The 144,179-nt window shown below is 43.1% G+C and overlaps 2 non-coding genes and 1 pseudogene across 2 annotated transcripts; 2 read left to right on the top strand and 1 right to left on the bottom strand.

Moving 5' to 3' along the window:
* Positions 1 to 23,509: 23,509 nt before the first annotated feature.
* Positions 23,510 to 23,581, top strand: Trnat-cgu. Its single transcript has one exon. It is a non-coding gene; the product is annotated as a tRNA-Thr (tRNA).
* A 448-nt stretch (positions 23,582 to 24,029) lies between these two features.
* On the bottom strand, positions 24,030 to 24,113 carry Trnal-uaa. The gene has a single exon. It is a non-coding gene; the product is annotated as a tRNA-Leu (tRNA).
* Positions 24,114 to 32,448: 8,335 nt separating this feature from the next.
* Positions 32,449 to 103,359, top strand: LOC121877294 (annotated as a pseudogene).
* Positions 103,360 to 144,179: the final 40,820 nt, after the last annotated feature.

Below are 144,179 nucleotides of genomic sequence, written 5' to 3'. Positions count from 1 at the left end.
CATTCAGCACCTTGAGGTAGACTATCACCATTCAGCACCTTGAGGTAGACTATCATCATTCAGCACCTTGAGGTAGACTATCATCATTCAGCACCTTGAGGTAGACTATCACCATTCAGCACCTTGGGGTAGACTATCACCATTCAGTACCTTGAGGTAGACTATCATCATTTAGCACCTTGAGGTAGACTACCACCATTCAGCACCTTGGGGTAGACTATCATCATTCACAACCTTGAAGTAGACTATCACCATTCAGCACATTAAGGTAGACTATCGCCATTCAGCACCTTGAGGTAGACTATCACCAGTCAGCACCTTGGGGTAGACTATCCTCATTCAGCACCTTGAGGTAGACTATCATCATTCAGCACCATGAGGTAGACTATCACCATTCATTACCTTAAGGTATACTGTCACCATCCAGCACTTTGGGGTAGACTATCATCATTCAGCACCTTGAGGTAGACGATCATCATTCAGCACCTTGAAGTAAACTATCACCATTCAACTTCCTTAGGGTTGACTATCACCATTCAGCACCTTAAGGTAGACTATCACCATTCAACGCACTTTGAGGTAGACTATCACCATTCAGCACCTTTGGGTAGACTATCACCATTCAGCACCTTGGTAGACTATCACCATTCAGCACCATGGGGTGAGAGTGTCACCATTCCAGCACCATAAAGGTAGACTATCCATTCAGCACCTTAAGGTAGACTATCACCATTCAGCACCTTGAGGTAGACGTATCACCGTTGTTCAACGGCAGGGTGAGCTATCATCATTCAGCACCTTAGGGTAGACGATCATCATTCAGCACCTTGAGGTAGACTATCACCATTCAACACCTTGAGGTAGACTATCACCATTCCAGCCTTTGGGTGAACTATCACCATTCAGCGCACCTTGAGGTAGACTATCATCATTCAGCACCTTGAGGTGAGCCATCATTCAACCAGGGGTAGACTATCATCATTCCAACTGTAGGGTAGACTATCACCATTTAGCACCTTAAGGTGAGCTATCACAATTCAGCACTTTGAGGGTAGACTATCACCATTCAGCACCTTGAGGTGGACTATCATCATTCAGCAACCCAGAACAAGACTATCATCATTCAGCACCTTGAGGTAGACTATCACCTTACAGCAGCAGGGTGGACTATCATTCAGCACCGTAATTAGACTATCACCATTCAGTACCCCAGCACAGGGTAGACTATCATCATTCAGTACCTTGGGGTAGACTATCATCATTAGCACCTTAAGAGTAGACTATCATCATTCAGCACCCAGCAGGGGTGGGCCTGTCACCATTCAGCACCTTAGGTGAACTATCTTCATTCAGCACCTTGAGGTGAGAATATCATCATTCAACTTTTGTGGTGTAGACTATCACCATTCAGCACCTTGAGGTAGACTATCATCATTCAGCACCTTGAGGTAGGCTACCATCATTCAGTACCTTGAGGTAGACTATCATCATTCAGCACCTTGAGGTAGACTATCACCATTTAGCACCTTAAGGTAGACTATCACCATTCATCACTTTGAGGTAGACTATCACCATTCAGCACCTTGATGTAGACTATCATCATTCAGCAACTTGGGGTAGACTATCATCATTCAGCACCTTGAGGTAGACTATCACCTTACAGCAACTTGGGGTAGACTATCACCATTCAGCACCGTAAGTTAGACTATCACCATTCAGTACCTTCAGGTAGACTATCATCATTCAGTACCTTGAGGTAGACTATCATCATTCAGCACCTTGAAGTAGACTATCATCATTCAGCACCTTGAGGTAGACTATCACCATTCAGCACCTTGGGGTAGACTATCTTCATTCAGCACCTTGAGGTAGAATATCATCATTCAACACCTTGAGGTAGACTATCACCATTCAGCACCTTAGATAGGACTATCACCATTGAGCACATTGGTGTAGACTATCATCATTCACCACCTTGAGGTAGACTATCATCATTCAGCACCTTGAGGTAGACTATCACCATTCAGCACCTTGAGGTAGCCTATCATCATTCAGCAGCTTGAGGTAGACTATCATCATTCAGCACCTTGAGGTAGACTATCACCTTTCAGCACCTTGGGGTAGACTATCACCATTCAGTACCTTGAGGTAGACTATCATCATTTAGCACCTTGAGGTAGACTACCACCATTCAGCACCTTGGGGTAGACTATCATCATTCACCACCTTGAAGTAGACTATCACCATTCAGCCCATTAAGGTAGACTATCGCCATTCAGCACCTTGAGGTAGGCTATCACCAGTCAGCACCTTAGGGTAGACTATCCTCATTCAGCACCTTGAGGTAGACTATCATCATTCAGCACCATGAGGTAGACTATCACCATTCAGTACCTTAAGGTATAGTGTCACCATCCAGCACTTTGGGGTATACTTATCATCATTCAGCACCTTGGGGTAGACGATCATCATTCAGCACCTTTGAGGTAAAACTATCACCATTCAGCACCTTGAGGTAGACTATCACCTATTCAGCACCTTAAGGTAGACTATCACCATTCACTTTGGTGCATCATCATCCCACCAACACTATTCCAAGCACCTTTTAAGGTAGACTATCACCATTCAGCACCTTGAGGTAGACTATCATCATTCAGCACCTTGGGTAGACTATCACCATTCAGCACCTTAAGGTAGACTATCACCATTCAGCACCTTGGGGTAGACTACCATCATTCAGTACCTTGAGGTAGACTACCATCATTCAGTACCTTGAGGTAGACTATCATCATTCAGCACCTTGAGGTAGACTATCACCATTTAGCACCTTAAGGTAGACTATCACCATTCAGCACCTTGAGGTAGACTATCACCATTCAGCACCTTGAGGTAGACTATCATCATTCAGCAACTTGGGATAGACTATCATCATTCAGCACCTTGAGGTAGACTATCACCATACAGCAACTTGGGGTAGACTATCACCATTCAGCACCATAAGTTAGACTATCACCATTCAGTACCTTCAGGTAGACTATCATCATTCAGTACCTTGAGGTAGACTATCATCATTCAGCACCTTGAAGTAGACTATCATCATTCAGCACCTTGAGGTAGACTATCACCATTCAGCACCTTGGGGTAGAATATCTTCATTCAGCACCTTGAGGTAGAATATCATCATTCAACACCTTGAGGTAGACTATCACCATTCAGCACCTTGAGGTAGACTATCATCATTCAGCACCTTGAGGTAGGCTACCATCATTCAGTACCTTGAGGTAGACTAATATCATTCAGCACCTTTAGGTAGACAATCACCATTTAGCACCCTTAGGTAGACTATCACCATTCAGCACTTTGAGGTAGACTATCACCATTCAGCAACTTGAGGTAGACTATCATCATTCAGCAACTTGGGGTAGACTATCATCATTCAGCACCTTGAGGTAGACTATCACCTTACAGCAACTTGGGGTAGACTATCACCATTCAGCACCGTAAGTTAGACTATCACCATTCAGTACCTTCAGGTAGACTATCATCATTCAGTACCTTGAGGTAGACTATCATCATTCATCACCTTGAAGTAGATTATCATCATTCAGCAACTTGAGGTAGACTATCACCATTCAGCACCTTGGGGTAGACTATCTTCATTCAGCACCTTGAGGTAGAATATCATCATTCAACACCTTGAGGTAGACTATCACCATTCAGCACCTTGAGGTAGACTATCATCATTCAGCACCTTGAGGTAGACTATCACCATTCAGCACCTTGGGGTAGACTATCATCATTCAGCAGCTTGAGGTAGACTATCATCATTCAGCACCTTGAGGTAGACTATCACCATTCAGCACCTTGGGGTAGACTATCACCATTCAGTACCTTGAGGTAGACTATCATCATTTAGCACCTTGAGGTAGACTACCACCATTCAGCACCTTGGGGTAGACTATCGTCATTCACCACCTTGAAGTAGACTATCACCATTCAGCCCATTAAGGTAGACTATCGCCATTCAGCACCTTCAGGTAGGCTATCACCAGTCAGCAACTTAGGGTAGACTATCCTCATTCAGCACCTTGAGGTAGACTATCATCATTCATCACCATGAGGTAGACTATCACCATTCAGTACCTTAAGGTATAGTGTCACCATCCAGCACTTTGGGGTAGACTATCACCATTCAGTACCTTGAGGTAGACTATCATCATTCAGTACCTTGAGGTAGACTATCATCATTCAGCACCTTGAGGTAGACTATCACCATTCAACACCTTAAGGTAGACTTTCACCATTCAGCACCTTGAGGTAGAATATCACCATTCAACACCTTGGGGTAGACTATCATCATTCAGCACCTTGAGGTAGACTATCATCATTCAGCACCTTGAGGTAGGCTATAATACCATTCAGCACCTAAGGTAGACTATCACCATTCAGCACCTGGGGTAGATCATTCAGTACCTTGGAGGTAGACTACCATCATTCAGTACCTTGAGGTAGACTATCATCATTCAGCACCTTGAGGTAGACTATCACCATTTGTAGCACCTTAAGGTAGACTATCACCATTCAGCACCTTGGAGGTAGAGACTATCACCATTCAGCACCTTGAGGTAGACTATCATCATCCAGCAACTTGGGATAGACTATCATCATTCAGCACCTTGAGGTAGACTATCACCATACAGCAACTTCTGTGGGTAGACTATCACCATTCAGCAACTACAAGTTAGACTATCACCATTCAGTACCTTCAGGTAGACTATCATCATTCAGTACCTTGAGGTAGACTATCATCATTCAGCACCTTGAAGTAGACCATTATCATCATTCAGCACCTTGAGTGCAGACTATCACCATTCAGCACCTAGGTAGACTATCATCATTCAGCACCTTGGAGGTAGAATATCATCATTCAGCACCTTGAGGTAGACTATCACCATTCAGCACCTTGAGGTAGACTATCATCATTCAGCAGCTTGAGGTAGACTATCATCATTCAGCACCTTGAGGTAGACTATCACCATTCAGCACCTTGAGGTAAACTATCACCATTCAGCACCTTGAGGTAGACTATCACCATTCAGCACCTTGAGACTATCACCTTACAGCAACTCGGGTAGACTATCACCATTCAGCACCGTAGTTAGACTATCACCATTCAGTACCTTGAGGTAGACTATCATCATTCAGTACTCCTGGAGGTAGACTACTATCATTCAGCACCTTGAAGTAGACTATCATCATTCAGCACCTTGAGGTAGACTATCACCATTCAGCACCTTGGGGTAGACTACTTTCATTCAGCACCTTGAGGTAGAATATCATCATTCAACACCTTGAGGTAGACTATCATCATTCAGCACCTTGAGGTAGACTATCACCATTCAGCACCTTGGGGTAGACTATCATCATTCAGCACCTTTGAGGTAGACTATCACCATACAGCAACTTGGAGTGTAGACTATCACCATTCAGCACCATAAGTTAGACTATCACCATTCAGTACCTTCAGGTAGACTATCATCATTCAGTACCTTTGAGGTAGACTATCATCATCTGTAATCTTGAAGTAGACTATCAACACCAGCACCTTGAGGTAGACTATCACCATTCAGCACCTTGGGTGGTAGACTATCTTCATTCAGCTCCTTGAGGTAGAATATCATCATTCAACACCTTGAGAGGTAGAGACTATCACCAGCACCTTGAGTGTAGACTATCACCATTCAGAAGCACCTTGGGGTAGACTATCATCATTCAGCACCTTGATGTAGACTATCATCATTCAGCACCTTGAAGTAGACTATCACCATTCAGCACCTTGAGTGTAGACTATCACCATTCAGAATCTTTAGATTGGACTATCACCATTGAGCACATTGGTGTAGACTATCATCATTCACCACCTTGAGGTAGACTATCATCATTCACCACACCTTGAGGTAGAGACTACTCATTCACCACCTTGAGGTAGACCTCAACACAATCAGCAGCTTGAGGTAGACTATCATTCAGCACCTTGAGGTAGACTATCACCATTCAGCACCTTTGGGGTAGACTATCACCATTCAGTACGTTGAGGTAGACTATCATTTAGGCACCTTGGAGGTAGACTACCACCATTCAGCACCTTGGGGGTAGAGACTATCATCATTCACCACCTTGAAGTAGACTATCACCATTCAGCACATAAGGTAGACTATCGCCATTCAGCAATCTTTGAGGTAGTAGACTACATCACCAGTCAGCACCTTGGGGTAGACTATCCTCATTCAGCACCTTGAGGTAGACTATCATTCGTAGTACCATGAGGTAGACTATCACCATTCAGTACCTTAAGGTATACCGTCACCATCCAGCACTTTGGGGTAGACTATCATCATTCAGTTCCTTGAGGTAGACGATCATCATTCAGCACCTTGAGGTAAACTATCACCATTCAGCACCTTTGAGGTTGACTATCACCATATTCAGCACCTAAGGTAGACTATCACCATTCAGCACTTTGAGGTAGACTATCACCATTCAGCAAGACCTTTGGGTAGACTAATATCACCATTCAGCACCTTGAGGTACACTATCACCATTCCTCAGCACCATGGGGTAGAGTATCAACAATCAGCACCTTAAGGTAGACTATCACCATTCAGCACCTTAAGGTAGACTATCACCATTCAAAGCACCTTGAGGTAGACTATCACCATTCAGCAGCTTGAGGTAGACTATCATCATTCAGCACCTTGGAGGTAGACGATCATCATTCAGCACCTTGAGGTAGACTATCACCATTCAGCACCTTGAGGCAGACTATCACCATTCAGCACCTTTGGGTAGACTATCACCATTCAGCACCTTGAGGTAGACTATCATTCAGCACCTTGAGTGTAGGCTACCATCATTCAGTACCTTGGAGTAGACTATCATTCAGCACCTTGAGTGTAGACTATCACCATTTAGCACCTTAAGGTAGACTATCACCATTCAGCACTTTGAGGTAGACTATCACCATTCAGCACCTTGAGTATCTATCACACCTGTAGCAACTTGGGGTAGACTATCATCAGTCTGAAGCACCTTGAGGTAGACTATCACCTACAACTTGGGGTAGACTATCACCATTCAGCAACTGCAAGTTAGACTATCACCATTCAGTGCACCTTGAGGTAGACTATCATCATTCTAAAACTTTGGAGGTAGACTATCATCATTCAGCACCTTGAAGTAGACTATCATCATTCAGCACCTTGAGTGTAGACTATCACCTATTCAGCACCTTGGGGTAGACTATCTTCATTCAGCACCTTGAGGTAGAATATCATCATTCAACACCTTGAGGTAGACTATCACCATTCAGCACCTTGAGGTAGACTATCATCATTCAGCACCTGGAGGTAGGCTATCATCATTCAGTTCCTTTGAGGTAGACTATCATCATTCAGCACCTTTGAGGTAGACTATCACCATTTCTAAGGCACCTTAAGGTAGACTATCACCATTCAGCACTTTGAGTGTAGACTATCACCATTCAGCACCTTGAGTGTAGACTATCATTCAGCAAATCTGGGGCAGACTATCAATGCCTGCAGCACCTTGAGGTAGACTATCACCAAGGTGCAACTTGGGGTAGACTATCACCATTCAGCACCGTAAGTTGTGACTATCACTCATTCAGTACCTTCAGGTAGACTATCATTCAGTACCTTGAGGTAGACTATCATCATTCAGCACCTTGAAGTAGACTATTATCATCAGTTCAGCACCTTGAGGTAGACTATCACCATTCAGCACCTTGGGGTAGACTATCTTCATTCAGCACCTTGAGGTAGAATATCATCATTCAACACCTTGAGGTAGACTATCACCATTCAGCACCTTAGATAGGACTATCACCATTGAGCACATTGGAGTAGACTATCATCATTCAGCAGCTTGGAGGTAGACTATCATCATTCAGCACCTTGAGTGCAGACTATCACCATCTCAGCACCCTTTGAGGTAGACTATCATCATTCAGCAGCTTGGAGGTAGACTATCATTCAGCACCTTGAGGTGTAGACTATCACCATTCAGCACCTTGGGGTAGACTATCACCATTCAGTACCTTGAGGTAGACTTTTCATCATTTAGCACCTTGAGGTAGACTACCACCATTCAGCACCTTGGGGTAGACTATCATCATTCACCACCTTGAAGTAGACTATCACCATTCAGCCCATTAAGGTAGACTATCGCCATTCAGCACCTTGAGGTAGGCTATCACCAGTCAGCACCTTAGGTAGACTATCCTCATTCAAAGCACCTTGAGGTAGACTATCATCATTCAGCACCATATAGACTATCACCATTCAGTACCTTAAGGTATAGTGTCAAATTATCCAGCACTTTGAGGTATACTATCATCATTCAGCACCTTGGAGTGTAGACGATCATCATTCAGCACCTTTGAGTGTAAACTATCACCATTCAGCACCTTTGAGGTAGACTATCACCATTCAGCACCTTAAGGTAGACTATCACCATTCAGTACTGATAGACTATCACCATTCAACACCATGGGTAGACTATCACCATTCAGCACCTTAAGGTAGACTATCACCATTCAGCACCTTAGAGGTAGACTATCACCATTCAGCACCTTGAGGTAGACTAATATTCAGCAAACTTGGGGTAGACTATTATCATTCAAAGCACCTTGGAGGTAGATCAATATCACCTTACAGCAACTTGGGGTACTATCACCATTCAGCACCGTAAGTTAGACTATCACCATTCAGTACCTGAGGTAGACTATCATCATTCAGTACCTTGAGGTAGACTATCATCATTCAGCACCTTGAAGTAGACTATCATCATTCAGCCCTTGAGGTAGACTATCACCATTCAGCACCTTGGGGTAGACTATCTTCTATTCAGCACCTTGAGGTAGAATATCATCATCCAACACCTTGAGGTGACTATCACCATTCAGCACCTGGAGGTAGACGGTCATCAATTAGCACCTTGAGGTAGGCTATCATCATTCAGTACCTTGAGGTAGACTATCATCATTCAGCACCTTGAGGTAGACTACTCATTTAGCAATCTTAAGGTAGACTATCACCATTCAGCACTTTTGAGGTAGACTATCACCATTCAGCACCTTGGAGGTAGACTATCATCATTCAGCAACTTGGGGTAGACTATCATCATTCAGCACCTTGAGGTAGACTATCACCCACAGCAACTTTTGGGTAGACTATCACCATTCAGCACCGTAAGTTAGACTATCACCATTCAGTACCTTCAGGTAGACTATCATCATTCAGTACCCAGACTATCATCATTCAGCACCTTGAAGTAGACTATCATCATTCAGCACCTTGAGTGTAGACTATCACCATTCAGCACCTTGGGGTAGACTATCTTCATTCAGCACCTGAGGAATAAATATCATCATTCAACAATCTTGAGTGTAGACTATCACCATTCAGCACCTAGATAGGACTATCACCATTGAGCACATTGGAGTAGACTATCATCATTCAGCAGCTTGAGTAGACTATCATCATTCAGCACCTTGAGGCAGAGACTATCACCATTCAGCACCCTAGAGGTAGACTATCATCATTCAGCAGCTTGAGGTAGACTATCATCATTCAGCACCTTGAGGTAATTCTCCATCACCATTCAGCACCTTGGGTAGACTATCACCATTCAGTACCTGTGACTATCATCATTTAGCACCTTGAGTGTAGACTACCACCATTCAGCACCCCTTGGGGTAGACTATCATCATTCACCACCTTGAAGTAGACTATCACCATTCAGCCCATTAAGGTAGACTATCGCCATTCAGCACCTTGAGGTAGGCTATCACCAGTCAGCAACCTTTAGGTAGACCCCATTCATACCCCTATGGTTCTGTCCAAATGCTTCCAGCACCATGATGCAGATCACCATTCAGCACTTTGAGGTAGACTATCACCATTCAGCACCTTTGGGTAGACTATCACCATTCAGCACCTTGAGGTAGACTATCACCATTCAGCACCATGGGGTAGACTATCACCAGTCAGCACCTTAAGGTAGACTATCACCATTCAGCACCTTAAGGTAGACTATCACCATTCAGCACCTTGAGGTAGACTATCACCATTCAGCAGCTTGAGGTAGACTATCGTCATTCAGCACCTTGAGGTAGACGATCATCATTCAGCACCTTGAGGTAGACTATCACCATTCAGCACCTTGAGGTAGACTATCACCATTCAGCACCTTGAGGTAGACTATCACCATTCAGCACCTTTGGGTAGACTATCACCATTCAGCATCTTGAGGTAGACTATCATCATTCAGCACCTTGAGGTAGGCTACCATCATTCAGTACCTTGAGGTAGACTATCATCATTCAGCACCTTGAGGTACACTATCACCATTTAGCACCTTAAGGAAGACTATCACCATTCTGCACTTTGAGGTAGACTATCACCATTCAGCACCTTGAGGTAGACTATCATTCAGCACCTTGAGGTGATTATCACCTTACAGCAAATCCTGGGGTAGACTATCACCATTCAGCACCGTGTTAGGACTATCACCATTCAGTACCTTCAGGTAGACTATCATCATTCAGCAATTTTGAGGTAGACTATCACTGTTCTTGAAATAGACTATCATTCAGCACCTTGAGTAGACTATCACCATTCAGTACCTTGGGGTAGACTATCTTCATTCCAGCACCTTGAGGCAGAACATCATCACCAACACCTTGAGGTAGACTATCACTATTCAGCACCTTGAGGTAGACTATCATCATTCAAAGCAATTTTGAGGTAGGCTACCATCATTCAGTACCTTGAGGTAGACTATCATCATTCAGCACCTGAGGTAGACTATCACCATTTAGCACTCTATGCAGACTATCACCATTCAGCACTTTGGAGGTAGACTATCACCATTCAGCACCTTGAGGTAGACTATCATCATTCAGCAACTTGGGGTAGACTATCATCATTCAGCACCTTGAGGTAGACTATCACCTTACAGCAACTTGGGGTAGACTATCACCATTCAGCACCGTAAGTTAGACTATCATCATTCAGTACCTTGAGGTAGACTATCATCATTCAGCACCTTGAAGTAGACTATCATCATTCAGCACCTTGAGGTAGACTATCACCATTCAGCACCTTGGGGTAGACTATCTTCATTCAGCACCTTGAGGTAGAATATCATCATTCAACACCTTGAGGTAGACTATCACCATTCAGCACCTTAGATAGGACTATCACCATTGAGCACATTGGTGTAGACTATCATCATTCACCACCTTGAGGTAGACTATCATCATTCAGCACCTTGAGGTAGACTATCACCATTCAGCACCTTGAGGTAGCCTATCATCATTCAGCAGCTTGAGGTAGACTATCATCATTCAGCACCTTGAGGTAGACTATCACCATTCAGCACCTTGGGGTAGACTATCACCATTCAGTACCTTGAGGTAGACTATCATCATTTAGCACCTTGAGGTAGACTACCACCATTCAGCACCTTGGGGTAGACTATCATCATTCACCACCTTGAAGTAGACTATCACCATTCAGCCCATTAAGGTAGACTATCGCCATTCAGCACCTTGAGGTAGGCTATCACCAGTCAGCACCTTAGGGTAGACTATCCTCATTCAGCACCTTGAGGTAGACTATCATCATTCAGCACCATGAGGTAGACTATCACCATTCAGTACCTTAAGGTATAGTGTCACCATCCAGCACTTTGGGGTAGACTATCACCATTCAGTACCTTGAGGTAGACTATCATCATTCAGTACCTTGAGGTAGACTATCATCATTCAGCACCTTGAGGTAGACTATCACCATTCAACACCTTAAGGTAGACTTTCACCATTGAGCACCTTCAGGTAGAATATCACCATTCAACACCTTGGGATAGGCTATCATCATTCAGCACCTTGAGGTAGACTATCATCATTCAGCACCTTGAGGTAGGCTATCACCATTCAGCACCTTAAGGTAGACTATCACCATTCAGCACCTTGGGGTAGACTACCATCATTCAGTACCTTGAGGTAGACTACCATCATTCAGTACCTTGAGGTAGACTATCATCATTCAGCACCTTGAGGTAGACTATCACCATTTAGCACCTTAAGGTAGACTATCACCATTCAGCACCTTGAGGTAGACTATCACCATTCAGCACCTTGAGGTAGACTATCATCATTCAGCAACTTGGGATAGACTATCATCATTCAGCACCTTGAGGTAGACTACTACCATACAGCAACTTGGGGTAGACTATCACCATTCAGCACCATAAGTTAGACTATCACCATTCAAAGTACCTTCAGGTAGACTATCACCATTCAGCACCTTGAGGTAGACTATCACCATTGAGCACATTGGGGTAGAGTATCATCATTCAGCACCTTGAGGTAGACTATCATCATTCAGCATCTTGGTATAGACTATTATCATTCAGCACCTTGAGGTAGACTATCATCATTAAGCACCTTGAGGTAGACTATCACCATTCAGCACCTTGGGGTAGGCTATCACCATTAAGCACCTTAAGGTAGACTATCACCATTCAGCACCTTAGATTGGACTTTCACCATTGAGCACCTTGGTGTAGACTATCATCATTCAGCACATTGAGGTAGACTATCATCATTCAGCACCTTGAGGTAGGCTATCACCATTCAGCACCTTGGGGTAGGCTATCACCATTCAGCACCTTAAGGTAAACTATCACCATTCAGTACCTTGAGGTAGACTATCATCATTCAGTACCTTGAGGTAGACTATCACCATTCAGCACCTTAAGTTAGACTATCACCACTCAGCACCTTGAGGTAGACTATCATCATTCAGCACCTTAGACTAGACTTTCACCATTGAGCACCTTGATGTAGACTATCCTCAATCAGCACCTTGAGGTAGACTATCATCATTCAGCACCTTGAGGTAGACTATCACCATTCAGCACCTTGGGGTAGAGTATCACAATTCAGCACCTTGAGGTAGACTATCACCATTCAGCACCTTAAGGTAGACTATCACCATTCAGCACCTCGGGGTAGACTATCATAATTCAGTACCTAGAGGTAGACTATCATCTTTCAGCACCTTGAGATAGACTATCACCATTCAGCACCTTAAGGTAGACTATCACCATTCAACACCTTGAGGTAGACTATCACCATTGAGCACCTTGGGGTAGACTATCATCATTCAGCACCTTGGAGGTAGACTATCATCATTCAACACCTGAGGTAGACTATCATCATTCAAAGCACCTTGGAGGTAGACTATCAAACACCAGCACCTTGGGGTAGACTATCAATATTCAGCACCTTGATGTAGACTATCATCATTCAGCACCTTGGAGGTAGACTATCACCATTCAGCACCTTGAGTGTAGACTATTATCACCATTCAGCACCTTAGATTGGACTATCACCATTGAGCACATTGGTGTAGACTATCATCATTCACCACCTTGAGGTAGACTATCATCATTCACCACCTTGAGGTAGACTATCACCATTCACCACCTTGAGGTAGACTATCATCAATCAGCAGCTTGAGGTAGACTATCATCATTCAGCACCTTGAGGTAGACTATCACCATTCAGCACCTTGGGGTAGACTATCACCATTCAGTACCTTGAGGTAGACTATCATCATTTAGCACCTTGAGGTAGACTACCACCATTCAGCACCTTGGGGTAGACTATCATCATTCACAACCTTGAAGTAGACTATCACCATTCAGCACATTAAGGTAGACTATCGCCATTCAGCACCTTGAGGTAGACTATCACCAGTCAGCACCTTGGGGTAGACTATCCTCATTCAGCACCTTGAGGTAGACTATCATCATTCAGCACCATGAGGTAGACTATCACCATTCATTACCTTAAGGTATACTGTCACCATCCAGCACTTTGGGGTAGACTATCATCATTCAGCACCTTGAGGTAGACGATCATCATTCAGCACCTTGAAGTAAACTATCAAATCATTCAGCACCTTGAGGTTGACTATCACCTCATTCGAAGCACCTTTAAGGGTAGACTATCACCATTCAGCACTTTGAGGTAGACTATCACCATTCAGCACCTTTGGGTAGACTATCACCATTCAGCACCTTGAGGTAGACTATCACCTCTATTCAGCACCATGGGTAGAGTATCACTAATCAGCACCTTAAGGTAGACTATCACCATTATTCAGCACCTTAAGGTAGACTGGCTCATTCAGCACCTTGAGTGTAGACTATCACCATTCAGCAGCTTGAGGTAGACTATCATCATTCAGCACCTTGAGGTAGACGCATCATCATTCAGCACCTTGGAGGTAGACTATCACCATTCAGCACCTTTGAGTGTAGACTATCACCATTCAAAGCACCTTGGGTAGACTATCACCATTCAGCACCTTGAGGTAGACTATCATCATTCAGCACCTTGAGGTAGGCTACCATCATTCAGTACCTTGAGGTAGACTATCATCATTCAGCACCTTGAGGTAGACTATCACCATTTAGCACCTTAAGGTAGACTATCACCATTCATCACTTTGAGGTAGACTATCACCATTCAGCACCTTGATGTAGACTATCATCATTCAGCAACTTGGGGTAGACTATCATCATTCAGCACCTTGAGGTAGACTATCACCTTACAGCAACTTGGGGTAGACTATCACCATTCAGCACCGTAAGTTAGACTATCACCATTCAGTACCTTCAGGTAGACTATCATCATTCAGTACCTTTGAGGTAGAGACTTATCATCATTCAGCACCTTTGAAATAGACTATCATCATTCAGCACCTTGAGGTAGACTATCACCATTCAGCACCTTGGGGTAGACTATCTTCATTCAGCACCTTGAGGTAGAATATCATCATTCAACACCTTGAGGTAGACTATCACCATTCAGCACCTTGAGGTAGACTATCATCATTCAGCACCTTGAGGTAGACTATCATCATTCAGTACCTTGAGGTAGACTATCATCATTCAGCACCTTGAGGTAGACTATCACCATTTAGCACCTTAAGGTAGACTATCACCATTCAGCACTTTGAGGTAGACTATCACCATTCAGCACCTTGAGGTAGACTATCATCATTCAGCAACTTGGGGTAGACTATCATCATTCAGCACCTTGAGGTAGATTATCACCTTACAGCAACTTGGGGTAGACTATCACCATTCAGCACCGTAAGTTAGACTATCACCATTCAGTACCTTCAGGTAGACTATCATCATTCAGTACCTTGAGGTAGACTATCATCATTCAGCACCTTGAAATAGACTATCATCATTCAGCACCTTGAGGTAGACTATCACCATTCAGCACCTTGGGGTAGACTATCTTCATTCAGCACCTTGAGGTAGAATATCATCATTCAACACCTTGAGGTAGACTATCACCATTCAGCACCTTAGGTAGACTATCATCATTCAGCACCTTGAGTAGACTCATCATTCAACCTTGAGGTAGACTATCATCATTCAGCACCTTGAGGTAGACTATCACCATTCAGCACCTTGAGGTAGACTATCATCATTCAGCAGCTTGAGGTAGACTATCATCATTCAGCACCTTGAGGTAGACTATCACCATTCAGCACCTTGGGGTAGACTATCACCTTTCAGTACCTTGAGGTAGACTATCATCATTTAGCACCTTGAGGTAGACTACCACCATTCAGCACCTTGGGGTAGACTATCATCATTCACCACCTTGAAGTAGACTATCACCATTCAGCCCATTAAGGTAGACTATCGCCATTCAGCACCTTGAGGTAGGCTATCACCAGTCAGCACCTTAGGGTAGACTATCCTCATTCAGCACCTTGAGGTAGACTATCATCATTCAGCACCATGAGGTAGACTATCACCATTCAGTACCTTAAGGTATAGTGTCACCATCCAGCACTTTGAGGTATACTATCATCATTCAGCACCTTGAGGTAGACGATCATCATTCAGCACCTTGAGGTAAACTATCACCATTCAGCACCTTGAGGTAGACTATCACCATTCAGCACCTTTAAGGTAGACTATCACCATTCAGCACTTTGAGGTAGACTATCTATTCACCATGGGGTAGACTATCACCATTCAGCACCTTAAGGTAGACTATCACCATTCAGCACCTTGAGGTAGACTATCATCATTCAGCACCTTGGGGTAGACTATCACATTCAGCACCTTAAGGTAGACTATCACCATTCAGTACCTTAAGGTATACTGTCACCATCCAGCACTTTGGGGTGGACTATCATCATTCAGCACCTTGAGGTAGACGATCATCATTCAGCACCTTGAGGTAAACTATCACCATTCAGCACCTTGAGGTAGACTATCACCATTCAGCACCTTAAGGTAGACTATCACCATTCAGCACTTTGAGGTAGACTATCACCATTCAACACCATGGGGTAGACTATCACCATTCAGCACCCTTAAGGTAGACTCTCACCATTCAGCACCTTGAGGTAGACTATCACCATTCAGCACCTTGGGGTAGACTATCACCATTCAGCACCTTAAGGTAGACTATCACCATTCAGCACCTTGGAGGTAGACTATCACCATTCAGCCACTTTGGGGTAGACTATCATTCAGCACCTTTGAGGTAGACGATCATCATTCAGCACCTTTACAAACTATATCACCATTCAGCACCTTGAGTGTGACTATCACCATTCAGCACCTTAAGGTAGACAATCACTCATTCAGCACCTTGAGGTAGACTATCACCATTCAGCACCTTGAGGTAGACACCATTCAGCACCTTGAGGTAGACTATCACCATTCAGCCACTTTGGGGGTAGACTATCATCATTCAGCACCTTGAGGTAGACGATCATCATTCAGCACCTTGAGGTAAACTATCACCATTTAGCACCTTGAGGTAGACTATCATCATTCAGCGACTTGAGGTAGACTATCATCATTCAGCACCTTGAGGTAGACTATCATCATTTAGCACCTTGAGGTAGACTACCACCATTCAGCACCTTGGGGTAGACTATCATCATTTAGCACCTTGAAGTAGACTACCACCATTCAGCACTTTGGGGTAGACTATCATCATTCAGCACCTTGAGGTAAACTATCACCATTCAGCACCTTGAGGTAGACTATCACCATTCAGCACCTTAAGGTAGACTATCACCATTCAGCACCTTGAGGTAGACTATCACCATTCAGCACCTTTGGGTGGACTATCACCATTCAGCACTTTGAGGTTGACTATCACCATTCAGCACCTTGGGGTAGATTATCACCATTGAGCACCTTAAGGTAGACTGTCACCATTGAGCACCTTGAGGTAGACTATCACCATTCAGCACCTTGGGGTAGACTATCATCATTCAGCACCTAGAGGTAGACTATAATCATTCAGTACCTTGCGGTAGACTATCATCATTCAGCAACTTGAGGTAGACAATCATCATTTAGCACCTTGAGGTAGACTATCATCATTCAGCACCTTGAGGTAGACTATCACCATTCAGCACTTTGAGGTAGACTATCACAATTCAGCACCTTGGGGTAGACTATCACCATTCAGCACCTTAAGGTAGACTATCACCATTCAGCACCTTGAGGTAGACTATCAACATTCAGTACCTTGGGGTAGACTATCATTATTCAGCACCTTGAGGTAGACTATCACCATTCAGTACCTTGAGGTAGACTATGACCATTCAGCACCTTCGTGGAGACAATCATCATTCAGCACCTTGAGGTAAACTATCACCATTCAGCACCTTGAGGTAGACTGTCATCATTCAGCACCTTGAGGTAGACTATGACCATTCAGAAACTTGGGGTAGACTATCACCATTCAGCACCTTAAGGTAGACTATCACCATTCAGTACCTTGAGGTAGACTATCATCATTCAGTACCTTGAGGTAGACTATCATCATTCAGCACCTTGAGGTAGACTATCACCATTCAACACCTTAAGGTAGACTTTCACCATTCAGCACCTTGAGGTACAATATCACCATTCAACACCTTAGGGTAGACTATCATCATTCAGCACCTTGAAGAAGACTATCATCATTCAGCACCTTGAGGTAGGCTATCACCATTCAGCACCTTAAGGTAGACTATCACCATTCAGCACCTTGGGGTAGACTACCATCATTCAGTACCTTGAGGTAGACTACCATCATTCAGTACCTTGAGGTAGACTATCATCATTCAGCAGCTTGAGGTAGACTATCACCATTTAGCACCTTAAGGTAGACTATCACCATTCAGCACCTTGAGGTAGACTATCACCATTCAGCACCTTGAGGTAGACTATCATCATTCAGCAACTTGGGATAGACTATCATCATTCAGCACCTTGAGGTAGACTATCACTATACAGCAACTTGGGGTAGACTATCACCATTCAGCACCATAAGTTAGAGTATCACCATTCAGTACCTTCAGGTAGACTATCATCATTCAGTACCTTGAGGTAGACTATCATCATTCAGCACCTTGAAGTAGACTATCATCATTCAGCACCTTGAGGTAGACTATCACCATTCAGCACCTAGGGTAGACTATCATCATTCAGCACCTTGAGGTAGAATATCATCATTCAACACCTTGAGGTAGACTATCATCATTCAGCACCTTGAGGTAGACTATCACCATTCAGCACCTTGGGGTAGACTATTATCATTCAGCACCTTGAGGTATACTATCATCATTCAGCACCTTGAGGTAGACTTTCACCATTCAGCACCTTATATTGGACTATCACCATTGAGCACATTGGTGTAGACTATCATCATTCACCACCTTGAGGTAGACTATCATCATTCAGCACCTTGAGGTAGACTATCACCATTCAGCACCTTGAGGTAGACTATCATCATTCAGCACCTTGAGGTAGACTATCACCATTCAGCAGCTTGAGGTAGACTATCATCATTCAGCACCTTGAGGTAGGCTATCACCATTCAGCACCTTGGGGTAGACTATCACCATTCAGTATCTTGAGGTAGACTATCATCATTTAGCACCTTGAGGTAGACTACCACCATTCAGCACCTTGGGGTAGACTATCTTCATTCAGCACCTTGAAGTAGACTATCACTATTCAGCACTTTAAGGTAGACTATCGCCATTCAGCACCTTGAGGTAGACTATCACCAGTCAGCACCTTGGGGTAGACTATCCTCATTCAGCACCTTGAGGTAGACTATCATCATTCAGCACCTTGAGGTAGACTATCATCATTCAGCACCATGAGGTAGACTATCACCATTCAGTACCTTAAGGTAGACTGTCACCATCCAGCACTTTGGGGTAGACTATCATCATTCAGCACCTTGAGGTAGACGATCATCATTCAGCACCTTGAGGTAAACTATCACCATTCAGCACCTTGAGGTAGACTATCACCATTCAGCACCTTAAGGTAGACTATCACCATTCAGCACTTTGAGGTAGACTATCACCATTCAGCACCTTTGGGTAGACTATCACCATTCATCACCTTGAGGTAGACTATCACCATTCAGCACCTTGAGGTAGACTATCACCATTCAGCACCTTGAGGTAGACTATCATCATTCAGCACCTTGAGGTAGACTTTCACCATTTAGCACCTTGAGGTACACTATCATCATTCAGCACCTTGAGGTAGACTATCACCATTCAGCACCTTGGGATAGTCTATCACCATTCAGTACCTTGAGGTAGACTATCATCATTCAGTACCTTGAGGTAAACTATCATCATTCAGCACCTTGAGGTAGACTCTCACTATTCAGCACATTAAGGTAGACTATCACCATTCAGCACCTTGAGGTAGACTTTCACCATTCAGCACCTTGGGGTAGACTATCCTCATTCAGCACCTTGAGGTATACTATCATCATTCGGCACCTTGAGGTAGACTATCACCATTCAGCACCTTAAGGTAGACTATCACCATCCAGCACCTTGGGGTAGACTATCATCATTCAGCACCTTGAGGTAAACTATCACCATTCAGCACCTTAAGGTAGACTATCACCATTCAGCACCTTAAGGTAGACTATCACCATTCAGCACCTTGAGGTAGACTATCACCATTCAGCACCTTGGGGTAGACTATCATCATTCAGCAGCTTGAGGTAGCCTCTCATCATTCAGCACCTTGAGGTAGACTATCATCATTCAGTACCTTGGGGTAGACTATCACCATTCAGCACCTTGAGGTAGACTATCATCATTCAGCACCTTGAGGTAGACTATCACCATTCAGCACTTTGAGGTAGACTATCACCATTCAGCACCTTGAGGTAGACTATCACCATTCAGCACCTTGAGGTAGACTAACACCTTTATAAGGATAGTATACAGGCACCCCGTCATTCCTTTCTTCACTTTCTACTTGATGATAGGTACGAGGCTTTAACGTTTCACTCTCCAATTTCCCATGCTTTAAAACATCTAATAACCTAACCTAACCTCCCCAATAATTGAAGCTGAATCGTAGACGGTACAGTATATATGTATGCGGTCGATACTGTACTTGGTTACCAACAGTCTAAGTGTTTACTCCATTCCTGCGACATCTAGATAGATAGTCAGATAGATAGACGAATTATTAAAGAAGCAGATTGGATGAACGAATACTCAAATAAACAAATAAACAATTACATCAAATCATGAGTAAAGCAATTAACTGACTGAAGTAGTAATTAGATAAATGGAAGACCAATTAAGTAATAAATATGAAGACAATTATATAAGTAGAGATAAAATTAAGTAAACATTTCCATAATAATTGGAACAGATTTATAAAATTGACTTATTAATTTACCTGTACTACCTGTGTTGTTTGTCCGACTTATTTTACCTGTTTATATGTTTTAACTTGTGTGCACGTGTATGTTTTACCTTGTGTACACGTGTATAAGAACATAAGAATGGAGGAAGCTTTAACGGGCCTTTTGGCCCATACTGGGCAGTCCCGTTTACATCCAACCCCTATCGCTCACGTATCCATCCAACCCATGTTGCCCTATGCAGTATACAGTATTGAGATGGTGGAGATGGAGAGACCCAGAGGAGGTTGGGGTGTTTGGTCCATCATAGTCAACACCTAACCTGTTTCTCTTGAGACTTTCAACACGTAAGTTCAACTTGTACTTAAGTTTACACAGGTAGACTGGGTCCATTGCATCAGGTATTATTGTGACAACATAGAAATATGGCAAATTAAGTACTCATTAAAAGTGTTAAGATTAGACTAATTACATAGCTATGACTGTTATGTGAATATTTATTGGATAAAACATTTATGTATGATTGCCTATGTATGATTTATTTGAAATACTAAAATTAATTGTATTCAACAGGTTTGAACGAATTATAAAGTTCGAGTTTAACACAAGTCAGAATCATGAACTCTGATCTAGAAGAAATGAGAAATGCAGAAAGACCTGGCAGTTGTAGCATTAGTAAATATGACAAATTTTGTGACAAGAAGTACCGGTATGGCCAGCATAAGGAAAGAACCAGACAATGTGATGTAGTAGTGGCCAGAATTAGGCTAGGATACAGACACACACACATCTGGCAAGTTAGTAACACTGTACCCATACCGGAACACGCAGCACGTAAACTTTGTGATAAAACTTTAAAGCATACATTTGAACACTATATTATTGAATGTGACACTGTCAAAGACTTCAGGCCACCTGACTTATTGTATCTTGAACTATAATTACTACATTGAATCGGGGGTGCTTGAGGACATTCTTGCTGTTTATCCCAAATTTGCTAGACCACACTGATTAGTCTTCAATTAGAATATGACTCCAATGTATGTGAACCACTGACCTATATATACTGCTAATGAATATGATGTATTTCTTTCTCTGTGTACGAACCTCTGTCCTGCATGGCAGTGAACAGTGACATTACCCACATGAATCTGACCTATATATAGTGTCAATGAATATGATGCATTCTTTGTGTACGAACCTCTGTCCTGTATGGCAGTGAAGAGTGACATTACCCACATGAATCTGACCTATATATATATATATATATATATATATATATATATATATATATATATATATATATATATATATATATATATATATATATATATATATATATATATATATATATGATGCATCTCTTTGTGTACGAACTTCTGTCCTGCATGGCAGTGAACAGTGACATTACCCACATGAATCTGACCTCTATACATATATAGCTGTTAATGAATATGATGTATTTCTTTGTGTATGAACCTCTGTCCTGCGTGGCAGTGAGAAGTGATACCAAGCTCAGTGTCAAGACCTGACTGAATTACTCAGAATAGGCAAACTGTACTACAAGCTTTACCAATAAATTTGTTAAACTTAAGCTTCCGTGAAGAGTCTGATTAACCTTGAAACGCTCAAAAGGCGTTTACAATTACGATTAAATTTATAGCATCTCAGGGGGCACTACTCAGTTGAGTGTCCTTACTTGGAGCTGGCGGACGCTCGCCCCACAAGGGGTCACAGCTCAAGATTGAAGAAGCCGCAAGTCCAGAAAACCGTGAGGGCAAACTTTTTCGGTGTGAGGGTTGTAAACTCTTGGAACAATCTACCAGAGAGTGTAGTGACGGCACCAAGTGTGAGCTCTTTCAAGACAAGACTTGACCAACACTGGAGCGGGTTCAGGTACATTCAGGAGCCGGTGCATGTCCAGTATTTGCCAACAGTGAGTGACAGAGACGTGACCGATCGACCGGGTGGCTAGCGAGCCGATCTTTTGATGAAGAAGATGAATGAAAAGGAAAAGTAATCAGAGACGTGACCGATCGCCCAAGCGGCTAACAAGCCGATCAGTAGCGAATGAGGATAAAAGTAAAAGTTTACCAAGTTTCTACCTCCCCAATCGGAGAAGCTGAGCAGATCCACATTGATAGGAAACAATATCAGTTCTAGAAACAGATCTAGTTTGAGAATTAGGGGGGGAAAGTAAAATGTGAAGAAGAATGAAGAGTAGAATCATCAGCGCAAGAATGGATAGAATTAGTCGTAGTGTGAAGTAATTCAGTGATAAAAAGAAGGAAAATAGTAGGTAAAAGAAAGAACCCTGTGAACAATATAAAAAATAAAACAATTTTCGCAGATAGAGAGATAGATGAATAAAAGTACACTGTCGGTATACAAACAATAACAGTAAACGTGTCAACCAAGGATAGACCAAGATAGACGTTAAAGCATAATTCCAGACGTACCCAAGATATAAGGTTGGTTGAATCGCCTTCATGTATACTAATCTGTCTAACTGCTCAGTCTTGGTACATACTGGAGCACTGACAACCTTTATAGATATAATACTAAATAAAAATCAGTCAATCTATCTAAAGAACTGAGAGTATATGTAAGTGTATATATCTTTGAGAAAATTATCAACCTAACTAGAAATTTTCAATACCTGTAGTCCCCATTCGGTTATCTGCCTCCTTAGCTCAGTGGTAGAGCACTGGTCTCGTAAACCAGGGGTCGTGAGTTCAAACCTCACAGGGGGCACTATTCATGTCGGCACTTGTATCGAGTGTTTTTATCCTCTAAGAATAAATTTGTTGTAGACAGGAGAAAATGAACATATTATAATCTTTCTTCGTCGAAACTAAAAAAAAAAAAACGTTTGTTTCGTTTCCCTGATGTGTAGCTTGGAGTTCTTAATCAATAAATACTAAAAGAATATTAATTCTTCCTATGTGGACAAGATGTTACCCTGAGTGCAATATATATGAGTATGTGAGTATAGACGACAATAGTTGCAGACATATGTAAGTTACGTGAAATTAATCAGTGTCAACCCTATCCACCATTTCTCAAATATACTATGAAGTAATTATCGTCAGTTAACATTTTCACAACTCAGTGAAGTTGCAAATTTTCTTACATAAAACCTTAAGTACTCTTAACATAACCAAACAAAGTAGACGCCTAGCAAAAATTGTTACCACGTGTTTGTCAGGTGTGGGGTTCGAACCCACGCACTCTTGCGAGTACCAGAGCTTAAATCTGGCGCCTTAGACCACTCGGCCAACCTGACGGGTACGGTGCAGACAACTACCCATCTTACTGATGATATTTTTGTTTTTAACCTATTTTATCACAATTTATATATAATTGTAAAGCTTTATAATTTGGACCATTGTTATATATTTAGGGGCTTCAACTACCAGGGTTTTCAAGCACCGTTCACTACTGTAGGTCATGTTTTCTACATAAATCCAGAATTCGCTTTTCTATTTTTTAAGATAGAATTGTGTAATAGCTAACCTTGCTACTCGCTCAAAGACCCTAGTTGTTGAAGTGCAGTAGTAACATACCGTTAACCTACACAAGACAACTTTCACGAACTCAATAAATATATCCTTTCTGCACTGTGTATTGTTTCATTAAGCTGTAAATACTTGTAAAGTAGAACATCAAAGTACTGAGTCTCTCACACCATGGGTACATTAAGTAAAATCGTCATAAACATTCACATTGGTCCAGCATGTATTGTACTACTCGGTAAAAAAAAAGTGCCTTTCCGGAGGGTCCGATGACTTTGAAACTGGAGAATCCTGTTGTCTCGCTCGGGTTGGTAGGCGTGATTGCGAGACATTTCCTACATATTATGGTTGGCCTAATTTAGTTAATTCATTCAAAATATAAAATTAATTCGTTGCAATATGATTTGTGAATAACAGTATGCCTCATGGGACTTTATAAAAAAAATCATTCGTAGTGTCTTCTATAGTTGTGCGACACTGTCCACGCATATACACTCAGACAACTATCGTGGAATATACAATACGCAGGGAGGTGTTACATTGCTCTAGTTACCCATAAAATTGTCTGCTTAATCTGGTGCACGAAAGGTTCCGCCTCACTCCGGCAACAATGCAGTATGGAGAGAGTGTTGCCTAACTGTTGCTCATGAGTCACTTTTTTCTCTTTTATTCTCTTCGCCACTGATCGGCTTGTTAGCCGCTTGGGCGATCGGTCACGTCTCTGATTACTTTTCCTTTTCATTTATCTTCTTCACCAAAAGATCGGCTCGCTAGCCGCCCCGGCGATCGGTCACGTCTCTGTCACGCACTGTTGGCAAACACTGGGCATGCACTGGCTCCTGAATGTACCTGAACCCGCTCCAGTGTTGGTCAAGTCTTGTCTTGAAAGAGCTCACACTCGGTGCCGTCACAACACTCTCTGGTAGATTGTTCCAAGAGTTTACAACCCTCACTCCAAAAAAGATTGCCCTCACGGTTTTCTGGACTTGCGGCTTCTTCAATCTTGAGCTGTGACCCCTTGTGGGGCGAGCGTCCACCATCTCCAAGTAAGGACACTCAACTGAGTAGTGCCCCCTGAGATGCTTATACACCTCAACTAGGTCCCCCCTTGCCCGTCTGGTAGTATAAGCTAGGCAAGTTCAGGCGCTCCAATCTCTCAGGGTAGCTGAGGTGCCGAAGTGCAGGCACCAGTCTGGTGGCCCTCCTTTGAACATGTTCAACCAACTGACAGTCCCTAGCATATTCTCGGGGATCAGATGGGGTGACAGTACTCCAGATAGGGAAGCACTTCACTCCTGAAGATCGTTACGAGGGACGGACCGTCTAGATATCTGAACGACCTTCTTATAAGACCCATTAATTTATTTGCCTCATTTACCTTCTTCTCACAATGGCCCGAGAACTTCAGCTCATTGTCAACATACACACCTAGGTCCTTCTCACACACAGTCTCAACTTGTGCAGTTTCTTCATCCCGCTGGGACATATGATACGCCTCCTTACCGTTGGTACGCCCCAGGTGCATCCTCTTACACTTCGTGACATTGAATCTCAGCAGCCATTTCTTCGACCATTCCTGGAGCCCACAGAGGTCCTTCTGCAGCTCTTCACAGTCCGCTTGGTTCTTAATTTCCCGAAATAACTTGGCGTCATCGGCAAACATTTGTATGGAGGAGTGTAAAACATCAGGCATGTCATTTATGAAACAAACAAACAACAGCGGGCCCAATACACTGCCCTGTGGTACCCCACTTGTGACAGGTACAGATGACGATTTCGTACCATTAATCACCACACACTGCTTGCGGTCATATAGAAAGTCTTCTATCCACGCTGGGACATTTCCCCGAATTCCGTACCCTTCTAGTTTGATTTTCAGCCTTTCGTGGGGTACACTGTCGAAAGCCTTGGCAAAATCTAGGTAAATATTGTCGATATTACCACCCCGTTCCAGAATATGGGTCCAAATATCCAATACCTTGAGTAATTGTGTTGAGCAGGAGCGCCCCGGCATAAAACCGTGTTGGCAATCTTTTACAAGGTTGTTTCGTATTAGATGTTCCATTGCGGCATCTCTGATAATACTCTCAAGTACTTTACATATTATGCTGGTCAGGCTCACCGGTCTATAGTTGTTCGTGGAGTGACGATCGCCCTTCTTGAAGATAGAACTCACATAAGCCACTTTGCATTCACGAGCAATAGTAAAGCCTACCCGGACCCATCTCTCCCCCTTACAAGCATCTGTTAATCATCTCAAAAGAGTTGTTTAAGCAAATATCCATCCAGCCTTTAAAATACATGCCTGCCTTTATCCTGGTGTTTGTTGTGGACGGTATGCTAATTAGCTAACCTGAGGAGACATTATGTAAATAACACTCCCAGAGATATTTAGGGAATGTAAATGGTGATTTTTTTTTTTTTTTTTTTAAGGGATTTGCAATTTTTCTTATACAAGACTTGGGAGTATAGGTAGAAGTTTAGGTGTTTGTTTATAAGTTAGTACAATATTTACAATATTATTCAGTTGTTTACAAGATTAGCTGTTAATTACAATGTTAAGGAGTTATCTATCTATCTATCTTAGGGTGATTTTAAAGCCAAGTGAGTATATAATTTACACTTTATTGTCCACCCTCTAAGGATCCAAATTGGGCGAGTGTGTGCACACTGGAAAGAAATCACTTTGATAATTATGTCCTCTTCAACATCTGATATAGGGCACATTTTAGACCTCAGCACATCCTAATAAGCAAAAAAAAAAAAAAATCGCTGCCACCACGCAAGGGCGTCACTGGAATGGTGTTTATTTCAGCAACTACAGATTCGATTTTCATATATTGGTATGGATGTTGATAGTTTAGATGATGAAAATGCGATTGGAATAGGTTTCAGGACCTTTTGATGTCAAGGTCACGGAAAATATATATGAAGGTCACTGTTATTTTTGGCCCCCAAACTGCTATCAAGTGCATATCGGCATACCCTAAGGCTTAGGGCCTAAGCTCTAAACTACACTTATTTTATGTGTGTGTACGTACATGGTCTAAATGAATTAAATACTATTTTAGGCTATCCTGTTCGCTCTTTATGTTTCAATGTTGTTGTTTTTTTTTTTTAGGTGTTCGTCTGTTAAGTAATTGGTACTTAACTACTAAATATATTGTACAAATATTTGCAATTCTGATTGGCAGTGGTTGTAAGATCGTGTAGACCTTGATCCATTCCTTTAACCTTGCGGGCAACCCGTTCAAAGAAAACAGTAATGAGGTCATCTTGCGTTTTCTGCAACATTCGTAGAAGAGCGCCTAGAGAATGGGCGGTGCCTGTAAGTTACCCAATCAAAATAAGCAAATTTTCCCAACCTGGAAATCTTACCAAAATGACCAAAAAAGTGGAGGGGAGAGGGATCACACCGCATAAAATATGATATACATCTCCTAGGACAGCTCTACATTTCTATGCAAGTCAGGAGGGCAATGCTGAACGGCTCTTCGAACATGAGAATATTGACACCCTTCTCCCCCTCTTTCAAAGCATGGAAAACTTTGAAGTGGACAAAAATGAGATCTGACAACCATGTCTCCAAACTGAAGAGGTTGTGAATGTTGATACCAAACTAATCGACGGAGCTGCCATGGCGCATATCCTTAAACCAACAACCAACCAGAAGACATTAACCGACTATGCCACACACAAGGTAAATCCATACATCAAGCAGCAGCTCATCTCAGCTAACAGGGTGGACATTTAAGTTGATCGTTACTTCCCCAAGAACTTGACGGATACTGCCAAGGGTAATAGAGGAAAGGTGGGCGGATATATTTACTGGTCGAGGAAAGCTACCAAGGAACTGGGACAGTTCCTCAGTGACAATCCTAATAAAGTTGGTCTGTATGCTCTGTTAACATGTTATTACACAATCAGTGTTTAATGAGGGAAAAGTTGTAATATCTACATGTGGTGAAGGTGTTCTGGTGAATCATATCAAACACCAAAAGAGGCCTAGATTTCGCTCAGAGTACTCCTTGAGCATTTGTAAACATGTGGAGTTCGACATCAGAGTTATGCTCCATGCAGCTAATGCTGTAGAGCAGTGTTACAAGTGGGTCATGATTTGAACAAATAACACAGTCGTTGTTGTGCTCTCAATATCATTCTTTGATGAGATTGGAGCTGATAATCTCTGGATTGCGTTTGGTATGAAAAAGTATTTCCGTGATATTGCCGTTGATGAAATTTGCCTAGGTATGTCTCCCTCCAAAAGTGAGGCTCTGACCGGCTCGGATACCACCTCATTTCTGTCCGGTACGGGTAAGAAGTCAGCCTTTAAGAAGTGTTCCATAAGACCAGAGTTTACTCCTGCCCTGTGCCGACTGAAGAATAGGCCAGTGACGCCCCTGCGTGGTGGCGGCGATTTTTTTATTATTTTTTTTATTATTAGGGTGTGTTGATGAGGTTTAAAATTTGTGCCATATATCAGATGTTGAGGAGGACATATAGAAGATCATCTGGACCAAGTTTGGAGATTTATTTCCAAAGTAGACACAAAAACCCCTTGGCATTAACTAGGTAACCACCGCCCACCACACCACGACAATTATTTTACACGTCAAAACACACACACACACACACACACACACGTTGATTTGGAATGTGTTCTCATTGGTTAGCAGTATGAATGTATGCATGTTTATATATATGTATGTATGTATGTATGTATGTATGTATGTATGTATGTATGTATGTATGTATGTATGTATGGAAACAATTTGAAACAAATGCTGCACAGACATAGATAAACAGATAAAAAGAGAGATAACTCCATAACTATCAAAAAAGTAAACAAGTAAAAAACACAACAAACAAACAAAAACAAAACACTTCATACAGCCGAACACGTGTTCGTCACAGGTCTCCTGATCTTGACCTTTGACCTCAGATGCTGCCAGGTCAAGAACAGACGTGTGCCCATAGGTGCTCCTGTCCTCCCGATCGTCACACAAAGGCCACCTCAGTCTCTACCTGCCCCTTTGTTGGCAAGTTGCCAGCGATGGGGGGGCGGGGTCGACGTAAGCGCCCCAGAAGAGGCGTCCCCTCTCTCATGGATACAGTCATTTCTGAGATGGATAGTCATAGTGCATCCCACACCCTGCAAGAGTCAGACCTCAGTGATAGTGACAGTAACAGTAAAGTTTCTATGGGAAACACTTGCCGGAGTAGCAACACCAATGCCAAGGGCAGCTATCCCCTAGACACCCTCCCCTCTGCCAACAAACCAAGTAAATTGCATCTGCACTTCCCCAAGACTCACTTAAAACCGTCGAGAACCGGTTTAATTGGACAACAAAGTATTGGAGACAACACGGTCTCACCATTCAATTCGAAAGGTAAGAGCCGTAACTATATCAAGTGTCAGACACCGAGGTCTATGAAACACTCAGCACTGTTGATTTGACGGGTTGTTCTCCTGCCTCCACCTGCTGACGCAGCGGAATGTTGCCACAACCTAGTTAAACAGTTCCCTATATGCTGAAGTCGAAGATGCTCGTAACTTTAATCCACGTATACTCAGTATACGTCGACACTACGAGGGGAGACTCCACAAGCAGCTGTCATAGTTAAATGGAAGGGGAGGAGTGCCCAACCACTGTTGAGGCCCACCCAGTCCTCCCTCCACTGTATGCAGAACCCTATCACCCAGGGCCTACTTTTGTGTCATCTGCTCCCATTGGTCACACTTTCACCGCCTGCTACCGACGTGATCGTCCCAGATGTCGCTTCTGTTCACGTAACCACCACCTCCGTCTGTGCCCAAAAATCAAAGACCACCTCATGGGGGTGGTGTAGGGTGTTGTTGACCCAGGTGTTGTAATTGTGGTGGCTGGCACAATGCTGACTCACGACAATGCCCCAAACGTCCGTCTGTCCCAGGAGAAAAGCCTCTGAAGTCTGCCAATCTTAACCTCCCCCCAGCCTACCGAGCCTTCTTCAACAACACCTGCCCCTGCCTCCACCTGGCTGCTACACACAGTCCCAGCCGTCTCCTAACTCAACTACAACTGGGCCTCCTCCCTGTCTCTACTCAGACGCTGTCAGACCTTGTGTCCCGACCGGTGCCCCCACAACCCCCACCGGTGACACGACACAGATCATATCCCTCTTAAACGAATTTACCAACAGTATTGAAAGACTCTTTGATACACTCTGTACCGCCATCTCCAACCTACACAGACTACCCCTGCCTCCAGCTGCACCCAGTCACCCCCTCTTCTGGTTTGACACAACCTGGTAGCCCCCCTGTGTGCCCTCATGCTCACGGCCTACTCCACCGCCGCCTGGCACCACTGCTGGCGTCCACACCGAGCCTGCCCCATGCCCGGCTGCCCCGTCCACCCACCGCGCGCTCAAGGACCCGAGGACACCACCCCAGCCCGTCCCCACCGGCATGCCGGCACCTGGGGCCCATCCACTCCAGTTCTCCACATCAATTGACCACCCTGCGGACATGCTAGTTGACTACGATTCACGCCCAAGAAGGACGTCCCCTACCAACCTCGACGTCCCTTGAAGCCGACACTACCGACGTACACGCCATCACAATCACACTAAAAGGTATGTCCTCAATATTGCCATTGCCTATGGCTATGGCCTGGAACTTGACATTATTAGGACCTGCCACTTTGACATAAAAAGATAAATTGTACCGAAATTTCACACATACTCATCATTCTGTCACTTTATGTAACTTACTGACAAACCATGACCCTTCAGGCTTTTACGCCCTTAATGCATGAGTCATAAAAGGCAAGCATGAACCTGCATGCTTCCCAGATGGGCACTGTAAACGCTTCTGCGCTTCACCTAGCTCAAGATGTATGGTGCCCAATAAACTAGTTTCCTTCGGGGCAATCTAAAAATCTAAATCTAAAGTTCCCGTTATAAAAAGATGAATTTTAGTCCATTAATTGGTATTCGCGTTTACACATGTTAAGACAAATGTGAACACGAGTTAAGACATACGTGTACACAGGTTAAGACAAATATGTACACGAATTAAAACACACGTGCACAAGTTAAAACATACACATGTGCACAAGTTAAAACATACACATGTACACAAGTTAAAACATGTGTGTGCACATGTTAAACGTACACGTGTACACAAGTTAAGACATACATGTACACAAGTTAAAATATGAAATTTAATGTGGGAAAATGTAAAGGACTTTAGTCTTGGAGATGTAAACAAGAGAAACCAAATATCAGATGAACAACGTTGTTACAGATAAATCCGACTGTGAGAAAGATTTAGGAGTAATGATAGGTAGAATCTTAAGCCGTCATAAATGTGTATTTGTTCGAAACAAGGCTAACAAAGTACTTGAGTTCATACAAAGGAGTGTAGTTACAAGAATAGCAATGTAATCCTAAAACTATATCTTGCGCTTGGAGACCACTTTGGATTACGGTTCAGTTCCGGTCACCGTACTACAGAATGGAGATAGAATCCCTAGACAGAATTCAGAGGAGAATGACAAGACTACTCCCGACATTAGGAACCTGAGTTGAGAGACAGGTTAAAGCATCTGAATCTGCACCTCGAGAGACGTAGAGTGAGGGCGATATGATCGAGGTGTATAAATGGAAGTTAGGCTAAAAGGTGTTATAACAAAGATACTCAAACTATCCTTCTGGTCCCTAACCAAAACCATCTGTAATAATTTCACTCTCTTTTCCTACTCTCTTCCGACCTGATAACTCTATAGCAAACTCTACCCTAATATAGCCAATCTCTTTGGCACCATATTCTCCTCTAACCCCACCTTAGAAGATTCCAACTCTATCCTCTTACCCTGCTCCCCTATAGTGGCCTCACAGATAGTGTTATGAGGGGCGTCACGTGGTGTAGTAATTCCCTCATAGATGGTGTTATGAGGGGATTGACGTGGTGTAGTAATTCCCTCACAGATGGTGTTATGAGGGGATTGACGTGGTGTAGTAATTCCACCACAGATGGTGTTATGAGGGGCTTGACATTGTGTAGTAATTCCCTCACAGATGGTGTTATGAGGGGCCTGATGTGGTGTAGTAATTCCCTCATAGATGGTGTTGTGAGGGGCCTCACATGGTGTAGTAATTCCCTCACAGATGGTGTTATGAGGGGCCTCACATGGTGTAGTAACTCCCTTACAGATGGTGTTATGAGGAACCTCACATGATGCTGTAGCAACTCATTCACTACGTGGTGTCGTAGCATCATGGGGACACCACGTGATCTGGTGTCACAGGACCTCACTCACTCAAGTGAGTGAGGTGTGGTCCCAGGCCTCCCTATCGTGAACGGATTAACACATAGCTGGTGTTGTTGAGTCTCACGGGCAGTTATCTATGGGTACCTGGGACCTCACTGTGTGAAGATTAGCTTGGGTACGACTCAGCTATTACTGTTGAGTTGTTTTTCACTGAAGCACTGTTCACCACTCTTCAACACTGGTTCCATTCCTTTCCTAAATGAGATAGTGACTTCTGGCGAGAACTTGTTGATATTCCGGTGTGGCGGAGGGTTCAGGAGAGGGAATTGGTATGTGCCAACATAACCGTTGACCTGGATGCTGCCACAGCAGCGCCAGGTACGTCTCGACCCTTTGGGGGTGAAGTATGAAGTGTGTGTGTGTAATAATAATAATAATAATAATAATTAACGGTTTATTGAAAGAGCTTGGCAGCCAGAAGGCTGAAAATATACAGTTACATATTTGGGGAATGGGTTACGAATTACAAATAATATACAAGTAACATAAGTGACACAAATAAGACATATAATAACTAGATGTGGAAAAGCTCAAACTACAGTTCATTTCAACATAGTGACAGTGTAAGGAGCAGTGTTTACTGGGAGTGAATACACTGATTTATTACAAGTTATTGATAATTTTTACAATGGTTGGGACTGGGCTGTTCTTATAGCGATCAGTTCGTGCACGTATGGGCTGGATGCGGTTGTGGTGTCGAACAGCAATTCTCGGACAAGGGATCTCAGGTGGTAGTAGGAGCCGGTGTCGGGGATGGTGTAGAAGCTTCTTACCAAATTTGCAGATGAGGTCGTGGTGATGGTCAGTGAGAGTCGAAAGGGTCAGTGTGTTGAGCGCTTCTTGATATGTGGAGTAGGAAGGGGAGAGAATAATCTTGCATGCCCTCTTTTGCACTTTTTCTAGGTGTTTACGTTGTGTGGCATTTAGGGAGGAAGACCAGGTGGGGGAGGCATAGGTGAGCTTGGGAAGTATGAATGTTGTGTAAACACTGAGGAGCTCGTGTGCAGGAACTCCGAGGGACTTGAGTCGGCGGAGGAGGTGGAGACGGAAACTGGAGGATTTGATAACTTCACTGACGTGTGGTTTCCAATTTAGTTTGTTGTCTATGGTGACGCCGAGGAGCTTCGTGGAATCTACAACCTGGAGTGTGTTCGGACTCGTGTGGAAGGAGGTGGGACAATGTCGGAAGTTGATGTGCATAACCATGGTCTTGGTATGGTTGATGGTGACATGGTTGTTGGTGGCAGTTTTGGAACTGTTCAATAAATCCTGAAGGAGCAGTATAGTTAGGAGCAAAATTGACGCTGATCCCAATGGTGGAAGTCATCGACATATTTCCAGCAAAACAGTGATGGTGTAGGGGGACGCCACAGGTGAGTGACTGAAGGTGGAGACAGCCCCTCAGGGAAGCGTACAACAGCGTCGGTCACTGAGGAAGTCTGTAAGCCATGGTATAAGACTTCTCCGAAGCCCGAGGTCAATAACTTTGTTGATGATTATATTGTGGTCGACTAGGTCGAACGCTTTAGTGAAATCAATGAAGGCGACAGCTACAGACGTTTTTCGTCTCTCGAGATGGCGGTATATGTAATCGAGAAAGCTGACAAGACAGTGAGTGGTGGAGGAAGTTTTCATGTTGCCAAATTGCTGAGGGTCTACGACTCCTGCAATATCAGCATAAGCCCAGTCGAACACAAAACTTTCACAGATTAGGCTGGGTATTGGGGTGATTGCAATAGGTCGTAGCTGATTTAAGGATTGTGGGCTGGTTGACTTGGGCACTGGTGATACATAAGAGGTCTTCCAGTCAGCTGGGCATCTGGCTTGGCTGAGAGAAGCATTGATGATGGAGCATAGGGGTTTAGCAAGCTCCGGGGAGAACTCCTTGAAGAGTTTCATTGGTAAGTCAATGGGGGTGGTAGAGCGTTTTAATTTCAGTTTGTCCAGGCGTTTTGCTACTTCAAATTCTTCTACTAAGTCAGTGGGAAGGGGGGCTGGTAGGTAAGCAGGGAGAGTGGTTGTGTCAAGCCGGGGGAGCGTCTGGCATATAGTAGCGAAATGGTTATTTGTTTGCTCAGCTGCGTCAACATTAGTGAGATGGCTAAGGAAGGGGAGGGGGTGTGTCTTATTGTTTAGTCCACAGAGTTCTTTAAGCTTACCATACCATTGACTGATGTTGGTCTGCTTCAGGTGTTGTAATTTGGTTGGGTAGTGGGACTTCTTTGCAGTGCGTATTTCGCGGATGACTCGGTTGCGAAGGGACCTGTAGCGGATGTGGTCATTGAGATGAAAGGCTCTGTCTTTCTGTTGCATAAGTCTTTTGATCCGAGGTGTGATCCAGGGCAAGTCAGCTGGGTGAGATCTGACGGACTTCTCGGGGAAGAAGTGGTGGTGAGCTTCCGTGGTGGTGTTGGTATAATTTATCCATTTGGTTTCCACGTCATCCACGCTAAGTACTTCAGTCCAGGGATGGTGAACTATCCACTGTGTGTGTGTGTGTGTGTGTGTGTGTGTGTGTGTGTGTGTGTGTGTAATAATAATAATAATAATAATAAACGGTTTATTAATAGAGTTGCAGCCGGTGGCTGAAAATATACAGACTTACATTTGATTTAGACATAATGATATAATATGCATTGAATACATTTACAGGGCTGTACAGTACGTAAATCAGTAGTTGTTTATTATTTTAACAATAGATGGGATGTGCTGTTCTTATATCTGTCAGTGTGGGCTCTTATGGGCTGAATTTTGTTGTAGTGGCGGACTGTGCGAGTTGGGTGGAGGGCTGCAGGAGGTGGCGATGACGAGGGTGGTGCAGTTGTCCACTGCCAAACCTTTCCATTGCTTGGTGGTGGAGGTCACTGTGTGTGTGTGTGTGTGTGTGTGTGTGTGTGAACTCATTTTATTGTAGAAGATTGCATACGACATTTATTCATTCAATAAGCAGACGTATTGTTTTGCATAAAAAGAAAATTTTTAATGCGTGTGGACTACATCATTTTTCATAATGATCAAAGTATAATCAGGAATTATTTTTAGCTAAGAGAGAACACAACAAATAAAAAATGAGTATGGAAGTGAGTGTCTTTAGAAACCAGAGCCATTTATACTTACGTGGTCACCGAGATAAAGCCATGGACAGATAATCTGAGTGGGTACACCAGGCCAATAACCATGTAGAGTTTACATGGTTCCCTCGATATCCATATCATTCAGGTATAGTCACCAAGAGGCATAACTCAATTTGGCACTTTCTTGTACTGCGTTGAAAATTGAAAAGAAAAATACTGTACAAAGACTGGAGACAGATGTGTTTCACTGTCTTCTGGCTTTTAAAGTACACGATTCGGCACCACAAAGGGTTCAAGTTTAACATTGCTCTATGTAACAGGGTCAGTCAGGATTCTTTTAATACAGGTTATAATGATGTAATATGTTTTCTGGAAATGTATTTATTAGTTTAGGAAGTATGTTGCAAAAAACGAGGTACATTGGTACATCCTTCAGTTGAGATATTAGTATGCGTTTCATCTGGCTTTTACAATATTTTACATCGCTATCCAGGAACTATATGCTGAACGCCGCCGTACTCTGTCAGCAACAAAAACAATAAATCCGATCACTCAAATGCATTAAGAAAATAAGGAAGGCTTAAATCATCACCAACAACATGTTCATAAAAAGTAGAATCCAGGAATAGCTCAACAGCTTTTCAAATCATGAATCACTTCTCGTTTTGATTGAAGCGCAAACCACAAAGGCTCATTTCGTTTGTTGGTTCTCAATTCTAATTCTGAATCCTCACTCCAGCGATTAGCATTCCCACACCACAACAACAGCTAACAGGATTTTACACAATGTAGATTTATATATGTGTTAATCCCAGATGTGTAAAACTACCACCCCTATATCAAGGGCACTTTAGGGCCAAACCATTCTTACTCAAACCAAGGGGTCACGTGTGTGTGTGTGTGTGTGTGTGTTGAATAAAACTCACATACAGACACAAGTTTATCATATTCTTTAGTAATATATTTTAAAGTACAGTGCAAGTAAGCATGAATATTTTTCTCTCCACTATTTCCTTTATTTATGTACTTCTGTTGTTTACTACTCTGTATCTGATATGATTTCTATAATGTTATTTAAGTTAATACGATATTTTAAGTTATCTGTTTTATAATTCCCTTTTATATAATTCGTTTCGTCAGCGCGTCTCTGTACTGAAATTTTCTTGCTAGCCACTTAAATTTTGCTTCCGAGATATTTTTCCAAATAATCTTGCCTTTCTTTTAATATGTAGATATTATAATTTCGTTCCACCGTTAATATCATCATTGGTAAATTTAATTTTGACTCTGGACGCCTTTAAGGAGCAAACAGCGGCTGGCAACAGAGTTTTAGCTCCGGTTGTTCGCTTTCCTTGGCAACAATAGAGATTCAACTCGATTAAAGTTGTTCTGTCGTTCTCTCCAGTCTTTATTTGATGACGCCGCAGGTGGGTATATATAGTGCTGAGGCCCCTAGACGTATGAGGTGTGACACCAGCAGTGGCCCCCAACACACGTCCTGCGGCACTCCCTCCCCGCCTGTACAGCTCCCTCCTTATCTACGGAATCTTCCTGGATTCCGTGGTTGTCATTCTCCCCTTCACTTGTCAACTTCCGCACCCGTGATCACTCCAGTCACCATCTAAAAAACTACAGCTGCTGGTCTATAACTTTATCTTTGACGTGTCTCAAGGAATTTCTTTTCTTCTTCTACACTTTCCTTTTTTGTAATTTAAAGAAAGTTCGAGATATCTGCTACTGTTTCTGTTTTAAAGTGTGTGACTCTCCAAGATGCTGCCACATACTCTACTCAAGTTGGTAAGTCAAACCTTACGCTTGTTTTTTTATAATTATAATTTTACTAAGACATAAACGCCCTGTATTTTTGTTCGTTATTATACAGACGGTACTGTGATTGTTTCAGTGTCAATAACGAAGGATCTCATTTTTTCTTGATAGTTATGTGACAGCATATCTACCACTCACTAAGATTAACAGTTAGCTAAGGTCTTCTCTTGATATAAGAATATAATTAAGCAAAATAATTGTGTCACATTCTGAACAAGACGAAGAAGTTTATGCAGGTGAACAGCCACACACACTTGCATACACGCACGCACATATACGCATACAGGCACACACAGATAATTTCACGCACATAAAAGCTCTCAGAAACATACATATACTGTACACCCATGCAAACACACATATACCCTGTATACGCATACACACTGACGTGCACGCACAGGTATACATATACAATATATTTCTTCATAAACTCATATGTATGCACACATAATGACTTACAAATACACAATCTAAAACACAAACGCACTCAAATTGTGATTTAGACATATTTGCACTCAAAAACCACACACGCATACACACACAACACAGTAGCCCTCAGTCACAAAAATTATTCCTTATATTTTCATCAATATTGAATTATTGTATATATTTAACTACAGTATCTAACAAAGGAGTGCGTGTGTGTGTGTGTGAAGATGATATTATGACGTTCCAATAATTTTATGCTGAGTTTTGGTCCTTTGTGTTCTAAAAAGTTACAGCTGAGGGTACTGTCACTTTATGATTACTTTTAGTTACTTTCAAACTCAAGATGAGGAGACTTGTTTTTGGTTCTATCCCAACACACGCAGACGGGACGAGATCCTAGTGCTACCACCTGCTATCCTTATATAGTATAGTAGTACCAGAAGCATCTCGCAGGTGTTACAGGTGTGGAGAGGAGTACATGTATTGGGTCTACTTCAGGTGTATTAGAGGTATGTCGATCGATGCTAAGTTGAGCCTATTCATTTTACCATAATAGTCGTATATATTTTACTCAGAAACCCGTAAACAATTTTTCCAAATGATAGAGGGCAAATATACAGTTATGGGCTCTTGACCAGTTATGGTTCCGAGTACGGCATGTGGAAGTGAATGAGGGTAACGTTGCTTTGCAAATTTTACGCTGGCAAAGTGAAGTGGTTTCCTTCCTCCCTACTTCTCTTTTTTGTTTATCTTTCTTTTTTCCTCTCTCACTCGCCCATAAGTTCTTTATTTTCTTCCAATCTTCTTTGTCTTATTTTGTCTGTGCCTTCCTGTTTGTCTCTATCCTTCAGCCTATCTTTCTTTCATATATCTGTCTGTCAGTATCATTCCTTGTCTTTCTGTCAGTCTCTCTAGCATCCTCTCTCGTTCTGAGTCTGTCTGTCTCTCTTTCCCTGCCTGTGTCTCGTTCTTTTGTCTCTTTCTCCGCCTTTATTTCTCTTTTTGACTCTCTTTTACTTTTTATTTGTCTATTTCTTTCTGTCTTTCTCGGTTTGTATGTCCCTTGTTGTTTTTCTCTTTATATTATTTCTCTGTTGTGTGCCTATAGATAAGGTCAGTGGTGTCTCATGTGGCCCGTGTCGGAAGTATAGCACCTCAGCAGTGGGTGGTGGGTCAGCAAAAGCCATTCATCTGTCTACCACTGCCTCACTCCTAGCCCAATACCGCTCGCTCAAGGTCGTCTCCGATTTAATCCACATACATATTTTCCTTGACTCTTCTCGTCTTCTTTACTTGCATTGTTTGTTTCTCTGTTTCGTTTAAGATTTCTTGACATTTATTTTATATTTTGTGCGTGTTGTATCCCCACTGCCCTCGACGAGCTGTCCCACCTACGGGATTCACTTACATATCTTGTAAATTTAACTCTACCGTCTCGTTATTCATTGTTATGGTAGTTAATACTTCTAGAGTTCAGGTATTACCCATCATTCTTTTACTTATTAATCACTGTACTTAACGGTATACATCAACTCAAATTCTCGTTCCAGCTCTCATCTTCCTCTCAAACCTAAGGCGTAAATCTTTCCTCCATAATGTGTAGTTACTCTTACTCTATGCCTTCTTTATATGTAGCGATGTATGTCATTCTACACCTGGTTTTGAGTGAATATTTTTTTCCCGTGTCTACAGTAATTCAGGGTTTGTTTGTCTTTTAACTGTCCAGTATTCGAAGCTGGTCCTTAAGCTTACCGAGCTGAATCAAAATTCACCTCCGGACTGCTGGGCCTGCCAAGGTTTCTCATGGCTATCAGTATGTACCATCCATATGTTTAAAGCCTCCGTCAGGTTACAGAAATTGCCTAATCACTTTAAGGGTACACAATCCTGTATAGTTAACCCGCTACATCTTTTGAAGGTTACATAATACCTTGCCCTGGTGAATCGAGGCCTAAGCACCGTATCAGTGAATGTAAATTGGAAGTGCGTCAGCTGCCGTTTATACTGTAGATGACATTGCTCTAAGAATAAAAGTTGTAAATATCACTTCACGAGTTTTAAAGTGTGTGTACCAAGAGACTGTTGATGATGAATGTCACGTTTCTATGTGATACTCCCGGTCGTCCACAGCATTATTATCACGTCTCTCTCCTCTCATAGGTCGTGCAAATCTCGGTAACAGTGATGCAGTTGCTGCCTTCCTCCACCTACAACGTCACAAACCTTGAGATAGACTTCGACTGTGGTGACATTGGCAGCACTATGGGTAGAATCTGCCGCACCTTCAAAGATTACAACGCCTCCCAGCTTTCAAATGCCTCGAGAAGTATGTACAGTATGCATGTATGTATGTATGTATGTATGTATGTATGTATGTATGTATGTATGTATGTATGTGTGTGTGTGTGTGTGTGTGTGTTGGTACGCATTAGTATCTTAATTATTTAATACTTTATAACAGCTTTAGTTCAAACTTAAGGTAAACTTCATTATTACACAAATATTTTTCATCATTTCTAGAATCGGTAATACAGATTACGTTAGTATAGTTTGTATTACTTACTTTTACTTTTATACTCTCCGCCATTGATCGGCTCGTTAGCAGCTTGGGCGGTCGGTCATGTCTTTGATAAGCACTGTTGGCAGATACTGGGCATGCACTGGCTCCTGAATATATCGGAACCTTTTCCAGTGTTGGTTAAGTTCGGTCTTGAATGAGCTCACAACGTTTTCCGGCAGATTGTTCCAAGAGATCACAATTCTCACTCGAAAACAAATTGCCCTCACAATTTTCTGGCCTTGTGGCTTCTTCAACCTTGATCTGTGACCCCTTGTGCAGGGGCGGACGTCCGCCAGCTCCAGGTATATACATTCGACCGAGTAGTGCCCCCTGAGATGTTTATACACTTCGATGAGGTCGTCCCTCGCCCGTCTGTAGTAGAAGCTATAGGTAGTTGCAGGCGCTCCTGTCTTTCTCGATAACTGAGGTTCCGTAGAGCAGGCACCAGTCTGGTGGCCCTCCTTTGGAAATTTTCAATCAATTGACAATCTCACTCTTGAAGATCATGACGAGCGACGGACTATTCAGATATCTAAACGACCTTCTTAAAAGACTGCCTACTATAGTGCGTTTTTTCCCAGCTGTGAAAAGATGCCCCGCCCCCTCCTCAAGAGTTAGAGCTGATAGGCTGTTGGAAACCTGTCCAATTTCGTCCTGAAATAATGATGTTTTTCTAAATGAATCTATCCATAATCTTTGGGATGACCGTTTCTGACGAGAAAGATATTTAGCTAAATTATATAAAGATACATACATTCATTATTTTAAACATGAGCACGTAGGAAGTTTATCAGAAGTATTATACATGAATTAACTGTTAAACTCTGGTAGCAAATTCACGCTTTCGGAGGATGCATTTAATATGTTCTTATTTTTACCCACAATAAAGCATACTAAGACAAATTACGTATAAGTACATTATGCAAAAACAAATATTTTAAAAGATCAGACTCACATTGAAATATTACACGGCCGTCAACACAGGCGGGAAATATGACTGCGAACAACCTCATTATTTACCCCGCTAGTCACAGGTACACATGACGATTTCGTACCATTTATCACCACGCACTGTTTGCGGTTATGCAGAAAGTCTCCGATCCATGCTAGGACACTTCCCCGAATCCCAGACCCTTCCAGTTTAATTCTCAGCCTATTATGGGTACACTGTCGAAAGCCTTAGAAAAACCTAGGTATATATTGTCGATATTTCCGCCTTGTTGTAGAATTTGAGTCCAAATATCCAACACCTTTAGTAATTGTGTTAAGCAGGATCTTCCCAGCATAAAACCGTGTTGGCATTCCTTTACAAGGTTGTTTCGTAGCAGATGTTTCATCATGGCATCTCTGACAATGCTCTAGTACTTTGCACACTATCCTGGTCAGGCTCACTGGTATATAATTATTTACCTTTATCCTCTTCAGCTATTGCTCGGCTCGTTAGCCGCTTGGGCGATCGGTCACGTCTCCTTTACGCACTGTTGGCAAGTACTGGGCATGCACCTGCTCCTGAATGTACTTGAACCTGCTCCAGTGCTGGCCAAGTCTGGTCTCGAAAGAGCTCACACTCGGTACCGTCACAACACTTTCTGGTAAATTGTTCCAAGAGTTCACAACTCTCACTCCGAAAAAGTTTGCCCACACAGTTTTCTGGACCTGCGGCTTCTTCAATCTTGAGCTGTGACCCCTTGTGGGGCGAGCGTCCGCCAGCTCCAAGTAAGGACACTCGACTGAGTAGTGCCTCTTTAGAAGCTTATACACCTCAATTGGGTCCCCCCTTGCCCGTCTGTAGTATAAGCTAGGCAAGTTCAGGCGCTCCAATCTCTCAGCGTAGTTGAGGTGCCGAAGTGCAGACACCAGTCTGGTGGCCCTCCTTTGAACATTTTCAACCAACTGACAGTCCCTAGCATATCTCGGGGACCAGGCGGGGTGACAGTACTCCAGATGGGGAAGCACTTTACTCTTGGAGATCGTTACGAGGGACGGGCCGTCTAAATATCTGAACGACCTTATTATAAGATCCAATAATTTATTTGCTTGATTTACCATCTTCTCGCAATGCCCCGAGAACATCAGCTCATTGTCAACATACACACCTAGGTCCTTCTCACATTCAGTCTCAACTAGTGCAGTTTCTTCATCCCGTTGGGACATATGATACGCCTCTTTACCGTTGGTACGCCCTAGGTGCATCCTCTTACATTTCGTGGCAGTGAATCTCAGCAGCCATTTCTTCGACCATTCTTGGAGCTCACAGAGATCCTTCTGCAGGTCTTCACAGTCCGCACGGTTCTTGATTTCCCGAAATAACTTGGCGTCATCGGTAAACATTTGTATGGAGGAGTGTACAACGCCAGGCATGTCATTTATGAAACAAACAAGCAACAGCGGGCCCAATACACTACCCTGCGGTACCCGGCTTGTGACAGGTACAGATGATGATTTCATGCCTTTAATTACCACACACTGCTTGCGGTCATGTAGAAAGTCTTCTATCCACGCTAGGACATTTCCCCAAATTGCGTACCCTTCCAGTTTGATTTTTAGCCTTTCGTGGGATACAATGTCGAAAGCCTTGGCAAAATCTAGGTATATGTTGTCGATATTACCACCCCTTTCCAGAATATGGGTCTAAATATCCAATACCTTGAGCAATTGTGTTTAGCTGGAGCGCCCCGGCATAAAACCGTGTTGGCAATGCTCTTCAATGTTGTATCATAGTAGATGTTCCATCACGGCATCTCTAATAATACTCTCAAGTACTTTACATATTATGCTGGTTAGGCTCACCGGTCTATAGTTGTTCGTGGAGTGACGATCGCCCTTCTTGAAGATAGGGCTGACATAATCCACTTTCCATTCACTGGGGACCTTTTGTTCATCCAGGCATTTACAAAATAGGGTATTAAGGGGCTCGGCAAGCTCGTTGCACAACTCTCTTAGCACTATGGGGTGCACCATGTCAGGCCCGGGACTCTTATGGACCTTTAGCGTTGACAGTTTATTTCTAATACCCTCTTGTGTGAGCACAATATGGGTCAGTGCTGTGTCGAACCGTCTGTCCTCAAATGCAGGAAGGTTAATCGCATCCTCATGTGAACACCGAGGAAAAGAAGCTGTTCAATGCCTCAGCTTTATCCTGGTCAGAATTTGCATAACTACCATCTTCAAGCCTCAGGTCTAATACTCTTACTCGCGTTTTTAATTTCGACTTTGCATAGCGGTAAAACGCCTTTGGGTTTGACTTGACCTCGCTAGCAACCAGCCTCTGGAGCGCCTTTTCAGCCCTTCTACACTCTGCCTTTGATTGGTTTCTGGCTCTTGCATACATCCTCCTGTCCTGCTCATCGTTTGACCCAACCCACGTCTTGAATTTCTGGGTTTTCTTCTTAGCTTTGTTGACCGCTGCATGGTTCATGTATAGGGATCCCCTCGTATTCCTAGAAGCACTGGGTTTGGTCTTGGGTATATATTTATCGATCAAATGGGTCACTTTACTAGTTATGATATTCAGCGTAGTGTCTGCGTTCTTGTGCCTTAATGAGTCAGGCTAGTGGATACCCCTCATCTCTTCCCTCATCCCGTTGTAATTTCCCTTGTAATATTTGCACCTTGGCCTGGCCTTATCTTGAACTAGGTAACAGTTAAATCTGAATGACAACACTATATGGTGACTGGTGCCAACTGGGGCAAGGTGTTCCAGTTTGGCCACCATACCCTCCTCGTTTGTTATGATGAGGTCTAGTGGCTTGGGTGTTTGCTCCCCTCTGTAATATGTCGGGTCTCTAACATGTTGGAACAGAAAATTATCTCTAAGAGTTTCCACAAAAAGAGTAGCAGGGTTATTCAAGTCATTTGGGGTGAACTCATTTCTCCAGTCGATGTCGCCATAGTTAAAGTCCCCCATGATAACAAGGTGGCTAGGGTTGAGCATCGCTGCGCTGTCTATTAAGGCTCTTAAGTTCCTTTCATTTAGTGGGCCACAGTTTGGGGATCTGTAGATACACCCGACGATAAGTAAGTACCCTCCCTTTAATTTAATTTTACACCACTTGGACTCTTCAAAAACATCCTCTCCCTGTACCCTCGCCTGGCTGGCTCTAAGGTCTTGCCTAGCATAGATAACCATACCCCTCTTGCAAGTTTTTTTTGAGAAAGGTTCGTAAATGAGTCATATCCAGCAATACTGAACTCTCATTCCTCTGGGTCGATTCTCCTGTTCTTGTACAACAGTTCTACAACTCCTACAATATCGGGTTGGTGTACCTTCAGTAGTTTTTCAAACTCCACTCTCTTATCAAGGAACGTGTCAGTATTAGTGTACATGACATTCAAGCCAGAGTTTGTTCTTGGCAACGTCTCTGCTCATAGTAGTTGCCCCACCCCCCTTTCTCAGAAGCTGCAGCATTTACTAAGTACACTGTATTTTGCAGGGTGTGGTTAGAAATGTCATTGCTTACACGGGGCTGGTAGGCGGAGCTGGTGCCACTTCCCGGGTGGGGGGTAGAGCGGGTGGAGGATGCGCTGCTGCCCCCTGGCCCTGTGTCGGCACACTTGCTTCCACTACCCTCTCCCTGAATATAACCCATGTACACCCGTCCCCGTTCCTTCTTGATTCTTCCCTTCTCTGCTTCAATCCCAGCAGGAGCTTCTTGTGCTGTTCCCTCTCCATTACCGTGCGATCTGGGTGAATAAATACACTCCGTGATGCCTGCTCCTTGCTATGTCTTTTTGCCTGCAACTTAACCTCCCATTTCTCCTCCTCACTCACTAGTGTGATCCTGAGGGGGTGAGGCTTATCCCCCTGCTTTTGTCCCAGCCTCCTCACATCCTGAGGGGTTGATGGCATCTTCAGAACCTCTGTACAAATATTCTTCAACTGCATCTTATCGTGTGTTATCTAACTCTCAGTTCAATTATTCGTGGAGTGACGATCGCCCTTCTTGAATATATGACTCACATGAGCTATCTTCCAGTCATCGGGACCCTTTTGCTCCTCCAGGTATTTACAGAACAGGAACTTAAGGGGCTCCGCAATGAGACACTTTTGATTGATATTGTTTTCTCAAGTTTTCATTTCATCGTGAGTTTAACAGCATGTTTACGTCAGTACAGCAGTTAACAATACAGTCTATGGAAAGTGAGCTAAAAAACCGAACAATGAAACGTTTCTTGTGAGAATGTGCAAATCTATTCCACAGGCGAGGGATCGGAGGTAACACGAACACACTGCCCAGACGAAATCATGAAAGTCAGTACCTTCAGACCGTACCCTCACTAGAGCTGGTGACGGGGATGAGGGAGGATATTTTGATAGCGATTTTAAGTGACACCACAGGTTTATCTTTCGTCATGGGTGCTTGTCACCTTAAAAAATTATCTACATAATAATAATAATAATAATAATAATAATAATAATAATAACAGATGGGGCGGAGAGTTTTGACAAATAAAATCGTCTAGTATATTTTCTCGGAATCTAGCCCCAAAATGAAGAAATTTGAATCAGAATACAGTATTCTGAGCTACAAGTTATGGGATGTAAACAGTGCGTCAGGGTTGTAGTGTAAAACTGAGGGGTAAGTGGATATGGTAAGAAGAGGCTCTACACGGTGGAATATTGACATCAGAGGTACCTACGTACATAGCCCTACGAAGGCCGTAGATGGGTGTAAAATGATGGTACTGGTAAATGAAGTTCGTTGAGACAGTGACTACTAAATAATAAGAGAGATGTCAGTGTGAAATCCTACGTTTAAGGTCGTTATTGTTAATTGTTTTGATATTTATCTTTCTGCACCGAGTCGAGGAAATAAAGTATCATTGTATCTAACTCAAAGACGGCAGCACTACTCAATCCGGGAACTCGTATAATTATTTACATACCTATACTGAAAATGGTAGTCCAAGTTTTACTGAAATGTGTCATGATAAGATCTGAGGTAAGAGTGATGCGTAAAATATCAATGTTGTGTGATGATACATGATGGTGTTGTCAAAATATATGTTAAACTGAATATAATCACAACTGTTACTGTTTATTATTTATATCATATTAGTAACTTTGAAGGAAAACATGTTAGATGCAGCCCCAGAATTAGCGGTGACTAAATCATCTTGCATCAAAATTTTTATTTAGTTTACTCAGAAAGAAGTCTTGAGAAGAGATAACTGGTTTGTTTACTGTTGTTAGAAGATCAATGATTTTTATTAAGAAAAAAAGTTGGAGCTAAAACGGAACCTTGAGAAACATCAAAATTGATACATTAATTGTCGGAAACCCCGCCCAAAACATCACATACTAAGGTCATATCGAAAGAAAAAGGTCTCAGAGATGTGCTAAAGTTAATTTTTGCAGGTAAAGATCGATGCCAAACTCTGTCAAATGTTCCGGAAATGTCAAGAGCAACTGCATGATTGATGAATTGAATCCACGAGGAATGTTAAGTGAGCAGTAGAGCACCCTGCACCCCGGAAGCTATATTGGCAATCCCTGGGCTGGGTAAATTAGTATTATCAAGGTGTTTTTTAATGTGACTATTGAATATTGTTTTAAAAATCCTTACTTCTATGGAAGTGAAAAAACTAGGATTTAGTCTCTGCTTGGAATATACAGCAGCATCTTTCTATGAAGAGCGGAAGACAGAGGTGTATTAATGGTACAAAATATGGCCTGAATAGAAACAGAGCGGGAGAGAACTCTACAGTGTCCTTTTCAGGGTTGCCAACTCGGATTTTCAAATGTCGCTAGGCTGGTACCTAAAAGTAGCTAAATGTCGCTAAATCTTCCATGGAAAGTCGCTAGCTATTATTCCCCCCCTTCAGTAATTTGATGCAAATTATATTTTCATAATGCCGACTATAATGGACGGAGTATAAATAAAATGCATTATGTAAAAATATCATTTTTCAGATTTTCTGTGAAATGTGGCGCAAGAATATTGCATATTATCCCAGAACACTTTGATCTTTTTAACTTGAGTTCACTGCCTGCCTTGCTGTCACTAAAACATACTTTACACACTTCACTTAAGTGTTCTACCACACGAATAGAACAATGTTCAGCTACAAACATGGCCAGAGTTCCCTCCACTTTTTTTGCTTCACCAAGTTTCTTGAATGGTAAAATTGTCTGTCTTTCTGCACTAAACGGCTCTTCTGCTTTCTTGTGTTTTTTAGTGTTTTTATGTTTTTCAATGTCGCACAACTTAGCAGACAAAGTACACTTGCAAAATTTACAAAATCCTTTTTTATTATCTCCTGGCACCTCCAGAAGCCAATTTTTGTATCTGTCATCTCTGAGCCATTCCTTCCTAAATCGCTGCGAATACTGTGGCTTACCCATTTTCTATTGGGACTATGAAGGGTTCAAATTAATAAACAGCATGCAAACAAGCGGAAACTTTCCTTGATGGTTTTTGGCAAAGCGGGTGAACAGTGTCGACTTGCGGGGCAACTGTATGGAGTCTATGGGTCACCCATGGTGGACGCGTATGAGAAGTTTGGAACCACGCAGGCTTGATAGAATTAATTCTATAAGATGTTTTGCTAATATTCTTTAAAATTTAGCGTATTAATGAAATTCATATTGCATATCTGACAAAAAGGTAAGTTACCCAGGTGCTACAAAGGCGAAGGTAATAGACAAATAAATGACGACACGGCAACATTAGCCATGGACGGGCTGACATCAAGTGATCAGGAAATAGACGTGTCCCTCCTTCTGTACCACGACCCGTTCAAATGTATTAAACTTTTCTTATTATTTATTGTCCCTGTAACCCCGTTGCTATATATTATGGCTCGAAATTAGGAAAACTGAGTTTTCATGGACAGTCCAAAAGTATCCAGAAAGTCGCTAGATTTCTGTGGATATTGTGGGGTATGGGATGTTTGGTTCACACTCAGGATGGAATGGAGAAAGGAAACTCACAATGTGCTCTCTATATACATGTTGTATTGGATGTACAATGCAGCTTGGTGCTGGGAAGGCAGCATGGTTACAAGCGTGATGTAGAGAGAGCTGGTTGGTGAGGACGCTCAGAGAAGGACAGCTTGTGGCTCGCCAGCGGGAGAGAGTACCGCCAGGCAGGCGGAGGAGGAGCGAAGGCCGCCAGGCAGCGGCGGAGGAGGTGTTGCTGGCTGGTTGGTGTAGGTAGAAGGAGAGACAGATCACCACGAGGTCAGGTCTTAAATAGCGGGGGTAGGCGTGGCTTAGCAGTTGACCCCCGCTCCGTGGTGTATGGCGGCGCTGGTTGACCTAGACCACGAGGCATACACTGGGGAATTGGTGGGGTCGGCTAGGCAGCGACAAACAGCGTTTGTAGGGGAGAATTCCACTACAATACTCCCCCTTCCCTCCAGGCTGTGTAGGAGACTTGTTGTCTGCAGAGTTGCATAGCACATGTGAGGCAGAACGGGCGGTGCGTGCCTCATGTGAGACAACGGCGATGGCGTGGATGAGCCGGTCGCTGGGGACAACTGTCTAGATACACAATATCTGTGGGAGTAGAGAGGGAGAATAAGGGTGTGTGGAGGCGATGAATGTTGTGCTTCCCTCACGGCAGGTACAGAGTCGACAGATGCGCCTGCTGAGGTGTGTGGACCTGGGTCAGGAGCAGGGGCTGTGTCAGCAGCAGCGGATGAGGGCTCGTGACAGCAGCTGGGTCCACGACAGCAGCAGGGTGCAGGACATTAGCAGGGAGTACCTGAGGGAGAAAAGAGGGGTGTGTGGGTCCGCACTCAGGAACAGAGGCCGCATCAGGGGCGGCAGGGGTTACTGCTGGGCCGGGGTCGGCGTCTGAGGCAGGACGGGTGTGCTGGGGTCGGTAGGACGTGGTGCTTGGGGCAGGAAGAGGAGCTGGTGTCTGCTTAGAGTAGCAGAGCTGCTCTAGGTTGTCTAACCTGCGGTGTAGAGACAGTAGCTGTAGAGCCGATGAGAGCTGCTTCTGGGTGGATAAGCCAGTCTTCCATGTTGCTTGAAGACTGGGAGCGTGATCAGTTTCTCCTCCATCCTGTGTGAGTGCGAATCTCCGGGAGTCACCATTTGTGGGGTATGGGATGTTTGGTTCACACTCAGGATGGAATGGAGAAAGGAAACTCACAATGTGCTCTCTATATACATGTTGTATTGGATGTACAATGCAGCTTGGTGCTGGGAAGGCAGCATGGTTACAAGCGTGATGTAGAGAGAGCTGGTTGGTGAGGACGCTCAGAGAAGGACAGCTTGTGGGTCGCCATGCTCGCCAGCGGGAGAGAGTACCGCCAGGCAGGCGGAGGAGGAGCGAAGGCCGCCAGGCAGCGGCGGAGGAGGTGTTGCTGGCTGGTTGGTGTAGGTAGAAGGAGAGACAGATCACCACGAGGTCAGGTCTTAAATAGCGGGGGTAGGCGTGGCTTAGCAGTTGACCCCCGCTCCGTGGTGTATGGCGGCGCTGGTTGACCTAGACCACGAGGCATACACTGGGGAATTGGTGGGGTCGGCTAGGCAGCGACAAACAGCGTTTGTAGGGGAGAATTCCACTACAATATCTCTAGATTTACGACAAGTCGCAAATCGCTCTAAAATGTCGCTAGAAAAAACAAAAAGCTCTAGATCTAGCTACAAAGTCGCTACAAAGGACTCTTTTTAGTAATTTATTAGTTTTTCTGATACATTTTAATTTTCGTTTTCTTAATCTCATATGCAAATCGAAATCATGTTGGTAGAAATTTATAAAAGACTCTAGTGGCGACACAAAGAATAAACACAGAAAAGGCAGAAAAAGTTACATTTTAAAAGACTTACCATTGTAACTGACTCCCTCCTTTTACAGGTGAGTTCGATCCAAACCTTGTTTATAATAGTTGTTGGAGATGTTTATTGTCCGTCGTCACTAGTATGTATTGCCTATATTCTAAATAAATATACTGCATAAATGATAATATGGCTCATTACACTTAGTACATATCTTCGTTTTTACTCAACAGTATTAAACAAATTTTCTTCTATTTTTAGAAAATGAAAAATACAGTAATAAACCATATCAGTAAAGTAGGATGCAAAACTCCTAGTACCGCTGCAAGAGAACGAGGCTATAGGATTATTCTCTGAACGAAAACCATTACACTACTGAGATTACTATTATTTTCAGTGATAAGATCGGTCAGTGATGTACTACATCCTCCCACTACTGAAACCACTCAAGACCTCAGTGAGGACCCCTGGCGTGAGAGTGATCAACTGCAGATCCACCCACGAGGGAAACACATGCGGCCCAAAGCCCCTTCCATCACTGCTTCCCTGGTGAGTCTCCAGTTCACGTACTATGCTACTACTGTACCTCTGCCACTGACAAATATAATTAAAAGACGGATGCTAATATTTTTGCGTTTACATGCTTACTATACTTATTCATACACACATGCCTCTTCCTTGTTATTGTTATAATGTTATTACTGAGCTTCAACAACTAAGGTCTTTAAGCACATAGTACGGTTAGTAATACTGAACACTAGTCCAATAACAATAAAAAATATGAGAGATAGAACTCGATGATGAAAGGTGGCAGTCCACAGCTAGTAGGTTACCCACCCTCTTGGCATGAGGGTAGATTTTACCCCCTCTTGGCATGAGGGTGGGTTTCACCCCCTCTTGGCATGCGGGTGGGTTTGACCCCCTCCTGGCATGAGGGTGGGTTTTATCCCCTCTTGGCATGAGGGTGGGTTTGACCCCCTCTTGGCATGAGGGTGGGTTTGACCCCCTCCTGGCATGAGGGTGGGTTTTACCCCCTCTTGGCATGAGGGTAGATTTTACCCCCTCTTGGCATGAGGGTGGGTTTCACCCCCTCTTGGCATGGGGGTGGGTTTGACCCCCTCCTGGCACGAGGGTGGGTTTTACCCCCTCTTGGCATGAGGGTGGGATTTACCCCCTCTTGACATGAGTGTGGGTTTGACGCCCTCTTGGCATGAGGGTGGATTTCACCCCCTCCTGGCATGAGGGTGGGTTTCACCCCCTCCTGGCATGGTGGGCCCCCTGGTATGGGGTTTCACCCCCTCTTGGCATGAGGGTGGGCTTCACCCCTCTTGGCATGAGGGTGGGTTTACCCCCTCTGGCATGGTGGGTTTCCCTCTGGCATGAGGTGGGTTCCCCCTCTTGGCATGAGGGTGGGTTTCACCCCCTCTTGGCATGAGGTGGGTTCCCCTCTTGTGAGGTGCCCCTCTTGGCATGGTGGGTTTCACCCCTCTTGGCATGAGGTGGGTTCACCCCCTCCTGGCATGAGGGTGGGTTCCCCCTCTTGGCATGGGGTGGTTTTACCCCTCTTGGCATGAGGTGGGTTCACCCCTCTTGGCATGAGGTGGGTTTTACCCTCTTGGCATGAGGGTGGGTTTCACCCTCTTGGCATGGTGGGTTTCACCCCTCTTGGCATGAGGGTGGGTTCACCCCCTCTTGGCATGAGGTGGGTTCACCCCTCTTGGCATGAGGTGGGCTTCACCCCTCTTGGCATGAGTGGGTTTCACCCCCTCTTGGCATGAGGTGGGTTCACCCCCTCTTGGCATGAGGGTGGGTTTCACCCCCTCTTGGCATGAGGTGGGCTTCACCCCTCTTGGTATGGTGGGTTTCACCCTCTTGGCATGAGGTGGGTTCACCCTCCTGGCATGAGGTGGGTTTCACCCCCTCTTGGCATGAGGGTGGGTTTCACCCCTCTTGGTATGAGGTGGGTTTCACCCCTCTTGGCATGAGAGTGGGTTTTACCCCTCTTGGCATGAGGGTGGGTTTCACCCCTCTTGGCATGAGGGTGGGCTTCACCTCCTCTTGGCATGAGGGTGGGTTTCACCCCCTTGGCATGAGGTGGGCTTCATTCTCCTCTTGGCATGAGGTGGGTTTCACCTCTTCTTGGCATGAGGGTGGGCTTCACCTCCTCTTGGTATGAGGGTGGTTTCACCCCTCTTGGCATGAGGTGGCCACCCTCTTGGCATGAGGGTGGCTTCACCCCTCTTGGCATGAGGTGGGCTTCACCTCCTCTTGGCATGAGGGTGGGCTTCACTCCTCTGGCATGATGGGCTTCACCTCCTCTTGGCATGAGGGTGGCTTCACCTCCTCTTGGTAAGGGTGCTTCACCTCCTCTGGTATGAGGGTGGGCTTCACCCCTCTTGTAGAGAGTGGGTTTTACCCCTCTGCATGAGGTGGGTTTCACCCCTCTTGGCATGAGAGGGTGGGCTTCACCTCCTCTTGGCATGAGGGTGTTTCACCTCTTGGCATGAGGGTGGCTTCACCTCCTCTTGGTATGAGGGTGGGGTTTCACCCCTCTTGGCATGAGGGTGGCTTCACCTCTCGTGCTGAGGGGTGGGTTTCACCTCTTGGCATGAGGGTGGGCTTCACCTCCTCTTGGCATGAGGGTGGGTTTCACCTCTTGGCATGAGGTGGGCTTCACCCTCTGGTATGAGGGTGGGTTTCACCTCTCTGCATGAGGGTGGGTTTCACCCCCTCTGGCATGAGGGTGGGTTCACCCCTCCTTGGCATGAGGGTGGGCTTCACCTCCTTGGTATGAGGGTGGGTTTCACCCCTCTTGGCATGAGGTGGGTTTCATCCCTCTTGGCAGTGGGCTTCACCTCCAGTATGAGGGTGGGTTTCACCCCCTCTTGGCATGAGGTGGGGTTTCCACCCCTCTTGGCATGAGGGTGGGTTTCACCCTCTTGGCATGAGGGTGGGTTTCACCCCTCTGGCATGAGGGTGGGCTTCACCTCCTCTTGGTATGAGGTGGGTTTCACCCCTCTGGCATGAGGGTAGGTTTCACCCCTCTGGCATGAGGGTGGGCTTCACCTCCTCTTGGCATGAGGGTGGGCTTCACCCCTCTTGTATGAGGGTGGGTTTCACCTCCTTGGCATGAGGGTGGGTTTCACCCTCTTGGCATGAGGGTGGGCTTCACCTCCTCTTGGTATGAGGGTGGGCTTCACCTCCTCTTGGTATGAGGGTGGTTTCACCTCCTCTGGCATGAGGGTGGGTTTCACCCCCTCTGCATGAGGTGGGCTTCACCTCCTCTTGGTATGAGGGTGGGCTTCACCTCCTCTTGGTATGAGGGTGGCTTCACCTCCCTCTTGGTATGAGGGTGGGTTTCACCTCCTCTTGGCATGAGGTGGGTTTCACCCCTCTTGGCATGAGGGGGCTTCACCTCTTGGCATGAGGGTGGGTTTCACCCCTCTGGCATGAGGGGTGGGCTTCACTCCTCTGGCATGAGGGTGGGTTTCACCTCTTGGCATGGAGGGTGGGTTTCACCCCTCTGGCATGAGGGTGGGCTTCACCTCCTCTTGGCATGAGGTGGGCTTCACCTCCTCTGGCATGAGGGTGGGCTTCACCTCCTCCTCTTGGCATGAGGGTGGGCTTCACCTCCTCTTGGTATGAGGTGGGTTTCACCCCTCTGGCATGAGGGTGGGTTTCACCTCCTCTGGCATGAGGGTGGGCTTCACCTCTTGGCATGAGGGTGGGTTTCACCCCCTGGCATGAGGCTGGGCTTCACCCCTGGTATGCGAGGTGGCTTCACCTCCTTGCATGAGGTGGTTTCACCCTCTTGGCATGAGGTGGGCTTCACCCTCTTGGCATGGGAGGGTGGGCTTCACCCTCTTGGCATGAGGGTGGTCACCCCCTTGGTAAGGGTGGCCACCTCCTCTTGCAATGAGGGTGGTCACCCCTGGCATGAGGGTGGGTTTCACCCCCTCTTGGAATGAGGGGTTGAGTGGCTTCACCTCCTCTGGCATGAGGGCACACCCCTTGGCATGAGGGTGGCTTCACCTCTCGGAGGGTGCCCCTCTTGGTATGAGGGGGCTTCACCTCCTCTTGGTATGAGGGTGGGCTTCACCTCTTGGCTATGAGGGTGGGCTTCACCTCTGGTATGAGGGTGGGCTTCACCTCTTGGTATGAGGGTGGCTTCACCTCCTCTTGGTATGAGGGGTTCACCCCTCTGTATGAGGGTGGGCTTCACCTCTGGTATGAGGTGGGCTTCACCTCTGGCATGAGGTGGGCTTCACCTCTTGGTATGAGGGTGGCTTCACCTCCTCTTGGTATGAGGGTGGGGCTTCACCTCTCTGGTCATGAGGGTGGGCTTCACCTCCTCTTGGTATGAGGTGGGTGGCTCACCCCTCTTGGTATGAGGGTGGGCTTCACCTCCTCTTGGCATGAGGGTGGTTTCACCAATGTCAAGCACACCCGATAATCTATTCATTTATTGGTAAAAGCGTAAGGGTTAGCGCACAAGGAGGCAACTAATCCCCCATGTGCTCCGATCGAGTCTCGAGCCCATGACCATTCACTCAGTAAGTGAATCAACATGTAATGAGGGTAAAGTAAGAGTTACAAGTAAGGTAAGAATTATTAGTAATAGGATTGTAAAGTGAGGAAAGTTTGGTAGCGTGGCAGATTAGTTGTTTAACTGTTACTATGCTCTTAGTGGAAATTTTCTAAACACCACTATCAAGTACAGCTATTTATTAGTTAACTCAATGGCATGGGCACATTAATAGATCAATATATTGATGTTACTAGACCATGACTCTCGGACACAAACATGAAATGGATACACTTCCCACCGTAAGTAACTCACCCCACGGATCACTCTGACAACGACTCACGTGTGACCTGAGGGAGGCCCAGCAGAAGGGGAATACCTGCAAGTGCTGCTGGACTATGTCTCCTGTGGGAGACTCTGCTCGCTGGGGGCTCTGTGCTGGGAGGAAGTTTCCCTCTCGACCTCAACTAGTGACGAGCGTGACTCCGTGTTCTGACCTCCAGTCTGTCTCTGTCTGTCCCGGGAAGAGCCATTTTGCCCCTTCCTGTTATAATAATAACGCCTCGTAAGGAGCTGAAGGCCCCTTTATTGGAGGGTCACAGGAAGGCAGATGATGTCACTAATTAACATCAATCTGTGTGTGGAGACAGCTGTGTTTGATTCAGGGGTTGTAGGTTTCTTGAGTTAATACGGACATGATCGCGTGGCGGTCAGACTTGGTTGCCTTTTTGAACGTGACCTTACTGGGGTCTTAACTTACTTTTAATTATGAAGCGGTGTGTCAACTTACGAGGGTGTACACCTGCACCACTGTTGTCAGCTATATGTGCTGTTCTTCTCTGGGCTGTAAGCTAAGGTCTGATAAAGTCATTACAATCAACTGACCATATTTGATGATGGTTATGATGTGATTCCTCATGAAAAGTCGACGTGGTTCTTTCACTAGCAAGTGCAGCATTTAATATTGGAAGAACAAATACTTATAATGTATACAGCCTTAACAACATCAACCTAGAGAAGTCAACTCCAGAAAGAGACCTAGGGGTACTATATAAGCCGGACCTACGGCCTTAGAAACAGTGCGTTAATGTTCGAAATAAGGCAAACAGAGTATTAGGTTTTATATTGAAGTGTAAGTAACAAGAGTGCAGAGGTCTTATTGCAACTATATCTTGCGCTAGTTAGGCCGCACCTCGATTATGGTTCAGTTCTGGTGCCCCTATAGAATGGATATACATTCACTAGAGTTTGCAGCAGCGAAGAATGACGAAAATGATTCCGGGACTTAGAAACCTTCCATATCAAGATAGGTTAAAGAAAACTAAACTTGCATCCCTAGAAAGACGAAAGAGTGAGATATGATAGAAGTATTTAAGTGGGTGAAAGGAATCAAGAAAGGTGATATAGATAAAGTCTTATAATATCCAAGCAGGATAGGACTCGGAGCAACGGATTTATGGAAAAAGTTTAGGTTTAGGAGGAGATAGGAAGAAACTGGTTCACAAAAAGGTGGTGGACGAGTGGAACAAGCTTAGCAACTTTGTAGTAAGTGCGGGAACTCTGGAAAGTTTTAAAAGGAGGCTAGATAGATTCATGGATGATAGAGAGTGATAGTAACTCTTGACAGGAGCTGCCATGCACAGGCCAACCGGCCTATTGCAGACTCCTTATTTTCTTATGTTCTTATGTACTGTACAAGGTTAAAGTGAAATTTTGAGGGATAAAGTGACGTTGCACACCTTGATTATTACCAGATATATGTACAGGGTATATGGTCTAATCACCAATGAGATAGATCACTATCCTAACTACTGACCAATCAGTCTAACATCAATTGTTGGCAAATTACTGGAAGCAATCATTTCAAACTCTATTCGAAATCACCTGGAGAAGCACAAGTTGATCAATGATTCCCAACATGGCTTCACAAGCGGGCATTCATGTCTAACTAATCTATTAACATTCTTTTCATCTGTTTTCGAATCAGTGGACGAGGGGTACAATTATGATGTGGTATATCTCGACTTCAGCAAAGCCTTCGAGTCCCTCACATAAGACTCATGGCATTAAAGGAGATATTCTAAAATGGATTAGGGCGTGGTTACAGGACAGGAAACAGCAAGTGAGCATTAACGGCACTAAATCCCATTGGAGGAATGTCACTAGTGGAGTTCCCCAAGGCTCAGTACTCGGACCATTATTATTTATTATATACATAAACGACATAGATGACACAAAAATAGAGCGTGTAATTAAATCTGATGAGGACTCTGCAAAACTACAGGAAGATCTAAAAAAAATTTTCGAATGGTCTGAAAAATTGTCTGATGAAATTCAATGTGGACAAATGTAAAGTACTCAGTATAGGAGATGTAATCAGGGAAACCAGATACCAGATGAACTATGATGTTATTGAGAAATCCGACTGCAAGAAAGATTTAGGAGTAATGATAAGCAGGAATCTTAAGCCAAGTAAGCAATGTGTATTTGCTCGAAACAAAGAACATAACAACATAACAACATAAGAAAATAAGGAGTCTGCAATAGGCCAGTTGGCCTGTGCAATGTGCATGGCAGCTCCTGTCGAGAGTTACTACCACTCTCTATCATCCATGAATCTATCTAGCCTCCTTTTAAAACTCTCCAGCGTTCCAGCACTTACTACAAAGTTGCTAAGCTTGTTCCACTCGTCCAACACCCTATTTGTGAACCAGTTCCTTCTTATCTCCCTCCTAAACCTAAACTTTCCAACTTAGATCCGTTGCTATGAGTCCTATCCTGCTCGGATATTATAAGAACTTTATCTATATTGCCTTTATCGATCCCTTTCACCCACTTAAATACTTCTGTCATATCTCCCCGCACTCTTCGTCTTTCTAGGGAATGCAAGTTTAGCTTCTTTAACCTATCTTGATATGGAAGGTTTCTAAATCCCGGAATCATTTTCGTCATTCTTCGCTGCACCGACTCTAGTGAATTGATATCCATTCTATAATAAGGGCACCAGAACTGAACGGCATAATCGAGGTGCAGCCTGACTAATGCAAGATATAGTTGCAATAAGACCTCTGCACTCTTTTTATTTACACATCTAGATATAAAACCTAATACTCTGTTTGCCGTATTTCGAACATTAACGCACTGTTTTCTAGGCCGTAGGTCCGGGCTTACAAGTACCCCTAAGTCTTTTTCACTAGTCGACCTTTCTAGGTTGATGTTGTTAAGGCTGTATACGTTTGACAGTATTTGTTCTACAAGACTAGCGAAGTCATCTTAAAACTATACCTTGCGCTTGTGAGACCTCACTTGGATTATGCAGTTTAATTCTGGTCACCGTATTACAGAATGGATATAGAATCCTTGGAAAGAATTCAGAGGAGAATGACAAAACTAATCCCGGGCATTAGGAGCCTTGAGTATAGAGACAGGTTAAAGCATCTTAATTTGCACTCCCTCGAGAGACGTAGAGTGAGAGGCGATATGATAGAGGTGTATAAATGGAAGTCAGGGCGGAACAAAAGGGACATTACCAAGGTACTCAAACTATCCAACCAGGAGCAAACTCGAGACAATGGTTTTAATTTAGAAAAATTTAGATTTAGGGGCCGAAATATGTAAACATTGGTTTGAAAATAGAGTAATGGACGGGTGTAACAAGTTACCAAATATCACCATTAACTCGAATACTCTGGATAGCTTCAAACATAGGTTGGATGGATATATGAGCAATAGGGGTTGGGTGTAAATGGGACTGCTCAGTATGGGCCAATAGGCCCGCTGTAGCTTCCTCCATTCTTATATTTTTATGTTCTGATATAGGGAATATTTCAATGGCTGGTAGACTCTGGAGTAAAAATATTTCTTACCATCAATTTTTTGGGACGTTTACTAAAATAGCAGGAACCAACTGTTACTTGGTACAGTACATGGCAAAACCAGTCCAGGTTCAAATATTACAAAGGAAATCACGACGGGATGAGGGAGGAGATGAGGAGTATACTGGCCTGACTTACTAAGGCATTAGAATGCAGATGCGACGCTGAACATCATAGCCAGTAAAGTAAACCATTCGATCGATAAATACATACTTAAGACCAATCCCTGTGCTTCCAGGAATATAAGGAGACCGCTACACATGAACCATGCGGCGGTCGGCAAAGTTAAGAAGAAAACTCATGATTTCGAGAAATGGGTTAGGACAAATGATGAGCAAGACAGGAGGATGTATGCCAGATCCAAGAACCAAGCAAAGTCAGAGTGTAGAAGGGCTGTAAAGAGTTCCAGAGGCAGATTGCTAGTGAGGGCAAGTCAAACTCAAGGGCTTTTTACTACTACGAAAAGTCGAAATTAAAAATTTGAGTTGGCATGTCGGACCTGAGGCTTGAAGATGGTAGTTATGCAGATTCTGACCAAGATAAGGCGGAGGCGTTGAATTTTTTTCTCGGTGTTCACAAGAGACGATGCAAACAATCTTCCTGCGTTTGAGGAAAGACGGTTTAACACAGCACTGACCCACATTGTGTTCTCGGATGAGGTTATGAGAAATAAGCTGTCAAAGTTAATGATTCACAAGAGTCCCAGCCCTGATATGGTACACGGCAGAGTGTTAAGAGAACTGTGTAACGAGCTTGTGGAGCTTGTTCTGCAAATGACTGGATGAGTAAAAGGTCCATGATGACTGGAAAATGGTTTATGTGAGTCCTACATTCAAGAAGGGCGATCACCACTCCACGAATAATTATAGACCAGTGAGCATGACCAGCACAGTGTGTAAAATACATTACTGTACACCCAATAAAAAAATTATTCGGCATCCTTACGGCGTGATACAATATGACACGGGTGCCGAATAATTTTTTAGTGGGTGAACAATCGGGGTTAAAAGTTTTCTACCGCCCAAAATAAAGCAGCATCGACCCCAAATGATACACAACAATTAGGGAAAGTCAGTTTGGAGACTCATTCACGTAACTCAATTTTACGACGGAGAGCGAACTTTTTTCCTCGACTGTACAGTAGCTAAAACAACTATCTGTGCATACTTTGTGAGAAACATTATGAGACCATAGACGATAAATTTTGGTATATGAGGGCTGTCACCAGTCACACGTAAAATTTCAGAGCATATCGACCCCCACGTGCACAGATAGTTGTTTTAGCTACTGTACAGTGTACATACATGGAGCTGGCGGACGTCCGCCCCACAGGGGGTCGCAGCTTAAGGTTGAAGAAGCCACAAGTCCAGAAAACTGTGAGGACAATTTTTTTTCGGAGTGAGAATTGCGAAAACCTTGGAACAATCTGCCGGTGAGTGTTGTGACGTCACCAAGTATGAGCTCGTTCAAGGCCGGACTTGACCAACACTGGAGCAGGTTCCGATATATTCAGGAGCCAGAGCATGCCCATTATCTGCCAACAGTGCGTATCAGAGTCGTGACCGACCGCCCAAGAGGCTAATGAACCAATGAGTGGCGAAGAGGATAAATGTAAAAAGTAAAAGTATTCTAAGCATAGCCTGAGGTATTATCTTATACAGTACATAATATGTTTTAGAAATTTTAACCTATTATCTATTTTCCTTCTATGTGATTTAAACTGTAGAAACATGATTCAGACATGTATTAGTAGGTGTCTGAAAATAGTGGTGTAATTAATAATTAATAGGCAATAATTCATTCAACTTATCTAAACTGTACGTGATACACAATTATTATGTGATAAATGAATCAAACTTCTTTTAAAACTACTGAAAAAATTTGGTGCAGGTGGATGAGGGCGTGCTGCTGACCCGAGCCACTGCCCACGGGATGGTCCGTCACCGTCGCTCCGTTATTATTACCAACATCAACCAAGAGTGTTGTAACGCCTTGGTACGCAGGCGCTGTGTCCTTGAAGAGATCACCGAGTATTGTGCCGTTCTGGAGGAAGGTGCCGTGCGGAGAGGTGGGTACTGTGTCTCCCTCAGCTGGTGAGATAGCCTTTATCTTCCTCAAAATTCTTTATATTCTATAGTAGGTCACGCCGATGACACCAGTAGGAATGGATGAATAACAACGAGTGAAGGGAGAATTCGTGTGTGTGTGTGTGTGTGTGTGTGTAATAATTATAATAATAATAATATTAATAATAATAATAATAATAATTAACGGTTTATTAAAAAAGTCGGCAGCCCGAAGGCTGAAAATATACATGAGACAAAAAATGATTTATTACATACAAAGACATGGGGTGGATGGGTCGTTTAACAAAAGCTTTCATTACTAAAAGAAGAAGAAACAATGATTGAACATACAAATTATTATAGTTTACAGTTGATGGCCCGGGCGTGGGCTGGTCATGGAGACACCAGGTGGTGAGGTGTTCACGTGGTGTAGTAACTCGTCCTCGGGTGTAGATATGAGGAACCTCACGTGGTCATGGAGACATCGGGTGGTGTGGTGTTCACGTGGTGTAGTAACTCGTCCTCAGGTGTTGATATGATCGACCTCACGTGGTCATGGAGACATCGGGTGGTGTGGTGTTCACGTGGTGTAGTAACTCGTCCTCGGGTGTAGATATGAGGAACCTCACGTGGTCATGGAGACATCGGGTGGTGTGGTGTTCACGTGGTGTAGTAACTCGTCCTCGGGTGTTGATATGATGGACCTCACGTGGTCATGGAGACATCGGGTAGTGTGGTGTTCACGTGGTGTAGTAACTCATCCTCGGGTGTTGATATGAAGGACCTTACGTGGTCATAGATACACCGGGTGGTGTGGTGTTCACGTGGTACAATGATTCGACCTCGGATGTTCATATGAAGGACCTCACGTAGTCATGGGGACTTAGAAACCTTCCATATCAGGATAGGTTAAAGAAACTTAACTTGCATTCCCTAGAAAGACGAAGTGTGTGGGGAGATATGATAGAAGTATTTAAGTGGATGAAAGGAATCCAAAAAGGGGATATAGATAAAGTTCTTATAATATCCGAGCAGGATAGGACTCGTAGTAAAGGATTTAAGTTGGATAAGTTTAGGTTTAGGAGGGAGATAGGAAGGAACTGGTTCACAAATATGGTGGTGGACGAGTGGAACAAGCTTAGCAACTTTGTAGTAAGTGCTGGAACGCTGGAAAGTTTTAAAAGGAGGCTAGATAGATTCATGGATGATAGAGAGTGGTAGTAACTCTCGACAGGAGCTGCCATGCACAGGCCAACCGGCCTATTGTAGACTCCTTAATTTTTTATGTTCTTATGTTCTTAGAACCCCGCCCTGTTGGGTGGTATTGCGTTATCCCGTAGTCACGTGCATAGCCGGCCGGCCCTCTGTTGCTCCCAGGGTGGACGGATTATCACCTCCCTGTCAGAAGATGGTGGTTAGTTCCCATTGCTTATCTCACTGGTGAGTCATGGCTCTCACTGGTACTGCCGAGTGCTGAATATTTGTGTGTGTGTGTGTGTGTGTGTGTGTTCTCCATCTAATATCACTAATACGTTCCATTTCAGACCCAGAACATCGTTGGCCCCCTGGCACACAGTAGAACCTCAAAATAATGACGTGTTGGTCGTGTTGGTCTCGGAGATAATGAAGATTAAAAGAGGAAACAGGCACCATGAACCATTAGCGTAAGATGCCGAGAGCAGGAGCAAAGCGTCAAGAGTCCAGGACGTGTCAAGAAGATAGTGAAGCATCTAGCGTGTCATATGGATAGTGATGGTTACGCATATCAGTATAAAAAGACCAACGAAATATAATGCAGAAGGACATGATGTTGTGAAGACAGTGACTATTACGGAGTCGTGATAAAGAAAGCCACCGAGGACGTTATGATCCTCCAACATCAACTACTGAGGCCCTCTTCACCATTCTGCTTAATTAACGTTTTCCACTACAACATTTTTGCTTTCTTCTGTATTTCTATTATAACGTTAAATCTTCCACCCTCTTTCTGTCAGTTGTTTTTCACTTTGCACATTTCTTTTGTTTCTGCGGCTCCCAATGTCCCAAACTCATGTTTACAATGAACACCAACTTCTTACTATTGTGTTTTTCTTGACTGAATATCATCTATATACTACGCTATATACGTTACAGTGAAATTCTCTACTCTTCCTTATTTTCTTGAATCCTTTTCCTTTGCAATTTGACACACACACACACACACGGAACCATAGCTAATTCTTGACCTACAGAGAATATACTCATTAACATATATTTCATGTACAGTAGATCCACAATGGAAACGTGAATAAGATAAATCTTGATAAAATCGCACAGGACAAAGAGAAACAATGGAGCACCTTAGCTTTCGTCTTTATTCAACACATCTTGAAAGGCAGTTAAGGTGCTCCATTGTTTCCTTTTTTCATGTGTGATTTTATCAGATTTTATCAAGATTAACACACACACACACGCATATATATATATATATATATATATATATATATATATATATATATATATATATATATATATATATATATATATATATATATATATATATATATATATATATATATATATCAAAGATTTACATGTACTGTAAGTGTGTGAGTGTGAGCGTGTGCACAAGTAAATGATGATGCAAAAGATAGTCATAATCAGAAACTTAGTTTAATAAGGACCATAGCTCAAGATCTATCAAAAGGAATCATGCTTTATTTATTCTCCATATTTAATAAGAAATCGAATCATATCTTTCCATTGAATAGTTAATTAAAGCAGATCCTTGTTTGGTTATCAGTCAGATCGGATTTCAACCTTTATTAAACTAAGCCCCGTAAGCTTATCCTGGGTGTTGAATGGAGAAGCTTATGCAGAACTATAAGAGAAGCTAGCCTATAGTATGTATCATCTTCAGGATAAACTAGCCTGTGTATTATGGTCAAGAACTTAAAAAAACAACCTTCCATGTTAAAAGACAAACTAGCCTGTGTACCATATTCAGGACAAACTAGCCTGTGTACCATCTTCAGGTCAAACTAGCCTGTGTATAATCTCTAAGACGAACTAGCCTGATAATACAACTGGGATAATATACATGTAACTGTGCTACAGTAATTTTTTTATGTGTTCACAGGTCAATACAGGAATTTATATAAAATTTCACCATTAATAACCTAGCATTATTGTCTGTGCATTTATTATTCCGTTATTTAGAAATTAAGAAAGATCCATAGGAAAATGCCGGCATAAAGTGATGATACTCATGAGAAAACTAATGTTCCTGATGAAAACTGAAAATGGAAATAATGAAAGCAAATAAATAAGTAAAATAATTATAAATGCGATAAAAACATGTAATGGCGCAAAACATATTACCTGCAGAAGACAGGGTGTAACATTGCAGATGTATACGAACAGGTCTGACTGTGAATTCATATCCCTATTACCACATCACTGACCTACTAGGTTATATCTTTAAGTGGCCTGGCTGGGTTAACATAAGAACATAAGAATGGAGGAAACTGCAGCGGGCCTATTGGCCCATACTGGGCAGTCCCGTTTACACCCAACCCCTATTGCTCATATAAGCATCCAACCTAAGTTTGAAGCTATTCAGCGTATTCGAGTTAATGGTGATATTTGGTAACTTGTTCCATTCATCCACTACTCTGTTTCCAAACCAGTGTTTACCGATTTCACGCCTAAATCTAAATTTATCTAATTTAAAACCATTGTTACGAGTTCGCTCCTGGTTGGATAGTTTGAGTACCTTTGTAATGTCCCCTTTGTTTAGCCCTGCCTTCCACTTATACACCTCTATCAGGTCGCCCCTCGCTCTACGTCTCTCGAGGGAGTGCAAATTAAGATGCTTTAGCCTGTCTCTATACTTCAAGGTTCCTAATGCCCGGGATTAGTCTTGTCATTCTCCTCTGAATTCTTTCCAAGGATTCTATATCCATTCTGTAATACGGTGACCAGAACTGAACTGCGTAGTCCAGGTGTGGTCTCACAAGAGCAAGATACAGTTTTAGGATGACCTCGCTAGTCTTGTAACTAACACTCCTTTGTATGAACCCAAGTACTTTATTAGCCTTGTTACGAGCAAAAACACATTGTTTACTTGGTTTAAGGTTCCTACTTATCATTACTCCTAAATCTCTCTCGCAGTCGGATTTCTCTATGGCATCGTTGTTCATCTGGTATCTGGTTTCCCTGTTTACATCTCCTATACTGAGTACTTTACATTTGTCGACGTTGAATTTCATCTGCCATTTTTCAGACCATTCGAAAAATTTGTTTAGATCTTCCTGTAGTTTTGCCGAGTCCTCGTCAGATTTAATAACACGTCCTATTTTAGTGTCATCAGCAAATTTACTTATGTTGCTGTCTATGCCGATATCTATGTCGTTTATGTATATAATAAATAATAATGGTCCAAGTACTGAGCCTTGGGGAACACCACTTGTGACGTTGCTCCAATGGGACTTAGTGCCGTTAATGTTCACTCGCTGTTTCCTGTCCTCTAACCACGCCCTAATCCATTTAAGGATGTCACCTTTGATGCCATGTGCTTCTACCTTTCTAATTAGTCTTTCGTGGGGGACTCTGTCGAAGGCTTTGCTAAAGTCGAGATATACCACATAGATCTATTGGAGACGAGGCGGGTGTATAGTATGAGTAGAAAACAATGAAATAGTTTTTGGAGTCCCTGAGAGCCAGGAGGTGGGAATTGAGAGTAAGATAACACACGATAAGATATAATTTAAGAATATTTGTACAGAGGTTCTGGATATGCCATCAACCCCTCAGGATGTGAGGAGGCTGGGACAAAAGCAGGGGTACAAGCCTCGCCCCCCCAGGACCACACTAGTGAGTGAGAAGAAGTGGGAGGTTATTCGGCAGGCAAAAAACTTAGCAATGAGCGAGGCATTTCGGAGTGTATTCATTCACCCAGATCGAACGATAATGCAAAGGGAACAACGCAAGAAGCTCCTGCAGGGCTTGAAGCAGAAGAGGGAGAAGTCAAGGAGGAACGGGAACGGGTGTACATGGGTTATATTCAGGGAGAGGGTAGTGGAAGCAAGTGTGCCGACACAGAGCCACGGGGCAGCAGCGCATCCTCCACCCGCTCTACCCCTCACCCGGGAGGTGGCACCAGCTCCGCCTATCAGACAGGAGGAGGCGAGCGCCGTGTAAACAATTACATTTCTAACCACACCCTGCAAAATACAGTGTACTTAGTAAATGCTGCAGCTTCTGAGAATAGAGGGGTCCGGAGTTACTACTAAGAGCAGAGACGCTACCGAGAACAAATTCTGGCTTTTTTTATATAGTAATTCTGGCTTGAATGTCATGTACACTATAATACTGACACGTTCCTTGATAAGAGAGTGGAGTTTGAAACACTACTGAAGGTACACCAACCAGATATTGTAGGAGTTGTAGAACTGTTGTACAATAACAGGAGAATCGACCCAGAGGAATGTGAGTTCATTATTGCTGGATATGATTCAATCAATTTCAATTTCAATTTCAATTTCAATTTCAATTGTTTATTCCATGATAGAGGAAGCGGGATCCTAGTGCTGTCACTAGGTACCCCTGTACAATAACACCAGAAGCATCTGGCAAGTGTGACAAGTATATACAGTATAATTATCATAAAGGGGCTTAATAAGGCCGAAGGAAGGAAGGATATTCCTTTAACACATTATCAATATTATTTACATCATATCTGACCAGTATGGGGAGGATCATCGTGTCTCCGTCAGAGGGTCGTGGAGTGGTGGTCCAGCAGGCGTCACGGAAGTGTTGTGGTGCATGGGGACATCTTAGGAGGTAGTGGATAAGGGTGCGGCTGTCGGGTCTTCTGCATAATACACAAGAGCATTGCTCAGGGGATGCGGAGATACCAATCTCCCAAGCAAAGTTATACTATAGCTCATTTACGAACCTTTCTCAAGAAACTTGCAAGAGGGGTGTGGCTATCTGTGCTAGGCAGAGCTTAGAGCCAGCCCGGCGAGGGTACAGGGAGAGGATGTTTTTGAAGAGTCAAAGTGGTTTAAATTAAATTAAAGGGAGGGGACTTACTTATTTTCGGGTGTATCTACAGGTCCCCAAACTGTGGCCCACTAAATCAAAGGAACTTAAGAGCCTTAATAGACAATGCAGCGATGCTCAACCCTAGCCAACGCCTTATCATGGGGGACTTTAACTATGAAGACATCGACTGGAGAAACAAGTTAACCCCAAATGACTTGAATAACCCTGAGAGATAATTTTTTTTCCAACATGTTGAAGACCCAACACATTACAGAGTGGAGCAAACACCCAAGCCACTAGACCTCATCATAACAAACGAGGAGGGTATGGTGGCCAAACTGGAACATCTAGTCCCAGTTGGCACCAATCACCATGTAGTGTTTTCATTCAGATTTAACTGTTACCTAGTTCCTGATAAAGTCAGGTCAAGGTGCAAATATTACGAGGGAAATTACGACGGGATGAGGGAAGAAAGGAGGCCTGACTCACTAAGGCACAAGAACGCAGACACTACGCTGAATATCATAACTAGTAAAGTGACCCATTTGATCGATAAATATATACCCAAGACCAAGCCCAGTGCCTCTAGGAATAAGAGGGGACCCCTACACATGAACCAAGCGGCGGTCGACAAAGTTAAGACGAAAACCCAGAAATTCAAGACGTGGGCTAGGTCAAACGATGAGCAGGACAGGAGGATGTACAGTATGCAAGAACCAGAAACCAAGCAAAGGCAGAGGGTAGAGGGGCTGAAAAGGAGTTCCAGAGGCTGGTTGCAAGCGAGGTCAAGTCAAACCCAAAGGCGTTTTACCGCTATGCAAAGTCGAAATTAAAAACGCGAGTAGGAGTATCAGACCTGAGGCTTTAAGGTGGTAGTTACAGCAGATTCTGACCAGGATACAGCTGAAGCATTAAACACCTTCTTTTCCTTGGTGTTCACAAGAGAGGATGCGATTAACCTTCCTGCGTTTGAGGACAGACAGTTCGACACAGGACTGACCCACATTGTGTTCACAGAAGAGGATATAATAAATAAACTGTCAAAGCTAAAGGTCCATAAGAGTCCCGGCCCTGACATGGTGCATCCCAGAGTGCTAAGAGAGTTGTTCAACGAGCTTGCTGAGCCCCTGAAAATCATGTTCTGTAAATTCCTGGATGAACAAAAGGTCCCCAGTGATTGGAAAGTGGCTTATGTGAGTCCTATCTTCAAGAAGGGCGATCATCAATCCATGAACAACTATAGACCGGTGAGCCTGACCAGCAAATATGTAAAGTACTTGAGAGTATTATCAGAGATGCCGCAATGGAACATCTAATACGAAACAACCTTGTAAAGGATTGCCAACACGGTTTTGTGCCGGGGCGCTCCTGCTTAACACAATTGCTCAAGGTATTGGATATTTGGATCCATATTCTGGAACGGGGTGGTAATATCGACAATATACCTGTATACCTAGATTTTGCCAAGGCTTTCGACAGTGTACCCCATGAAAGGCTGAAAATCAAACTGGAAGGGTACGGAATTCGAGGAAATGTCCGTGCGTGGATAGAAGTCTTTCTACATGACCGCAAGCAGTGTGTGGTGATTAATGGTACGAAATCATCATCTATACCTGTCACAAACGGGATTCCACAGGGAAGTGTATTGGGCTCGCTGTTGTTTGTTTGCTTCATAAATGACATGCCTGACGTTGTACACTCCTCCATACAAATGTTTGCGGATGACGCCAAGTTATTTCGGGAAATCGAGAACCAAGCGGACTGTGAAGAGCTGCAGAAAGATCTCTGTGAGCTCCAAGAATGGTCAAAGAATTGGCTGCTGAGATTCAATGTCACGAAGTGTAAGAGGATGCACCTGGGGCGTACCAATGGTAAGGAGGAGTATCATATGTCCCAACGGTATGAAGAAACTATACAATTTGAGACTAAATGTGAGAAGGACCTAGGTGTGTATGTTGACAATGAGCTGAAGTTTTCGTGTCATTGCGAGAAGAAGGTAAATCAGTCAAATAAATTATTGGGTCTTATAAGAAGGTCGTTCACATATCTAGACGGTCCGGCCCTCGTAACGATCTTCAAGAGTGAAGTGCTTCCCCATCTGGAGTACTGTCATCCCGTTTGGTCCCCGAGATATGCTCGGGACTGTCAGTTGGTTGAAAATGTTCAAAGGATTGCCACCAGACTGGTCCCTGCACTTCGGCACCTCAACTACCCTGAGAGATTGGAGCGCCTGAACTTGCCTAGCTTGTACTACAGACGGGCAAGGGGAGACCTAATTGAGGTGTTTAAGCATCTCAGGGGGCACTACTCAGTCGAGTGTCCTTACTTGGAGCTGGCAGACGCTCGCCCCCCAAGGGGTCACAGCTCAAGATTGAAGAAGCCGCAAGTCCAGAAAACTGTGAGGGCAAACTTTTTCGGAGTTGGAGTTGTGAACTCTTGGAACAATCTTCCAGAAAGCGCTGTGACGGCACCGAGTGTGAGTGCTTTCAAGACAAGACTTAACCAACACTGGAGCAGGTTCAGGTACATTGAGGAGCCGGTGCATGCGCAGTACCTGCCAACAGTGCGTAACAGAGAACCAGTACATGACTAGTACTTGCCAACAGTACGTGACAGAGACGTGGCCAATCTCCCAAGCGGCTAACGAGCCGATCGGTGGTGAAGATGATAAAAGTAAATGAATATGACATTTGTTTCCGTGGGAAATGCATATTTATGGAGATGTACCCCTTACACTAGCAACAACAATGAACCTCCTTCCCTCGGCAAGGCCACCTCTAGTGGGTAACAATTAAATACGGCAAAATAAAACATATTTGGCAGTACAGCGGTGACCTGCGTATCTCTAACAAATATTTCAAGGGTTCGAATCCTGTTTACATTTTATTTTATTTTTAAATTTGACTCGCGAGGGGGCTTGTTTATTTGGCACACCCTTACATCATGTGTAAGGTGAAGCTCAAAAGCGCTTACAGCACCCAACAGGGCTTGGCTCTGACACGTATGAGAGGCGTGTTATCCAGTTTGACCCTCACCAAACATCACAGGTTTCCCAGAGTCCGGTGTCCTCCTGTACTAACACTGGATAGACCAACCGCCCGAACGGCTAGTAAGCTGATTAGTAGTAAAAAAAAAAAAAAAATATCTATTTTAGTAATAAATTTCTTTACCGGATGATTTTATTGAAGAACTAATGGAATCCACCAATGACCAAGGACATACGTACAATATACAGTACTGTACACGGTTCAAACAATTTATACTATGGTTTCTCATAAAATTATTTTGTTTTCTCTTTTTACTCACAAAGACTCGTTTTCTTTTATACTGTTGAGGGCTGGCTATTTAATTTTTATTGCCATGTATATATTATATGATGCATGATTTATTGTGTTTTTTTTATGGTTTTGATGAATATTATACTGGGAGGCAAGTGTAAGCTGTGGGTTTTAAAGCAGAATTTACCCTTGTGGGCCAAGAAGCCGAAAAATCTGCTCATAAAGACGTTGAATAGTTTGTGGCAAAGGACTCATTACTACGAAGTGATCTTCAAGTCACTTGAACAGCCAAAGAAAAGGGGCATTTGCTGGTACAGGTATAGAATAGGCCTTTCACCTCACGTCTCGGTGGGTTGTACCGAAGGATGCTTTATGATCACCATACACTCATCTCTACAATAGCCTTGGGGTACGTGACTCAGGAATTTAATAAACCATTGGTATGAATTACAATGTGAGCGGAAGCCACAAAAATGGCTAATGCTAAAGATAATCTGAAGTGATAAAAAATATAAATAAATAAATACTGAGACTGGTTAAAGCAACGACATTAATACAGTACTGGGAATATATAGAAAAGGGAGAATGAAACAATGGCAAGAAAGCTGAGATTTTGATGGATTAGGGAGATTTAAAGTTGCGGTCCTCGGAGTAGAAGCAAAATTTAGTAGAATGATGCAACTGATATAATGACACAACTGTGCACAATGCCGTATAATATTATTGTTCAATGATAAAATCGAGGCACTGGTATATTTGGTACAATGATTCATTGGATCATTGGATATAATGATACAGATGGTGTCGCGAAAAGTATAGCGATGTATGTACGGTACATTGCAAGAAGTGTTCAATTGGTATGGGGACTGGCAAATGCACTTTAACATTACGAAATGTAAGATTGTACGTAGGCCGGGGCGGATGAACCCAACCTCCGGACAGAGGCTGAGATACATATGGGGACTGTCGAAGCTAACACAAAAAAATGATGCTCACATTATTTGTCTAAATGCGCAATAAAGTAAAATTTATAAAGATTACTTTAACTTCGTAGATGGTAATAGAACTGTATAGAAGTTTGTTTTATAATATGGAATTTTGTTGTCTTAATAACCAAAAATATAATTATTTTGAACACTATGGAGCAATTAAGGACATATTGATAACCTGAGCAATGCGTGAGCTATTTTCTAAATATTCAAATGGTACTCCCAGACTCGCTGTGTCGTTTTACGATTCCTTCAATTGTTTCTTCGTTTTTTCTCGACGAGTGCAGAGATCACAGAAGAAACGTTGGTGCAATTGTACAGTAAACACAATACTACTACTGATACAACGGTACACCCAATACATTGATACAGTTGTATTAAAAGGTATAACTAGTATAATGATATAATTTGTACGATGATACAAGCAATACAACGACACACATTTTATATTGATACAAATGATACAATGATATTTACGCTACGGTGATATAGATGGTGCAATGATACGGATGGTGCAGTGACACAGATAGTAACTGCTACTGATGGTACAATGATACGGATGGTACAACACTACTGAGGGAGCAATACTACAGATGATACAATGCTGCAGGTAGTGCAATGATATACAGTACAGTAGATGATAAAGTGATACCTTCGGTACAGCAATGCAGATGGTACAATGGTATAACTGATATCGCGGTACATGTGGTATTCTCGGTACAAAGACAAACCTAATACTAAACACCCTAAAGGAGCATTTCAGAAATGTCTCAAATGTTTACACTGGCCTCCGCCGCTAACAAACCTCCCCACAACGGTTCTGGGGCAAATCACTGGAGTTATCGTCAAGTAAGGGCCACTGGAGGGCCTTCGTGGAGCGTTAAATAACAGTGATTTCGATGTTATTGCCAGGAGGAGAGGAAGAGGAGCGTAGACGCGTGTTTATGATCAGGCGGCGGGAAAAATGATTATGTGTGGGCGGCATTACTTGCGCACACTGCCCGAGAAACTGATACTCAGGAGGAAAACTGTAGCGAGGAAGTTTACTGTGGCCATTTCTGAAGATCTGCGAGGCGCTGTCTGGCAATATATATAGCGTGAATATTGGTTGCTCGATTTAGCGTCGTATATGAAAGACCTTGTCCTGAAGGGACAGCTGTGTTTAAGGATTAGTTAAGAGCAAAGCAATCGACTGTTTTTCTCCTCCTCCCTCTTGGCCAAGAAATTAAGTGGGGCACACTGGTCTAGGGGATATGCATTATAATTATCTGATACCAGCCTTAAAACATATAGATTATAAATATGGTAAATAATTCTTCATTATTTAGATGGGTAGGAGATGATAAATAGAAGTAAGAATGCGGAATACAAGGGACAAGGAGGTCACGAGTTGAAATTGTGGTGAGCGATTGTGAGTGAATGAGTGTGACCTACTACTAAATACTCAAGGACTGGCTGCTGTCACTCCACAATGCTTAGTTGGTGGAATAAGAGTGGAGAGTCGCAGGATGCAGTGTTAGTCTGCTTGTGTTATGCAGTATGTTTAGAGAACCCACAACCAACAGCGTATACAAACAGAGACAAGAAATGTACAGTCAGTAAAATAAGTATCGACCACCTCAAGGTCGCTGCAAGAGAACATGAGCGATAACAACCATCTGACGTCGGTAACCATAGGTGTACATTTACGCACGTCAGAGTGGTCGATACTTTTTATTAACTGTACATAGAAACAGACACAGACAGACAGCTACGCACATAATTGAACATACGGGGGAAGGGGGGGATATTGGAAATAACTTTATAGAATCATTTCGTTGTTATGAGGGTATTATAGCGCTTTAACAACGAAGGTCTTTAAGCACGTAACAAGGTTAGTAATTCCACTATTTCAAAAACTTTTAAAAGTTATGAGAGATAAAACTCTCTAAAGTATGACATAAAGGTACTACTACTCCTACAATCCTTATACCTTTTCAGTTGCCCGCCGTCGTTACGTTTGCTATTCGTTAGGTGACTGTAATGTAGCTGCTTTGGCAGTCTACTGTCGTCCATGCGGGTAACATGTCCAGTCCAACGTAGTTGGTCATGGATAATGGTAGCCTTGATGCTCCTACAGTTGGTGTCAGCGAGAATACTGGCATTTGTTCTCTTGTCTTCCCAGCGAACTTGGAGGATGGAACGTAGACTACGTTGGTGAAAGTTTTCAAGTGCCTTGAGGTGCCTCCTGTATGTGACCCATGTCTCGCTGCCATATAGCAGGGTGGGGAGGACCACTGCTCGATATACGTGCAACTTGTAGATAATTTCTGCTAAAGACACAGGTACGGAGTTTGCCAAAAGTTCGAGATACACATCTGATCCGATGTTGAATCTCTTCATCGATGTCTGCGGTGGTGGACAGGTGGGAGCCGAAATACTGAAAGTGGGTAACATTAGAGAGGGTAGTACCGGTAAGCTGGATGGATGGTGGAGGTTAGGCTGAACCAGGGGCAGGCTGAAAGAGAATCTGAGTCTTATGTACATTCACCTCAAGGCTGAAGTGTGCATTAACATCTTTGTAGGTGTTTAGGATCTCCTGAAGGTCACGTTCAGTGTGAGCGACAAGGGTGAAGTCGTCTGCATACTGAAGTTCAGTAATAGAAGCTGCAGACACCTTTGTTCCTGCCTGGAGTCTTCTTAAGGTGAAAAGACCTTTCATCCAGTACTAGATGTTCACCCCGCCAGCGAAAATTGGCACTGGCACGAGTAAGGAAAGCAGCCAAGAAAATGGAAATGACAGTTGGTGCCAGTACACATCCTTGTTTTACCCTCGTGTAAATGGCGAAAAATTCTGAGTGGGTGCCATTGTGTAGGACACTGCCGTTCATTCCATCGTGGAGTTGCCTCACAATGAAGATGAATTTTGGTGGGCACCAAAACGACTTAGGGTCCACCAGAGGGCTTCCCTGTTGACCCAGTAAAAGGCCTTGGTTAGGTCGATGAAGACCATGTACAGGTCACGACGCTGTTCTCTGCACTTTTTCCTGTATCTGGCGGGCAGCAGAGATCATGTCAGTGGTGCTATGTGATGGTCTAAAGGCACATGGAGATTCTGGGAGGAAATTTTCCGCCGGAGGGAGAAGTTTGTTTAGGAGGACTCGGGTGATAATCTTGCCAGCTATGAACAGCAGCGAGATCCTGCGGAAGTTGCCACAGTCTGAACGGTTTCCCTTGTTCTTATAAATATTGATGATGGAGGCGTCTTTAAGAGCTTGGGGATTCCCTCCTTTTCCCATATATTCTCCAGGAGAGAGTGGAGACGGCTGGTAAGCAGAAGTCCTCCTTGTTCATACACCTCGGCTGGGATCCCATCGGGCCCTGAGGCTTTGTTTTTTTATCATCTGTCTGATGGCAGTAGCTACCTCATCCAGGGATAGAAGTTAGCTGAGGTGGGTCACCTCTGGATGCTGAGGGACCTGCTAGGTAGTCAGGACATCCACATTGGTATTTCGATTGAACAGCGAATGGAAGTGCTCTTTCCAGGGCTGAAGGATGCTCTTTTCGTCTTTTATTAGGGAGTTACCATCGGATGAGCAGAGGAGGGCTGCGCCATAAGTGCCCAGCCCATAAAATGTTTTAGTCAAACTGAAAATTTCGCACATCTTGTGTTGATCTGCAAGTTTTTGCATTTCACATGCATTATTTTTAAACCAGTCGTTCTTTAGATTGCGAAGTTCGCGCTGGGCCACCACTTGCGGAAGGTATCAGCTTTGGTTCGAGACTGAGGGTTGTTCTGCCAGTCAATTAAGGCAACACATTTATCATCGACGAGTCCATTGATTGCCGGGTAATTTTCATCAAACCAGTCTTGGTATATTCTTCCGATCTGACCGAGGGTCTCTCTGCAGGTTTTTGTCACGATAATGTCGAGAATACCCATTCGGCACTGGGATTTGGATTGTTTTTTGTCGAGTTCTTTATCAGCACATGTTCAAGCTGCTCTCTGAAGGCATGTGCTCCCGTTGGATCCTCCAGACGCTTACTGTTAAAACCTCTTCTGGAGGCTTGTTGCCTTTGCTGTTTTGGGGCGACGTGAAGTGAGAGCTTGTCTCTGACGAGCCAATGATAAGTGTCACAGTGGTCTGAGAAATGAATGGCTTGGGTGATGAGGACATATCTGCGATCTCTTTCTCTGACAATAATGTAGTCAATGAGATGCTAGTGTTTGGATTGTGGGTGTTGCCATGAACCCTTGAACTAGTTGGCTTACCTAAGTAAGGTATTAGTGATATTGAGGTTGTGTGTAGTACACTTGCTGTGAAGGAGAAGACCATTGGGATTATACTTATCTAGTCCATTTCTTTCTGTGATTCCCTGCCAAATGTTAGCATCTCTGCCGACTCTGGCAATGAAATCACCAAGGACCACGAACTTATCTTCTCTGGGGCTACAGGTTAGCTCTTTGCCATGGTTGGTGTAAAAGGCCTCCTTGATATTATCCTCTGCATCCAGTGTTGGGGAGTATGCACTGATGAAGAAAGCATGACGTGAGTGATTCATTGGGACTCGGAGTGTCTTGAGGCACTCGTTGATCCCAACAGGCATTTCAGTTAGTCTATGTAGGATGCATTATTGGATGGCAATACCAACTCAATAAATACAGTTCCGCAGTAGGCTTACCTTTCCAAAAGAAGGTATAGCTAGACCCCCGTTCTATGACTCGACCCTCGTCTGGGAGCCTGGACTCACTAATGGCTGCTATGTGGATGTTATACCTAGCCAGCTCTTTTGCCACAAGGGCAGTTCTTCTTTCAGGATGCTTATTTGTGCTAGTATCCAGAAGGGTCATGACATTTCATGTAGCAACCATAAAAGATTGTAAAGTTTGTTTTTGTTTTGACCTGTGAGTACGATTGTGTTTTCGACCACATACGGATGACCTTATTGGGTGAGGTTGACCAGTCATGTTGGTTCTTTAGGCAGGCTATGTTTAGGGCACCTTTTCTAGCCCCCTCCCCATGTGGGGTGAGCAGAGTAGGTCCTCGAGAGGGCGCTCAGTCGCATAAACAGGACCGGATTGCACTGCTGCCTAGATCCCAGTGCCGCCCATGTGCAGAGTTGTGACTAAAGACTTCCGGCATTCATCTCTGCCTGTCCCCGTCGCCACTCGTCTGTCGCCATAGATTTTTTGGGGGTATAGAGGTTTTGATGATGATGAGAAGTATGATGAGGTGGATGATGGCTGCGCGTGAGTTGATTCATGTGGTGAGGCAGGAGTGCAGGCTGCAACCACACATCTTGGCTCTCCCTTTTCCTGATCCAGTGGTGTAAATGTTTCAACGACTGGGGAGAGCGAGAGCTGCAATGACTGCCGATAGCCCAGATTGTTGGGTTTCGCCTTCGTAGCCTGTCCATCATGCATTACCTTCATCCGTCGGTGTAGTTGTTGGGTTTCTATGTTGGGCACCTTTTCCGCCTATACCGCCGTTGGAGTCTTGTTGGAGTTCTGTAAGTATGTCTGCCTGATGCGGGGCTCCACTGCAAATTTTTCGTTCGGGGTTTACTCCCGTAGTCTTATACCTACCAAGGTTAATCTGTAAGGCAGCGGGGCAGTGGTTGGGAGGTGCCAGGATATGTCCATATACCAGTAGGCCTATGCGCCATCACTCTGGGACCGACTGCTGCTCCGCGATCCCCTGCTGGTCTAGCCTGGGCCCACGAGGCACCCAGTTACCATAGGCTGTGTACTGGCAGGCGAACGAACACTTGTGCAAGTTGCTTCCCTGTTCACCACGAAGGTTAACCAGCGGTGGTAGCCGAAAGCGAGAGGGAGCAAGCAGTGCTTGCACCTTAACACTAACAAAATGCTGCCACAGAAGATGCATTACACCATCCTGTGTGCACGCATGCACACACACACACACACACACACGTGCGACACCCTGTATGTGTTCTAAGGTATAAAGAAAACTATTTATAAAGAGCGTTTTATATTACACACTACCACTGCCTACACCTACATATATAAGCTACTATTGCCAACAGCTTAACACACACACATACAGACGGTATATATACACAATTAATGAACACAAATGCACTTATATGCACATATACCCATTTATACACATACTGTACATAATAATAATAATAATAATAATAATAATAGTTGCCTTTCGTGTAACGATGATGGCGGGCCAAAGGGCCACCTAGGTGTGAATTTGTATAAGGTGTAGAAGCTGTCGCCAACACAACAGCTACAACCTAAGTTAACAAGTTGCATCACCCAGTGTCAAGGAATAGTCCGAGAAGAACGGACAACTCGCCAACTGCACTGGCTAACCATTTCCCCGGAACACGATCAGCAAATCGATTAACATCCAGGTCCCCAATCATTGCTGGCTAGACAGGCAAATGGCGTAAAGAAACTTGCCCATAGTTTCATCCTGCCCGGGGATCGAACCCGGGTCCGTTCGCTTGTGAAGCGAGCATGCTGACCATTACACTACATTACATACATACCAACTTCATCCTTGACCACTGACGGGTCAAGACGGGTCAAACGCACCTGGCACTGCTCAGTAGCAGCCACGTCAACTATTATGTTGGCCCATACCAACTCCCTCCCCTGAACCCTCCTCCCCACGGGAACACCAACAAGATCTCGCCAGAAGTTACTATTTCATTTGGGAAAGGAATGGAACCAGTGTTGAATAGTGGTGAACAGTGCTTAAGTCAGTGTAAAACAACTCGGCAGTTACAGTTGAGTCTTATCCAAGCTAACCTTCACACAGTGAGGTCCCAGGTACCCAGTGATGCCACAGAGAAATCCGACTGCGAGAGAGATTTAGGAGTAATGATAAGTAGGAACCTTAAACCAAGTAAACAATGTGTTTTTGCTCGTAACAAGGCTAATAAAGTACTTGGGTTCATACAAAGGAGTGTTAGTTACAAGACTAGCGAGGTCATCCTAAAACTGTATCTTGCTCTTGTGAGACCACACCTGGACTACGCAGTTCAGTTCTGGTCACCGTATTACAGAATGGATATAGAATCCTTGGAAAGAATTCAGAGGAGAATGACAAGACTAATCCCGGGCATTAGGAACCTTGAGTATAGAGACAGGCTAAAGCATCTTAATTTGCACTCCCTCGAGAGACGTAGAGCGAGGGGCGACCTGATAGAGGTGTATAAGTGGAAGGCAGGGCTAAACAAAGGGGACATTACAAAGGTACTCAAACTATCCAACCAGGAGCGAACTCGTAACAATGGTTTTAAATTAGATAAATTTAGATTTAGGCGTGAAATAGGTAAACACTGGTTTGGAAACAGAGTAGTGGATGAATGGAACAAGTTACCAAATATCATCATTAGCTCGAATACGCTGAATAGCTTCAAACATAGGTTGGATGCTTATATGAGCAATAGGGGTTGGGTGTAAACGGGACTGCCCAGTATGGGCCAATAGGCCCGCTGCAGTTTCCTCCATTCTTATGTTCTTATGTTCTTATGATAATTCCCCTGAGACTCCACTATAGAGAGGCCTGGGACCACACCTCACCCACTTGAGTGAGTGACGTCCTGTGACAACAGACCACGTGGTGTCCCCACGATGCTACGACACCACATAGTGAATGAGTTGCTACAGCATCGTGTGAAGTTCCTCATAACACCATAACACCATCTGTGAGGGAATTACAACACCACGTGATGCCCCTCATAATACTATCTCTGAGGGAATTACTACACCACATCAGGCCCCTCATACACCATCTGTGAGGGAATTACTACGCCATGTGATGCCCCTCATAACACCATCTGTGAGGGAATTACTACACCACATCTGGCCCCTCATAACACCATCTGTGAGGGAACTACTACATCATCAGGCCCCTCGTAACACCATCTGTGAGGGAATTACTACACCACGTCAAGCCCCTCACAATACCACCTGTGAGGGAACTAGTACTCCACGTGATGCCCCTCATAACGCCATCTGTGAGGGAGTTACTACACTACGTGTCTGCTGTTCAACACCTCAGCTCACATGATCTACGTGTGTAAACATTAATCTGTATGTTCACTGTATGTTCCTTCACCGTTTATTATTATCATTTATTATTATTTACATGCATACATACATGCATACATGCATACATACATATATTCAGAAATTAACATACAGTATACCCATCTACATAAGTACCGTACATACGTTTACACACACTACTTTGCTGTCACTCAGAATAGAGTCCACGCCAGCACACCCATAAAATACAACTTATTTGCAGACGATAGTAATCTCTATGCCAGCAACTCAGACCTCCTTTCTTTGATGAGAACTATGAACACTGAATTGACTAAAGTCAGGACCTGGGTAATATGTAACAAACTGGCCTTAAGCCTTGAGAAAACCCACTACACGATCTTTCACAGAAGGAAAAACTTACCCCCAGAACTTGGACCCCCCTGTATCTTGGTAATACAGTTCTCAAACGCGAACAAAATACTAAATTCCTCAGAGTTATTGTTGATGAGGAATTTAATTGGAGAAACAACATACAAGCCATTCACAGTAAAGTCAATAAACAGTGCGGTATCATGTATCACACTCGACAGTCACTCACTCTCACAGCAATGGATGAAATCTATCATGATCTTGTTTACCAACACAGTATACACTGTCACACACTATGGGGGGGGCCTCTGGCTCTTCAAAAACACAATCCTTGGTTACTGCACAAAAGAGAGTTGTACGGACAATGACCTACTTGAAAAAACAGATCACACAAACGAAAAACTTACTAAATTGAAAATGTTAAAATTCTAAGATATTAACACCTACTGCTGTGTCCTCTTTGTCTACAAATCTATCAATCACTTGCTTGACAATAATTATTTCCAGTTCCGGAATAATCATAGATACAACTTAAGGCACCCAGAGCTACTAAGACCACCCCCCATGCACTCCTCTCAGTCCCAGACCTCCATAAAATATCAAGGTGTGAAGGTGTGGAACAACTTACCCCACCCATCAAAGCAAAGATTACGCTCCCTTCCTTTAAATCATCTCTTAAAAAATATCTATTGTCTAAGTATTAATATTTCTTGTAATACCTACTAAATTTACAGTACCTACTTTTATTGTACCATTAAAACCGTTTTATCGGAAATTATCATGTAAATAGATAAGAAATTACAATTCCAATAAATATGTTTGCCAGCTAGACATGATCCCGATAGCTCTGTCCTCTTGTTCAACCTTAATACTATACAACCCATGTTGTACTGCTTCCCCATTATACTTATGTTTTTCAATTCCACTGTAATTTATGAATTTACTTACAATAAAAAAAAATATTGAAGTGATAACCGTGGTAACATTCTGAGATATTCTTATTACCACCATGCTATTGTACTATTCCAGATGATACTAAATGTTACATAATACTTCCTTGAGATAACTGTACAGTATATATCAGGTGCCTACAAGAGAGCTCAGGTTCTCAACTGGCTCAGCCATGTTAATATTGTTATTATTATCCACTCGGTATCTGTGTTTTTCTGGCTAATTAAACTGTTTCAACTCAAAATTCAATTCAAAAGTATGACGATCATCCCGTTATGATAAAATTATATGAGTTATTAAGTTGTCACACACCCACACACACCCACCACTATCACCATTACCACCACCTCACTACTTTTTCTCCCTCTCCATGGGCCATTCCCTCACCCCGTCCTCCTCACCTCCCACTCACCTCGCCTCCCTCATCCTCCTCACCTCCCACTCACCTCGCCTCCCTCATCCTCCTCACCTCCCACTCACCTCGCCTCCCTCATCCTCCTCACCTCCCACTCACCTCGCCTCCCTCATCCTCATCACCTTTCCTCCCGCTCAACTTAACCTTCGTCTCTCTTCGTTCTTCTCCTCCCACTCAGGCAGGTGTTTCCCAGGGGGAGGTAACTGTACCTGGCGACAATGAGGAAGGGAAGGAGGAGGAAGAGGAGAAAGATGAGGAAGAAAAAGAGGAGGAGCAGGAATATGAGGAAGAACATACATAAAGTAAACAACAGGTGAACACTAAATCAAGGAAACGTTCAGGTACATATTATGAGCAAATTTAGGTGAGAAAAAAAAAAAACACAAACTCAGAAACAAACACCTGACCTGAACAAATGCTTTCATACCTTTACACACACACGCACTAACAGACAGACAATAACGATTTAATAAGCACATTATAATCACTGGTTTACACACATAAAACACGACACTGATTAATTATGTATTTACAGACATACGAATACACACACAAACACAGGTAAATACTTAACCTTAAATATTTTTTTTAGGGTAGAGTGAAAACTCTCACAACAAAAATATTTATTACTTGAAAAGAGAAATATGATGTTATAGAAACATAAAAGGAGAAAAAGGATAAAAGAATATAGAAACGTTAAGTGGACGCCTCCTCCAGCCACAAACCAAAGTCATAAAATAATTACACCAGGGAAATGTGATCAAGGAGCTTGTAGTACAGCGCACGTCTTTACGAGCAGCTAATTATCCCCATGACGAGGGCACCGGTGTTGGCATGGTCCTCACCTTTTTTCTAGTAATTAACATGTATTCAGTCTCCACGCCCTTTCCGGACGAATTACGGTCTTTTTATGGCTTTCTTGATGCCTCTCTGTTAGCCGAGGACCGGTGTGGTCTGACGGGGGAGGGAGACCGAAAGGTAGGAGGAAGAGGAGGAGGAGGAGGAGGAGGGGATAGGCGGTGAGGTGAGCCTTGAAGTTTGACGGTGTCTGTTGAGATCTCCTGCAATGTCTTACTTCAGACTTAGAGGTATTGGTACGACCACCACCACCACCAACAACAACACTACTTTTTTCTCTCTTCACCATCACTATTCTACCTCTTCAGCACCACCACTATTCTACCTCTCCACCAACACTACTTTTTTCTCTCTCGCCACCAATTCTCAACATCTTTCCATTTTATTCGTCTTCAAAAAGAGGCGGGGAGGTGTGTGCATGAGGGAGTATGTGGGGAGGTATGAGGGAGTTGCGGGGACGCTGTGAAGAAGGGCAGGGAAGGGGACAGGAGGCGGGCAGCAGCTGTCACCAGAACTAAGGGTGATCATGACAAAAAGCCCTCAGCTCCCCCGGGAAATACAATATACTGGAAAACTCTTACCATATATTGTCGTAAATATATTAATTACGGCACGTACAGTATTTCTACTACGCTGTTGTATTTTAAGGCGATAAATGGAATGTATCTCGAAAAATCTATGTCTATATAACTCGAGCAGATGAAATAAAAATAGTATATGCGAAGGTGAAATTATTCGAGATATTCATGTCATGGGGTGAGAAGATGATGGTCTGCAGAATTTAAGACGCCTGTTTATAGATATCGTCGTTGGACATAACTACTCTAAGATCTTATCCTGTCCTTTACTGAGCTGATGCACACACACAGTACACACACTACACACACACACACACTCTGGGAGGAAGCCTGCCTGCTGAGATTAACTCCTCACGCGCGTGACGAATGGCTGGCTCTTCTCTGAGCGGTGGGAGGCCGAGGTGGTCTGTGTTCCTCCCGCCTCTTCTGGCCTCCCCCTTTTCTTCTCGGCCCAGGGAAGAGACGGTTTATGGTGGTATTATCTTTCCTGTGGATATTTTACACACTGCTAATGGGCCCCCGGGAGCGAGTAGACCATAACCTTTTATTTTACCAATCAGTAGGTCTTCATGGCTAGTTTACTATGGTTATGTAAGTTTCTGTAAAAGCGGTGTTTTTTTTTTCAATCGAAAGCAGATAAACATAATATTAAATTTTCACATCCTTGATGGTCAGCTCATATTTAAAGTGTTCATATTATATCTAAACCAAAAAAGTTGCAACTCACGCTAGGAATTTATATGTGGTTATTCTTGGCGTTTATTACAGTAATAAAAAACTGAATCACCGGAAGAGACACAATCAACCACTTAAAATATTAACGGTCAGTGATTTTGTAAAAATACAAAAGAAATGCGTCTCTTTAATAAGTAAATATACAATTTAAATGAAATAACAAGTTTAAATGACATTAAATAATATTAATCGGATTTATTTATGTTTCTTTAAACCAAAATAGACATAATACTTCATGGTTGGATATAGAGTATAATTCTTTCCACTATATACACTAACACACGCCGACCTCTTGAGGTCATTAGTTAAAAGAGAGAGGTAATGTGTAGAGCAGCTGGAGAGTGTGTAGGTCATTATATGTTCCAGTACAAGTTGATGGTTATGGTAAACAGGTAACGTAGGTTCAGTCAGGACCACGAAGGCTTACTGAATAATAAGTTAAAAATTTTAAGAGATAACGACCAGTAACTGATATTTAAGGGCAATTAGTGGCGTCTTGGGAGGAATGGCCAGCGTTCACTTAGTACAGTCCTAGATATGTCAGTGTAACGAACCTTCTTCACCAGCAGAATGAAATGTCTCTAGCGGACAATTTGACGCAGGAATGTGACACCTAAGACATCATTTCACTTAATGAGACTCATTGGGAATACAGGGACTACACTCGAATACAAAGAACCTAGTGAAAATACACGTTTCCTAATTGAAATACAAGATCCGTTTGGTAATAGGTTTTCAAAGGTTTTCTCGGATTAACCTTAGCTGAATCCATTTACTTTTTACCACTGTTTTCGTACTTGCGCTGACGAATGTGAATTTGTGTGACTATATTACTGAATGTCTATATATCTGTCTGTCTGCCTGTCTGTATGTATTTAATACGAGTGTGTTTAGAAGTCAAATCCACATTTTAAAGAGAAGAACGATGCTGTTCGCTATAGCCCATAAGTTACTCGGTGATCTAAGTTGTTCACTCAAGATATTCAAATTATTCATATTAACACCTTGATCAAAAGAGCCTTTAATGTTTGTTCTAATTATAACTTCTTGACTTGGGGATTAAAAGCTTACGTAACTACTTTTTATAGAACGCCTACCTAAATAAACTTCTATTTTGTAGGAATTTGAGGAAATTTTTATATAATAAGTTCTCATCTCAGCTGCCAAGGAAACTCTGTATAGAAAAGTCCTTTATTTAGGCAAACTCATAACCTCAAAATTTTCATGAGAAAGAAATAACGGAATACCTTCACGGAATCATCCCCACAAATCAACTTTCAAATTATTTTTAGAAATAAACACACCATCGACACTTTCCTAAAATCTCAGAAGTATTTCCTTATGACCCGAGATCCAGTGTTGTATATTAATGTATTGTTGAAGCTGCAGTGGTAACAGCGGGTAACACTTCACGTCATCTTGACTATTGTATCTTTAAATGTAAGGGAAGATTTCTTAGCGCTGATCTTCCTGTTCATAAATCGACTCTGTTCACTGTTCACAAATATTATCAGTCAGTCGTCCATTCACTCACTCACCCATGGCGATTTCCAGGTATTGTACTGACCTCTAACCCGTATAAACTTGACCATATTATATAGAGTAGATCTTGACCCCCAGTTAAACAGTTCAGCTACAGCAATACAACAGGTGATTAGTTCCGTTTCGAGATGTGAGAGATCATATATTTTGCTATCTAACGTTTATAGTCACCAATCGTCTTGTGCACTTCATTTCTACTATTAACTCTGACATGTATTACACAAAGTTTGTATTCATTTAATATTGCTACACTATACCTTTGTTACTGTTGTTTTAACATTAGGTAATTTTTATTGCCACTGTCTTATTGTATCGGACTGGTTTTTATTCCATTAATTTTGTCATTTACGTTAGATCGCTTACTACAAATTTTCAACCTGGAACTGACCACTTGCCTGGCTCTGTGTCCTGGGTGAGTGTGTGTGTCTAACTCTGTTGAAGTTTCTTAAAGTTAATAAACAGTTTTCTCATCTTTTAAATAACAAAAACAAAAAGTGGTGGATACAATCAACGAGTCTGATAGAATAAATTACCTCAAGGAATGGTTGGTAAAAATGTTCATGTTTTCAGACAATGCTGACCTCCATCAACCAGGAATTTCGACGCCTCAAAATATTATACTTGTATGAACTGAGACCCTAATTGAAAACAACACTAACAACAACAACAATTTCAACTAAACTCAGCTTATACACAGGCTTATAGATAAATGGATTTCACATGAAGAATAGCCCCAAAATGGTCACTTGATGATTTGCAACCCCAACTTGCAGTTTAACCTCCCTGACGCTACCTGAGCCTCGGCCGGTCTTCTTCTTAGTGGTATATATATATATATATATATATATATATATATATATATATATATATATATATATATATATATATATATATATATATATATATATATATATATATATATATATATATATATATATATATAATAGAAACAAGGGTGCAGAATACTATTTCTTTTATTACAATTCTGTCGAAAGGTTTTTCGGTCTCACGATTCCAAGACAGATTTGGCGTCACGCAATACAACAACGTGACATGATAGTGTTGATAGAATTAATGTATGTCAGGCACAGTCATGCATGGTGAAGCCTGCCCCACGACACCATCTTCTCGCTCGTCTCCACATAACAGGAAGACGTATACATATATTTTTTAACATCCCTGAACGCAACCAGACTGTGGAGAAAAAGCCCAGTACATTTCCCTGCACCTTCTCACGCTACTACAACAGTGTGTGGCAGGGTCAGTCAGAAACACGCGAAAACTGTCGACTTTGCTTGTACTCATGTTGAGGAAATTCACTCTCATCTTGTACAACTACGATGTCCGCCCTCACCTGGAATGCTACTCCCACGTGTGAGGCTGATGGCTACACACTTCCCACCACTCCCTCATTTCTTCCATACCTCCACTTCATGCTAGACTCTCTTTAATTAATTTCCATGGTCAATGTGTAAATAAAATACATGCCCTCATTTTGCTCCTTCAATCATTGTCGCATCGCACATATTTTTTTTATTACCTTTATTCTGTACAAGTTCCCCTCAGTTGAATCGCATCACCATTTCCCACCTTCATTCTTTTTATGTTTTGTTATGGAATTTCCTAACCTCTCGCCCCCGACTGTTCAGCCTGAACTTCTGGGACACTGGAAAATTCACTGGGAATTTTAAGCTAAGGTTCCCCGGCGCTCCACAATTTTAGGGTCCCAAATGTCCTTCCTGTGTGGAGGGGAGGATGGACAGGGAGGGAGAAGCAATACCGAAGAGGATAATACCGAAGGAAACAGAGGGTAATACTGGGTCGTCATGAAGTCGGCATTAATTTAAGAGATCCTGCAAGTGAAAAAAGATGTCGCCACCAACAAGCCATCACCAACACACCATCAGTAATAAAGCATCAATAACCGCCCCAGTAAGAGATCATAAATGACATATCCCCGCTAAAGGTTAATAACACACTCATTAAGAACTCATTAATAGCACGTCATTAAAATCTAAACAACAACACACCTCTTAAAAAGCATCAATAACACAGCGTCATCAACATCGCCACGAGCAAAGCGACAATTACCGCATCATTCAGGGTTAGGATCTTCACGTCTTTCCACGTATTAAGAAATAATTCACTGTCAACTGGAACAAGTCGTGGGTGGGTGTGGGGCCTGAGGCAAGGTACAAACACACATTCCTCTTCAGCAAAAATGCACCATGAAAATTCAGGGCAATGGCAAACGCGATGCATTGGTTTATTTTAAAATATAAATTTCAACTTTAGTTTATTGCCAACAGTAGCAAGTAGTCCACTGGCCAGAGATCTGCCCCAAAGAAATGTTCATGTAAACATACGCACCATATAATAGACATCTGATAAGCTAACAGTGCTCACGTACTGTAGATATTGAAAGGAAAGGCGTAAAGAAAATTGCGTCCCATAAAAACGAAAAACTGGGAGCAGGATTGGCGGAATGACCTTGGAAAGTGCATACTGACTCCTGATTGGTTAAGAGTCGTGTCCAAGAGTGAGGTGGGAAACCGCTTAACACGGAAACCGGGTCTCTCCTCCCTCCACCTGACAACCCCACAGGCAAGACTGTTTAATGAGTTCTACGTCTAAACGGGTTATTTTGTAAACCAGTTTCATGCACGGCAGGAACACCCACACACGACCGCCTGCTGCATTCTTCAACCCGGCCTCGCTCTCAGCTCCTCAAGCTTACCTAAGAGGTCAATTATACGGTAGTAGCATTGCAGTAGTAATAAGTATAACTCAGTTAAGAGTTAACTCCTTATCTGGTAGGCAAATCCACACAAACACTCACCAAAATTTCCCAAAATCATTTGGACTCGGTTAATATAGACATGAAGAGTGCTAAATGCCTAACGGCCCACTGTTCACTAAATACTACCACTACGTTCCAATATGTAAGGGTTGTTTTGTTATGCTATTTTAAGAAACGTGAATTAAGGTACAGTAAACACCGCATGCTGATGCATCACCTTGAAACAGTACTGTACCTGATACTGTCCCGCGTGGTGTGCCTCCTCCCTTTCTTTCATCTAACATATCCCAAAGACCTGTTGAGAACAAAACATTATTAATAGAATTAGTTATTTTATATTAATATATTAAATATGCGTGAAATTCTTTTGAGTTCATACGAGTATACTGCAATATTACAAATATTATGGACAATAAAAAGAATTCAATTTGCAGAATTTTTGTTGTTGTTGAACAGGTCTTCTTCCCAGTATAATAATAATAATAATAATAATAATAATAATAATAATCCTTGGTTAATTTGATGACCTCGTCCAACAATACAAACGACATGCTCTTAAAACTGACTCTGTCGATGGAGGTTTTATGAGAGAAAAACACCCACGAAATCACCAGTTTTAATCGGTTCAGGAGACAGACCTAAGTCACTGAGCTCTTGTGGGGGGAACAAGTATCACGAATGCGCTTCGAAATAATATGTTAACACTTCTAAGAGTTCACGCAGTCATATACAGGAGTTTGTGGTCAGTTGAAATTAGAACAAATTTAGAAGGGATCATGACTTTGTGCAGGTCAGCTTCATCTGATGTAAGATAACAAATTCCAGTAAAGGAACAGCGTGAATATAGATGCTTTAACTCCTTAAGCTACTGGACTTTACGTTACAGGTGAGCCCGACGCGATGAGCCCCGCCTTTTCATAGTTTCTCGGGAACTCTTTAGGGAAATATAATAACATACGACTACGAATATATACCGTACATTTATCCGAATACATTGTGAAATAAACAGTGTTAGTCGTTAATATAATATAATTTATCGAATCTAATGACGTGAAGTAGTGAATTTGAGGAATTGTTATATATTATGATATTGGAATTTCACGAGTGTCCATGATGACTTGTTAGCGTCAGGCGAAGAGAACAGAAAGACAGCTGACGTTTAGGTACCGAGTCTGGGCTTTCGTCGGCGTGGTTTCTGAATTTTTACAAATCAGCTGTTATAAGGTAATGACGGCAAGTGACAGCAGACGTCGAAAAAAGTAATGTGGAAACGCGCTGAGGTTAATGTTCTTAAAAAATAATAGAAAAAAAATGATCGAAATTTTACGAAAATAAAAGGGACTCATCACTAGACTGCTGAAAAAATACATGCAAAAAAACAAAAAAAAATGGTACAATAAAAATAGAGGGTATTGGCCTAGCGTGCAAAAAAGTGTACCAGTGTAGTTGTCCTGTATTTGTTTCCTGACGGTGTTCAACTCACCGAATGAAGAGTAAGACTTGAGGCGTTCAGTACTAACGGCGTCAAAGGCTTCTGTGTTGTGATTCACGCGGGTTTAGCCCATTAAGTAATAATCCTTAACATCAAAGGTAAACTTGAATAGAGATGTATACCATAACACCAGACTTATGAAGGTACTGAGGGTGACACATCAGACGCTGTTAAAGAGCTCTTCTTAAGAGATAATCCCGAGTCTGTCGGTAATCCTAAACAGGAAACATAATCTTATGAAAATAATATAAATATACATTAAGAATATAAAGGGATTCAGTGTTCAACCTGTGCTTATAATTACCGGGTTACTGTTGAAACACGCATGCAGGTTATTCGGGTACAGGTTATTTCACAGGTACGATAAATTACCTGAGTGTAACAAGTTGTATTAAGAGCCAGTGTTACTGTAGGTGGAATGGGATGGAGGTAATTTCACCAGGTTTTATAGTTATATCTTTATTATCATAATATTCGTCCCTATCCACTACTAATACCACGGAAATTCTAGCCATTTCATCTACGCCAAGTTTTACACTGTGCTCTCTTTAGGGTCACCCACCTCTATAATAATCCATTTAACACAACTTGTATTCTTAATATGTGTAATATGGTTAGGTTCTATTTAAATAAGTGTTTATAGAATGAGATAAAAGAGACAATGTTCTTGGTTTGTTCGCCTCCCACTCACACACCCCCACACACACTTCCCTCCACCAGGCTTCCTGTGTCATGAGTCCCCGCCACTCCGGTACCCCACACATAGAAGAGCTCAGGAAGTGACACCACTATCCCTAGCCTTGATGACCCACACCGATACGTTCACAATTCCTTTCTCGTTTCTCTCATGGTTGAGGTTCCTTCTCTCTTGTTTGCTGGCATTTCGTCATCTTTTGTTTGAGAACAGTATCTAGAGGCTATTGCTGGGCTCTGAGGCGACTGATTTACATATCTCTGAATGTTGTGTAAGTGTTTGTGTGTGTGTGTGTGTGTGTGTGTGTGTGTGTGTGTGTGTGTGTTGGAGAAGGAAAAGTGGCAGATGCGGCGGGTGGTAAGGGGGGCCATTGTCAGTAGGGATGTGGAGGGTCTTAAGAAAGGTCTTGAAGGAAGGATTATACAGTCATATGTAGAGTCCTATACAGAATATTGTAGACGAAAATTAACTTCAAACGCTACGTGAAATTAAGAAAACGAAACAGAGCAGCATGAGAGAGAGAGAGAGAGAGAGAGAGAGAGAGAGAGAGAGAGAGAAAGAGAGAATTGTAGAGTAAACAAGGAATTAAGAGAGAGAGAAGAGGAGGAGAGAGAGGTCGCTGTTGTGTGCAGGTGGACAATGTGACTCATGTGTTGTCCGGGTGCTGTGGCTGGCTCGACCATAAATTATAAAGTACTGTCCTCTGTCATAGCTGTTTCGACTAGTGCAACTCTGACCACCACCGAGGTTATTTCTCCTCTTTGACATTTTATTTCATATATTTGTCTTTTTTTAATTCCCATTTCAAGTCTTTTTTTTCGCTTAATGCAGGGACACGGAAGAAAAGATTAAGTACGTTGTTATCAGTATCGATATTTCCTTAATGTATTGATTTGTGTGTTAGTGGGTTGGGCTGTTAGCTGTGTGGAGTTTCGAGACAGGTCGAGAATGTTAGGTTGTTTAAGGTAAAGTATAGTAACACCTTTAATGTTCTTGAATAGTTTTCTTTAGGGATATTTTATATATATTTATTAATTTGATGTTTACTCTGAAATACTTGTAATATAGAGAATAGGAGTATTGTATTGTTGATATGTGTTCGTCAATGCCACCCGTCACTTTAACCCAAAGCCACGTCACGTTAACCCAATGCTACGTTACTTTAGCGGGTCCAAGTAGTGTTTTGTGTGAGTTGCTAGTATTTGAGTTTCGGTCTAAATACTGTCAAGTTTTTGTCACGATTAGAAACATGTAATTTACCACTTCTAATATTCTTATATATATACAGTATATATATATTTGTGTGTGTGTGTGTGTGTGTGTGTGTGTGTGTGTGTGTGTGTGTGTGTGTGTGTGTGTGTGTGTGTGTGTGTGTGTGTAAGGTAGGTTTAAAGGTTTCTTAGTGTTTAATTTATAAGTTTAATGTTTATTGTGTTTACTTTTGTGTTTATCACTTTGGATTGTATATACTTTAATTTAGTGGTTTTTTTTTAATATCCTGGAAGATAAGTTAACCTGGTGAGCTGTGAAGGGATAATGGGAGTAATCACGAGTTATGACTAAACTTATTATTATTATTATTATTATTATTTTTATTATTAAACTCCCCAAGGTAGTAACATACATATTCCACCACCATGTGTTGTCATAGAAATTCCCTCTCACAACTTTCCTTATTACATTTCTGTCTAATCAATCATAAGCTTTTTCTAAATCACATAAATGCCACAACTATTTTTTTTTATTTGCACAACAACTGTCACTTACTTGATCCATCCATTCTTACTCTTTCTCGCCCTGCTCTATCTCTATCTCTCCCTGCTCTATCTCTAACTTTAATCTCTATTTCTGAAACAATTATCTCTCTAATAACTTTTACGGAACTTTTCTCTGGTATACTCAATGGATTTATTCGTGTATAATTTATATATTCATTCTCCTCACCTTTATAATGTATATACAGGGCCGTAATATTCTTCCCTGTTCCATACTTAACCTGTAAGACCAACCACCCGTAACCTGTAGTCTATCTCACATCATTAATATTTCAAAGGTGATGCCATCGACTCCTGTTAACCAATTTAGCCACTTGCGCATTTATTAATCTTTTCTCTTCCACTTTCATACTAGTCTGTACATCTTGTTATAGGTGGGACATATAATTCAATCCCTCTATCATATGCTATAATTACTCGTCAGTTAAAATATTCATCTCCAATTTTATTTTCTCCTTTGGCATTTATAATTTACATTTTTCTCATTTTCTTTCCATATCTTGGTTTTCTCACTCTATTTAATTTCTTACCTTCGATATCTTTCGGATCACCTTACTTCTGTTCTTTCACAGTCTTTCATTATCTTACTTGCTAATTTCCCTATAGTTCTCCCTCCTTCCCTGGTTTTATTATTCGTATTATATATTTGGTTGTTATTCGCCCTCCTCCTCCTCCCATCTTTTTGTTTTCTCTTATTATTCTCTCGTAACTATATACCTCACCTGCTCTTTTTAAATACTGATGTCTTGAACTGTTATTAAAGATTTACATATATTGAAACGCAAAATTACTTTAAGTTTCATATTTTTTTTTCTTTTTCAGGGATGACTAACTTATCATTTGAGGTAATTTGTAAATACATGAACTTATTCTCTTACTGACAGGTATATGTATGAAAATATATGTAAGTACCGCCACACGTCTTATGTGAATATTGTGAAGTTTATAAACGCCTTTACTTGTGATTGTATTCTGTGTTCAGTGGTGTGTGCGTGACCCGTTCTTTGGTTAAACGCTTATCATTAGGAATATAATTGTTTTTTTATAAATCACACACACACACACACACACACACACACACACACACACACACACACACACACACACCAGACATTCATTAGTTCCAGCTAGACTGAACAAATTTAACTGTAAGAGTTATAATTGAATTTGCAAATGAATCAGTTTCCCTACTAATGCCTCCTCCTAAAGCTGGGATATTAACCGTTTAGGTTTAGGGACAAAATCCAGGGGAACTTTTTTTCACTCTAACAAAGTTCTATGGGTGACAAAATTGTAAGTTATTAAACAGGTGCCGAGTTTGTTGGCTGACGTTCACTGTACAATTATGTGATTCTCTTTTTTAGTGTTTTGATGTAATGATGATTTTTTCACTGTCGGAAACAGGGGCATTAAGGCCTGTATACTGGTTATATTTTATAGTTTGAATGTAAAAAGATTTCACGTGTGCTTGAATTACAGATTATATATTGTTTTCACCAATATGACAGCTACAGTGCACCTAAAACGATAATCTGATTGTACACTGTATTTAAAAAAATTCTTGGGTGGATCTAAAAATGTTACAAGACAAAAAACTGGCCAAGAGTCCACGTACAACTCGAGGTTGCATGGTGACCTTGCCACAATGTTTGGCGCGTGACCACCAGATCCTCATTGGCTAGGGAACACAAGCCAGAGAAGTACAACTGTTCTAATTGGCTGACCACCGCGTGGCCGGGTTGTATCCACACTCAGTAGTAACTGACTTTGCTGGCCATCAAGAAACAGGTTTACCCACGAGCGAGAAACACGAGCAGCATATAAATTGATGAACTTGACCATCCCTCGGGGTTACCACTGATCAAACAGGTAGGATTGTACTCTGCAATAGTCCTACGCCTTAAAGCACTTAACTGAATGTTGATGGCTGTCGAAAATACGCGCGATTCCTCAAACAAATTTAACCAATACATTTATGTGTTATTTAATGAGAAGTGAAGGAAATAATTATATACTGTACTGAAGTAAACTTTAAGTTCTCTTTGGTTACATGATGCACGTTCACCAAATATTTCTTTAACATTCCTGAGTATTATAATTCAGGTAGAATCTGTTCTTATTTCACGTTCATTGTAATATATTTCACTCTTTATTCTCTGCACTTGACACCATCTTCAGTGCCCGTTCTTGGTGGCTCTAAGTAAGTATTAAAAGACAACACTCTCCATAAGGCCGCCTCATAGTTGACTCTGACGTGTTGCTCAAAGTTTATCCTTCACGTTGGAAGAGTTCCGTTGTTTACATTGTGTGATGAAATAAATATATTTGATATTGGTGCATTCATACTGAGCATCATCACAGGAATATTTCTACACCCGTCTTACTCTTGTCCGTCAACTTTAGGTCGGAAGCTTCCCCTGGGCTGTGTAACTCCCCAATGAACCATCCTGAGAATGTTAGATCTCGGACAGGTCCAGTCTAGCACACCTCCGGGTATGACTGACTGCGTTATGATGGTCTAAACTCCTTCCTTGACGACATCACAAGCTGCTTAATGTATAAAAGAAAGACAGACACTGCTGCCTCTTGGTCACCAAACATCCAGGACTTTTATAAATATACGTCACTCATAACACCCAAACAGATTTTTTTCCTCAGGACTTTGAGTTCTTTGTTACATCTTCATTGCTTATATACACACATGAGCTGACTCCTGGAATATGATGCAGTAAAGAGTAGCAGTAGCATACAATATAAGACACAGTATTGTACACCAGAATAGTCTTGTGGTAAGAGGTGAGGATCAAGCATGTGCGTGTGTGTATTCTCCAGACACCTGACAACGGCACATGTTTCCTGTATTAAGAACACACCCCCGCCAATATTCCTCCCGTGCTTCGTGTGGAGGTGTGTGATATATATAACCTTTGAAATGCAAAATCCTAATATCGTTGCATTACCTCGTGAGTGGTTCAAACGCCAGCCATCACGAGCACATTGGTCTGATCGGCCACGTATGCTGGGGGACTAAAGTTAAAGGTGTAAAGGCTCTACTGCAACTTGTTCTTTTATATAAGAAACATAAGAACATTAGAAAATAAGGAGTCTGCAATAGGCCGGTTGGCCTGTGCATGGCAGCTCCTGTCGAGAGTTACTACCACTCTCTATCATCCATGAATCTATCTAGCCTCCTTTTGAAACTTTCCAGCGTTCCAGCACTTACTACAAAGTTGCTAAGCTTTTTCCACTCGTCCACCACCCTATTTGTGAACCAGTTTCTTCCTATCTCCCTCCTAAACCTAAGCTTATCCAACTTGAATCCGTTGCTCCGAGTCCTATCCTGCTCGGATATTATAAGAACTTTATCTATATCCCTTTATTGATTCCTTTCACCCACTTAAATACTTCTATCATATCTCCCCGCACTCTTCGTCTTTCTAAGGAATGCAAGTTAAGTTTCTTTAACCTATCCTGATATGGAAGGTTTCTAAGTCCCGGAATCATTTTTGTCATTCTTCGCTGCACCGACTCTAGTGAGTTTATATCCATTCTATAATAGGGGCACCAGAACTGAACCGCATAATCGAGGTGCGGCCTGACTAGCGCAAGATATAGTTGCAATAAGACCTCTGCACTCTTGTTACTTACACTTCTAGATATAAAACCCAATACTCGGTTTGCCTTATTTCGAACATTAACGCACTGTTTTCTAGGCCGTAGGTCTGGGCTTACAAGTACCCCTAGGTCTCTTTCACAAGTCGACTTCTCTAGGTTGATGTTGTTAAGGCTGTATACATTATCAGTATTTGTTCTTCCAATATTAAGTACGCTGCACTAGCTGGTGTTGAATTTCATTTGCCATTTTTCAGACCACCCCTGCAGTTTATTTAGATCCTCCTGTAATGCATTTGCATCATGCCCTGAATTAATCTGCCGCCCTATTTTGGTGCCATCCGCAAACTTGCTTATGTCACTGCTGTATCTAGATCGTTTATGTAGATTATGAACAAGAGTGGGCCTAATGCTGACCCCTGGGGAACCCCACTGGTTACACGGCCCCACTCAGATTTAACACCATCTACGCTGACCCTCTGCGTTCTATCGGTGAGCCATGATTTTATCCAATTTAAAACTTTCCCCTCGATACCATGAGCCTTAACTTTTCTCAGAAGCCTCTGATGCGGTACTCTCAAATGCTTTGCTAAAGTCTAAATAAATAACATCGTAATTTTCGTCATTATCTACTACCTCGAAGACTTTCCTAAATAACGTCAGCAGATTTGTTAGACAAGATTATATGAGTTATGATTCACACATTCTCCCGGTAGAGAGTGGCAGGTTAGGTTCATATCACCATTAAATCGAATGCGCTGGATAGCATCAAACATAGGTTGGATGGATATATGAGCAATAGGGGTTGGGTGTAAATGGGACTGCCCAGTATGGGCCAATAGGCCCGCTGCAGTTTCCTCCACTCTTATGTTCTTATGTCCTATCTTGGTAGGAGCTCCGGCCCAACTGTGTGGTGATGCCTCTATTTGGTCACAGTCTTCTGAGAACTACCTCAGGGACTCGTACACATCTCATATCAACTTCAAACACACATGATTAGGTAAACGCATCAGAAAAATAATATCATGACAAATATAATTAAAGTTACAAATTGATAAGAATGCACACAACAACATTTACAACCTACTGTAGATGAATTATCTTAAAGAAGAAACAAGTATTACATGTAATCGAGAAACTCGCAAGACAAAATAGATGCATAAAGATGTAGAAAACTTGAATCGAGAAGAATTGAAAGGGGAAGGTGAAGTGAGGTGAAGTGAGGTGAGGTGAAGTGAGGTGAGGTAAAGTGAGAGGAAGGCGCTATAGTACGTTTCTTTTCAATCCCGCCACGAGAGATGTTGAATAAGTCTGACGGGTTTAAAATGAAGAGTATTCGCCAAGCGGTAGACGGATAAATACGATGGCTTCACCGAGGGAATATTGACGAGAACCAAATCCCTCTACGTGTTCATTTTTTCACACGACTCTGCTGTGTCAGAAAGGACTTTGAATACTCGCGCCTCTCTGATAGTGTAGTGTAGTGCTTGACTGCTGTCGTCTGTGTGTGTATGAGTACCTGTGTGTGTACCTGAGAGAGTGTGCGTGAGTGAGGACCTGAGAGAGTGTGTGAGAGTGAGTACCTGAGAGAGTGTGTGAGAGTGAGGACCCGAGAGAGTGTGTGAGAGTGAGGACCCGAGAGTGTGTGAGCGTGAGGACCTGAGAGAGTGCGTGAGAGTGAGGACCTGAGAGAGTGTGTGAGAGTGAGGACCTGAGAGAGTGTATGTGAGAGTGAGTACCTGAGAGAGTGTGTGAGAGTGAGGACCTGAGAGAGCTGTGAGAGAGGTGAGTCCTGAGAGAGGTGGTGAGGGAGTGTGTGGTGACCTGGAGAGAGTGTGTGAGAGAGTGAGTACCTGAGGTGAGAGAGTGAGTACCTGAGAGAGTGTGTGGAGAGGAGGACCTGGGAGTGTGTGGTGGAGAGTGAGTGAGGACCTGAGTGAGGACTGGGTGAGTGTGTGGGGAGAGAGTGAGGACCTGGGAGAGGTGTGTGTGAGAGTGGGGACCTGAGAGAGTGGTGAGAGTGACACAGAGAGTGGAGTGAGGACCGAGAGAGTGTGAGAGGAGGATCCAGAGAGAGGTGTGTACCAGAGAGTGTGTGAGAGTGAGGACCTGAGAGGGGAGGTGGAGAGAGTGTGTGAGAGTGAGGGACCTGAGAGAGTGTGTGAGAGTGAGTACCTGGGAGAGTGTGTGCCTGAGAGGGGGTGTGAGGAGGACCTGAGGAGGACCTGTGTGGAGAGTGAGTACCTGAGGTGTGTGAGAGTGTACCTGGAGAGAGTGTGTGGGGTGCCTGGGAGAGGTGTGTGTGTGAGGTGTGTGAGAGTGAGGACCGGAGAGTGTGTGGGAGAGTGTGTGAGTGAGGACCAGAGACTGTGGGGACCTGAGGAGTGGGATTGGGCACAGAGAGAGTGTGAGGATGAGGGACTCTGAGAGAGGTGTGTGAGGTGAGGGACCTGGAGAGGTGTGAGAGTGAGGGCCTGAGAGAGTGTGCGGGAGTGAGGGACCTGAGAGAGGTGTGTGGAGAGTGAGACCTGAGAGGTGTGTGAGTGTGGGGTGAGGGACCTGAGAGGTGTGTGAAAGTGAGCACCTGGCAGAGAGAGGTGTGTGAGAGTGAGGGTACCTGGAGAGAGTGTGTGGGGAAGTGAGCACCTGAGAGAGTGTGAGAGAGTGTGTGTGAGGACCTGAGAGAGTGTGGTGGTGAGGGACTGAGAGAGTGTGAGTGAGGAGTACCTGAGAGAGAGGTGTGAGAGTGGGGACCTGAGAGAGTGTGTGGGAGAGTGAGGGACCTGGCGGGAGAGTGTGGGTGAGGACCTGGCAGGGGAGGTGTGTGTGAGAGTGAGGACCTGGCAGGAGGAGGGAGAGGTGAGGTGTGAGGGAGGAGGGGAGTGGAGTGAGGACCTGGCAGGGGAGGTGTGTGTGGGGATGGGACCTGGGGAGAGTGTGTGGAGTGGGGACCTGGAGAGAGTGTGTGGAGTGAGGACCTGGGAGAGGAGTGTGTGAGTGAGAGTGAGACCTGGCAGGGGAGAGTGTGTGGCCTGAGGGTGTGAAGTGGACACCCGGGAGGTGTGAGGACCCTGTGGGGAGGTGGGTGAGTGGACCAGGGGAGAGTGTGTGAGGTGGGGACCTGAGGAGGTGTGGGGTGTGTGTGGAGAGTGGGACCTGGAGAGTGTGTGTGTGTGTGAGGTGTGAGAGTGAGGACCTGGGAGAGTGTGTGAGAGTGAGGACCTGGCAGGGAGAGTGAGGACCTGGCAGGGAGAGTGAGGACCTGGCAGGGAGAGTGAGGACCTGGCAGGGAGAGTGGCTGGGATCACCGTACAAGGGAACCAACATGAACCGGCAGTAAAACACATCTTGTTTCCTCGAAATTAAATTCGTAGTGAAGGTCGTGCTGGTGGCTATAGGGTAGCCTAAGACACCCGCTGTGGCTGTAAACTGCTGTAGTTTATGTTGCAAACTGCTACAGCTTACACACTAAACTGTTGCAGCTTGCATTGCTAACTTCTGAAACTCACAATATCAGCTGTTGTAGGACATACTATTAATTGCTACAGTACTATTAAATGTTGTAGCTCACGCTAATAAATAAATAAATAAATAAATAAATATATTACTATATATATATTACTACAAATGCTCCCATAGCTATAACATTTTGAGGGATTATTCGAGGAAAATAAAAATTAAACAATCCATTTACTGTTTTTGAAGACTAAGCTAACTGGACCTCGGTCGCCTCAACCACTATGACTCAATTACCAACTAAATCTACCCATCTCCAACACCCAATTCGTCGTGGTACAGACTAGGCTGGTCCTGAACGAGGCTCTAACATTCCCTCTTGATTGGATGTCGTTGCTGGAGAGACCGCAGAGGCGTATCTCCAGACTATCTACAGGGTGGTTTTGGACCTCGGTTTTCTGTTACTGGCGTCGTTGTCTTCATGGTCTTGACAGGACCTAGGCAGGAGGCTTTCAAGAGGGTCGTCCGTTAAAACCAAATAGTTACCAGAGCGGTGGATGGAGTTGGCTCAGGGGTCGCTGGGACAACTGATAATGGGTCGCACAGATGCAATTGGCTACTCCTTAAAAGCTTCATGACTCGGAAAAAATTAAGAGTGAGACTGCTATCTACTGTACAATCTTTAATCTTTTCGTCCTTCTACTGCAAATCTCACTAAACATTTCCAGGCTATGATAATCACACACTCACCGCTCACACTAAGAATTTATTAAAATATTTAAAAAAAAACTTTTCCGAGCGAAGGAAAGGAGGATGAGAGTCCGTGACGATCTCTAGCGACCACACACACGCCTCCTCCGGTAAACAGAATATTAACACCATAAGACAGCAGATACTCCAACAGTGTCTGTCTCACTCTATGACGGTTGGCTCTAGACTCTGTATCTTTGCACCAAGTAACACGTACTCTTAATTATATATTAACCACTTTATTATTATGACGCCACTTTTAAAATTTTTGTTGGTTTACGCCAGACAACTTCACTCAGCACAGAGAGGACCCCGTACACAAGTTGCTAAGACACAAAAAGAAAAGTTATTATATGATAACTTTTCGTTAATAACTATCCATTTAAAATGAACAAAATATATTCCGAATCTGTTTTAATATAGATAATTAAAGAGAAATCACAAAGAAGAGTAAATTTAATTCCTTACTATACTGCATCTCTATTCTCTTCTTCGTATGAGAATGAACTAATCCAGTCGTCAAAACCGGAAATGTATTGAAAAAGAATATATTGTTACATGCAACATAGAATAGAACTATCCTTAACAACCAATTACTAAATGAGCTGTATGCCTCTGCCGGACGTACTGTAAATGAGTATGTATTCTTGATATATATATTGTATAATTTTATATTTTTCCAGACTAGAATTTCACTGTTTTGTTTCTGTGTATAGTTTATATTCTTAAAATCAGTAACACTGTATTAACATTAACAATGAGACGTTATGACAAGTATGATGTCTGGGTCAGTCAGCAACCCATAAAAGCCGAGGGTCTCAGAGCCGGCTTTGAGTTAGGACACAAGCTTGGGTAACCTCCGGACCCTTACACTGGCCTGCGTTGTCAGTTGTCTTCTGTCTTCGGTCGATCGGGTGATGTACTTATGGTATTCATTGTTGAGGCTGGCTGGCTGTGTACAGTGTCTTATGTATTTTTGTTCTTGAATCGTGTATTGATTTAGTTGTCAGTGATATTGGCAGCCTTAAGGTAACCTAGTTTGTTCATGTGATTAGTCATATTTTTGTGTTTTAGTGGTAAGCATTTGTAAATATAGTTATACAATTTATTTAAGTTTCTTTACTCCAATCATCAAGTCTTCAGTTACTAAAAGGGGCTGCATTCAACCCATACATTACACCGTAGTTGGAGTTGTTCTCGATACAAATTTAAGAACCATATATTGTAATTCTCTTTAAATACCTTCACTTCTGTTTTTTACGAGGCAGTAAGGTTATAAATTGACTTTCAGCCATATTGTCACTAATTACAAAGAGAAGGATAATGTAAGGAACATATGACTACTACACAAACTCCCGTTAAACACCAATGTTATTAACTTACAAGTGTAAAATTTAACTTATTTATTTTAAGCTTTCGTTTAAGAAGATTATTGCGACGGACTTTGCTGCTGTGTTAATAATGGATAATTGTCTTGTATAGCGAAGACAGAAGAAATACTTTCATCACTGACATGACAACGACAATTAGCTGTGAGAGGAAGAGGAGAAAGATACATGTCAGGAAAAAATTAATTGACAAGACTCACGGCCTCTGGTCACAACCCTTGAAGCACCTGCCCTGTTAGGTCTACGGGCTTTACCCTTCAGGCTGTACAACTGTTCCGTCGGACAGGTAAGCTGTTCAGTGAAGATGAGCTGCTCCGTCAGGCAGTATAACAGTTCTACCAGACAAGCAAGGTGTTCTCTTACAAAGGAGAGATGTTCTGTTTGGCAATAAAAGCAATCTGTCAAGCAGCATTTACACAAGACATTCAAGCATCCAGAACATGTTGTTCTCTATGGGTAAAATAAATATCTAGAAGGTTTAAAATGTTTCTCCTAATACTCCCAGTACAACTCATGCTGTGTTTTACCTGCACAACCCTAACAGTGGGTTTGATACCAGATCTTGATACCAGATCCTAACCAAACCTAACCTAACCTAACCCAACCTATGTACTAACAACACTTACGAACAATCTCCCGGCACTACTCTGGCGATCAATATCCAGCACTCTACTAGCTGTCCTCCCAGTCACTCTACCAGTTGTCCTCCCAGTCACTCTACCAGCTGTTCTCCCAGGCACTCTACCAGCTGTTCTCCCAGGCACTCTACCAGCTGTTCTCCCAGGCACTCTACCAGCTGTCCTCCCAGACATTCTCCCAGCTGCTTTCTTTCATCACCTTCCCAGCGATGAACTCTCAGCCGTGTACTCCGTGGGTCATAAGAGATCGCCTCAGTCCGCCGGTCATTAGCTAGCCCTTGAGGTGTGTACCAATTACCTGGGCCACTCTGATGATTACCAGCCCGCGGGGTAGCCACTGGTTAGTGCTCATTAGCTCGGGTTTGCATGAGAGTCTGGATTGCCGGATGTCTCCTAACACTTAAGGGTCTCTCGAGGATGAGTAGGTACTTGAAGTTAGACCTTTAAAGTACATTGGGAAGAGATAATGAAAGACTAGCCATGGAAGATGCCTGAAGGTCAGCTGTAGTGGAAAGTTTGAAAGTTGACCTCATGGTGAAAAGTTTATTGCTGACCTTTGGGTGGAAGGCTGAAGGTTGATCATGGAGTGAGACGCTGTCGGCTGGTCTTGGGGGCACCAGATTAGAGCATAACTTTAGATTGGAGTTAATATCAGAAATGTTGATTCTCTAATTGACAAAAAAATATGGACTCCAGGCTGTAAATTAGAAGACTGAACCGGTGTTATGATTAAGACTGCTTGGGGTGAAGCTTCGGGTCTGAGGAGCTATAACGCTGAAATAAATTATAAACATTTCAAGGTAGATAACAGTCATACCGTCACTCATGGCGAGGAACACTTAAGCGTGAGGACTGCCTTAGTCATGTGAGCAGCTGGAGGGGAGGTGGTGGAGGGAGGAGGTGGAGGGGAGGAGGTGGAGGGGAGGAGGTGGAGGGAGGAGGTGGAGGGAGGAGGTGGAGGGGAGGAGGTGGAGGGAGGAGGTGGAGGGGAGGAGGTGGAGGAGGGAGGAGGTGGAGGGAGGGAGGGGGAGGTGGAGGGAGGAGGTGGAGGGAGGAGGAGGTGGAGGGAGGCGGAGGGAGGAGGTGGAGGGAGGAGGTGGAGGGAGGAGGTGGAGGAAGGAGGTGGAGGGAAGGAGGTGGAGGGAGGTGGAGGGAGGGAGGTGGAGGGAAGGAGGTGGAGGGAGGAGGTGGAGGGGGAGGGAGGTGGGGGGAGGTGGGGGGAGATGGAGGGGGAGGGAGGTGCTGGGGAGGGAGATGGAGGGAGTAGGTCCTTTGAGGTAATAATATTTCCTTATGTGGTTAACCGCATCGCGTCGCCCTCAGGAAGGTCTTGGGTATGAAACATGAGATCATTAAGGGCGGAAGAGGCAGAATTATTGTTATTTTCTTCTTATGGAGTGTGCTTCTTGCCCACCTGCTTCTTGCTCACCTGTGCTTCTTGCCCACCTGTGCTTCTTGCTCACCTGTGCTTCTTGCCACTCTACCAGTAGCTTCTTACCCACCTGTAGCTGCCTTGCCCACCTGTGCTTCTTGCCTACCTGTGCTTCTTGCCCACTATACTTCTTGCCCTCCTGTGTGCTTCTTGCCCACCTGTGCTTCTTGCTCACCTGTGCTTCTTGCCCTCCTGTGCTTCTTACCCACCTGTGCGTCTTGCCCTCCTGAGCATCTTGCCCACCTGTGCTTCTTGCCCTCCTGTACTTCTTGTCCTCCTGGGATTCTTGCCCACCTGTACTTCTTGTCCTGAGCTTCTTGCCCACCTGTGCTTCTTACCCTCCCGTGCTTCTTGCCTTCCGGTTCGTTTTGTCCTTCTGTGCTTCTTGCCCCTCTGTGCTTCTTGCCCTTCTGTGATTCTTGCCCTCTTGTGCTTCTTGTCCTTCTGTGCTTCCCACACACATGCAAAAACACGCGCACGCTACTTTACAGTGGTGTGTTGGTGAAAACAACTGTGTTTTTGACAATGTACACTACATTTACGTCCATGGACTGTGAAAGGTGTTAACATTATAGTAATACCAGAGCAGTGCAGCCAACAAGTGTACGAGGGGTACGCGATGACCTGCCTCAGGCCTGCGTGGCTCTTAACACTCAAACCTCCTTTTTCCACATAGTCATTATCTCCTGAGGCGACTGTGCCTCTGGCTAAGACAGTTGTTGGTGTGCATGACGGCAGAGGGCGCTCACGATCCCCGGTAATAAGACTAAGCCGTGACAAGATGCAGATCAGGGAAGTACGAAAGCAGAACTCTATTAAATAAAATCAAACTGTAAGAACTAGAAGAGTTTAGTGAAATAAATGGATTATTGAATTATATTTAAATAAAGATGGTGATGACGAGAAGATCACTCAAAAGTACAAAAAAAGTCAATTATCGTAATACAGCGGGAAGGACAACAGCCATAAAGGAGCCGCGTGGATCTTATCTTGAAGAATAATATCCGAGTAGAAGGCGAGACTCAGGCTTCATACACTCAGTGATAGTCACCACCAGATAATTTCACATAAACTCTACTCGAAAAAAACAACTAATTTTTTAAGCGATTTAATGACATATGAAAGATAGAAATTTTAGGTGAAGATCTTATGAGTCACGCCAATAGAAATGATAGAAAAGAAGTGATAATTTATCTGAGGTAATATTTTGTATTCAAATTGCCTTTGCCTTTCCCCCATCCCACCCATCATCACTCTCCCATACCTTCCCCATCCCACCCATCATCACTCTCCCATACCTTCCCCCATCCCACCCATCATCACTCTCCTATACCTCCCCTTCCCCCATCCCACCAATCATCACTCTCCCCACATATCTCCTTCCCCATCCACCCATCATGCTCTCCATACCTTCCCTATCCACCATCATCACTCTCCCATACCTTCCCCATCCACCCATCATCACTCTCCCTGCCTTCCCCATCTCACCCATCATCACTCTCCCATACCTCCCCTTCCCCATTCCACCCATCATCCTCCCATACCTCCCTTCCTCCATCCCACCCATCATCCTCTCCCACACCTTCCCCATCCACCCATCATCACTCTCCCATACCTTCCCCATCCACCCATCATCCTCTCCCATATCTCCCCCTTCCCCCATCCCACCATCATCACTCTCCCATACCTTCCCCCCCATCCCACCCATCATCAATCTCCCATACCTTCTCCCATCCCACCCATCATCGCTCCCATACCTCCCCTTCCCCATCCCACCATCATCCTCTCCCTTACATCCCCTTCCCCCATCCACCCATCATCACTCTCCCACACCTTCCCTATCTCACCCATCATCCACTCTCCCCTGCATTTTATCCACCCATCATCACTCTTTCATACCTCCCCCCATCCCACCCATCATCACTCTCCCATACCTCCCCCCATCCCACCCATCATCACTCTCCCATACCTTCTCCCATCCACCCATCATCACTCTCCCATACCTTCCCCATCCACCCATCATCCTCTTTCATACCTCCCCATCCCACCCATCATCACTCCTCCCTTACCTCCCCATCCCACCCATCATCACTCTCCCATACCTCCCCTTCCCCATCCACCCATCATCACTCTCACACCTTTATCCCACCCATCATCACTCTCCCACACCTTCCATATCCACCCATCATCACTCTCCCATACCTCCCTTCCCCATCACCCATCATCACTCTCCCACCTTCCCTGTCACCATCATCACTCCTCTCCCATACCTCTCCTTCCCCATTCCACCATCATCACTCCTGCTCCCTTCCCCATCCACCATCATCACTCACCATACCTTCCCCCCCCATCCACCCATCATCACTCTCCCATACCTCCCTTCCCCATCCACCCATCATCACTCCTCCACCTTCCCCTATCCACCCATCATCACTCTACCATACCTTCCCCATCCCACCCTCATCACTCTCCCCATACCTTCCCCATCCACCATCATCACTCTTTCATACCTCCCCTATCCCACCCATCATCACTCTCCATACCTTCTCCATCCACCCATCATCTCTCCATACCTTCCCCATACCACCCATCATCACTCTCCCATACCTTCTCCCATCCCACCCATCATCACTCTCCCATACCTTCCCTATCCACCCATCATCACTCTCCTTCACCTCTCCTTCCCCATTCCACCATCATCACTCCCCATAACTCCCTTCCCATCCACCATGTCACTCTACCATACCTTCCCCCATCCACCATCATCCTCCTCCCATACCTCCCCTTCCCCCATCACCCATCATCTCTCCACCTTCCCTATCCACCCATCATGCTCTCCCATACCTTCCCCATCCACCCATCATCACTCTTTCATACCTCCCCCCATCCCACCCATCATCACTCTCCCATGCCTTCCCCATCCCACCCATCATCACTCTTTCATACCTCCCCTATCCCACCCATCACTCTCCCATACCTTCTCCCATCCCATCATCACTCTCCCATACCTTCCCCATCCCACTTATCATCCTCTCCCATACCTTCCCCTTCACCACCATCATCACCCTCCCCACACCTTCCCCCATCCCACCACATCATCCTCTCCCTTACCTTCCCCATCACCATCATCATCCTCCTTACCTTCCCCCATCCACCCATCATCACTCTCCCTTACCCTCCCCTTCCCCATCCTACCCATCATCACTCTCCCATGCCTCCCTTCACCCATCCCACCATCATCACTCTCCCATACCTTCCCCCCACCCATCATCACTTTCCCATACCTTCCCCATCCCACCCATCATCCACTCTCCATACCTCCCTTCCCCATCCCACCCATCATCACTCTCCATACCTTCCCCCATCCCTCACTCTCCCATACCTCCTTTACACCCATCATCACTCTCCCATACCTTCCCCGATCCCACCATCATCACCCTCCTGCCTTCCCCATCCACCCATCATCCTCTCCCATGCCTTCCCCATCCCACCCATCATCCCTCTCCCTTACCTTCCCCCATCCACCATCATCCTCTCCCATACCTCCTTCCCCCACCCACCATCATCACTCCCATAACCTCCTTCCCCATCCACCCATCATCCGCTCTCCCTTGCCCCCCCTTCCCCATCCTACCACATCCATCACTCTCCCATACCTCCCCTTCCCCACCCCCACCCATCATCCTCTCTCATACCTTCCCCCATCCCACCATCATCCTCCTCCCAAACCTTCCCCCATCCACCCATCATCCGCTCTCCCATATACCTCCCCTTCCCATCCCACCCCATCATCACTCTCCCATACCTTCCCCGATCCCACCCATCATCCTCTCCCCTTACCTTCCCCATCCACAATCATTACCCTCCATACCTTCCCCCACCCACCCATCATCACTCTCCCTTACCTTCCCCGATCCACCATCATCACTCTCTCATACCTTCCCCACCCCACCCATCATCACTCTCCTTACCTTCCCGATCCACCCATCATCCTTTCCTGGCAGCTTCCCCCCACCCACCCATCATCCTCTCCCATACCTTCCCCCATCCCACCCGTCATCCTCTCCCATGCCTTCCCCATCCCACCCATCATCACTCTCCGCAGCCCCCCTTACCCCTCATCATCCGCTCTCCCATGCAGCCACATCACCCATCACTCCTCCCATACCTCCTTCCCCATCCACCCATCATCACTCTCCCAAACCTTCCCCATCCCACCCATCATCCTCTCCCATACCTCCCCTTCCCCATCCACCATCATCCCACTCTCCCCCAAACCTTCCCCATCCACCCATCATCACTCTCCATACCTTCCCCATCCTACCGTATCCCACTCTCCCATACCTCCTTCCCCATCCACCCATCACTCTCCCATACCTTCCCCACCCCCACCATCATCACTCTCCCATACCTTCCCCATCCACCCATCATCCTCCTCCATACCTCCTTCCCCATCCACCCATCATCACCCTCCCATACCTACCCATCATCCTCCTCCATACCTTCCCCGATCCACCATCATCACTCTCCATACCCCCCTTCCCCATCCACCCATCATCCTCTCTCATACCTTCCCCATCCACCCATCATCACTCTCCCAAACCTTCCCCATGCACCCATCATCCTCTCCCTTACCTCCCTTTCCCCATCCACCATGTCACTCCTCACATACCTCCCTTCCCCCATCCACCCATCATCACTCTCCCATACCTCCCCTTCCCCCATCCACCATCATCACTCTCCCCAAACCTTCCCCATCCACCCATCATCACTCTCCCCTTGCCTCCTTCCCCATCCACCCATCATCACTCTCCCCATACCTTCCCCCATCCACCCATCATCCTCTCCCATACCTCCTTCCCCCATCCACCCATCATCCTCTCATACCTTCCCCATCCACCCACATCATCCTCTCCCACACCTTCCCCATCCACCCATCATCACTCTCCCTTCCTTCCCCATCCACCATCATCACTCTCCCATATCTTCCCCATCCACCCTCATCACTCTCCCATACCTCCCGTTCCCCATCCCACCCATCATCACTCTCCATGCCTCCCGTTCCCCATCCCACCCATCATCACTCTCCTTACCTTCCCCATCCCACCCATCATCACTCTTCCATACCTTACCCCATCCACCATCATCCTCCTCCCTTCCTCCCTTCCCCATCCACCCATCATCACTCCTCCCACCTTCCCCATCCACCCATCCCATCCTCTCCCATACCTTCCCCATCCACCCATCATCACTCTCATGCGCCCCATCCACCCATATGCTCTCCATACCTTCCCCATCCACCCATCATCACCCTCCCTTCCCCATCCACCCATCATCACCCTCAGCTCTCCGCCCCAACAGTGATTATCTAGCGCCCTCCGTCAAGCTCTCCTCTCGTGCTGATCTATTGCCTCTAGCCTCCCTCTCTACCTCACCCCCTCTCCCTCTCTACGCCCCGATACTCTCACCCTTCCCTCCATACACTCTCACTTTACTCTCCTCTTACCCTTTCAACTTTCTGATGTGTCCTTATTCTCTCATTCACGCCTCCTCCTCTCCTACCTCTTTCTCTCTCTCTCTCACCCTTTCTCTATCTTCTTATCCTTACGTTTATAATTATCTTTTCATCCCGTCTCCTACTCTCTGACTCTCCCTCTACTACCCATCATCACTCCCGCTGTCATCCTCTCTCATTTTCTCCTTCCTCCTCCCTCTGTGCCTCTTCTGCTCTCCAAGGCTTTACCCCACGCCCTTCCCTTAAATCATCCAAATCTTTCCTCCTGAAGGCGAGTATTGCTGTAGCTGTGGTGAGGTCCTTTTTTCACCCATTACAACCTCTATGTTTTTCCTATTACACACATATGTCAACAGTCCTCCTTATAGATCTGTCACGGTATGTATGGTCAAGCAGCCTGTCGCCTAATACCTCTCTGTTATGTTTATCGTCATCATATCGTTAATAATAAAGATCTTTTTTATTGTTTATATTCCCTATATTTACTTAAAACACACACACACACACACACACACACACACATGCACATACACACACACACCACACACACACACACACACAGATAACCTAAACTAACCTAACCTTATGGTTGAATAAGGTTAGGTTAGGTTAGGTTAGGATGGCTCGTGTAGCTTGTTACACAGTTAAGTGGTCCTGTTCTTGGTTTTTAAACTTTGAACTATCTGTTGTCCTAACCATAAGGTCAGGTTAGTTTAAGTTGTCATTTTGTAAGTTATTTTTCAAATCTACCAATATACATGCCGGTCATTTTGCAAAATAACCGATTCCGCAAAAAAAATACGTAACATGTTTACCCTATGTTTACTTAAACACAGACAGGAATTATCTTGGCGATGAAACAAAATCTAATCTGTTCTTTATCTGGTGGATCTGACCATCTCGAGACACTGGTTTAATTTTCTCTAAGTGATAGTTGCAGAACTTCACCGGGCTCTTATTTGGTCCTCCGCTCGTGGTGGTTCATAACATTACTTACACGTCAGCTGTGTTCACCGTCTCCTGCCAACACATCCCAGATTCTTAAAATGGTGATCCAGGGAACTACAGTACAACGAGCCTAATATATACTTTTCATTCCTAAACAAACATAACCTTTATTACCACGAAATCAATTATATTTATGTTATCTTACAATTACCCATTCATTTCTTTTTTTTCTTATTACGGGTTTGTATATTCATTTCGGAGATGTGAGACTGAAAAAGAATAACTCCCTTGAAGAAACTATATCATTAGATGCGATGTAGATGATATGTTTCAATTGGTAGTGTGTGTGTGTGTGTGTCATACATTTTTTGGATCTTTCTACGCCATCTGTCTGTCTGTCGATATTTTCAATGGCTCTCTTAACATCCTCTTTCTCACGCTCAAAAATTCTCTCACTCACCTGTTGTCTTACAGATGTATGTATGTATGTATGTATGTATGTATGTATGTATGTATGTATGTATGTATGTGCATTTATTCTGTATAAGTATTTGTGTGTGTGTGTATCTCAGTATCTCTCCTCCTCCCCCCCCTTCTCTCCCTACACCAAACAGATCAATCATAAATCTGCCCACGGCATTAGCATACATAATGAATGAAGTCATTAACGAGTCCATGTAAAGCCTCATCAATTTGTTGCTCGCTCCTAGATAAATACCCCAGTCAAGTCTCCTTTAATATTTTATGATTGGGAAAAAAAATGATACAGTTGTCATTTGTTTCACGATTTATAACGTTTGTGTGTTTTTTCTTTTTGAATAATACGAAGGAGTTTTTTGAGTGCCTTATATCCAGGGTAATGGAAAAATAAAACCAAGATTTTATATATAACTATACATAATCTCGCTTTTTTCATGACTGTATAATTATAATTTTTATGATTTTCGAGTTAGTTAAACTTCAAAGACATAATTATACTAAAACTTTATATATATTTTTACATTACTGTTAAAAATAAGAGAAACATTATTAACACTGAGAGAAAAGAAATATACTTAAGTTGTGGGTTAAACTGTATTTTTTTTATATAATGGTTTCTGATGAGGTAACCCCATCATCGTACTCAAGTTATGATAAGAATCTAGAGAGTCACTTTCACCTCGCGGGCGGCCTTACTAAATGTCGGATCTGAGCGGTGTCGGAATTAAGGTGGAAAAAAATATGTAAAGATATAGGATTAAACGAGAGAGAGGGAGAAAGAGAGAGAGAGAAGTCATTAATGAGCAAGGCTTTGGGAGAAAATGAGCGAGAGAAAAGGCAAGACGATGAAAGGGACGGGAAGACGAAACATCGAGAACGAATAAAATACAATTCCTCCTGGGTTATAATGGAGGCAGCGGGAGGGTTAGCGTGACACTGAGGCAGGGTTGATGGTGGAGGTATCAGGACGAGGGAGAATAGAGGAAGGGAGAATAGAGAAAGGGAGAATAGAGGGAGAGAGAATAGTGGGAGGGAAAATAGAGGAAGGGAGAATAGAGGAAGGGAGAAAAGAGGAAGGAGGAATAGAAGAAGGGAGAACAGAGGAATGGAGAACAGAGGAAGGGAGAATAAAGAAAGGGAGAATAGAGGGAGAGAGAATATATGAAGGAAAAATAGAGGAAGGAAGAATAGAAGAAGGAAGAACAGAGGAAGGGAGAATAGAAGAAGGAAGAACAGAGAAAGGGAGATTAGAAGAAGGAAGTACAGAGGAAGGGAGAATAGAAGAAGGAAGTACAAAGAAAGGGAGATTAGAAGAAGGAAGAACAGAGGAAGGGAGATTAGAAGAAGGAAGAACACAGGAAGGGAGAATAGAGGAGAGGACTCACCAGATAAACAAAGGAGTAGGTGAAAATGAATGCTGTCCATTGTAAACCTCAGGAGTGAGTAATTCAGACACACGGAGAAGAAAATGAGTAAGAATAGATAAATGAGGTAAGGGAGAAGAGAAATAAACGGGAAATAAAAGCATAAAGCCAATGTTAACTGATTTAAATGATCCAGAGAATGTTTGACTAAAGAAAAACATGAATAAAAAATAGAATAAGATATGTACCTAATTAATAGACGACGAGGCAGAGTTCATTACGTGGGATTTTCATTCGATATATCAAGTAAACACATTGAACGGAAAACTCACGAGGTAAGAAAATTAGACCTCACCTGAAGATTAGCCCCCTTCTCACCTGAAGATTAGCCCCTCCTCACCTGAAGATTAGCCCCCACCTCACCTGAAGATTAGCCCCCCTCCTCACCTGAAGATTAGCCCCCTCCTCACCTGAAGATTAGCCCCTCCTCACCTGAAGATTAGCCCCTCCTCACTGAAGGTGCCCCCTCTCACCTGAAGATTAGCCCCTCCTCACCTGAAGATTAGCCCCTCCTCACCTGAAGATTAGCCCCCTCCTCACCTGAAGATTAGCCCCCTCCTCACCTGAAGATTAGCCCCCTCCTCACCTTATTTCAACTGATGAATAAATGCCCTAATGTTACGAGGGGGAGGGGGGGTTAGATTAGGTTAGGTTAGTGTGTTTAATCATCAGATGAATTACCAAATGGATAGATGTTTAGATGGCACCAATCAGTTCACAGACGATCAGACAGTCAGTAGTCAGGGATTAAGAGAGCAGATTGTAAAAGTCAAGACTGGAAGCCTTCATTCAACCGTGGAGTGATAGAAGCCGGTGATTATATATAACTGTACACAGGCACCCTCATAAACGTCACGTAAAATCAGCCTCAACTGATCGTGGGAATCACCCCGGGCCACTAGTGTACAATGGTGGCCGCTCTTCACTCCAGGAACACACACAACTTTTTACCAAGAGTTTTGCTCATCGCCGAGTATATACAGTATGATTCGACAGTATATTTAATTTCCCACGGTTTTCCTCTGGCTCTTGATTTGTTAATATAATTAGCTTTTTTTTCCTCTTTAAATTGTCCTCTTTGCCTATGTAACTTCCGCCCGATCTTCCTATTTTTTCGTGTCAGTGCCTCACCATAATCTCAACATGGTGTAGCTACAACCTATGGATGGGGCTGGTCCTACCCTCGACTTTCTTGCTCTCTAACAAACCACAAGGGTGAGGAAGACTACCTTGTGCACTTAACTCGACCACCGTGAAAATATTATAATGAAAAAAAAATGACAAAAACGCTTCCGAGATATTTTTCTGTTGTTAATTTGCTGTTTTTTGTATGTTTAATTTTTTTCTACTCATACTTGGTGTTTGAATTGTAATTATCTGATTTCCTGTTGAAAAACCACTTCTTTGCAATGCTGATTTAGAGCGTGTTAAAGTCTATCTTATTTCCTTTGTCTATTTGAATCTCTCTCTTTCTCTCTTTCTCTTTTCTTGTCTGTGTCTCTATCTCCCTCCCTCTTTCTTTCACCCTCTCTCTTGTCTCTCTGCAATAAAGAACCTTTATCATAATCAGCAAACGATATCGTGGTCATTAATTACAGTTTATGACAGAGAGATTGAGATAAACGCTAAATATTACTTAAACATAAGGGTATATGATGATGGCCTGCAGTTTCTTTCTGTACCTCCTCTCCTCCAAGACTTACACCGAGGGTAATCATGAACCTGTGAATCTTATACAACAGGTTTTTGTGATTTGTGTGGCAGCGAAGTTAGTGAGACGAGTATTGATATCGTGATGAAGTTATAGTTATCTTGGGTAGAAGTGGTCATAGTTCTTGAGTCAATTATCAACAGGATGTCAAATAATCTGATGAGCTGTGATGTTTTCTGCCTTAAGGTCTTCTGCTTAGTCTGGGTAAGTCTGTCTTTGTTTGCCTAAGGCGTGTAGCAGCTCCGTCATGAGAGGTTTTTGGGGGGTTGATAATTGCCGGGTCAAGGCGCGGCGTGGTCCACCGTATAAGGATAAAACATATCACATCAAGTTATTGGCGATGTTCTTTCGTTTTCTTGAGAGTCGTGCGGCATAAATATGACAAACGTTGTTGTTCCTATTGGTAATGACTACTAATACCTTTGATTTATTCCCTGGGGATTATAGAATGAGCAGGAATTTTATTTCTGAAACCTCGTGAAGGCAGTTGAAGCACATACTCAAGCGTTAGTGCCACAGTCTTTTTCTGAATTTAACAATACGATCTTAGAAAACGTAACTTGGAATATTTTACTATTAGAAAAATAAATACCTTTGGACAACACAGAAATACGACATAAATGCGCTCAAACTATCAGGCTTCGGACAGAGCCGGGCAGCATAAAAAACGGCAGGTGCAAGTCGACCTCAGAAAGGAATGTTGAGGACAAACTTGGCTTTTTTGGTCTAGATCATTTCTTCCCAAGGCCACAACCTGGCCACACGCATGGTAATACAGGTGGCCTATAATTCATGGCAATCACAGATCCTCTAAGAGTATTCGCCTACAAACGGAACTAGAAAAAAATATTATATAATTGTCTTAGCTGGTAACATATGGCATCACACAGACCCTAAATTTTGTCCATAATACGTTGAGGTGTGTAGGCAAGACCCGTCGTCCGTATAGCGTGCATGACTACATAACTCTCATGGTAAATATTCCACTGCTTTGAGCTGAGTAAAAAAAAATATTAAAAATTCTGATGTCAACAAAAAAATATTAAAATAGAAATATTCTGTCACTAGTACTCATCATACTGGCATCATTGTTCTGGCACTAGTACTCATCATACTGGCATCATTGTTCTGGCACTAGTACTCATCATACTGGCATCATTGTTCTGGCACTAGTACTCATCATACTGGCATCATTGTTCTGTCACTAGTACTCATCATACTGGCATCATTGTTCTGGCACTAGTACTCATCATACTGGCATCATTGTTCTGGCACTAGTACTCATCATACTGGCATCATTGTTCTGGCACTAGTACTCATCATACTGGCACTTGTTTCCATCGTTCTACTCATTATTCTAGCACTTGTCTTTAACATTCTAGCATCATCATCATCATTTTGGCACATGTACTCATCATTATCGTATTGCATTTATCATTCTGGTATATGTACTCATTATTAATACTTGTTCTCACGGTGTCGGGTGAGTACAACAGGTGTGGTCCTGACCATGGAGCTGCAGGTGAAGACAGGTGAAGGAACCGTGTTTTTGTTATTATAGTGAATTAATACACTTGAACAAATAAGATCTGAAATCACTTATTCTGGGTTAATAAATATATTTATCATCAACAATAAGACTCTAAGTTATGATGATCCTAATGTTATCATCAACAATAAGACTCTAAGTTATGATGATCCTAATGTTATCATCAACAATAAGACTCTAAGTTATGATGATCCTTATGTTATCATCAACAATAAGACTCTAAGTTATGATGATCCTTATGTTATCATCAACAATAAGACTCTAAGTTATGATGATCCTAATGTTATCATCAACAATAAGACTCTAAGTTATGATGATCCTTATGTTATCATCAACAATAAGACTAAGTTATGATGATCCTTATCTTATCATCAACAATAAGACTCTAAGTTATGATGATCCTTATGTTATCATCAACAATAAGACTCTAAGTTATGATGATCCTATGTTATCATCAACAATAAGACTCTAAGTTATGATGATCCTTATGTTATCATCAACAATAGACTCTAAGTTATGATGATCCTTATGTTATCATCAACAATAAGACTCTAAGTTATGATGATCCTTATGTTATCATCAACAATAAGACTCTAAGTTATGATGATCCTTATGTTATCATCAACAATAAGACTCTAAGTTATGATGATCCTAATGTTATCATCAACAATAAGACTCTAAGTTATGATGATCCTTATGTTATCATCAACAATAAGACTCTAAGTTATGATGATCCTTATGTTATCATCAACAATAAGACTCTAAGTTATGATGATCCTAATGTTATCATCAACAATAAGACTCTAAGTTATGATGATCCTTATGTTATCATCAACAATAAGACTAAGTTATGATGATCCTTATGTTATCATCAACAATAAGACTCTAAGTTATGATGATCCTTATGTTATCTCAACAATAAGACTCTATGATGATCCTTATGTTATCATCAACAATAAGACTCTAAGTTATGATGATCCTAATGTTATCATCAACAATAAGACTCTAAGTTATGATGATCCTAATGTTATCATCAACAATAAGACTCTAAGTTATGATGATCCTTATGTTATCATCAACAATAAGACTCTAAGTTATGATGATCCTAATGTTATCATCAACAATAAGACTCTAAGTTATGATGATCCTTATGTTATCATCAACAATAAGACTCTAAGTTATGATGATCCTAATGTTATCATCAACAATAAGACTCTAAGTTATGATGATCCTTATGTTATCATCAACAATAAGACTCTAAGTTATGATGATCCTTATGTTATCATCAACAATAAGACTCTAAGTTATGATGATCCTAATGTTATCATCAACAATAAGACTCTAAGTTATGATGATCCTTATGTTATCATCAACAATAAGACTCTAAGTTATGATGATCCTAATGTTATCATCAACAATAAGACTCTAAGTTATGATGATCCTAATGTTATCATCAACAATAAGACTCTAAGTTATGATGATCCTAATGTTATCATCAACAATAAGACTCTAAGTTATGATGATCCTAATGTTATCATCAACAATAAGACTCTAAGTTATGATGATCCTAATGTTATCTATGCTTTTGTTTTTGTTTTGTGAATAACGATCTTTAAGAACTTATTAATCTCACAGCTGTTATTGTTATTATTGTTAGTATTGTTATTTGTCACTGATATTTGTTTTGAATATCGATAAATATTTGTTATATTATTACACCAACCAATAATATAGTTTATATCGTAGTTATAGCAACATTCAGGTGTTTTGGTGTAGAAATTAAAAATATTCTATGACTCATATATTATTTAAGTTTAGTTATCAATACATGTCAAATATTACTTACTTAATATTTCTATATTTTCTTATTAGTAAATTTATTTCTTTTGAAGATATACACATAATGATATAATCTACATGGCAGTATATATTAAACTATGTACTCTTGTTGGTTAATAAATCAGTATGTGTGTTTGTATGTCAGGTAATTTGTATATTCTACCTGTTGGTTTTACCTGTCATAACTCTACCCGTTTATTTATAAAGAAAAACAAAATTTATATGAATTTAATTAGTAACTCAGACGATCCTGTACTCAATAATTGCCATTTTTTTACAGTGAAGCTGAGATGTAATATTCGATAACTGTGTCAGGATGTGTCAGCTGGTACTGTACACAGACACGTTTGAGGGAGCTGCTCTGGCACATTCCCGTGGTGGTGTGGCTCTATCATTAATTCTACGTCAGAGAGTTAATGATCTCGTATTGGGAGTCTCCTTGTAGGGGCGGACCTTACTGTGTTGTTAATCAGTGTGTTGACCGCGAATGAGAGAGAGAGAGAGAGAGAGAGAGAGAGAGAGAGAGAGAGAGAGAGAGAGAGAGAGAGAGAGATTTTCCTTCAAATTTCTCCGCCGCAAAATTATTAATTAATAATAAAGCTCAAGCATCAAGAGACTTGTATAGACCATAACAACAACACAAGACTCCATCAATAACTATAACGTGTATATATTTTTCAAATAAATCACTGTAGGTGCGCGTGATCCATGATAACACGAAAAGAGAAGAACATTAGCGAGGTGTAAAATATCCTGACCAATGTCTTCATGACCCAAGGAACAAAATATCTCTGTGAATCTCCAACATAAATGCACTGTATCGTATGTACAATAATAAGAGTTCTTAAGACCAGCCTCAACCACCTCTAAGTTTCATAAAATCGCATTACCACTTTAAGAAGGACGAGAAGGTCGCACCATGCAGGGAGGATTCAACTCACGACAATGAGAGACTTCAATGGAACGTAGATAGTGATCTTAGGGCTGAGCCAACGTAGGTTTTTCTACTGTCGGACCCATTCCCTCCCCCAGCGTGAGATAATGGGATACAGGCCTAGTGTTCATTAGCTCCATCTTATGCTTTAATTAGAATCTCAACACAGTGTTATGAGATCATGGAGGTTATTTATGAGTACCATAAAATAAGTTATTGAAGGATTAATACGGTCACCTGCGGGGGAAGGCTCTCTCGTGAGGCGGGTACAGCACGCTGGGGATATATTAACTTAAGGTTTGTGGTTCTTACTTTTTGGTGAAATTTTTTTTTATGATTCGTCTGACCTTCTTTGAAAGGTCTGAGAATATAATGTGTGTATGTGTGTGTGTGTGTGTGTGTGTGTGTGTGTGTGTGTGTGTGTGTGTGTGTGTGTGTGTGTGAGTGTGTGTGTGTGTGTGTGTGTGTGTGTGTGTGTGTGTGTGTGTGTGTGTGTGTGTGTGTGTGTGTGTGTGTGTGTGTGTGTGTGTGTGAGTGTGTGTGTGTGTGTGTGTGTGTAGTGTGTGTGTGTGTGTGTGTGTGTGTGTGTGTGTGTGTGTGTGTGTGTGTGTGTGTGTGTGTGTAAGACAGTTGTGTTGCATTGTGTGAGGGAGTAAGACACCTAACATCAAGAAGCTCCCTCAAGAGGAAACATCACCCAGTAAAGGTAGAACATCATACAGTGGCAACGCGAAACTAACATCACTTTTGGATCAATGTTTATACCCGACTGGTGATTGACACAGTGTGATCACACACACATCACGATCATCGCCTTCAGTAGCTCCTGCCCATCACTGGACTGGTGGCTGCTGGGGACGGCCAGAGAGACTTAACAGATGTATCGCCTTCGGGTGTTTAACTCTCAAATCTTATAACTTCAAGAATTTTATCTTGGGGGTAAACTGTGATAAGTTTACCTGGGTTACGATTCCTTGAGGGCGAAGCGTCAGAGAACGAAAAGTTGTGGTTAAAACATGAAAGGTTTGACACAAAACAGATTAAATTAAAACATGCACTGTTTAGGACTAAAATATCCATACAAACCCTGCATGAGGCGCCAATGGTACTCGTATCGGCGCATCAAAGAACCAACTCCCAGCATCCTATTCCCGTGACGGGTAACCCAACCTTCACCCGCTCACCGTAGCCAGAGGCGAGTCTCACTGTTACCAGCACCTAGTGTGACTCCTACCTCTTGCACAAACCGTTTTAAATTCTACCCCAAAGCAAGTCATGCAATAATATAAGTAATAATATTTGTTTTACACATATATTTGTGGAAAATATAGATAGGAAGTTTAATGAATGAACGGGTATTAAGTTTGAAATGAAGTCTTTCAGAGGCATGGTAGGAGGGTTGAGGCAACACTGGGACAGGTGCATCCAAGGCCCTCCACTCCCTGGCCTCAGGTGTGTTGACGCGGCAGTGGAGGTGGCCCACGGTGGTGCGTCCTTCCCGACTGCAAAAGGTTAGGATGAATCCTATTGTATGACGGCCGCAAAGTTTGTTGTTATTCAGGCATGTGGCTCATACGTTCTGACTCTTCTTTTTTATCTGTTGTCCATTCTCTCTCTCCCCTCTTTCTCTGTCTTTCTATTTATATTTAACTTATCTGACCATATATTTCTTAATTCATTTTCCACTTTCAAATTATTTTGTTCTGTTCTTGCTCTCCCCTCTTTCTTTATCACTCTGTGCTCGTCTATATTTATTATTTTGGCCTCTCCCTCCCCCGTCTCTCACAATATCCCATCCTCTCTACTTCTCTATCTCTCTAATTCTCTATTCTATACATCTTTCTCTTTTCGCGTTTCAACACCACCTTCTCTCCATCCCTCTAATTCTCTCTTTCACGCACACATACAGTTCCTATCTATCTATCTATCTATCTATCTATCTATCATTATCTCTCCCTCTATGTTATCTCTCTACAGTACTCCGCTTGTTGTGTCAGTCGTCGTGTCGTGGCTGCAGCGTGTCGAGGCCATAACAGCTTCACCTGACTCTACTGTATACAGGTGATGCGGCAAATGGGAAATGAACGGAGAAATAAATCATAGGAATAAAGTTTGTATGGGTAAGTTGATAGTTAATGTGATAATTTAATGGAATTTGTATAATGGGCGATGTATAATTTATATATTTGTGTTATTACAACTTCTTAAGATGTGATGCAGAGCCTACCGTGATATATCGTTGTTTGAGAGAGAGAGAGAGAGAGAAAGAAAGAGAGAGAGAGAGAGAGAGAGAGAGAGACATCGTTATCAGTGATGCTACAAACTGGTAATTTTCATCACCTTGTACCTGACGGTTCCTGAGTTCTGTTGTTAACTCCATCACTAAATTAATAAAATAAATAAATCCCTAACGTCAAGCGATATGTTCAGATTTTTCTTTTTTTACATTCCTTGTCCATCACTACGTCCTCAGAAGTATGACGTCAGTGGAGTTTTGTTCATGCATAGTCTATGGTCTTAACCAACACTGTAAGTGTTCTTTCATTTTCAAATTTCTCCGTCTTCTATTCTCCTTTCAACCTCTCCGTCATCCTCTTTTCCACTCATCTCATTCATGTACTCTACGTTATTCCTTTGGTTTTGATTCATTATCACCAACGGCCTGTTATGGGTAGTACAGATACACCGACCTGAAGACTAAGGATATTTTCGGTACTCGGGGAGGTCGCGCACTTCACTTAATCTGAGACTATAAAAAGTATAAAGTTAAGTACCCATTCACAACAGGGTGGCTGAGGGGGTACTTTGGGTGTGGACCAGTAACATACTTATAATTTAGAATCCTCATTATATATCATGACAGTCCCCAAGACAAAGTCGAGAGTACAAAAACGTTTTACGTGCACAGCTACCAGCGGCAATATATAAATGGCTCTCCCCCGAACCATTAACTTTTTTTACCAGGTCGTGGTCCTCTCAGCACACGCTTGATACAACACACCCATATTAGGTGAGGCAAACGCTTATATAGAGGCATTCCTTTATAGGGCATCTGGGTCAAATAAAACATGAAAAGTCCTTTATATTTCACGTAATAGTTGTGGACAAGGCGGCTATTGAAGACCACTTAGGTTCTTCTTGAGTGTTGTGCCCCGAGGTATTTGATATTGAGGACGATCCAATTTTTTGTTGAAGAAATAAAAAAGCGCGGAAAGAGATCAGATACGTGTCCTCCTGCTAATGACTGACGATAATTGACGTAGGGTAATTTGAGCTGATGGAGGTTATATGCCAGAGGGAAACAAAATACCTATGTGGCAGAGAGTTCCAGAGATCACTATAAGGGTGGTAAGCTGTGTCTTGTGTCTGTATTACTGACCTTAATGTTAGTAATAGTTATAGTGATGGAATGGTGATATTAATAATACTAATTACAGTGATAAGAGATGGTAATAGGAATAATAATAATAACAATAACAACACTTGTTCACGTACACAGTGTTTAATGTGCACCTCATAAACATGTACACGTCAACATACTATACTGTACAGAATCTCAGTCAACAATATTAACCATCCACCCGCTGACTAAGATCATCCATCAGTAACTTTAAGTACTTTTATTTAGCACACAATGTCTGTAACTTCTCACACACTACAAATGACACATAAATATCCCCATATAGAAGCCGAACACTGACCATACACGCACCATTTCTGTTGTGAGTTTAGTTAATAACACCAACAGGTATTTTTCGACTCTTTAACACCGTACACACCTGTCCTCTCTCTTACCTTAGTCAAAATAAAAAAATAAACACAGAAATATAATTTAATTCACCACACAACGAGTAAACTGCTTCTGTACTGTGCATAACCCATACACCAGCACCCCCCACACACACACGGATCACGACTGTCAGACAAGGAACAATAACACCAACGTCATATTTTATTTCGTAATGTTAAATATCACCTTTACTTCTGGCCCTAACTTTCCTCCTCTAGCATCAACTTTCTAATTTTGAAACTCTATTTATTCCATATTTCTGAACCCCTTTCCACCCCTCCCTCTTCCCCAGTACCAGTCCATCAAATTAAACTACAACATTTCTTCATCCCTAGTCTCCTCCCCCTCCGCCCCCACCATGACTTCCACCACTATCGTCACCACTACCACCGTCACAGTCACCACCACCACCACCACCACCACCACCCGTCATGACAGGGTATCAAGAATAGTGGGCTAAATTTGCATAATATTGCATTTTTGGTGTGTTGGTGGTCATACGTTCATAAAGGGTGGAGGCGAGGGATGCATTACTAAAGAAAATATCTGCTTCGTTTGTCAGTTCATTACTTGGGTGAAGGCAGGAGCAGACAGCCAGAGGTTTAGTGAGGAGTCGAGGTGTGAGATAAATGCTGTTGTGTTTTGTGAAGGTGAAATTTAGCGTTAAACAATACGGGCCAACATTATATCGTAATATAATAAGGACTCGTTGCTGAGTTTTACTTAGAATTGATTTTAGAATTTCAAATTATCTCATCCCCTCTGCTCCCCCACTTTACTTTCTTGGGTTTAAGTAATTATGTAAGTTCATCCCAAAGACAAGTGATCATTTTAGTCCTTGTACTTATCGGCCCGTTGCCTCTCACCTCAGTAAATTTTAAAGCCATTTAACATTTTTCAACTCACACTTTCTGGTCACGCGTATACGGTAGTTTCCCCGCACATCTTGCACCGCTACACGTTTAAAACTGTTTAACTAAAATATCAAGAACGACTAAACACATTTCTCTTGGAATTTGGGTGAAGTCAGTCAATCAATTTAGTATTATACTGTACACTATAAGACTATAAGCAAAGGTTTAGCTATATAACACAAGGGTTTAGCTATATAACACAAAGGTTTAGCTATATAACACAAGGGTTTAGCTATATAACACAAGGGTTTAGCTATATAACACAAAGGTTTAGCTATATAACACAAGGGTTTAGCTATATAACACAAGGGTTTAGCTATATAACACAAAGGTTTAGCTATATAACACAAAGGTTTAGCCATATAACACAAGGGTTTAGCTATATAACACAAAGGTTTAGCTATATAACAAAAAGGTTTAGCTATATAACACAAGGGTTTAGCTATATAACACAAAGGTTTAGCTATATAACACAAAGGTTTAGCTATATAACACAAAGGTTTAGCTATATAACACACATTTTAGCTATATAACACAAAGGTTTAGCTATATAACACAAAGGTTTAGCTATATAACAAAAAGGTTTAGCTATATAACACAAGGGTTTAGCTATATAACACAAAGGTTTAGCTATATAACACAAGGGTTTAGCTATATAACACAAAGGTTTAGCCATATAACACAAGGGTTTAGCTATATAACACAAAGGTTTAGCTATATAACACAAGGGTTTAGCTATATAACACAAAGGTTTAGCTATATAACACAAAGGTTTAGCTATATAACACAAAGGTTTAGCTATATAACACAAGGGTTTAGCTATATAACACAAAGGTTTAGCTATATAACACAAAGGTTTAGCTATATAACACAAAGGTTTAGCTATATAACACACATTTTAGCTATATAACACAAAGGTTTAGCTATATAACACAAAGGTTTAGCTATATAACACAAGGTTTGGCTATATATAGGTTTAGCTATATAACACAAAGGTTTAGCTATATAACAAAAAGGTTTAGCTATATAACACAAGGTTTAGATGTTTAGCTATATAACAAAGGTTTAGCTATATAACACAAAGGTTTAGCTATATAACACAAAGGTTTAGCTATATAACACAAAGGTTTAGCTATATAACACAAAGGTTTAGCTATATAACACAAAGGTTTAGCTATATAACACAAAGGTTTAGCTATATAACACAAAGGTTTAGCTATATAACACAAAGGTTTAGCTATATAACACAAAGGTTTAGCTATATAACACAAAGGTTTAGCTATATAACACAAAGGTTTAGCTATATAACACATATACGTGACGATATGACAAGGAAAGGCACTTTGGTACCTTATTGTACAATCAAAGACAAAAGTCGTGTCGCGGTTTTGTCTGAAGATTAAATATAATTCGTGAAACATTATGAGAGCCCCGTACCACAAGGCAGAGCGCACCAGAAGTTTAGCTCTTCGGCATATGTTTTCACCAAATTTCACGACACGACTTTTGCCTTTCATTGTACATAGTTCACAGTTCCATTTGGCTCATCACGCGAGAGTCCAGATGATTTTTGTTTACATCTAAGAAAAACAAAATGTTGGGTTAAGTTCCCTAACACATTTTTGTAATTAGTAATGTAAATGTTTGAGAAAATGGCTGTGAGACTTGAGCTGTTCACCAACGAGCAACACTACACCACCAAACGTGTTAGAAAAATATATTGAAATATTAATCAGAAAATACAAACTAGACCTGGACTGTACTGAGGTTGGATATTATATAATGTAATATGACCAACTGTCCCCCCGAGTTACCACAGTGGGATATTTATTGCTCTAAATATTTGATCACATACACCAGAACGCTCGTCCATCGTGGGTACAAGTTACAAGTCCCACTACACGATACAGATGGTGTTCGATCTAATAGAAGAATTTGGAGAGGGAACTACAGAACCTTTCACCCGTCAAGGTTCGGTGTTGCCATCATGGGAGGTTGACAGGCTTGATAAAAACGTGCAAGAATTCCTAATTGTCAATCTGGGATGAAAAAAAAAAATCACCAACAGACAGACGCGTTTATACAAATATTCGCCGAGAGATTGCGGATATATCAGTTATTTTTGTTTGTTTTTCGCTGGCACTTTTATTGAGTTGTGTTACTCAGCGTATATTGTACATGACTAGTAATGTTTATACTTTAAGATTATTTGTGAGTATTATGTGCGACGAAACTTAATATAAGTCCCAGTAGCAGTTTGTAGTCTCAGTCATGCTACTCTGATGGATATATTATATTTACTCTCTCTCAGTCTCTCTCTCTCTCTCTATCAGTCTCTCTCTCTCTCTCTCAGTCTCTTTCTCTCTCTCTCTCTCTCTCTCTCTGTAAGCCAATAGATGGCTTCAAGCAAAAACATTAAGGCCTGAGAGTGAAAAAAACGATCTCCACTAGCAGTTCATTTTCAATTTACGATTGTGTAAATACTCTCTCTTCGCTAAGCTCGTCCCCTAATTGCAGTCAGACACATTAAGTCGGAATTTTCTCGTCTCGCGGAATATTTTTCTCGCCTTAAATTATCGCCAAGTGTAATTCAGATTTAATTTCACATTCCTACGTTGTTTTACATAGTTATGGAGAGGAGGAAATTACCCGAGTCATCCGTACACCATTTAAAAAAGCTATATTTCGACCCTCACTTTAAAATTCCATTTACTGCACTTAACTGGAGAAAATTTACAGTTTAATTGTTAAGAGTATTTTTTCGCTTAATAAAAATAATTATACTTTGTTGGACCTACGTATTATACTCTTCCAGTTCGTTGTCTAAAACTGGTAGTTATTTCATACTTCAGTGAGTGTATTCACAGGGAGAGAAGTATAATCTGAGCTGTACTTCACTTATTCTGGCCACTAACAGGTACTAACTTAGTATCAGCGTGTTGATTTTATTTGGAGAGTTGTTCAGTAAGTTGATCACGTCTGTTAAAATATCCTTAACATTCCACCTCTCACGTTCTCTTGGCCGCAACGGAGGTAATATAGTAGCATAAACATTCCTCCCGCAGCACAACAAATCATGGGGCGCCTGTGCAGGTCGCAGCTGATAAATGATTGTAATTTTCCAGGATGCGCCGTTTCTCAGTGCTTAAAACTTCAGCCATGAATATTCAGGGAGGGCGAGGCAGGGTGGCGAGGGGTGGTGGGGGCAGCCTTCAGCATCATTACCCGGGCCAAGGCGTAGACCTATATACTAAGAGGAAGACAGAAGGATGGCAAGAATTGGTCCCCAGAGGCCAAACTACCCTATAGGGACAGTACAGAACCAGAGTTTTATTGGTACAGGAGTAGGGGGTGTGGCAGGCACTGCACCTGATCGCCTTCGCTTCTCTAGCTGTAAATTTAGGTACCCAGCTGGGTAGACTACCGCTTAGTATAACAGATTATTCTACATGCTTCAATGACTAACCTTGACGGTGTTATTATCTCAACAGGCTTATTCCTTTTTCTAAATATCCGAGACCCTTTTCTCTCCACGGCTGACGCATGTTTCCCAGATTACCAGGATGCATTAAGTTAGAAAAAGAAAGTTGTATAACTGGTTCAATTTTTAGTTTTCAGCTCCGTAATCATAAGCTCAAAATTATTGTTATTTGTAACATCGCTAACCGCCACTAGCTGCTACACAGACCCCCCAGCGTCCCTGCGAGCTCCTCAACCCTCTTGCTGAACCCCAGACTGTTAGGACTCCCCCTTCTCTCTCACTCTGTATATATATATATGTGTGTGTGTGTGTGTGTGTGTGTGTGTGTGTGTGTGTGCTAACGTGCCCACGCAGTGCAGCAACATGTAAAGTTTTTGTGTGTGTAGGTATGTACAGTATTTCTCTGTGTTTCCCATTTCAATGAATAAAATAATCCCAATATTTTCGCAACATGACACATGGAAATAGATCATCACAAGCCAACGCTGCTATCGATGGAAATATATAAATTCTCTTTTTATAGAACATCCACTAAAACGACCTAAATTTGCTGTGTATCTGTTAATTTGTTGGACGATGTATTTGTCTATATAAATTTTGTCCTTATATCCCATTCTTGCATGGAGAATCTCTTAAGGTATTTTGGTGGTTGTGGATACTGATTAATAGTTACCATAGTCTTAATACAAGCTAATCCGCTCCACCATCCCTGTCATGTGTACAACACAATCTGTTCCCAAACGGTAAAAAAATACCTATAAAATCACAACCCATTTAAGAAACATTAGGTAACTATTGCCTATTCCGTAACAAAGTGTCTGTCAGTTCATTTTGATGGGGCCAATTTTCTCGTCTCTGAACTGAGGGATAATTAAAGCTGATGATTTACTGATCTATTATGACCACTGCCAACAAGACCAGCTGTTACTCAGTGTCAGGTGTAATTAAACCAGGTTAATTAGTCATAAGGCGCTCTATTGTATCAGATTTATTATTAATTTATTGAAGAATTTATAAACCAGCGTAGCGAGGGCCCTTAGATTATTAGACTGTTACCTGTTTCTCATCTCGGATACGTAAACATTAGAGGCATCAATTGACCTATGATTGAACATTAAAGATCTCCGATTAAAATCAAGCCGCTGTACTAATTAGTGAAAATAACAAATGTCTTACAAATATCTACAAACAAACAAGAGTTATAGGAAAACAGTTAAAGGTTGTATTAGTAATGTGGGCGCGATAACTTACACCAGGAAAGGAATGAGAAAGACATTCATAGGTGTAACTGTTGTAGCATCATAATCTCTGGGTGTTCTGGAGTCTAATATTAAGCTTTTCTCGTCAAACTTCCTTCACAGAGCTTTACTGACCCCCCTAACCTCCTGGAACTATTATTTTTCTGTAATTATGATTATCAGAGAAGTGGTAAACGAATATTGATCTTATTAGTTTCCTCTTATTATTTGTTTACACTCCCTGGTCCTGCCCTTAACGTTCTTGTAGCACATTAAGACTATCTTCCTCCCATCATCCATAATTATTAAACTCACACAGATGTTGTAATCACCTGCACGATGGTCCCCTCCTTCCTGGATGTTCATTAAACCTCCATCCCATCTCCCTACACCTCATATAAATGCCACTTCCACGTTCAGTTCTGACCTCGTAACCATTTCTTCTTTAATAACTCTCTGGACAAGGTTGTGTATAGTGGTGTTCTTTATTTTCTCCCTCCCTCCCTCCCTCCTCACAGCTGTTCACCGTTTCTAGTAGTCACGTCTGTTCTCTTTATTGTGTGGAGGTGCGTCCTAATCTTCCGTAACCCTCCGCACTACATGACAACTGTATCTGAAACTATTCGCCTCATAAGCGACCAGGGGCCCAAGCTCCCTCCCAGCCCCCTCCCTTTATACCCCGTCGTTCAGTATCCTTCCTTTCTTCACTCTACCACTACTTTCACGCTCATCACTCACATGGAATTTAATGCATCATCACACACGAATTCAAATCCAGACATTTCAGCTTAATCCAGCACAGTGCTCTGTTTAAACCCAGGAGGGCGTCATCCTCCCTGTGATCAAATATTCCTCACATTTCTTCTCAGTGGAACGCTCTCTCTGGAACCATTTTCTTGCGCTTCTTAAATGATGAGAATATAATATTCATTTTATTTCAAAGTAATATTTGTATACAGTTTTACACATAGAACAAAATCTGTGTCAATCTCTGCTGTCACTGTGTTTACCCCTGATGTGGTGTGTAAAGTTTCTACTGCACTAAAACAACGAAGCCAATCCCCAACAATAACATCTTACAACAACCAATAACGTATAAAATTAAAACAGTGAAAATACAACCACACAACCAGGCTGGAGACGTTCTTGTGTACTATTACAATGGCCTTCCGGTGGCGAGAAGTTAGCAAATAAAAATGTCTAACCCTTTGTGCACGATGTCTGGTCGGCAACTTATCCAGTCGTACTGCACATCAGAGTTGGAATTATCCATTACAACTATCACCACCGCTAAAACGACTTTACAACTGTTCCTTATTAATCTCAGCACCTCCCTCAGCACCACTCGTTTCCTCCCCTTCCTCCTCCCGCCCTTGCTAACCGATGTCTCCCTCAGTAATGACGCATTTCTCAAGGTAATTACAGGACACATGATGATCGCCTCCCTCCTCTGTAATAATTGATCTGTGTTGTTCTGTAAATCACGGAGAAATTTACTGGTGTGTTATACAGTGCGGGTTGACTGGTCCAGGGGTCACGGGAAGCTGAGGTTCTGGGGCATATTCCTCGCCTCCCTCTACACTAATAGTCTTAATGCTCCTCGCCTCCCTCTACACTAATAGTCTTAATGCTCCTCACCTCCCTCTACACTAATAGTCTTAATGCTCCTTAGTTGCCTCTTCATGCTAGTTCCTCCAGTGCATCTGAACCTTCTCTCTCTCATTCTCCCTCCTTCATCACCTTCACCCCTCTCTTCACCTGTCCCTTCTCTTCCACCTTCTATCGTTATTGGACCGTGAGCCAGAGGGGGTCGGTCACCCCACCCAAGGTGGTGCAGTTCCCGCCGCTCTGTTGTATGAGAGGACTTTACTCAGAAGTAAGTTGTGCGGGATGATACTTTCCGGAAATGAGAAGCTTTTGCCCTTTGTCATATTATATTGCTCATCATTTTGTGGACATGATGGTAGGTCTTTGTAATGGCAGCTCAAAGACACGAACGTTCATGCCAATTCAGTGGAAGTTTCCCCTTAATGTATTGTATTCCAATGTTAAGGATAAAAAAAAATATAACGTCCGCAATGCCTTTTTCCTTTTAATCCGGTGGCACAGTGTTTGACCCTCGTTAAACAAGTACCATCCCGTTTTAAGGGAACCACAAGATTGTTATTGATACCTGATACACACACCAGTGTTTTGAAGCAGGATTCGGTAGGAGCTAATGTGACAAAAACGTTGCAGTTTTCATAACTTATAATGATTATTATATATTTCTTTTCTGTCAGAGGATTTTAACGATGTTTTTATTTCCTTTCGCAGGGCGAGTTATTTGATCAGACTACAGAGATTAGACGCAAATAGTTTGATGAACTTATTAGTTAATGTTTAGTACCATAACAACACATTCGTCAGTGTTGGCTGATATATTCACCACCTTGGTCCTATCTAACCCACATCAAACAATCCTCCTGGCCACTGAGCACCGATAGTGTAGTACTCGCTGCTCCACACCTCGTATACTCTAGGCCACGGTGTAGTATACAGCAGAAGAAGTAGCACCGAGTAACACAACCTCACTGTCGATCCATTTCACATTATGTTTTTGTCAACATCGTGGCCTCGTATGAGTGAAGCATCAGGAGACAAAAGATGGTTTAAAAGAAGAAGTTTCTCGCACATTCTTATTATTAATGTGTACTACTGCCTTTTGCCCGTGCAGGGGAGCGGGACTCAGCTCACCTCAACACAACTCAACTACTGAGTCCAGAGGAAAAATAATTCTTTAAGAAGTGACGCTCACAAGTTTAGAGTCTGATATTAATAACGTATTTTAACACCAAATGAAATAATAAAACACAATATTTAGTTGAAAAACGTAAGTGTTGAGAGAGAGAGAGAGAGAGAGAGAGAGAGAGAGAGAGAGAGAGAGAGAGAGAGAGGCCAACAGAAAACGAAACAGACTAACACAGCAAAGAGAAAAAATAAAAAAAAATATATCAAAACAGACACACACACAAAAGGCGAGAAAAAAGAGAGATATAAGACACAGGGAGAAGAGAAGAGGGAAGAGGAGGAGAGAAGGTGAGGAGGGGAGGGGGAGGCGGGTGAGGAAGGGGTGGAGGAGGGAAGTAACGAGCCAATATTAGCCTGGGAATAGAACCAACAAACAAAACAGATGTATTTGTTTATCATACCATTAAGGAGGAAGACGTAACGCAGGAGCAGGAGAGAACATGAGCAAGAGATAGGATGATACAGGGACAATGAAAATGGTTATTGATGAAGAGGAGAGGGAAGAGGGATAAGGAGTGAATCAAGAGGATCATAAGTAAGGGTTAAGAAAGAAGGAAGAGATGAAGATGCGGGAGACAATAAAAGAAGAGAATATATTTATTTAGAGGTTAAAAAAATGAGAGGGAAGAATGAAAGGGGAAGTGAATCAAAAGAAAGGGTTAAGAAAGACAGAAAGTGGTTAGTGTGAGAGAGAGAGAGAGAGAGAGAGAGAGAGAGAGAGAGAGAGAGAGAGAGAGCTATACTCCAAAAGTCAACCCAATAAGACACACACAATTGTCACGTTTACTGGCAATAAACACTAACAAAAATAAGAACAATATCAACAGGAACAAAATATTGGTATAACAAAAAACAACAACACAATTCTGCATGTTTTCTGTCCAATTATTTATGTGTGTGAATTCTGAATGCCAGGCCGATACTACATACAGGGTTTTAAAACATTACTTGATGGCCTGAACTGTTTTTCATAATACAGTAGAAGATGATCGATGCTGAATATTTTAATATATGGTCCATGGCTCACTTGGTCACTGATCTATCCCAAGCACACCAGGCAGTACCTTCTTCACCAAGCACATCAGGTACTCCCTCCATCACCAAGTACATCAGGTACTCCCTCTATCACCAAGCACATCGGATACTTCCTCTATCACCAAGCACATCAGGCACTCCCTCCATCACCAAGCACATCAGGTACTTCCTCCATCACCAAGCACATCAGGTTCTTCCTCCATCACCAAGCACATCAGGTACTTCCTCCATCACCAAGCACATCAGGTACTCCCTCCATCACCAAGCACATAAGGTACTCCCTCCATCACCAAGCACATCAGGTACTCCTCCATCACCCAACTGTACTCTCCTCCATCACCACACATCAGGCACTCCTCCATCACCAAGCACATCAGGTACTCCTCCTCACTTCACATTACTCCCCTCCATCACCAAGCACTCAGATACTCCTCCATCACCAAGCATCAGATACCTCCATCACCAGCACGTAGACCTCCATCACCAAGCACATCAGATACTCCCTCCATCACCAAGCGGCACATGTCATCCCAAGCACATCAGGTACTCCTCCATCACCCCTCCATCACCAAGCACATCAGACTCCCTCCATCACCAAGCACATCAGGTACTCCCTCCATCACCAAGCACATCAACTCCCTCCATCACCAAGCACATCAGGTACTCCCTCCATCACCAAGCACATCAGGTATTCCTCCATCACCAAGCATCAGGTACTTCCTCCATCACCAAGCATCATCAGGTACTCCCTCCATCACCAAGCACATGAGGTACTCCCTCCATCACCAAGCACATCAGATACTCCCTCCATCACCAAGCACATCAGGTACTCCCTCCATCACCAAGCACATCAGATACTCCCTCCATCACCAAGCACATGAGGTACTCCCTCCATCACCAAGCACATGAGGTACTCCCTCCATCACCAAGCACATGAGATACTCCCTCCATCACCAAACACATCAGGACGCCATCCCCCTTCTCTTACCACACCAGGACCCACCTCCCACCCGCCCCTCCAGACAATCTCAGCTGGTAGCCATTCCGTCCACCTGCAGCCGCGCCAACACCCTCACCAACGAGATCATCAGTCGAGCAGCTGGCCTCAACCTCGCATCTTTGGGCATCACAGGTCACGATTACCGTCGATTGAGGTCATCAGAGTGTCGGCAATAGGTCACAAAAGGTTACGAGCAGACGCCGTAATGTGGTGGGTGATTCGGTGCATCTGTGTGAGGGAGGTGACCACGGCGTTTATTGTGCGCCAGTCTGTGTTTGCTTTTGGCTGCCTGTAGTGATTCTGTCTGGCGTTTGTTTATCCTTGATCTAAGTTTGGCGGGAGTCTAGGTAATTACTATCCTTATTGCGGCAGTTGTGTAGTAGTCGTAATAATAACTTGTCTATAACAGACATCTCGATATAATAAACCATCTGATTACGTCTTACACTCTATAATTACCACCTGTTTATCTCGGCCACTTGTTTACGAGTTAACCATCTGCACACACACACACACACACATTCTTTTTACCGGGGAAATGAACAGTATATTTTATATTATTAATCTCACTCGTGGCCATTATATAAACTAAGCAGCTCTAATTTTCATAAACACATTCAGGTAAATACTTTATCATACTATATTAAATACTCAAAGCTTCAACGACTTCATTTATTATAATTAAGAGATTATATAATATTTGTTTTAGCATAATTTCATATTTATAATTTCATATCAAATGTCAGGTTGTTCTAACGTATAATTAAATCTCGTTGTAAAAGAGGGATATTTGTTGCCGGAAAATGTGTTAGAACATCAACAGAAAAATAATGAACTTAATGATAAATTGATACTTAGGAAAAGTTAATATACATAAGACAAAAAGTGATGACAGTATGTATACGTCTGTGTTTTAATGACGGTCTGACATGAGACAGAAATCCAATTTGTAATAAGTGATATTGACCATCTGTATATAAATATACTGAAAAACGTAAACACACCAAAGAAACATTAAAAAGAGGAAAATAAAAATGAAAGAGGTTAAAAATGAAAACAGAAAAAGAATAGAGAAAACAGGTTCTTAAGAAAATACACTGAATGGATAAAAAAAAAACTGCTTCATAACCATCCACGAAATTCTCTTGATATAAAATATTTTCTCCCGTCACTGTCCGCAGGATATATGCCCAGGACTTACGAGGTAATTTGAATGGCAAGTAGACCTGGATGATGCCTGGGGGGAGGCTGGGGGAACTACAACTAAATGATACAATCTTCGAAGGTTAGAATAAAAAAAAAAAGACCGATATTGTGTGTACCTCTAAATCTAACAAGTTTGCATTTAGGAACGAGAATGTTCAATGGAGTTTTAATGGGAAAGATAAGAGTATATAGTTACATACCTTCATCTTCATAGTATTTATAAGGAGGCTTGGCACCGAGATGAACTGAAGGTAGGATGAGCTCTCGTTAACCTGCAATTGAAAATAATGAATCTTAACCGAGTGACTAATGGAGTTTAACAACAGATAAAGTGTAGCAGTAATTACAGTAGGTCTTTAAATTTCAGCATCCTCAGTTTAGCAAATATTTCATTCGTAATGTTAATATTTCTAAGTTACTCATTGTTTACAGAAGAATGTTATTTCTCACTCTTACTCTTGGTCTATTACACACTCTTGAATTCTCTTATATTATTCTGTAACTCCTCTGCATTAACCTCCCATTAGTTATATTCATCTGTTTATACCAATATTTCAAAGTCCAATCTGTTTATCCTCACTCTTCTACCTATACCACTTACCATGACCTTCCAGACGTAGATCCACAATGGAAACACGGACAAGATAAACCTCGATAAAACCACACAGGAAAAGGGACACACTGGAGCACCTTAGCTTTCGTCTTTATTCAAGATATCTTCAGAGGCAACTGAATTTACAGGGACTGCGAGAGGCTTAAATAGCATCAGGTCAGGTCAATAACATGGGATCCACTAATCCACACACCACCCACCGCACATGGAAGAAGAGCTTATAAAAATGGGGACATAACAAGTCATGTCAAATCAGGTCAAAATATTGAGACCCACTAATCATCTACCCTACATTTACCTCAAATGCTTTCAAAACATTTTTAACCTTGGGCCACTGACAAATAAATTTATGTAACATATTATCAGTTTTGTACTGACCATCACTAAGGATTATAGAATTCAATTCCCTAATCAGACTTGCTTCAACCAGAAGTCTTTCTGTGACACATGTTGACGGAAACACATCTATACTGTTTTCCTAATCCTTGGAATGATTATTGTTTCTTATATGAACGAACAATTCACTGCTTTCAGATGCTGTTCTAATATTGTACTTGTGCTGTTTAATTCTAAGTTGTAATGCTTTCCCAGTCTGTCCTACATAATTTCCATTACAATTGCTACATGGAATGCAGTAAACACTTCCATTTACATTCAAGGTTGGGCTGTTCTTAATTAACAAACTAGTAATAGTCGAGTCATACTTAAAAACAACATTAATGTTCAGTAATTTGGGTGGATTGAACTAATGGGACAATTCATTGCGATACGGTCTATTTGAGTACCATAAAAGGACTTTTTTAGCCCTTTTTAAGACAACGATCAACAAACATGAAGGGTAGCCAAGTTTTTGTGCAATGAACTGAATGTGTTGCAGTTCTTCTTCAATAAATTCAGGGTCACAAGTTCACAAACACCTAAAAAACATCGCGGAAAAAAACTGACATTTTGGTAGACTCATGGTGACTCGATAAAAATGTATGAAACTGTCTACCTGTGTAGGCTTTTTGTACACCTTAAATTTATAGTTATGACCATTTCTCATGATAAGCATATCAAGAATTGGAAGGGATCCATTTGTTTCTCTTTCAAATTTGAAAATAATACTAGGAACAAGATCATTAAACTTGTCCAAAAATTCAAGTGGGTCACTGTTTCTAGGCCAAAGACAAAGAACATCATCTACATATCTATACTATGGAGGAATAAAGTCACCTATGTTGGGTAGTAATCTAGCCTCAAAAAAACATCATATAAATACAGGCTAAAGGAGCAGAAAGACCATTACCTATGCTCATGCCAAATATTTGTTCGTAAAACTTTTCATTTGCCCTAAAAACATTGTCAGTAACGCATAACTCTATAAATTTGAGAAATATATCATGTACATTAGTCAAATCTAACCGATGCAATTTATCTTGAAGGAATGAAAGTAGGTCATTCACTGGTACTCTCTTGAAAAGTAAATTGACATCAAAACTTATAAACTCACATGGTTCATTGTGTTTCTTGAGTTTATCAATTAAATCAATGCTGTTATGTTTATGCGAATTAGATATCTGGCCTGAAAGAGGGGATAGCATCCTAACCAACCACTTGGATAATTTGTACGTAACAGAACCCACAGAACTCAACTGCTACATTTCATTTCCATTAGATCTATATAAAAACACACACACACACACACACTCTCTCTCTCTCTCTCTCTCTCTCTCTCTCTCTCTCTCTCTCTCTCTATCTCTCTCTCTCTCTCTCTCTCTCTCTCTCTCTAAGTTTACAAGACAGAGAAATGAAAAGGAATAAAAAGGAAGACAATAAGGTAGACATTAAGCAAAACAAGAGAACAGCAAGACATGAAAGACACTCACACACACATACACACACACACACACACACACACATACACACTAAGGAAGACTTGTAGAAGAGTAGGAATACACACAAGTAAACATACTAATAAATACGACACTCATGGCCAATAACTTCTACTCAAGATGGCTGCTCTTCACTGTGGCTCAAGGATTTTTACCTCGACTTAGCAGCGTCCTCGTAAAATTAAGAAAAGTACACTCACAGACGCGTTTACAAGAGGCTCTCAGACGTTTAGTAATGTTGACAAATCACCAACAGGTAATGAAGATATAATCAACGAGGTCTGTGGTTTATGTTATTGGACAGTTATAATATGACATTCTTCATCAATAACAAATAAAAAAAAAATATTATACAGTAACTACTCTGCTTTAACACACATACATTGGTCTCGGGGCTGGAGGAAAACTAAGCCATCGACAATTTACTGTTACACGAACCTTCGAGCACGGTGAGAATAATTCATCATCAAGTTAACTCATCTTAATTTTGCAAACAAAGGCAGAAGCTACCGTAATTAACAAGTTACGGGGGTGGTGGGGGAGGGGGAGGGAGGGGGTCGGGGGAAGAAGCACGGACCAGCTGTTGGCGACCATTTGTCAGGTTGATGCGCAATTTCACGAGAGATTTGTTGGTATTGCCGAAGAGCTGGATCCCTGCTGACTCCGTGGTCTAAGATGTTCGGCGACTGACATTATAAGACGTATGGTGGAACAAGGGATATCGGGCGTTATACTTCTCTGCCATAAGGGTGTAAATTTCTCTATGAGCGTATGAAACGAAGGTGAGAAGAGTGGGAGGGATGAGAGAGGTGAACCGTGCTAAAGTGAGAAGCAATTCCCAGATATATGTTATTAAATTCAACAGAATTCTCAAGCGTAAAGATACTCGTATTTCTGCCTCAGGTATTGGCGTTAGAGTAGGTTATATATTAAGGGTTTTCGTGGAGGAAGACGTGTTGATATTACTAACTACAGGAGGTCACACGTGCTGCTGGTGACATACTACATAAAAATAAACTAAAACAGGAGTCAAGAATTTTAAGAGAAAAATATGTATTCAACTTAAAGAATGAATAAAATGTAGGTAGTTTTTACACCAAACATTCTGACGCCCATTACTTCTTCCACACACCTAGCATCACCCACACACCTCCAGTATCTCTACTCCACACCCACCACCACCCACACACACCCAGCATCACCCACACACCTCCAGTATCTCTACTCCACACCTACCACCACCCACACACATACAGCACCACCCACACACACCCAGCATCACCCACACACCTCCAGTATCTCTACTCCACCCCCACCCACACACCCCAGCACCTCCCACACACCTCCAGTATCTCTACTCCACACCTACCACCCACACACACACACCACCACCAACACACATCCACCACCACCCACACACCTCCAGTATCTCTCTCCCACCTACCACCACCCACACACCCAGCACCACCAACACACCTCCAGTATCTCCTCCACACCCACCACCACCCACACACACATACAGCACCACCAACACACATCCACCACCACCCACACACCTCAGTATCTCTACCACCACCACCACCCACACACACCCAGCACCTCCCACACACCTCCAGTATCTCTGCTCCACACCTACCACCACCACACATACAGCACCACCAACACACAGCATCACCCACACACTCCACTCCAACCCACCACCACCCACACACCCAGCACCCTCCCACACCCCAGTATCTCTACTCCACACCACCACCACCCACACACACCACCACCACCACACCACACCACCCACCCACACCCCAGCATCACCCACCACCCACACACACCCAGCACCTCCCACACACTCCAGTATCTCTACTCCACACTACCACCACACACACACACCACCCAGCATCACCCACACACCTCCAGTATCTCTACTCCCCCCACCACCACCCACACACACACCTCCCCACACCTCCAGTATCTTTCACCACCACCCACACACACCCACACACACCCCAGCATCACCCACACACCCAGTATCTCCACTCCACCCCACCACCACCCACACACACCCAGCACTCCCACACTCCAGCACTCAACACCTCCACCACCAACACACACAGGCACCCACACACCCTCCAGTATCTCTCCAACCCCACCACCACCCACACACACCCAGCACCTCCCACACACCTCCAGGTCTCTACTCCCACACCTACCACCACCACATACCCACCACCACACACACACCCAGCACCACCCACACACCTCAGATATCTCTACTCCACATCCAACACCTCCACACACCTCCAGTATCACACCACCACCACACACATCCAGCACCTCCCACACACCTCAGTATCTCCCTCCACCTACACCATCCACACACACCACCACCCACACACACACACACCACCACATCCACACATACCCACCACCATCAATTCACACACCCACCACCATCCACACACACCCACCACCACCCACACACCACCACTATCCACACACACTACTACCACCCTCACACACCCTACCACCACCCTCACACACCAACCACCATCCATACACACCCACCATCATCCACACACACACCCACCACCATCCATACACACCCACCACCAGCCACACACACACCACCATCCATAGACACCCACCACCACGCCACACACCCACCATCCACACACCCACCTCCACCCCACACCCTCCACCATCCACACACACCACTACCATCCACACATACCCACTACCATCTATACACACCATTACCATCCAAACACACCAACTACCATCCACACACACCCACTACCATCCATCCACCCACAACCATCCACATCAACCCACAGCCATCCACACACCACTACCATCTACACATACCCACCACCATCTACACACCCACCACCATCCACACACCCTCCACCATCCACACACACCCTCCACCATCCACACACACACCCACCTACCATCCACACATACCCACCACCCACACCCACCACCATCCACACACATCCACTACCATCCATACACACCACACACCCACACACCCACTACCACCACATACCCACCACCATCCACACACACCCACCACCATTTATACACACCACCACCATGCCACACACCCACCACCATCCACACACATCCACTGCCATCCACACACCCACACCACCCCACACATCCACCACACCCACCACCACCCACACACACACACCCACTACCATTAACACACACGACTACCATGCCACACACCACCATCCACACACACACCACCACCCCACACATCCACCATCCACACACCCACCACCATCCACACACACACCACCACCCCACACACCTCCACACACACCACTACCATTAACACACACACGACACGCCACACCCCACCACCATCCACACACACCCACACCACCCACACACACACCCCCATACACCCACCACACCCACCACCACCACCCATACCACCACCACCCACCACACCACCACCATACACACCGACCACTACCACCACCACCCATACACACCCACCACCACCACCACCACCCATACACCACCACCACCACCACCACCCACCACCCTTACACACCACCACCACCACCACCACCACCCATACACACCCACCACCACCACCACCACCACCTCCACCACCCATACACACCCACCACCACCACCACCACCCATACACACCCACCACCACCATCCCCCCGCCACGTCTCGCCCTTGAGCCTCGAGGAGCAGACAGTTCATTATTAGTTTCCATCTTGAAGATCCTCGAAATATCACTAATGGTAGGTGGTGAATCTAGGAAACTTAAGCATCATGTATAACTGGGATCATCAATAACAGTGACGTCAGAGCTTAATTATCAAGGTACTCAGGACACGAGACGATAAATTGATGCTCCTTGTAGAGTTTGGTAATATTAAATATAATGATTATATTCAGTGTCTTGTTATATGCTCCGGATAATGAGAAGAATTGGCGAAGTATTTTATTTTACCTGATGATGAAACACCTTAACCTTATGTAATGTTATGTTATGTTATGTTATGTTATGTTAGGTTAGCGTTAGGATGGCTAGTCATAAAGTGAAATAATTTGAGGTGGTTAATCTTAGGTTATTTCTATATTCCTTCAGAACTACTGCTTGTTTAATACTTAGTCACTCCTGTACCCCATAGTTCAGGTAAGAGTCCAGCCACTTTTGTACTTGTACTTTACAGTCATCAACATGAAGGTAAACCGAGTCGTCCTATTCGTGAATGATTATATACGATGACAACCACAACAAACAACACAACTCATAGCGGTGATGGCAACAGGCGTAGTTACTGTAGTGAATAAGTCAATTGTGTACTGGATCTAATGTATGATTTGGAAGGGAACTAACAGTACCACAACAGCGCAGTGATCGGAGGTGGAGACAGGCAGTGACACCTGTTAATGACGGGGGACGGCACAGTGACAGGAGGGACGATGACAGGAGTCAATTCAGTGACATATGGAGGGGGGATGATAGGCTGTGGAAGGGGAGGCGTGGGGGCTTGGGGAGGAGTGGGGGGACAACGACATTTGACATAAGTCAGCGGTCAGTGTGGGCCGTGACAGCTGTGGGTGGCAGCACAATATGACAGGAGGGGGAAACTGGGGTTCATGTCGCCTGGCGTTACCACCACCACCACCACCTCCATTACTGCTGCTACTACCACCACCACCACCACTACTACTACTACTACTACTACTACTACTACCACCACCACCACCACCACCAACACTATCACCACCACCACCACCACCACCGCCACCACACTACGCCACCACCATCATCGCCAGAACTACCACCACCACCACCAACCACCACAACAACTACCACCACCACCACCACCACCACCACCAGAGAGCTCATAACACCCCGGGACCCAGAGGTCATGTCTCAGTGAAACTAATTATGTGTTGTAGTGGGCGAGCGCTTTATAGCGGCACCAGTGTCACCAAGTACATGTGTCTACCAAGTGTGGGGGAGTGGCCACCACACCCCCAGACAATGGTCACCACACTCCCACACAGTGGCCACCACACCCCCACACAGTGGCCACCACACCCCCACACAGTGGCCACCACACCCTCACAAAGTGGCAAAACACCCCCCACACACAGTGTACCACCACACACAGTGGCCACCACACCCCCACACACAGTGGCCACCACACCCCACACCACCACCCCCCACACAGTGGCCACAACCCCACACAGTGGCCATACCTCCCACACAGTGGCCACCACAACCCACCACACAGTGGCCACACACCCCCACACAATGGCCACCACACACCCTCCCTGTGGCCACCACGCCACCACACAGTGTACAATACCCCACACAATGGCACCACACCCCACACAGTGGCCACCACACCCCACACAGTGGCCACCACCCCACACAATGGCCCACTCCCCCACACAGTGACCACCACACCCCCCACACAATGGCCACCCACACTCCCACACAATGGTCACCACACTCCCACAGTGGCCACCACACTCCCACACAGTGGCCACAACAAACTCCTCCCACAGTGGCCACACAACAAACTCTCCCACACAGTGACCACAAATCCCCACACAGTGGCCACAACAAACTCCCCCACACAGTGACCATAACTCCCCACACAGTGGCCACAACCAAACTCCCCACACAGTGACCAAACTCCCCCCACACAGTGGCCACAACAAACTCCCACAGTGACCACAACCCCCACACAGTGGCCACAACTCCCCCATACAGTGGCCACAACAAACTCCCCCACACAGTGGCCACAACAAACTCCCCACACAGTGACCACAACTCCCCACACAGTGGCCAACAAACTCCCCACACAGTGACCACAACTCCCCACACAGTGGCCACAAAAAACTCCCCCACACAGTGAGCACAACTCTCCCACACAGTGGCCACAACAAACTCCCCCACACAGTGACCATAACTCCCCCACACAGTGGTCACAACAAACTCCCCCACACAGTGACCACAACTCCCCCACACAGTGGCCACAACACACCTCCAATAAAAGCAACAAAACTCTCCGGCACATGTAAGGTTGCAACAATATTTTCAACATTGAAATTCATTGCGATGGAGCATTTCCGGGATTCCTCAATTCAGAGTCAATTAAATTTGCGATCACTTCCATAAAAGCTCCAACAATATCGTCCATTCTTTTTATGAATTAGATCTTTTCTCACCTTTGGAGTTTGTGAAATTCATTCAAAACATAAAAAGTTAAAGCAAAAATGGACAATTAAAAACTCTTTTGAATTGATAATTAAAAAAAAAATCAACGTACCTTACTCCCTCAGTTCCGGTAATTAAAGACAAATAGGTGAATTTTCGTTTTAATTGAATATACCATTAATTCACATCATTTGCATAATTTAAACTAGGGCTTCTCACCACTGAAGGACAGCCATCGTTATTGGAGTTATTCCTCGATATACGTGACTCAGAAACTCGCAGGAAAACACTATGAAAGACCGAACATAAACTAGGGTAATTAAGAAGGTGGAGGGGAGGTGGGGAGGAGGGGGCAGAGAGGAAGGATAGGGGTAGAGGGAGGGAAAGGGAGGAGAGGGGGAGCGGGGAGAGGGATGGTAGGGAAGAAGGAAGGGCCAGTGTGACGCCTTCTGTCCAAATGTCTTGCGTGTTAAGTGTGTGTGTGTGTGTGTGTGTGTGTGTGTGTGTGTGTGTGTGTGTGTGAGAAAGGTGAAAGAATATGAGGTATAAAGTGTGAGACAATGACGAGAGCGGATGGAAAGGTTTAAAGGGGAAAGAGTGAAAGAAAGAACGTGGGGGAGAGTGAGGGTAAGGGAGAGAAAGTGAGAGGGGAAATTGAGGGAGAGAAGATGCGTAACAAACAGTACATGAGAGGAGAGAGTGAGAGGTACAGTACATGATGAAGTACTGAGAGAAGAAGAAAAAGAAGAAGAAGAAGAAGAAGGGCGAAAATGACGATAAATTAGGGAGGCAAGTAGGAGTAGGAAGTGATGATGAAGGAGGAAGATAGAAGTGGATGTGGATAAGGAGAGGGAATAGGTGGAAGAGGTGGGGAAGGAATAATTGACGGTGGTACAAAATGAAGAAAACATAAGTAGATAAAAAGGAAAGAAATTTAGAAATAGAAGAAAGACGCAAAGAAAGCAGAGGAAAAGATAAACACATAGATAAGAATAAAAAGTTAAATATTCTGAGACAAGAAAATAAAACAGGAAACTTTTGGTTGAGGGTCAAGAGGCGGCAATATATGATAAACTACAGTAAATAGCGAAAGAATGGCTGATAAAACTTAGGAAATAGATGAATTATTGGAATAGGAATGTGTAATAAGAAGAGAAAGGATGATAGAAGGGAAGGGGAAGATTTTAGAGGGAGAGGAAACAAGGAACAAATGAAAAGGGAAAAATATAAAATAAAAAAAAGGTGGAAAAGGAAAATGCATAATGACGTTCACGAAGCGTTGTCATAAATCCTCCTCTTGTTATCACTCGCTTCAGGTATCTTTCATCACACCCGCACTGTCTACGCCTCTCATACCAATCTGCCCTCTTGTAGCTTGTTCCTCACACACACACACACACACACACACACACACACACGTCCTTGCTGGAATTTGAAGTAAGATGATAACAAATTACTTTTATCGTGAGATTTATTTAAAAGTTAGATGCGGTTAAGACCTCGAGGACATGACTCAACACAAATACCTGAACTACTGTATGTAAACTTTATATGGTCATCTGGGACTGTATTTTCATTATTAAATTGTTATGTTTAGGGTACGTATTGTCTGTAACCTCCCCATCCGTCACCATTCTCCCCCCCTTCCCTTCCTCCCCATACATTATCTTCCCCTCCTTCCCTCCCCATTCATTATGTTCCTCCTCCTTCCCTCCCCATACATCTTCCTCCCCTCCCCTACATTATCTTCCTCCTTCCCTCCCCATTCTTATATTCCTCTCCCTTCCCTCCCCATACATCTTCCTTCCCCTCCCCATGATATCTTCCTCCTCCTTCCCTCCCCTTACATTATCTTCCTCCTCCTTCCTCCCCCATTCATTATATTCCTCCTACTTCTCTCTCCTTCCATCTTCCTCCTCCTTCCCTCACATTATCTTCCTCCTCCTTCCCTCCCCACACATTATCTTCCTTCTCCTTCCCTCTCCATTATCTTCCCTCCTCCCTTCCCACATTATCTTCCTCCTCCTTCCCTCCCCACATTATCTTCCTCCTCCTTCCCTCCCCATACATTATCTTCCCCTCCTCCCCTCCCCATACATTATCTTCCCCTCCTCCCCTCCCAGTATCTTCCTCCTCCTTCCCCTCCATTCATTATATTCCTCTACTTCTCTCTCCTTGTCTTCCTCCTCCTTCCCTCCCCACATTATCTTCCCCTCCTCTTCCCCTCCCCACACATTATCTTCCTCCTCCTTCCCCTCTTCCTCCTCCTTCCCTCCCCATGCATTATCTTCCTCCTCCTTCCCTCATTATCTTCCTCCTCCTTCCTCCCCCTTACATTATCTTCCTCCTCCTTCCCTCATACATTATCTTCCTCCTCCTTCCCTCCCCATACATTATCTTCCTCCCTTCTCTCTCCCACCTTCCTATTTACTTAAGCGATTCTTCTTGTTTTTATTTTACTGTTCCCTTTCCCTCCCACCTCAACTTCTCCCCCTCTGTTCTCTAATCCCCCTATTTCCCTGTTCCATCTCTTCTTGCCTCCTTCCTCCCTTCATCTCCTCCTCTCTCTCTCTCTCTCTCCCTCTCTCTCTCTCTCTCTCTCTCTCTCTCTCTCTCTCTCTCTCTCTCTCTCTCTCTCTCTCTCTCTCTTTATTCTTCCTTCCCTCCTCTGATAACCTGATATTTTCTTCTCTTCATCTCCTATTCTTTCATCTCTCCTTTCATTCTCCTTCTCTCCCCACTTTTCATTTCTTTTACGTCATTGTGTTTTACTATTTTTTCTTTTTTCTTTTATTTCCTTTCTTCCAACTCCTCCTTATCCTCTCCTTTATCTACTCCATATTCGTTGCTACCTTCACCACTACCTCTTCCTCTTTTTCACCTTCTCTACCTCCTTCTTTCTCACTTTCTTTACCTCTCCTTCCCTACACTTTCGTCTCCTTTACTTCTTCCTCTCCCTCATCTTACCTACTTCCTCCCTCCAGTCTCGTCTTCTCTGACTCCTTTCCACCTGCCCCTATCCCTCTCCCCCCCCTCCCTGTCCCTGAGCCCCCCTCCCTGTCTCTCAGCCTCTCCCAGCGTAGCACCAGAGAGA

The sequence above is a fragment of the Homarus americanus genome, unplaced genomic scaffold (genome assembly GCF_018991925.1).
Source record: "Homarus americanus isolate GMGI-L3 unplaced genomic scaffold, GMGI_Hamer_2.0 scaffold367, whole genome shotgun sequence".
Classification (NCBI taxonomy): domain Eukaryota; kingdom Metazoa; phylum Arthropoda; class Malacostraca; order Decapoda; family Nephropidae; genus Homarus; species Homarus americanus.
The sequence above is the reverse complement of the archived record's forward strand: the minus strand, read 5'-3'. Positions and strand labels throughout refer to the sequence as shown.